This window comes from Orcinus orca, chromosome 15 (genome assembly GCF_937001465.1).
Source record: "Orcinus orca chromosome 15, mOrcOrc1.1, whole genome shotgun sequence".
Classification (NCBI taxonomy): domain Eukaryota; kingdom Metazoa; phylum Chordata; class Mammalia; order Artiodactyla; family Delphinidae; genus Orcinus; species Orcinus orca.
In genome coordinates, this window is record NC_064573.1 from 72,965,191 (window position 1) to 73,105,846 (window position 140,656).

Here is a 140,656-nt window from a genome sequence, read left to right on the forward strand (position 1 = left end):
TAACTAATATAGCACAAGGAACAATTCTCAATACTCTGTGATAACCTATATGGGGAAAGAATTTTTAAAAGAGTGGATATATGTGTATGTATAACTGCTTCACTTTGCTGTACAGCAGAAACTAAACACCACATTTTAAATCAACTATATTCCAATAAAATTTGTTTTAAAAAAATTGGTAGCCCAGAACGTAAGGATGAAGAATAAAGCCGGCTACTCTGGATCCCACCGCAGAAGGCCCTGAGAACAAGGTACATAGTTACAGCTTCCCACCTTCATGTTATGGGAGCATTTTAGCAGTTGCCTCAACTACCTCCTAGGGAATGCGCCAGGTTTCCCAGTCCGAGAAATGGGTTGTGTGATTTACGTTTCCAAGTAAGGTTTAAAGGACTTACTGGAGCTGATACTCGGCTTTGTGTCTGATCCAAAAGGACACATTGACAGTGAGAACCTTCAGATGGGAAGGAGGGGAAGAGCTCAAAGGAAGTTCCCCCCCACACACACCCATTCCTCCTTTTATCTGGTCTGAGACCCACTCTTCTGAGTAGTCCCACGAGTCACAACAGCAAGTACCCCATTGATCTAGGCAGTAGCCGGTTAAGAGCACAGGCTCGGGGGCAGGGAGGTAAGGATTAGACTATTCCAGCGTGAGTTTTCGCGCCTGTGAGTTCACTTCTCCGAACCACAGGCCCCTTCCTCACCTGTAAAAGCGGGATGATAATGGTTCCAAAGACTGACGGACGCGCATTCTGGGGTCAGGCACTGCCGGGACGCACACCCGCCGCCGCCAAGCGGATCTCCTGGCCGGGGAGGCAGCCGCTGTCCACACCCCAGCGGGCAGATTCCCCCGCGGCCTCCCGCGCCGCGCGCCGGGGACCCGGGTGATTGCAAACAGCCACCGGCCTCATTAGGAGACGTGTAATTAGCGGCTGGCGCAGCCGGAGCAGACACCGGCTAATTACCGCGGGGAGCGGGCTGAGCCGCCGGCGCCGCCCCTCCCGGCCGCCCGGGACCCTCGTGTGGCCTCCAGGCAGGCCGCCCGGCCTGGTCGGAGGAGCGGAGGCCCAGGACCGCTCCGCTGTGCTTCCCCTGGGGCTATGCCTGCGGGTAGCGGTAAATCATTCGCTCAAATCTGCGTTTACTGTGCACTCACTGTGCCAGGCGTTTGCGCACGATATCTGGTTTAAATTTCATATGCACCCATGAGGGAGGGACCATTATTATCCTGTTGCACAGATGAGGAAACTGAGATCTTGGAGACGCGAATCAACCGCCTCACAGCACGTGGCTGGTAAACGACGGAGAGGAGATTCTAATTTACGTCTGTAGTCTCTCCAGTGTATACGAAGTGGACAGCGAAACCGTGCACCGGAGGACATCAGCGGTGTGGACCGGAGCAAGGACCACGGAGTCGGATGGCCTGGAGTTCGAATTCTGATCCTGCTCCTTATTGGATGTGTGACTTTGCTGAAAGCCCCAACGGCATCTATAAAATTGGCGCGGTGTTTGGATTAAGTGAGTTGAAGGCTGGGAAGTGTTAGGGGAGTTACTTTAGGGACGGGACGGGAGGGGGGAAGCTCAGAGGCTGAGACTTTCTCCACGCACTACGAGCCTCTGACGCCCCCTGCTGACCAAAGGAGGACGCTGGCGGGAACAGTTTTTGGATAAAGAGGTGGTTCTTGGGTGAGGGGCAAAGAGCCCTGGTCCCTCAGCAGGACCACAGCTCTCCCTCTTCCCCTTACTTCCTTAGCATCCCTCTTTTAAGGTGACTTAGAGTGAGAGATGGAAAAATTGAGAACTCATTCCAGATCTTGCAAACAATCGGTTGTGAAACCCGACTCCCTTCAGGGACCTCACAGAGCCCACCAAGTCCATGACAGGTCTACAAATAATCAGGGATGGATATAAAGAGCTTGTTACAAGGCTGGGCATCGAAGTGCTGGGTATAACAAGAAAATCTGGAACTAATTTAAACGTCCATCGTGGGAATATTGACCAGTTTAGCCGCTGAAAAATAACCTTGAAGAACAGTTGACATTAAAATATAGTCAAATGACAAGAATGAATCGTACAGACAATATGTTGAGAGAAAGGAGCCAGACGCGCACACACAAACATGCTGTTGGAGATTTATATAAAGTTCAAGGACAGGCAAAGCTAATCTATCGTGATAGAAGTCAGAATAGAAGCCATTTCTGGGAAGGTTTATGGCTGGGAGAGGGCACAGGAACCTTCCTGGGTGCTGGAAATGCTCTCTTAATGTGGGCAATGGTTGCAAAAGTCTATACGTATGTAAAAATTCAGTGAGTTGTACACTTAATATGCGCTTTATGTATGTTATGCCACACGAAGACAATTTTTTAAAAAGATATTCAAGGGGAAAAAAAGAAGAGTACTAAACAGTATGATCCTATATATATATATTTTTTGTCTGCTTTGGGTCTTGTTGCTGCGCGTGGGCTTTCTCTAGTTGCGGCGAGCGGGGGGCTACTCTTCCTTGCGGTGCACAGGCTTCTCATTGTGGTGGCTTCTCTTGTTGTGGAGCACGGACTCTAGGCACGCGGGCTTCAGTAGTTTTGGCACGCAGACTCAGTACTTGTGGCACACAGTCTCAGTAGTTGTGGCACACGGGCTTAGTTGCTCCACGGCATGTGGGATCTTCCCGGACCAGGGCTCGAACCCGTGTACCCTGCATTGGCAGGCGGATTCTTAACCACTACGCCACCAGGGAAGTCCAGTATGATCCTATTCTTAAAAAGAAAATAAAAGGAAAAATATAATTTAACATACGGCAGAAGTTCTCATCTCATACTTTTTTTTTGTCTCAGGACCCCTTTTCACTCATTAAATTATTGAGGATCCCAAAGAGCTTTTGTTTTGTGGGATATATTGATACTTACCATGTCTGTTAAAACTGAGAAATGTTTAAAACACAATACACAATTCTCTTAGCCATCAGAGCAATAATGTCAGCACTGTTATGTGGCCTCTGGAAAACTTCACTGTCCACTCTGAGACAGTGAAACAAATAACATCTTAGTATTATTATGAAAGTAATTTGATCTTGGGGACTCCCTGAAAGAGTCTCAGAAAACCCAGTGCTTCCTGGACCTCACTGGAGAACTGCTGGCACAGGGGGAAAATGAAGGAAGAAAACCCACTACATTATAAATTATTCTCTCTCGGTGCTGGGATTATAATTTATTTTTATTTGCTTCTTTGTGCATTTCTGTTCCACACAGAAAATATAAAGACCACGGATGGTTTTTGCAAACAAAAAACAAGACAATACACCCGACTCCATAAGGTTGTTGAAAGGCCTAAGCAGTAATAACATATTTGGCTGTATGGGGAAATTAAACCGAGCTCTAATCTGAAAATAAGGGTCTGATTTCCCCTTTGTCAATCCCTGGCCTGTGAGTGCAAAGTGTTGCCTTCAAAAGTTCCACCGTCCATCTTGGGGAGAATATATAAGTGCACACACGACTGTGTTGCAAGCTAATAGAAGGTAAACGTCCTGGAGGTTCCGAATGCCGCGGCTGCGTCCTACACAGCGGTGGAAACTCCAGCGTGGGGCGTAACCACCCATCACAGCACAAGGTGTTCAATCTTGGAATCCAGCTCCCAGACAACTCAAATCAGCGAAGAGCTGAGCAGGCCGCCTGCGCTCCTCAGAGGGAGGAGGAGCTCGAAGGAGACCGACACGGGGCTCCGCCTACCTTCTAGCTCCGCCTCTCCCTCTGAGTGGCTGCCAGGACAACTTCCCATTGGCCGCCGACCAGAAAGCAGACATCCGGTTTGCGGATCCGGCTGCTGGAGGCGGAGGCCGCAATGGTGCGGTTCAAGCACAGGTAAGCAGACCCTTGCCCGGTCCCCAGCGGCCTGGCCCCGCGCTCACCGCCCTCTCGCCCGCCTTAGGTACCTGCTCTGTGAAGTGGTGTCTGACGACCCCCGCTGCCGCCTGAGTCTGGAGGACCGAGTGCTGGGCGGCCTGGTACGGGACACGATTGCCCGCGTGCATGGGACTTTCGGCGCGGCCGCCTGCTCCATCGGCTTCGCGGGTGCGAGGGTGCTGGGGAACCGGGGGCTGGCGGGACGTGGAGGGGGCTGTGGCCAGAGGAGGGAGAAAGAAGGGGCACAAGCGACCCCAGCAACTGCGAAGCCCTGTGCACAGTCCTATGTAAGATATAATCCTTTAGGAGTTTGCTGGATGCCTAATGGTTAAGCCTCCTCGCTTCCAATGCAGGGGGCACGAGTTCGATCCCAGGAGGGGGAACTAAGATCCCACATGAGGGGGGTGGGGGTGGGGCAAAATAAATTAAAAAAAAGATATCGTCCTTTTTAGGAATCTCGGATCCGAGCCCAAAGTCTGCGTGAGTCCAGAGTTAGGCAGAGAGCTAAGAGCAGTAAGCAGTGAGACTTTGGGCAAGAACCCCCTGTACCTATTTGACATATGTATCGAGTTTAACAGGATGGTGAAAATTAAATGAGGGAAGCCGTGTATGGTTCTAAGTTACTTGACTGGTTACGTTGACATCACATGGAAAAAACATTGTCAAAATTAACCCTGAAAAGGGCCTGTGAAGTACAGAATGTGTGTAGGTAAATGTAGAAGGCCCTTTCAACAGGCACTCTATGTAAACTCATTCTCTTACCATCTACTCAAAATTGAATCCAGTATAAGGAATGCACGTAGGCACAACTCTCCTACATCAGGTGAGACCCAGTTGGCTGCTACAAGAACCTGCATAGACCAGTTGCAGAGCAACTTGCTTTTCAGCCAAGGGTTTTCTGAGGAAGGTGGATCTATACACTCCCCACCCATTCATTAACTAGTCAGTCGATTAGAAGACCGTTTTAAATTCTGAATTCACCAATTCTGAGTGGTGTGCGAGGCACTGGATGTTGTTTCTCTCCCTTCTGTAAATGAAGGTCTGTCCTAATTTTTTTTTCTTCAGAAATCAGTTCTTGCTTACTGATGCATCCCAGCTGCCACTGCCTTGAAGGATCTCTAGCGCATAGGCTCTCAATTACCCCAAGATGTTTAACCCATTCCCGAGAATCCAGAGTTTCCCCAAATGATTTTTTTTTTTCCTGCTGTAGTGCGATACCTCAATGCCTATACTGGAATAGTGCTACTTCGATGCAGGAAGGAATTCTACCGGCTTGTGTGGTCAGCTCTTCCCTTTATCACATACTTGGAGAACAAAGGACACCATTACCCGTGTTTTCTCAACACCTTACACGTGGGAGGTATGGGTGCATGTGATATGTCTCATTTCCAATAGGTAACAAGTTCAGCGTTCAGTCTTCAGTGGTGGGTGGGTCTTCCTGCTCTCCTGCCAAGAGCAAGATACTTTTTCCTAGCTCTGCAAGACTCTTGAGGCAAACACTTTTCACAAGCTGTTGACCACAAAGCTCTTTCATGTGCCAGGTACAATCAGAACATGTCAGAAGTTCCTGATTCAGTACAACAGGAGACAGCTGTTGATCCTGTTGCAGAACTGCACTGATGAAGGTAAGGCACGCTAGCCCTGTGCCCACTGAGCAAGTGACTGGCCTCCTCCTCCAGCTGAATGAAAGGCCACTCCCAAAGACATCTTTAATCACCCGTACTGTACTTTCTTCAGGAGAACGAGAGGCTATCCAGAAGTCTGTCACAAGAAGCTGTTTACTAGAGGAGTCGTCGGCTGGGGAGGAGCTTTCAGACAGTGGTGGTGAGGAGGCTGCTGAGGCAATGGAGTGAACCTCTACAGACTGCCCTGTGCCCCAGCCTCAGGGCCCACTTGTTGGGACAGGACATTCTGGGAGGCAGCAGCATCTTCTGTACTTCTCAAACAGGATGACTGCTGACCAGAGGCCAAGTGACCAGCTCAAAATGGACTTATTTGCTTAAAACTAATCGAAGTCACCTTTACCCAGCATTGCCTGGTTAAGTGGTTCTGGAGGTTGTGAAGCCCCTGGAGTTATAGACATCTTTGTATCTAACTGCCTGGCTGAGAGCAGGTTTAATAAATGTATTTGGCTTCTGTAGTATTTAGTGCGCATGTGAAGTTCATGCTTGGCCTAGTCTCTTTCACCCCTCCACCCTCGGCCGGAAAACTGGCTCCCCATGTGGTACTAGATGCACAGCCTCCCACTTGAAACCTTGTACCCCTGCCCCTAGGATGGCCCTAAGTAATCCAGGTCACTCAGAGTAGCAGTTTTAGTGAGACACAGCAACTAAACTGGCACAGATCTATAGCTGGTCTCAGTACTGACCCACAGGACCTTAAGAATTCCAGATTCCTTGCCAATACTTAACCAGGTAACCTGACAAAAAATACAGTTCTTGCAGTTTTGAGTGGGGAAAAAACCTGGTCTCACCTGACCTCATTATTACAAAGTCAAGCAGCAGCTGCCAACTTCTGGTAGTTTTCCACAGTTCCACCCTTCCCCATTGCCTTTTACCTGCCTGGTACCTGAAGGCAGGTGAGACAGTGCACTCACAGGAATTAGGAGGGAGAAGAGACTATGATCAGTTTTGGTCTGCTACCTATGAAAGACATTTCTAGGACCTATTTTCTCCTTAATGAAATGGACATCAAAGTCCCTTAAATATTTAACAAAGATTTGTGATTTTTTGCTTCACATGCCCCTTCATCCACCCAGAAGAGTTCCTGACCCAGGATCTCTTCCTTTTAAGAATGGGAGGTTAGAGTTAAACCCAGCTCACGAACCCTTTAGGCCTGACACTAGGAAAGGCATTACTCGAATTGCTCAAGCTCATAGTAGCTATTAATCTATTAAGAAGTATAGGTCTTCCCTGGTGGCGCAGTGGTTGAGAGTCTGCCTGCCGATGCAGGGGACACAGGTTCGTGCCCCGGTCCAGGAAGATCCCACATGCCGTGGAGCGGCTGGGCCCGTGGGCCATGGCCGCTGAGCCTGCGCGTCCGGAGCCTGTGCTCCACAACTGGAGAGGCCACAACAGTGAGAGGCCCACGTACCACAAAAAAAAAAAAAGTATATGTCTAGCGACTTCCCTGGTAGTGCAAGGAGTAAGCCTCAGTGCTCCCAATGCAGGGGGCCCAGGTTTGATCCCTGGTCAGGGAACTAGATCCCACATGCATGCTGCAACTAAGAGTTCACATGCCACAACTAAGGAGCCCGCCAGCCACAACTAAGACCCAGTGCAACCAAACAAATACTAAAAAAAAAATTAAAAAATAAAAAAAGCTGCCCTGAAATCATCTTAAAGAAACCAGAATGCTCACAATGCTTGTGCAGGTGATTTATTCCAACTATTGGCCTTCATCGTCTATTACACCTAGAGGTTACTTTATTAAGCAGCAAAATAGTTCACATCAGCCAACTTCAGCTGAAACCAAGGCATAAGACTGCTCTAGGCAACAGGGAGGCAGTGGGCAAGCCCACCGCTTTTAAACCTGTCCTGCTCTTCCTCCGGGTGTGCCAGGCTCCTCTGTTCCTGTAACTCAGGCCACTGTCACTTGAAACAAGCTTGATCCAAAGGTTGCCAAGTCCCCAGGCTTCCTTCGTCAATGACAGTTACAGCTTTCCTTGCCAAACAGAAGCCACGTTCAAGAGGCAAAACCCTCCATCACACATGCCAGTGCAACCTGGGTCTGACACCACAGCGTGGTTATTTGTCAGAAGAAAAACTGCAATTTAAGCTGGGTGTCCTAAATCCATATTATTCCCATCCCTCTGTTTCTTAAAGATAACAAGAGGAGAACTGAACAGATAGAAAAGATTCAACTATTAGGTGTGCTGAAAGCATGGTGCCCTGACACAAGATATCACAGCAGAGCAATGCTGTAACACTAACACTGATGTGGGCTGCTCCAAGGGACTCAAACTTAGTTCGGGTTGAGAAAAATTAACTACACATGGGTCAAAAAGACTAACCTGGCAACAAACTAAAAACCGTGGCAGGAAGAGATCTCTTGTGAGTGTCAATACTTTATTTTGGTGTGAAGACAGGAAGCTGGAAAATACACTGTATTTAAAATTTTCTTGGTTCCCCCTCACATTGTGGAAACCCCCTCCCCCCAGAGCTAATCTGTTCAAACTCAAATACTTAAAAATTACAGCAGCAAAACAAAAGCGCAGAAAAAAGAAAACCAGATGGAGAAGGTAGCCAGGCCAGTAGTGTCACTTGGTGTGGACGACTGAGGTGCTGAACAGGAGCTTCTGTTTCTGTTTTTTTCTTTTCTTTCCTCCTTTCTCTTCTAAACAGAAAACAGAAACAGCTTAGCTTAGAATGCCATCGCCTTGCCCCTGGCCAGTTTTCATTAATGATAGTCGCAGGCAGCTAGGAGTGCAGGCTCTGGAATTAGACCTGGATTCAAATACCAGTCCTTGCACACTCTGGTGTTTGTCTTCAGGTACATCACTTACGTCCCCAGCCCAGCTCCTCGTCTGTAATGTGAATTATACCCATTTAATATGGTATTGGGAGAATAAAATTAGCACAACGCCAGGCACACAGGAAGCACGCATAAATGCCAGTGTTGTTCTTATCTAGTTCATGAACACCACAGAGCCGGGGTGTGCTTCAAGCCTGACCTTCTTCATCTATTAGCCACCCTCCACCACTGTGTCTTAGAAGATTAAAAAAAAAAAAAGGTCCTCAGAATTTCACACCAAGGCCTCAAAAGAACTAATCTGGGGTGCAAAAAGGTGCTAACGTACCAAATGGAATGTTAGTTGACACTAGAATGTGAGCCCTGAGGCTCAGAGGGAAAAATGCAACTGATTAGTGATGTCTGCCACTGGATCCAGGAGGGAATGACACCCCTGAGCTGAGCACCCCACTTCTGTGCCTTTACCAGAGAGGGGATCTGAAGTAGCTGGCGTGTCCAGTTTCATGAAGGCTGCTTCAATAGCTTGGCTGAAGGAATTCTGGAAACTGGGCACAGGAACACGGTCTGAGTTATCACTCTCCCCATCGCTGTCCACAGGGGCAGGAGGACCTAAGCTGTTTTCACCTAAAAAACACCAGTGTTAAAATTGTAGAAACAACACTAGAGCCTTTTACCTTCTGAAAGGGGCCAAATTTCCCCTTTACCAGAGGGCTGTTCTCACCTTTCTTTGGAGCAGTTTTGGGCCACACATCTGCTTTTGCTTTTCCAATTCTCAGCATCTGCCGAAGTGGGAAAGGGGAGGAAACAATTTAAGTAACTGACGCCATTTCTTCTCCAGACTCCTACCTTGACACTGACTGGTACGGGAGACAAAGAACCAACTACCCCTCTGGGAAAAAGATTTTCTAGATACTTCTCTCCTTAACACTGTTTTGGTCATGTCCTCTATATCCTGACCAATGGAACTGGCAATGAAACTCACAAGGTGGGAAACCTGTTGTTCCTTAGGAAACAGGTAAAGCATATTGCAAAGAAGGCACAAGAGATTCATACTCAGATTCTGAAGCTGGGAATCCTGACTCTGTGTCATTGCCTGCTTCTGACAAATTTTCCTACTCTTCTGGAGACTCCTAAAAACATCAACCTCTTAGAATAAGGAGTGTACAGGACCTTCCAATTTTAAAACAAACCACCTGGCTATCAAACCTCAGTTACTTAAGGCCACAAAAATCAATTTAACTTTATCTCGAAACTGCTCCCACAGCCCTCGTTACCTTGTGGTCTTTGCTTTTCCAATAGTTCCTTAACTATTAACTTTTAGATCCAGCCATAAACCATATTCCTGCAAGTACAGTAAAATCAGAACAATTCCTCTTGCCCCTGAGTGAGGAAATTTTTCATCCCACTTGGCCAAGACCAGCTTTGTAAGTGCTGAGGGCCACTATGCATCCCAGCTGCCACACATACCATGCCACTCAAAGCAGGGTGAATTTTACCAAAAGACAACCCCAAGAAGATACAAGTAGGAATGCCTGTCCTAAATGTTTACCAAAGTGGGGCTTGCATGTTGTGCAAGATGAGTTCAACTGGCAGATGCTGATTTCACTGATAAACTTCATCATGTGCCACACTTTGATGATCTGCTCCCTTGGTCCCTGGGAGTCTGGGGTCCAATAGTATGACATCTGAATCATCTTACTCTTCCAAGGTCATTAAAATATATCACCTATATTTTAATCTTGACAAAAATGTTTAAATGTTTAACCTGAGTCCACTCATGAAGAAACAATCAGAAAAATCTCAACTATAGGATAATCTATAGAACAACTGGTCTGGATGCTTCAAAAATATCCATGTCACAGGTAAAAAACAAAAAAACAGAAGCCAGAGGAACCGTTATGGATCAAAGGACACTAAAGAGACTTGAAAACCTAAATGCAATGAATAGTCTTTGATTAAATCTGACTGAAAACAATACAGGACACTGAAACAAATGGGAAAATAAAAATATGTGGCATCTTAGATAGTATTAAATCAGCTGTCTTTGATGTGATAATGGTAATTGTAGTTATACAGGAGAATGTCATTTTGGGGGCATGTATCTGCCAAGTATTTAGTTGTCAAGTGTCATTCATGAGGTCTGTAACTTACTTTCAACATAGCAAAAAAAAAAAAGAGAGAGAAAAGCAAGCAAATATAGCAAAATAGTAACAACTGGTAAATCTGAGTGAAAGGTATGAATGTTCATTATACTATTCTTTCAACTCTTTAAGTTTGAAGTTTTTCAAACTATAAAGTTGAAAAAAGCAATGGCAGTAAAACCTAGCTAAAAAAACAACTTAGGCATTGACCTAACTCCTAGGAGCCACTTGCTTATAACCTCTGAAACCTAGCAGTTCATTCTCAGGATTGCTCTCAATTATTTCATCCTCCTTGACTTCAAAGACTCTCCTCACCAAAGTTCAATTCCTGCTTATTCCTCAGCACAAACTGCCGTTTGTACGTGAGAAATACCCAGATCAACTAACTGCTCTAAAGAACTGTTAAGCTAACGATTCCAAACTAGCCCCAAAGAAGTGAACACTAACCTCCTACAAGGCTGCTTGTCAAACTGTCTGTCCATCTTCCTCAGTTATCTGAATACAGAAATGCTGAGTGTTTTGCTTGTTTTAAAGATTAATACTGATCTGACATCAAATCTCACTAGCCTAGTGTTGCCTCCAACCCAACTCCTCAAGAAAGCTGATTTGGCTACTTACAGGATAATCAAGACAACTTTCCCTTTCCCAAAGTGAAGAAGAATGGTTTATTGTATGTAACAGATACCACTGAATCAGAGGTCCTAGAACCAGGGACCAGTTAAAATTGACTAACATATCCCCAGCCCCTAGAACAGTGCTCAGTATAAAAGTATCTATTGATGTGTTAAATAATTAAAACTCCTGATTCTTCCTCAACTACTCTTAGCCACTTTCCTTGGTAAGTCTATGGTAATATCTGAGACTAACTCCATGACCTTCCATCTTTAAAAAGCCTTCCATCATTATTAGAGTCAGTGCAACATTAGCCTGTAAGTCTCCCCATCTCCAACAGAGGGATTTCCAGAAAGAACAAGCATCAGAGTTCATGTTAAATACCCTTGGGCTGCTTCACAAGCAACAGGTTTACCTGGGCAAAGGAAGGGAAGGGAGAGTCTTCTTCCAGACTCCCAACGCAGAATGAAGAACTGCCCTGACTGGCCGTGGGTGACAGAGGGGTCAGCAGGAAGTCTGAAAGGGAACCAGAGACCTGATTATACAAGTCAAGTTCCAAAAAGTTAGTGTCCTGTTAATAAGAAAGAAGAAACAAACCCAGAATCGGGTCTGGATAATTACCAACCCTGCCTCAGAAAGCTAACTGTGATCCACTTTCAACTCTGCCATATGCTTATAAAACCAAGAACATGGCCTATTGTTCACAGGAGTGATCAGCATAGAGAGAGAAAAGTTTAATGGTTACAATAACACTAAAAGGCATAGTAAAATCTATTCCCACGGTAAGAAAAATCCTCTCCACATCAGCCGGTTCTCAAGGCCTAGGTATCGGACTGTCAGAGAATGGTTTTATATGGATGAAAAAGCTCCAAGAAAAGATATAAAATGTAATCATGTCAGCCTTTATGTTCCCGCCAAAAGAAGTCTACGACCTGGGAATATTCAGTTAGAATCCAAAACACATACAGCAGCAAAATCCAGCAAGATGCAAGCTTTTCCCTGATACTCCCTAGGGAAATTAGTCTTTTCCATCCTTTCTGACCTAGGGTTGAACATTTCCCACAGATCAGTCTACCCACTGCCCTGATCACTGCTGGGAGGGAGAGGCCTATTCTCTCTCCCAGGAGCAGGCCCTGCCACAGTCAGCCAGGGCTCTGTGGTACTTTTATTCCTAGGACCATCCAACTGCTCTTGCCTGAATACATTGAAGCCCAAATAACTTCAGAAAAGCTAGTATGTGAAAACGCAATCTTTTTATCACAGATGATGTAGTCAATGTTTTGCCATGTTCCTTTAGTAGCTTTAGTAGTTCCTTTAGTAGCTCTCTTCTCATTATGAAGAGCATAAGTGTTGTGCAGCCCTCAAGACCCAGATTCTAGTCCCAGTCCCTGCCACTAACCAAGTCCCTGCCTTGGTCTCAGGCTCCTAAATCTGCCAAGTGATGGGCATATGATCACAAGGGTCACCAAGAGTTTTAAATATTCTGATCTTGGACTTTTCATTGAAAATGCCTGACAAAAATAAATTTTAAGTATCAGAAACTATCTGCCAGGAGGATGAAGATCAGAAAAGACAGCTCTCTGAAATTATAGTAACTCCTTTTAACTGTTTAATTTCATGACACATTAACACATTCTATATATAAAGAAAAACATTTTTAAAAGGCTGAAGACCTATACCCTGAGAAAACCATAATTCAAAGAGAGTCATGTACCACAATGTTCACTGCAGCACTATTTACAGTAGCCAGGACATGGAAGCAACCTAAGTGTCCATCAACAGATGAATGATAAAGATGTGGCACATATATACAATGCAATATTACTCAGCCATAAAAAGAAACGAAATTGAGTTATTTGTAGTGAGGTGGATGGACCTAGAGTCTGTCATACAGAGTGAAGTCAGTCAGAAAAACAAATACCGTATGCTAACACATACATATGGAATCTAAATAATAAAATAGTTCTGATGAACCTAGGGGCAGGAGAGAAATAAAGACGCAGATGTAGAGAATGGACTTGAGGACACAGGGAGGGGGAAGGGTAAGCTGGGACAAAGTGAGAGAGTGGCATGGACACATATACACTACCAAATGTAAAACAGCTAGTGGGGGGGCTTCCCTGGTGGCGCAGTGGTTGAGAATCTGCCTGCCAATGCAGGGGACACGGGTTCGAACCCTGGTCTGGGAAGATCCCACATGCCGCAGAGCAACTAGGCCCGTGAGCCACAACTACTGAGCCTGCGCGTCTGGAGCCTGTGCTCCACAACAAGAGAGGCCACGATAGTGAGAGGCCCGTGCACCGCAATGAAGAGTGGCCCCTGCTCGCCGCAACTAGAGAAAGCCCTCGCACAGAAACGAAGACCCAACACAGCCAAAAATAATAAATAAATTAATTTTAAAAAACAAACAAAAAAAAACAGCTAGTGGGAAGCAGCTGCATAGCACAGGAGATCAGCTCGGTGCTTTGTGACCAACTAGAGGGGTGAGATAGGGAGGGTAGGAGGGAGATGCAAGAGGGAGGGGATATGGGGATATACATATGCATATAGCTGATTCACTTTGTTATACAGCAGAGACTAACACAACATTGTAAAGCAATTATACGCAAATAAAGATGCTAAAAAAAAAAAAAAAAAAAAAAGGCTGAAGGCCTCTCAATCCTGACCTCACTCCTTAGAGTGGAACACTGTTACCGGTCTGCAACACAATCATCCCAGTATTTTTCTATACATTTAGACATATAAACCCATACTGAAATGCTTTGTTTTGTGTGGCTTTTTTAACCCAAAAATGGTGTCATGTTTTGTCTTGTCTACAACTTCCTTTTATCTTAAAGGTCTATCCATTAGTTCAGGAAGAGAGCTATTTCCTTTTTCAGTAGGTGTAAAGAATTTCATAGTAAAAATGCTGTAATTTAGCCATTTCCCTACCAGTATACTTTAGGCTGTTTTCTCTCCCTATCATAAATAAGACGACATAAATAAAGATGTTCACACAAACAGGGGGAGTATCTTTAAGGTAGAAACTAGAAATAAAACAGCTGGGTTGTGGAGAAGAATCTAGGTTTAACCATCCTGCTATATGAGCTGCCTGAGGTTTTTAGAAGCTAAGTCGGTACAGCCAATGGAAAAGTGAATCAAATAGTAGCAATTTGATGGATCTCAGGAATCTATTAACTACCCAAGTAAGGTTAGTCCCATAAAGACCCCCACCATGCCGAGATCACAGTTGTAAATTCAGACACTAGGGCTTTGCTTAAGGTCTGTGGCTGGTGGTCAACTTGATTCTTTAAATCCCAACTCTATTTACCTGCTTGGGAACCTGGACTTCTGCTAAGAGAAGAAAGGGAGAGAGCCCCATGGCCCTCGGTGCTGGTGGGACCCAAAGCAGAATCAGAGGAGCAGGTATAGGAATTGAAGGCAGGAAACTGCTGTAGATTCTCTAAGGGAATGTGGACTTCTGGGTCTGCAAAGCAAAGACGAGAATGGTAGGCCCACGTACAGAATCCCTCAAATCTTTTCCAACAGTTGTGGACAGTCAATATGAATCCCCCAGGGATCTGAATGATGGAGACAGAGCTTTAAAACCCAAATTTATAGTAACTGTCACTTTATAATATGCCTTTGTTTTAGTATAAAAGCCTTGCTCTAACTCTTCTTGGTTGAAGCTAGGTGATAAACCTGGGGGTTAATTATAATATTCTGTATACTTGTGTTTGAATATTTCCATAATAAAAAATTAAAACAAAAAAGCCTTTGCTCCTGAAACATCACTTTTCTCAACTATTCAGGACTTGTGCTTTAAACAGCTACACAACACTGGTATGCCAGCTATACACTTATCCCAGTTGAAGAAGTAAAATTTATGTTTACCATACCACATGGAGTCAAAATAGTTAAGTCCTTTCCCTAGCCAAGGACTCAATTCCTTGTTTTCAGGAGGTTAACTAGACCCTCATGTCACACAGTCCTTGGTTCAGTGAAGCTTATGTTTAAGAACCAGATCAAAAGATTCTACTTACTGGTTATTAAGGAGCTCAAATCTAACTTCCTGCAGGTATTTCCTAGTTTGTCAATAGGTCTCTACTATTTCAAACTCTCCTGGTAGACTTGCTATGTATAGATGTCTCCAGAGTCAAAGGTGAGGCCAACAATGTATCCAGAGAGCACAGGGCCAGTTATCCCCAACATGCAGCAGATCTCCAATTCCCTTCCCCCGCCCACCCAGGGTTTTTTCACCCACTATGCCAAAGATGAACTTACTATGTGCTATGCACTTTGACCAACATCAACTCGTTAATTCTCATGTAAGCCTACAAGTAAGGAGGTACTCTCACAACTCACATTTAAGAGCTGAAGAAAGCAAGTGGCAGACCTGACATACGACCTAAATAGTCTGGCCCCTGGGCCCAGGCACGGGATCTCTGTACAATGATGCACAGTTGTGCTCATCATTGAGATGAGAGTTCTTGAACTTACACTTGCCCTGCTTCTTGTTCTCCTCCATCTCAATCCGGCGCTCTCGGCGACGTTCCTCCCGGGCCTTCTTCTGGCGCTGCCGCTTCCTCTTCTCAATATCATCTGCGGGTTGGTGAGGTTGTGAGGAGGCAAATGCAGGACAACCTGGCCATTAACTCCTCCCACTTGGCTAGTAGCTAAGGGCACACGAGTGGGCCCAGCTGGATTGGATGAACGGATGGAGCGTATCAGGAGGTTCTGAGACTCATGACAAAAGCTCCTTACTTCCTCTTGTGGGTTTCTAGTCACAAGAATCCCTAAACTCCACTAAAAAGGGAAGCAAAGTAGGGGGCATTCTCACCTGAGAATATCCCTAGGGTTTCCTTAGAGACCAGAGGAGGCTGCAGAGCCAGTTCACAGATGCTGAACTCGCAGGTGAGCGGCAAGTGAGAGAGGTATCTATGACGCTGTCGCACATCCTACAAGGGAAAAGGGACCGATGCTCAACTAAGACCAGGCCTAACTCTAAGAGCAGAGGTTCCCACCCCAGGTATCAGGCAGTACACCACACCCTCTCAGATGGCAATGGGGCTCAAAGAGTTAGTGCTCAAGTTATCAGCTTTTGAAAAGCTGAACAGAAATTGTCAATTAACCTACCGTAAGGTAGAATAAGCAACCAAAAGCAGTTTTTTGGTTTGTGCTGCAAATGAATGAATTGAGGCTGGTAATGAATGATCTAAAGCTGATCAGCTGTTTCAGCTTTTCTGGGGGTCCACAACAAACAGGGGAGAATAAGGAGGTAAGAGTTATTTACTGGGAAAAAAATCTGGGAACCACTGACTGAATTAATGATAACTGGGAAGGCAGATAAAGCAGGTTTCCCTACTGAGCAAAGCTTGGCCTAAAATAATAAAAAATGAAGGTCATTAATTTAATTTTCTTTTAATTCTTTTTCTGCATGTTTGATGGAAAGTTCACAGTACTTAAAAAATCTCTAAATTTAAGGCTTTTAACCAATTTGTGATCAATACAACTGTAACTCTCAAAGAGCAAATATTCATATATGTAAATTATCAGACACTAATTCACAGGTAGCTGCTAAACCAAAAATTCATAACGAGCTTGTGTAAGCTACCTTAAAGCCTCCAAGGACTTTGTTTTCTTGCCATTTTCTCCCAAGCAATAAGGAGAAACAAAAACAAACTCATCTCTGAAAGTAGGAGACATCTCTATTCCCAAACCACAATAAATGAACCTGTGATACAGGGAGCAGTGGTGAGTGACCTAACAGAACCCCGGCACGGTGGGGGAGGGTCATTTAACTTTTTAAAAATTCACAGGCACCATCACTAACAAAAAGACTTAAAACCTTTCAAGACTAAAGGCCTTGAAAGTTTGTGAACTTGGTTCAGCTAGGCCCACCACAAAGAGACTAGGTTAATGCCGCTTCCTGCCCCTCCACCTCGCAAGGCAGGCCCTTACCTCAGACATGGAATACCCAGCGATCTCCACCACCGTGGCTGAGATCTTCTCAGGGCTCTGTTCCAGGCTGCCATACTCCCGCACGAGGCAGCGCACATTCACGGGGTGCAGGAACATGTGCTGCCCATCCTCCGCTGAAGACAAGTGGCTCTATCACACAATACTCTTGGCCAGTCCTCAAGTCAGGCCTTCCTTATCCCAGGCCCGACTCTCCCTCCCCAAGCTGAAAGGCACAACAGACCCCATCTGCCCAGGAGCTAGCGGCAATACCTCCCTCTGCTCAGAGAGCCAGATCACGTCTCTGAATCATTAAGCAGCAACCCAGCCCTCCTCCTCAGGGACACTCACCTTGGTAAAAGTAGTAACAAGGAGAGCTGCTCAGGTGTGTGATGCTTGGCTTGGTGACGCGTTCCTGCTGGCTGGACTCGGTACAAATGGTCCCCTCTCCAAGATTGTCTTCTGCTAACTCCAAGTCCTCACAGGCCTCTGACAACCCCTCAGGCTCTGGTTCAGAAACTGCTTCCTCTTCCTCTACCAGAGGGAGAGCAAGAGGACGAGGAGGAGAGCCAAGAGAACAAACTTCTGTGGTCTCTTCATCAAAAGCAGACAGATACTCCAGCATGCCCTGTTGGGACAAACTGCAGGTCACAGAAAGAACATGTGGCAAAGGCAGGCACAGGAACCAAGCTCTCTTGAGGTTTACCTTAGCTGTCACGTTCACTGATTTAACATCACTGGGGAAAGAACACACATAGAAAAAGCACATTGGAAAAATTTAAAAATAAATAAATAAATTAATTAAAAAGCACATAGGAAATACTCATAGTTCCCTCTTACCCCAAAAGAGTTCAAACCTCACAACAGGGCCTAACAGCTGAAGAGCAGCACCTGAGGAATGGCAGCCATTTAGTCTGTAACTGGGACACTAACCTTCCTGGGTTGAAAAACGGACTCCTTCGCCAAGGGAGCCATCAGCACCAGTTGTTCCAGAGCAGCCACGACACCAGCAACCTCCCCGCTGCTTTCAGCCAATCCTGACAGAGCCTCTTCCCGAGTCTAGAGCACCAGAGAGAAAACCAGAAACATACTTAGTTTGAAGGGCCAAATCTTACAATGGCCTTTCTCAACAGGAGCAAAAGTTAAAAGGCAAAAAGGAAGAGTCTAAGTACTTAGAATTCTCAATCTTTAAGGGAAGCAGGAAGCAAAAACACCTAGTACTCAAATGGGATGGTACTCTGCTTAGAATCTCTGACAAAGATAACGACAACACTACAAAAAAGCTTCCTGAACAGAAATCCCAGGACACAGGACTAGTCTTCTAGTTTTTACGAGCGAAGCTTTGAGAGAGCCCCAGTGCAGGAGACAAAGAGTCTGGGCAACCCCCACCTCAACCCGGATAGCTCTACTTCTGGGCAGCTCTTCTTCTCCCTGAAATGCATTTGAACAAATGCTCCGCACTACAGAAAGAAATTTAGAAGTATTGGGCTGGCCAAAAAGTTCGTTCGGGTTTTTCGTAAGACATTACAAAAACCCAAACGAACTTTTTGGCCAGCCCAATAAATACACAGAACGCTGCCCAAAGAGGACTTATGAGTCAGAGAGAGAGAAATTCAAATACCAGCTTCACCTCTTATTAGTTATATGTCCTCAAGTAAATTATCTAACCCATGATTCCATCTCCTCATCCATGAAAGGGGATACTTGTTCTATCACACCAGGTTATGGAGCTTAAGTGAGAAAAAAATAACACAGCCCCTTTCATGGGGGCTTTCATTGTTCTAATATAGATCAGTGATTCTCAAAATGTGATCGGGGGATGAGCAGCATCAGAACCACCCTGGAACTTGTGATAATGCAAATTATTAAGCTTACTGAGCCTAGACCTACTGAATCAGTCTCTCAGGGTGGAACACAACAACCAGTGATTCTGATGCTTGTTCAAGTTTAAGAATCTCTATTGTAGACGATACAGGACATAAGGGATTCTATATTTGGATAATTCTTGCTGCTCCAAAATCCTCAGCAGGCATTGCTAGAGCCCGCTGGAGAGGCCATAGTAATTTCTCCACAATGTCCCTCAAATAAAACATCTCCAAAAATAAATCCAAATGTTTTCCTAAAGAACAAAAAAACCCACCTTGCTTAATTAAGAACACAGCTAATCTAGAAACTCAAGGGTCTCAGTTATAAGATCACCTTGACTTGTTCCTTTCAGCTCCAGAGAGCAGTTTAAAAATCTCTAGGTCAACCCCTTCCCCTCCTATCACCAAAGCCCAAAGCAAACCTACTTTTTTAGCCATTCCCCGCTTGTAATCTTAAATGTGGGGCTGAAGTAACTAATCCCCACCACCCCATCCCATTTCCAGTGCATCATCTCACCTTGAGCTCCTGGATAGCTGCCTCAATAAAGCAGGACTCGGGAGTGTGCTTCTCCTCTGCCAGCTGCTGCTCTAGTGCTGCTTTCTCTTCCTGAACCACCCGGTGCAGCACCTGCTCCTTCGAGGCCAGCAGCAATTTGGAGTACTGGCTGTGCTGTTCATCTACAAGAAAGCCAACAAGATGACAGAAATGCGGGACATCCCTGGTGGCGCAGTGGTTAAGAATCCACCTGCCAATGCAGGGGACACGGGTTCTATCCCTGCTCCAGGAAGATCCCACATGCCACGGAGCAACTAAGCCCTTGCACCACAACTATTGAAGCCTGTACACTCTAGGGCCCCTGTGCCACAACTACTGAGCTCGAGTGCTGCAACTACTGAAGCCCGCGAGCCTAGAGCCCGTGCTCTGCAATGAGAAGCCACCGCAATGAGAAGCCCGCGCACCGCAACGAAGAGTAGCCCCCACTCGCTGCAACTAGAGAAAGCCCGCGCGCAGCAACAAAGACCCAACACAGCCAAAAAAAAGCTCACGGCTGTGTGACTAAATAGGAACTTTCATACACAGCTTTTTTCCTAAAGTGAAAACGGACTGATTTAGCATGTTTTCCTTAAAAAAATTTTAGCAATGACCTTAATATAAGGTTTGTAACTCTGACCCCATAACACAAGAAAGCTATCCTAAGAAAACCAAAGATGTAGTCAAAAAATTAATGCTCAGAACTCCCTGGCGGTCCAGTGGTTAGGACTCCACACTTTCACTGCTGAGGGTCTGAGTTCAATCCCTGACTGGGGAACTAAGATCCCACAAGCAGTGAGTTGCAGCCAAAAAGAAACCAAAAAACTGAAAAAACAATGTTCATTAATTATAGCATTATCTTTAGTATTAGAAAAGCTGCAACCAACTAGTAAGTCCAATAAAGGAAGTTAATGATATGATGGTATATTCATTAAAGAGAATTCTGCAGACATTAAAAATGCTTTTCTAAGAAGGAGGAATTTAGTGACACGGAGAAATAACCACATTACATGGGGAAAGAAAAGATGCCAAAGAAGAAAACAATCCCAATCTCACAAAAACATACACGCATAGAAGAAAACTGTACAAGTAACATTTGGGGGGTACCTCTGGATAAAAGGATCATGGATGATTTATTTCCTTTATTTCCCTCCCCCAGATTTTGTGGACTTTAAAATGTAATACACAGATCTCATTTTTACCTTCTGTATCATGTTCGACAGCATGATATACTCTAATGAAAGTTTCTTGTGGAACATTTAGGTTATTGCCAATTTCTATTACACTGTAACAAAAATATCCTTATACATGCTCCTTGGTACAAATGACTTATGATATTTAAGTATAAATGCTGAATCAAAGGTTGTGCATATTTTAAATACTACCAAATCCACCCCCCCCCCCACACACACACACACGCACACACACAAAAGGCTGTATCGATTTAAACTCCTATGAAGAACAAGAGTACCTAATTCCCCACCCCTGCCAAAACCCAGTAAGGGCATGCCTCAGAGATATGCCTGTTTGGTTCCACTGCAATAAAGTGAGCATCACAATCAAGTGGATCACAAATTTTTTGGTTTTCCAGTGCATATAAAAGTTTTGTTTACACTATTCTGTAGTCTATTAAGTGTGCAACAGCACTATGTCTAAACAATGTAGATATCTTAATTTAAAAAATACTTCACTGCTAAAAAATGCTAACCATCATCTGACAACAGCAGGGTTGCCACAAACCTCCAATCTGTTAAAAAAAACAACTCAGTATCTGTGGAGCACAAAACGAGGTATGCCTGTATTTGCCTCATCGTGTGCGTGCGTGAGAGTCATTATGACAGGCATTTTGATTTGCATAACTCTAGGCAAAGTTAAACCTCTGTGGATACTTGGAGTTATTCAGGTATCTTTTTCCTGGAAATGCTTTGCCAGATGCTTAGCCTATTCTACTAGACTGTTCATCTAATTTATAGAACACCTGTATGTTCTGGACATTAATCTGTATTTTAAATGTGTAAACCTTCCCCTAAGTTTATTTATCACCTGTTGACTCTGAGGAGTCTTGCTGGATTTTATTCTTATAAAATCAAATTCATCAATCTTTTTCTTTTATAGCATCTATGGTTTCAGCCTGGTTCAAAATTCCATCCAGGTAAAAAACCTGAGGATTTATAAAGATATTTTCCTGTATTTTCTTTTAAACGTTTTGGATTTCGTTACATTTAATTCTTCAATCCATCAGAAATTGATTTTTATGAATGGTATGAGATAGAGATCTAATTTCATTTTATTTTTTCCATAAGAGTCAACTGTTTCAATACTGTTTATTGAAAAATCTCTTTTGCCCAGAAACTGAAATGCCACTTTAATTCAATGCTCATTTCCATGTGGAATACAGAGAATACAACCTCTTGCACTTCCCCCACTGTAAGCACTGCCCACACTCTAGATCCGAACTGCCTGGCCACCAGTCTGTCTCTTCTATTAGACACCGAGTTCCTTGATGACAGGTGCCAAATCTGGCTGACTGGGGAATCCCCAAAACCTGGGCACAGAGCCAGACACTATTCAACAAAGCTTTATATGTACTTTAATTTTTCATTTTACAACTGAACCAAATTGAAACCAAGAATGAAACCACTTTCTGCAAACTCCACCCCAACCTACTGGAACACTATGACTAATTTGGAAATGCTAGAAATGGCTTGCTGAAAGGCTAAATCTCTGACAGTAAAAAGATATATTCAAGGAACCTTAAAGGGTATACACCCACCATTATCTGCCCCCAAATTAACCGAACTTACCTCCAAGATGAATAGGATGTTCTACATTCATCCATTTGGATTTGGGCAAGGCCACCAACACCCCTTTCTGCCTCTTCATCAGCTGCATTGTAATGGTATCACCAACAACATACTGATGTGATTCTGTGGCAACAACACTGTAACATGGACATTTATATGTAGCAGGGCAAGGAGTTAGCAGACTGGGATCTAATCTAGTAAGTATCTCCATCTTACCTCTTGAGATCCTTCTTATGCACAGAACTGTAACAGATGGGACATTTACTCCAGGTCTTCTCGCTCAATGAAAGATAGTGCAGGATGCATGCCCAGCAGAAGATGTGTCCACAGCGGGTTATCTTGGCTGCAGTAGGTGGATATAGGCATATTGGGCAAGATGGCACTTCATGGCTACAAATGCGCTGAAACAAAATGCCACCACAAGTTAAACTACTTTCAGAAATGACTACAGATTACCAAAGTTAAAGCCTCTCCTCTTCCATCCCCATCCCTATACAGCTCTAACAACACATCTTCACAAAACTGTTCAACAGTGCAGGTATATGTACAATAGCACTTCAAGCAAATCATAAAGGAAACAGTAATAATAGTTTAATATACTAAAACAACTATACAACAGGTATTTTGGGGGTTCTATATCAAAGGGAAAAAATGACAGAAATCAATATATGATCCCATTTACAAAAAAAGATCTATATGTACGCATACATAAAGGCACAAAAAGGTTCTAGAAGTAATGTACCGGTAATTTCCAAAAGAGGAGTCAATGAGACTTCCACTTTATACTGTACGTCTCTACTGTTTTTTTTAAACCAATGCATATAAAACCTAAGTTTCATAGACCTTCTATGTCATTTTCAGATGATTCTATGAATTTTCACAGTAATGGGGAGTCCAGGCTTTGGGTCCATCATTTTGAAACTACATCATATAACCTAGGTGTGACAAGGGGATACCCAGAGCCCGTAACAGAGAAGAGAAAACAAACACAGCAGTAGCTTGGACAGAAGTACAGCTGTGTAGCTCATTTCACCTGTCACAAGGCCAAGGCCTAATCTGATACTGATTACTACAAATGGCTACCAATGAAGCAGTGTCCATGTAATGAGTCCATCCTGGGTCAGGAGGGTAACCAGAGTTCTCATATTCCTCTGATTACTTCTTCCCAGAAGAGAAGAGGTAGTACACAGGACTGCTTTTGTCCTACAGATCAGAGCCCTCCAACACCCAGTCCTGCAGGCCAGAGCCAATTAGCACAAAATGAACTCCAGAAGAAACCAGGACTGATCTCTGGAAAACGTCTACACTAAGGCCAGGCAGAAAGTGGGATCAGCAGTAAACCCAGCCAAAACCGTGGTGCTGTCACCACGGTTCCTTTCTTTAGTCCTCTCTCCCACTAACAGGTTATACGCTTAGCTGAGCTACTCACCACTTGCTCCACAAAGTCCCAGTTGACTAAGGTATCAGGATCAGCAAAATGAACTGTGTAGTCTTGGTCTTCAGACACCACAAACTGGCAGCTAAAAATAGGGAGAGACAAGTAAAAGGCACTGTCAGAATCTACCAACAAGCCTTCAGCAGAAATTCATCATCTCTTTACTTAGAAATCAAATGCAGGCCATTAGCAGCCATGCTTTGTGAAGCACTAAACTAGGACTTCAGCCTCAGTTCCAAGTCCTGGCTCTGGAAGGAATCCAAAGACTCAGCGGGTAGGAGTCTACCATGAACTCTGTTTCTTCTGCTTCCAGGCCCAGCCAAGCTGCCTGCAGGCCCTCCTCTGAACTAAAATTAAGCCAGACTGTGGCTCCATCAACCAGAAGGGAAGCCAGATCTCCTCCCTCACCCCCAGAAACCACTAGTCTTCAAGGGAGTAGAAAAAACTGTCCCCACTCAATCTTTTGAGTACTAGCTTTTTGGTTATTTTGGCCATGCCACACGGCTTAGGGGATTCTCAGTTCCCTGACCAGGGATCGAACCCAGGCCACAGCAGTGAAAGGCTGGAATCCTAACCACTAGGCCACCAGGGAACTCCCACCAGTTTATATAAAGTACTAAATGGTTACTTCAGTCTAGATCCAAGGTCAAACCTTAATTATAACTAATGCCACACAAAAGGAAACAATAGAGAATCAGTATTTGAGCAAATGTATGCCAAGCACTCCAACTTGGCACTCAATTCTCCCTTAAGTAATTTCTCCTCCTTTACAGAGGAAAAGCTGAATCTCAAAGTGGTTAGGTAAGTTACCCAAGGTCGAAGGCCAAAACAAGATTCAAATCTGGATTCAATTCCAAAGCAAACACTTTTACTACCTCATCATGATACTAAAGCATTATTTAATTTTAGCATTTATTTATTTAAGCTAAATAACTAAATTTATTATCTTCTTTTGAGCACCAAGAACATCCACTTGAAACACATCTGTGTTTTCAAAGTGAGGTGAGTGAGAGACAGAGACAGAGAGAGACAGAGAGAGAGACAGAGACAGACAGAGAGAGACAGAGAGAGAGAGAATCAACTCTGTTTCCGCCTCTCTCCCACAGTAGTTTAAAAGAAGACTCTTTGCACCACAAATGCCCAAAGGCTCAACTTTACTTCCCACTTAAGAGTAGCCATACTCACTTGGCTTGTAAAAACAATTCCTTGTTAAAAGGCTTATGCCCCCACTTGTTCCTTTTTCCCCAGCTGCCATGTCCACTGCCTTCAAAATGACCTGCCTGGCCACGGGGTTCAAAAGTGAAATTCAACAAGTGATTCAGGTTGATCTTCTTCGGACCAGAGAACTGGGCAGGGCTAAACTCTGCCCGCTGAGCCTCTGCTACCTAGAGAGAATGAGAATAAATCAGAGGATTTTAGATTAGGATGACACTTGCTAAATGACAGCAGAAACCTGCACAACCCCTCCTTCTACACGGCTTAAAATATTAACTAAATAAAAACACAGGCTTATATTTAGTAAACAATTTTCCTAGGACGGGGTAATGCAAAAGTCTACCTAAGATCTAGATGGGAGTGGAAAAAGAGAAAAAGAGCCTCTAACATACAATTACTTATAAACTATTTAGTCTGCCCTAAGTGGCAATTAACCATTAAATGACAAAACCCAGCATGAACTTCTCTAGCTATCTTGAAGCACAAAGATTTACTTACCGGATTAATCTTTCCACAGTCCCGTAAGACTCCTACACCTTCACTCTTGTTAGCTACTTGCTCTCTGGTTTGTTTCTGGTCAAAATGAATCTGTGGAACTATACTCTGGAGGCGGCCTGCAGGCAGCTACTAACTGCCATAGGCTTCAGGATCCTGCCAGAGACCTCCTGTCTAAGACACACACTGCTATTCATTGTTAATTAAAACTGACAGAATTAGAACATGTAGGCAGACTAGCTCTGTGTCCAGAAATAAATCCAATCAGCACATTCAGAAACAGCTTAGGAAGTGACAAGAAACCACGTGTGAGAAATACCATTGCACAGAGATGGAAGATTTATTGTGTTGGAGCTTTTGTGGTCCTCCTAACGTTCCCAAATTGAAATGGTACAGGTACCTGCTATAAGTCAGCTAGTCCATTTTCTAATCCCACTTTCCTAATTAATGTCATAGGCACTTGGCCCTGTCACTAAATACTAGTAAAGAGTCACTTTTTTTTTGGTAAGCCTGTTTTACGTTTATTTTTTTTTAATATTTTTTTTGATGTGGACCATTTTTTTTTTAAGTCTTTATTGAATTTATTACAATACTCCTTCTTTTTTATGTTTCGGTTCTTTGGCTGTGAGGCATGTGGGATCTTAGCTCCCCAACCAGGGATCGAACCGCGCCTCCTGCATTGGAAGGCGAAGTCTTGAACCACTGGACCACCAGGAAAGTCCCTGAAGAGTCACTTTAAATAGCTATATACCATTATATTACGATAGGTATACTATAATGCCTTAGTGTAGGACAGATTGTTCATGGCTTTTCCAGCATTAACAAAATAATGCTATGATAAACACAGTTGACAGACCTTTGTGCACAAACATTTGAGCACCTACAATTATTTCTTTTGAATGTAGAGTAGGAATTACTGAGTCAAAGGGAATGCAAATTTAAGGCTTTTGCTGCTTGTTAGTAAAGTCAAATTTAGAGTTTAATGAGCAACACTTGTATATACACAATAACGAAATCTAAAGAGTACAAAAAAGCGGACTTCCCTGGCGGTCATGTGGTTGAGGCTCAGCGCTTCCACTGCAGGGGGCGCGGGTTCAAACCCTGGTCAATCGGGGAACTGGGATCCCGCATGCCGCGCGGTGAGGGCAAAAAGAGTACAAAAAGGGATAAAGCCAAAGATACCTTCTATTCCAGAGGCAACCAATATACCCTCTGAGATATTCTATGAATACGGAATCAGAGTATATGATCTTTATGATTAAATACAGTGGCATATCACACAGTTAGGCAATCTCCTTTTATCTTAACAGATCTTGGGAGACAACACCTCCCCCTCACTGTTTATGTAACTCACCAGAGGAAGCCCAAGACTTCCAGGTCATCCCTTATCTCTCACCCCTAGACTCTCATCTCCATAGGCTCTGCCTCCCCTAATCAGTCTTCCACTCTAATGCCCCAAACTCAGATAAGAGCTCATGTTCACTCAACAAAATCTACCACATTCTCAACCTTCTACCTTCATCTTTTTACCACTAACGGCCCACTGTCTCTAATACTGCCCATCGTAATTCCTGATTACACTTCCAACATGTTCACCTCTCAGTTCCTTGACTTCCTCTCCTCCAATCAGCTTGCCCTCCACTCTACCTCTGCCACCCACTGCCATGGGCATACCATCTAGAGCTGTGCTGTCATAACAAAGCAGCCACTACTATCCAGATATGATGGCTACTGAGCACTTGAAATGTGGCCAGTACCACATCATGAAATAGCATTTTAGCTATATTGGATTAAATATATTAACATTAATTTCATCGTTTTTACTTGTTTACTGTGGCAACTAGAAAACTTTAAGTTACATATTTGGCTTGCCATTTCTATCTTAGCATTTCTACTGGATGGCACTGCTCTACAGTCTAGACCACAGTGGTAATAACTGCACCTCTTCCACCATCTTAATTTTGAGCACCCTACCAGCAACTCACTCCTTTCTCAGCTTGTTTCCGTTAGTTCTGATTCTAACAACTTTTCACCTCCACTGGGATCTCCAAACCAGTGATCCAACACCCTCCCCCCAAATCTTCTTTCCTTATTTGGCTCTGATCCTATTCCATTGCCCTCTTCTCTTCGTCAGCTGTACTCACCGGGCAAAACTTTCCCAATTAATCCACAGCATCAGAGCAAGTAAACATGGCTAAAGAACACAACCACACCATACCCACCAGCCTCACTAAAGTAGACCTTTCTGCGGCCCAGCGGTCATACTGCAATCCTATTACGCTTCTGTGCTCCACGGATTCCCCCAGACACCCAGACAAATCCTCCAGTCCTCTGGTTTCCAAACCTCCTCTCTTGGCTCACCTTTTACACTTCACTGAGACAGTAAGAACAATCAGAAAAGAACTCCAACGTGCTCCTAGTCTGCCTTCCTCTTGTTACTGTGGATGAACTGGCGAAGCTCCTAAGCCAACTCCTCCACCTGTGCGCTAGACCCCAACTCCTCAGGAACTCAAGGACACTTCTAGTAATTCTCTCTCTCCTCTGCATCACGTTTTCCCTCTTACCAGAACAATCCCATTAGCAGAAGTATGCTGCATTTCTCTAAGCTTAAGATCTCTCTTGACCTCACATTCCCCTCAAGCTACTGCCTCACCTCTCTGGTCCCCTGTAAGAGCAAAACCACTAGAAAGTAACTATCTAAACTTGCTGTTTCTTCTTCATATCCTCTCTAAAGCTATGCCAATCAGGTTTTTGTCCTCACCACTCCACCAAAGCAGCGCAAGGCCAAAAACCTAAACTACCTTCCCATTTCCAAATCTAAAGGTCAACTTTCCATCCGAATCTTCTTACCCAGCCTAACAGCAGCACAGGACAAAACAAGCCATTTCTCCAAATGGCTTTCAGTTCTCTTCCTCCCTTTTTGCTGGTTCCTTATCATCCTGACTCCAGGCTCAGTCCTTGAATCTATTCCCTTTTCGCAACACTCACTCCTTAATGATCCCACTTAGTTCCATAGTTGCAAACACCAAGTGTACATGGACAGCTCTCTAGCCAGGGTCTCCTCCTTGAACTCGACTCAGTTAACAGCCTATCTATACTCAGAGATCCAACAGGCATCTCAACGCAAATGTAACACTTCCAAATGACATTCTTTATCTAATCTAAACATTCCCCTTCCCTCCCCATCCCAAAACCCTGTACTCCTCTTGAACTTGCCCCCATTTCAGCAAACGGTACCTGAATTGGGCCCCTACCAAAAACACTAGTCATTTATTTCTCTGCTCAAACCCCACATCTAATCTATTTAAAAATCCTGCTGGCTCTACCTGCAACTATCTCCCCAAATATGATCCCCTCTCATCACTATCACTCTGTTTCAATCACTCTCACCAGGAATACCTTAATAAGCTCCTAACGAGTCTCCCTGCTTCCACTCTCCCCTTTACAATTCCAAGTCAGATTACCTTACTTCTCTTCTTAAGCCCCCCAATAGCTTCCCATCTCTCTGAACAAAAGCCAAAGTCCTTCAAGGGCCCATGTGATCTGATCCCTCTGTCTTACTCTTTGGCTTCATTTCCTGCTTCTCCACCCATGGTAGCCTATTTGCTTTACCTCAAACACACGAAAAACATTACCATCTCTGGTCCCTTGTACTTGTAAATTCGCTCTTGCTAACACACCCTTCCTCAAATTCTACTGTGTGCTCCCTTGCTTCATTCAGGACTCAGAGAGTCCTCAGAGAAGCTTTCCTTAGCCACCTCCTAAAACTACTCTTTGTTACTCTCTATCCCTTTACCGCTCTCAGTCTACTTTTTTTTAAATTTAATAATTGTATTTATTACATAACGATTTGTTTATTGTCTCCCCAAACTAGATTATAAGCTCTACCCAATGTTGTATTCCAAACTCTAAATGATATTTAGTGCATAGTAGGTGAGGAATAAATTTCTGGCGAGTGAATGAATTCTTCCATTAGTGCATCCATTAAATCTTGTTGTATACTGGTTACATAGTAGGCAACATTCAAACAGCAGGATAATATATTTAACCAATAATGTATTTAGCTCTAATAGCATTTAGTTTGTTTCCTAAATTGTGCAACTACAAACAATGTTGCAATGACCTCCCTTGTACATGAGTCTTTATGCACTTACAGAAAGATATCTAAGAAACTCCTAAAATCAGAGTACCTGGGACTAAGAATATATAGCATTTTACATTTTTCTAGATACTACTGGGCAAATTAATGTCATTAATTAATGCCATTTTATTACCTAAATATTCCAAAGTGTACCTATAAATCAAGAGTGATAATAAAAGAATGACACAAAATTTTTTTAAAGCATGATACAAATTACAGTACCCGAAATTTGCTATAATTTCTCACAATCCATAATTACAATGTCTTCCAAGAAAATGTTCATAACCTTCAAGGGAAGAAAGGAGGAGAAGTCCCAAACCTAGTTAATCCTCAACTACTCAAGTAATTCAGAAAGGGGGGGAACTCTTGCTCCCACCCCTTCCCAACCACTAATAAACTGGGGATGGGGGGATCAGACCTCATGCTTCTTATGTTCTAGAAAGGACATTCTAAAATTCCATACCTCATCTCGTCTTCCACCATTGAAAGAAGAGCTAAAGAGTTTGTTGCTGCTGCCGCCGCCCCTTTGAGGAGGCATCTTATTAAAAGTTTTGCTTTTCTGTGAATTGGAGCGACGGGACTGGTTGATAAAATTTTCATTTTTGGGGTAGGAAGGTTCACGTTTGCGATTATAACGCTTGGATCCACTTGAGTTCTTTCCATCTGAAAGCAAGAAATGTGAAAAAATTAGTTAAGAAATGATACATATACTTGACGAATTGCTCTCCACCTCCCAATAAAATTGTGTTTAAACAAAGGTGAGTGGGCCCTTCCATGACCTCCAAGATATCTGGGTTGGGCCAGAGCATCAGTGCTTTCAGCAAGACATTACACAGTAAGGTGAAAAAAAAAATTTTTTTTTGGAATGAAGCCTAAAGGGTCCCTCCCTCAGGAGGGACACAATATAGATCAAACCACACAGACTCTCAGTTCACAATGTCTTTCTTTATAACAGAGCTTAATCACTGCTTTTGTATTGATACAAGTCCATTCAGACACAGTGACAGAAAAAGAACAGCCTATCTATATTAAGGAAAAGTACTTTCCTTAATACTAAAAAAGGCAGGACAGAAGGCATTCTTCTTAAATTACTACAACACAGCTAGACCCTATACCGCAATGGTGTGGCCTAGGTCTTAGCAGATATACAGAAGGCACAAAAGCAAAACAATATTTACATACGTTTTAGAGGTCAAACTGAGAAGCTATTAAATTGACAAAACAAAAGAAGTTGGACTCTAAGAGTATATCAGCGTGAAGTTATACCCTTTTAAAAACTGTTTCTTGCTTTTTTTCTCCAATTACAAGAACATAAGTTCAATTTTGGAAACCAGAAGAATAAATTCGCCAGTGCCCATGGAATACCAACCTATGAAGTGTTTAATTTCCTTTTATTCTCCATTTTATACACTCATCACACATCTTCCACAGAATGACAGGCATGTAAGATATATTGTCTTCCACCTATTACTCCTTGAGCATTTGCATGCACCCCTAGGCTTCAAAACCATGATTAATGGCCACACTGTTGTCTACCATATGCTTATGGCGTAACATAACCAATTTGTTGTGCATTTAGGTGGCTTCTGACTTTTTGTTTATTTAATATAATAGTATTGGGAGCCTCTTTATACAGAGGCCTGTGTGTATAATTATGTCAAGTTCTCAAAGTAGAATTAGCAGATTAAGTATGATCATAAAGCCTTTTACACATCCTCAAGTTGCTTTCCAGAACCATACCAATTTATTTATATTCTAACAACAGTATAAGAGAGAACATCTAGTTTACTACATTCTTTATAATACTGAGTTGAATAAACTTTGTTAAATTGAAGGGTCAAAATAATTTGTTTCAAATTTGAATTTCTCTGATGACTAGCAACAAACATTTTTTCAGTCTGTTAACCATTTGTATTTTGTGTAAAGAGCTCGTTTGTATTCTTTGCCCCACTTTTTCTACTGCAGAGCTGAACTGCATAGATTATTTTGTCCAAATTGAACAAAGAACCCTGACCACTTTTTTTTTTTTTTTTTGCGGTATGTGGGCCTCTCACTGTTGTGGCCTCTCCCGTTGCGGAGCACAGGCTCCAGACGTGCAGGCTCAGCGGCCATGGCTCACGGGCCCAGCCGCTCCGTGGCATGTGGGATCTTCCCGGACCGGGGCACGAGCCCGTGTCCCCTGCATCAGCAGGCAGACTCTCAACCACTGTGCCACCAGGGAAGCCCCCAGACACATTTAACATGTGCCAAAGTTTACCAGCTTTAAAAAAAAAAGCAGGGGAGAGGAGGCAAAATAAAAGCTATCTGAGAACCTGAGACCCATACCAAGTAAATAACGGTGAAAGGTCCCCAAATTAGTCTTCAGACCAAAAAAGACTCATCTTTCTTGTCCCTTCACTCACTTCATATTGCCTTATTTCAACACAGAAATCTGACCAAATCAAGTCTGTACCCTACACTTTAATGGCTTTAAAAGCAAGAACAGAGAAAACAGAAGTTGGGGGACTTTTAATGAAGAAATCCATTAGGCTTACTCTCAAACTTTAAAGGGGTGGTAGTTTATAAAGTCGAGAAGACTCCAGGGCTTCCCTGGTGGCGCAGTGGTTGGGAGTCCGCCTGCCGATGCAGGGGACACGGGTTCGTGCCCCAGTCCGGGAAGATCCCACATGCCGCAGAGCGGCTGGGCCCATGAGCCATGGCCTCTGAGCCTGCGCGTCCGGAGCCTGCGCTCTGCAATGGGAGAGGCCCCAACCATGAGAGGCCCGCGTACCGCAGGAAAAAAAAAAAAAAAAAAAGAAGACTCCAGCATGAGCCTCAGAAACTACAACCCCCCCCCACCTGCCAAAATATAGCTTAATCCTATTTATGTTAAAAATATATAATTAATAGAAACATGTCTGGAAAGGCAACAGAGCAGGCTGTTAATGACATTTACCTTTGGGAAATGAAGCTATTCACGTTGGCCTAAAACAGTGGTTCTCAATCCTACAGTTTGTAGGAATCACCCAGATGAGCTTTTAAGGGATTCTTGTGCTCAGGCCTCACCCTCTAAAATTCTGACCTAAGTAAACAGAATTACTGTTCTGTATACTAATAATTTGGATAATTAAAAAACTGTAAGTACCTACAAGAAATTATTTCTAGACAAGGTGACCAGCTTCTTTTACAGCAGACAAAAATAAATTCAAGATGAAGCATATCCTCAGGGAAAAGGAAACATCAGCTGATAAACCAGAGTCCAGATTTTCGAAGCAACCACTTCACACTCAGTTTGCCAGCAACATGGGATAAATGAGAGGTATGTCATCCTCTCCAAACCTGACCAGTCATGTGAGATGGCAGCACTGTCAACAGAACAGATGGTCAAAGAAACACTGCCAGGCTAGGGTTCACTCCTACCAGTCACCTTTCAATCCCAGTTAGGGAAAGTGACCAGAGCTTAAAAGTTAGAATTTAAGAACTAGACTTTTACCTACTACTTCAGTTCGCAACAGTTACAGTCAAACATGGCATCAGTGGTAACAATTAGAAAATGAAACTTCAGATCTCAAATTCTGCCTTGCTCTGAACCCATGGAATTAGTTTATAGTAAGATTTCAAATTAACAGAAAATTCAGAGGGATACAGAACCCCAGCTAACTTTACCATGAAAAGAAATGAGGTTTTATGAAGAGGATAGGCATATGCAGAAAACATATGTTCCCCAAACCTTATTATCCAAGACTATTTCAGATGATCCTGCATTTGACCCTGTTGTTTTCAAGACCTAATAGATTTAGACTGCACAGATTTAGGTAAAGCCAGATTCTACACTTCAAGGGCTCAAAAAGGTAACCTGGCACTCAGGAGGAGGGCTGTTTTCATTTCTTCACTTATTACCACACTGGCAAGGAAATGGTTTCATAATGCTTACAGAACTGCTGACAGTGAACTGCTCACTTCTAAAACATTACGACAACTGACCACATAAGGATTCAAGATTTTAGTTGCTAAAATCCACTCCCTCATCTTGTCTTTCACTTACCTACCAGCATGAAGTCAGACATCTAAAGTGAGAGGCTGGCTCTTATCTCTAGACCCAGGCAGCTAAAGATTGAAGGTAGTTAGGCCTGGGACCCAGAGATAAAACTCAGGAGTGCTATTTCTGAGGCACCTTGCCAGAATATACATGTGAATAAGTTGGGGGATGAATCTGTCCTCCTTTCTCTAATAGGAGATAGCAATGAGGTGATCTGCTTTAGATTCTGGAAAACAGACAAAAAAGTCAAACTAAGTTCCTAGGACACACATATTCTCTGTTGAAAGTTTTAAATTTCAAAGTGGTTGTTCACAATCCTGGCTGCACAAGAGAATCATTTGCAGAGACTTTTAAAACTATGGATGTCAGGGCCCAAACCAGACCTAAAGAATCAGAAAGAATTGCTAGGGAAGAGCCCCACACATCCTTATTAAAAAAAAAAAAAAAAAAAAAAAAAAAGGTCCTTAAGAGATTCTAATGCACACCCAGAGCTGAGAACTGCCAAAAACTATCAAGACACATTCCAAAATGGACCATTAGTTAAATGGCTCAAATCCAGAACACAGGAGACTTGAAAACTTAATCCACTGTGTCTCAGCTGTCCCACATTTCCCTAAGAGAAAGGTCTCCACCAAGTAACAGTAAGCATATTTCAGTCTCTTCCCCCAATTACCAAATAACGGGCCATAAATTTTTCAGTTAAAAAATTTGGCAACATCAACATTTCTAGCTGTAGTTGTAACAGGTGGGACAGTCTACAGATCAGAATACCAGCCAGGAAGTTTCTGCTGCTGATTCATGCCATGTCACAAGCAAGTTGCTTACCCATCGTCCAAAGCAGTTGACAAGCACCTCTGGAGGGGCAACATATGGCCTTACTACAGAATCAACTGATAACTGAGTCCAGCTGAAATTATTAATTCTGAATGAAAGGAAGAGAGATGGGGTATCAGGAATGACACATGTGCCAATAAGTTACTTGCTTGTTAAGTGAATTTATATAAAGTGTACTTAGTAATATTGCCTGGGACTTCTTAGGAATTTACTTGGACAATTACTCTAACTCCTGGTTTTCTTGTCAGTAAAATAGGGCTAATCCTCTCCCCTCCCTCCTCATAGAGTCATGAGGACTAAGAGAAAACTTCTGTAAAATGCCTACCCTGGTGGCTGGCACATAGTTGCTGTTATTTGAAAGCCTATTATTAATAAATCTAAAATTCCTATCAAGAGCACCTATTAGACTTTCAAAAAGCCATAGAAACCAAGGACTCAAGCCAACCAGCCTGGAAATTCTTTTAACTTCCCTAAATGGTGTTTATTGAAGGCTTTAAGTCACCTCAATTTTCAAAGCCATCAAAACCTCCAGGTCCATTTACAGCTCAGAGGCTTTCTTCAGAGCAGATTACCCCTAGTAACCTGGCTTCTGGTACCGGAATATAAGAGGAAGAGTGTCAGGACAGTGCTTCATACCACCAACCTCAAAATAACTGCTTCATAATACCTGACCTTCCTTTAACCTCCATGGCAGTACCATCCCCCACCCAGAAGGATGGGGCAAGAGACTGGTTCCGGGCCAGGGTCCATTGTTTGCCCCAAAACAGCCAGGTCTCTCTCTTGCCTCTTTTTACTTTCTTTGCTCTTTTTTTTTTTTTAAATCAGTTTACTGTTTGTTTTTTTAAATATTTATTTTTATTTATTTATTGGCTGTGCTGGGTCTTTGTTGCTGTGCGCAGGCTTTCTCTAGTTGCAGTGGCTTCTCTTGTTGTGGAGCATGGGCTCTAGGCGCATGGGCTTCAGCAGTTGCAGCATGTGGGCTCAGCAGTTGTAGCTCACAGGCTCTAGAACGCAGGCTCAGGAGCTGTGGCACACGGGCTTAGCTGCTCCGCGGCATGTGGGATCTTCCCAGACCAGGGATGGAACCCGTGTCCCCTGCACTGGCAGGCGGATTCTTAACCACTGTGCCACCACGGAAGTCCCTCTTTGCTCTTTCTAAACAACTTTCCCCAAACTCTAAACCACCTCTCTCCTCTGGGCTACATTCCTGGGATATTTACTGTTGAACGTTCTTAGAACTACATCTTAGCACTACTGGAACAAAACTGTAGGAATAGATCCAAGAAAAGGAGTATTATGCAAATGTTTGAAGCAATTAGCCAAGGCAAAGAAACTGTGGTATGCCAATCTGGCCAGAAAGATCAAATAAATCCTGTTAGCCAAATGTACTTATTTCCTGTGTGCATGAAGGGCAAACCTAAGCCAGTCGCAGGAACAAAGACTGAAGTATATTTATCATGCAACTAGGAAGCAAATGACCATTTATTACACACACGGTTTACAGAATTAGAAACCAAAGGTTTTTTTCTCATGTGAGGTAGGAAAAGAAGAGTGGAAAAGGGAATTAAATATTTAAAAACTGAAAAACTCTTGTTCTTGTTACTTTAACAAAAGACAGACAAGTTGTAAGTCATGTCTTTTCACCTCACCTTTCCTGTTCTTCCTTCAACTCAGTACCATGAAACTCAAAAGGTCCCTTCAACAATTTCCAGCTGAATCAAGTACATCAAGTGTTGAGTCAGCTTCTGAAATCCTACAGAAATCTTTTTACGGAATTATGCAAAATTTCAATCTACTCTTTTGTTAGAGCAGCCATCTAGAAGTAGAAGTCACTGTGTAAGAGGTCCTGAACAATATCTGCTATGGTAGCATTAGTCTTAGTTGTAATGTTCTTAAGGCAGTATATGCTACCTCTCAGCTCAACCTTAGCCAATATCTAGTTTCCTAAGCCATTTTTAATCTCTATTTACTGTCTCTGAATTTGTTCCTAAATGCAAACAGGTGATTATGGTTGATGACGAACTCTATTTAGCTACAGGCCTATCCTTCCTTTTTGCTAAGGGAATATACATAGCAGCAGCCAGAAAAGTAGGCAATGGCAATGGCAAACATATTCAAGCTCTCTTACAAACACATTAAACAAAAACTAATGCTACCAGAGGGCACACCTGTGTATTTCATAAAGCCCAGCAAAAAAGTCCTTTCCGTGAGTTTTTACTTCCTTCCTCAGAAGCTTTCAATTGATAAGGTGAATAGTGTTTTAGAAGTCTTTCATGGGGTTTTTTTTGGGGGGGGGAAGGGGAACTTCCCTGGCAGCCCAGTGGTTAAGACTCCATGCTTCCACTGCAGAGGGCACGGGTTCCATCCCTGGTTGGGGAACTAAGGAACCCACATGCCCCATGGCAGCAGCGGCCAAAAAAAAAGAGTATTGTATGGGTTTCTTCTTTTTTTTTTTTGCCATGCCACATGGCATGCAGGATCTTAGTTCCCCTACCAGGGATGGAACCCGTGCCCCCTGCAGTGGAAGCGTGGAGTCTTAACCACTGGACCATCAGGGAAGTCCCTTTATGTAGCTGCTTAAAAAAAAGAAAAATTCACTTCAGTCAGAATGAACCCAGCAATTAATACTTACTCTATACAAGTCTGACTGAAATGTTAACACTGACAAATATTTACTTTGGTCAAACCACAATAGAATTCTGCATCATCCTGTTGGGTAATGAGAGTTAGTTCCACTAATCAACATATTCAAAGTCAGGACAATACAAGTTAAATGCCTTACATACCTCAGTTTTGTTGCTGTATTATTTTGTTTGAGTTGGGGCAAACTTTCACCTACTGCTTCACTAAATAATAAATCAACTTAAGGCATTTACTGCAACTGATTCATGACTGAAAGTTAGTGGCTTAAACAGGAGCCCCAGAAAAATTAGTTGAGAATTAAGATAGCTGGAGAACCAGAATCTTTAACATCTAGGAATAGAATGCAAAAGTTATTTACCAGCTGTACTGAAAAATATGAAGACTGTTCTAAACTAGTTCCAACACTGGCCAAGAGGACTGGCAAACCTCTATCTCTAGGGGAGATCTCCGATAAACCTACACATGTGCAAAACCCCAAAATTAGTCTACATAATACTGCCTGACGTGGCCTGAGAGTCTACACTTATCCCTGCTTAGATGTTTAAAGCATTCATTCTTATCAAGACAACTGGTCTCCACCTGAGTTCCAAAAGCAAGCTCTAGAAGACCTTGACGTACCAGGTAAACAAGTTTGCTATACAGAGCAGAAAAACTCTGAACTCAACTCAGCCTTACAGTTGTTTTTCTGGTTTTTAAGTCAGCCTTGCAGTTTTCTTAATCTTGGAAGTTTTAAACAACTGGAGCTCCACATCTGGGGACTCCAAATGTTCCCCTCTCTGCCACACATCCCCACTATTCCCACTGAAAACATTTCCTATTACTGCTAATTTAATCAAAATACAAAAGAGCAGAGCTCTGAAGTAAGATGAAGACATTCAACTCCAGATCTCCTGGCTTCTCACCTTTTTCCTTCTTTAGATGTGAACAATTCCACCCTGCTGGACAGGTGACTGGAGTACTGAAAAAAGAGGTAAAAGCCTAGCCCAGTACCTGGCACATGGTAAGCCCTCAATAAATAGTAGCTATTATCATCATGATGGTCATATTTAATATTGAGAGGCATGACTACAGAAATGACAAAATCTTCCCCATAAGATGACACCATCCTAGTCTAACAAGGAAATAGACATGTTGTGCATTTGGTGCATAACAGGTGTCAGGTACTCTCCTAAGCATTAGTTCATTTGTTTCCTAAGTTAATTTATTTTCTCCACCTTTACAGGTAAGGAAACTGAGACACTCACTCAAGGTCTGGCAAACCTAAAAAGACTGAATCCAGAGGCTGGTCTCTTAACCACTACTCCACACTAAACAAAGCCATTCAAAGATGAGTCCTCTTCATCTGGGGAGATCTGGGACCAGGTCATTCAACATGAGATTTGAGTTTAACAAATCTCTGGGCCCCACCCTCCCGTTTAAACTTGAACACTACCCAATTCTAATTCAACATTAAGAGTAAATGAACTTAGTGGTTTTAGGAGCGTACGCTGGTGCGTCAGGCAAACCAGGTCTTCAGGCCTACTACACAGACTAGCTGGTGACCTCACCTTTTCTGAGCCTCAATTTCCTCATCCGCAAAATGGGGATAAGAATAGCATCTACTTCACCGAGCTATTTCGAGCTTTAATGCAAGAATGTACTAAAACCACGCAGTACAGTTCTCATTAAGTGTTAACTAGAAGTAATGGGAGCCATGGAAAAGAGAAAGATATGAATAGTAGAAAGCGGAGCTTGTCCCTGGGTGACCCAGCTGGCACACGAGCGAGGATCCTCCCCAGCATTAGGAGCAGTCGCCCCCCGCCAAGGAGCCCGCCCTTACCGCTCTTGGGTTTAGACTCGCCGGCCGGCCCTGCAGAGGCGGAGCGGGTGGGCTGTTGCCCTTTGCTGCTGCCCGAAGAGGCGGAGGAGCTGCTGGAGCCGCTGTTCTTGTCCATGTCGGAGGCGGTGGCGGCGGCGCTGGGGGAGCTCTGCGGCATCAAAGGGGGCCTTGGCGGCGGCGGCGGCAGTCGGAGCGGAGCGGGCGCGGCGGAGACCCAGGCTCATGGCGTTCGGGGCCGGCGGGGGTCGGCGGCGGCAGCGGTTCTCGGCCTTCATGGCGACATTTTTCCCTGTTTCCTTCCTCGGCTTCTCAAACTGGAAGGAGAAGCGGCGGGCGGGGCTCTTGAGCCCGGCGGCGGCGGCGGCGGTGACCGAGAAGGAGGAGGAGGCCGGGGCTCGGAGGTCCGGGCCGGGCCTGGCGGGGCGGAGGCTGCGGGGAAAGGGGAGGCGAGGGAGGGTGCGCGAGCCCCGCCGGCCGGCCGGACACGCTCTCCCGCCGCGGGGCAAGGGAGAGGGCTTGCTGTCTTGGTGTCGGGGACAAGTGTCTCCGACACAGAGACCGACACTCGCCTCTGGGCCGAGGCCGAGCTGCTCCGGGAATGGCGACGAGTCGCCAAACAGCATCTCGAAGAACCCGGATGAACTATATATAGTGGAGATGTGAGTGTGAAGCACGCTGGGAAATGTAGTTTTATGCCTACATCCGGGTCCAATGGGTTTTTGTTTGTTTGTTTTTTGTTTTTTTCCTTTGTTTTCCTCCTCAATGTGTGACAGATCTTACAGGATGATGGGACTTGAGGTACAGGTTTTGGTCTTAGTACACTAATAATAATATATACCACTCATAATGCATCCAAACGTTGGAATACCTGTGGAATTCCTTTATTGACTCATTGTAAGTTATAGTTCTTATTCTAGTATTAATATCAATTTATTTATGGCTCTTACTCAATCTCCTAATAATGATAATAATGACAATACTTTACATTTAGTATCACTCTACAGCACGCATTTCCTCATGCAATTACTTCATTTCATTGTCATTTATTAATATAAATCATTGTTAATATTTCATGTCAGTGTTAATAATAATAGCTATCATTGAGTGCTTATCATTAGCAGACACTGCTCTGTGCAGTTTTTATGGAGTATCACATCTATCCTCACAATAATTCAAATTTAAAGACAAGGAAACGGGCTCAAAAAGCTTAAATCATTTGCCATGATCACACAGCTAATAAGTGACATTCTCAACTACCTGTAAGATAAGCAGCTCTCCATTTTACAGATATGGACACTGAGACTTAGAAAATCACATATGTATTTTAGAAATCATATGACACCCATCTGTACTTTGGAAAATTATAAATGATTCGTTCCAACCGTAGCAGTTCAAGATTCAAAGGATCACAGAAAAACACTGTGAAAAAGATAAATAATTATTATAAATATAACAATAAATAAGCCTAACCTTATCTAGTTAGAAACCTATTATATGCCAGGCACTGTGCTCAGCCCAAAGAATTCCAAAATACATTAATGCAAGAATGTGATAAGGACTATAATAAAGTTGACACAAAATGCAGACCAGAGCAGAGGCCTCAAGGAGAGACATACAAAAATTTAGGAGGGGTAGAGGAGGGCTTCCCCAGAGGTGGTGTTACTTGAGCTGAGCATAGAAGGATGAGCAGAATATCAGCAGTCATAGATGAACAAATAAACAAATAGACAAAATCCTAGACTTCCCCTAATTAGGCCCTTTTGGGTTCCTCATTAATCATCACGTTATACAAAACATTAATAAGTATATACAAGTCAATCCATCTTGCAGTTAACAGTTTTAACTGGGATAAAGGAAATTAGATACTAATCTCATTTTTTCATTTATTTATTTATTATTTATTTATTTATTGGCTGTGTTGGGTCTTCGTTGCTGCACGCAGGCTTTCTCTAGTTGCGGCGAGTGGGGGGCTACTCTTCATTGCAGTGCGCAGGCTTCTCATTGTGGTGGCTTCTCTTGTTGCAGAGCATGGGCTCTAGGCATGCAGGCTTCAGTAGTTGTGGCTTGCGGGCTCTAGAGTGCAGGCTCAGTAGTTGTGGCACACGGGCTGAGTTGCTCCGTGGCACGTGGGATCTTCCGGGACCAGGGCTCGAACCCACGTCCCCTGCATTGGCAGGCGGACTCAACCACTGCGCCACAGGGAAGCCCTAATCTCATTTTTTAAATTTCCTTAAATGCCCTCCACCAGTCCTTATCTTGTTTTCCCTTTTCCAGCTTTTTTCCCACCACAAATCATATTGAAATGAGAGAATGGCTACATCATGCATCAAATTAAGTCTAGAAAATCCTAAAGTCCATTCTTAAGTATGAATAGACGTGGAAGATACACTAAGATTCCTGGATGATTTTTTATTTCCTTTAACAAAGATGTGAGAACTCTGATTACATGGGTGAATCATTCCTTTCTTCTATCTCTCTTAAAAGAGAGGGAAAGAGAGAAATCCCAGTGTAGTTCTTCCAAAATAAAGCAGTAGGTGTCCATCTGTCAGGCTACATTAAGCCAAGAAGAGATTTTTCCTTTTCAAAGTAGTTTCTTAGGGTCCTTGGCACTTTCTCCTTGTGAAACATTTACAGGAAACATACTTTAAAGAAAATTAAAGCAGAAACATACAGAAATCCAAATAAAACTCACCACCTCCATCCTCTTTTGCGCAAGATGCTCTATGTTACACTTACCATAGAAAAGAATGGGAAAATCTGGGGTTGAAGGAAAGCACTCATTCTATACCAGGTGGAGCTAGAAATGTAGCTTTGTGATAGCAGGAGAGGGAGGCTGAGTGGTGTTTTCTGGCGATTTACTAAATAGATGCCAGAGCTTTCCTTCCCATCTATGAACTTCCTAGGTCCATAAAATGGAAAGACCAACGAACAATCTTTCCAATGTTTATTATTCAGAGTAGTCTAGCATATGTTTCTCAAGACTGGTCTGCCAATCCCTCTCATAGAAATCACCAGAGAAGTTTGGTCAAATAGATTCTCAGTATCCATATCAGATTTACTGATCCAAAATCTCTGGTATTTGGGGCCCGGAAATGTGCACTTTAAGATCATGCCAAGTGATTCTTTATGCACGCCAAGGATTGCGAGAATTGAACCCGTAATATTAGCCTTTTACCACACTGTGCCTCCGTTTGCCCTCTTCTGCACCAGAAAACAAGAGTTACTCAATATCTTGGAAGTTAGTAGTACAGGTTGGCAAGATGCAGAGACGTGGCCTCTGAGAAGTGATTGGGGGTTCTCCCTAGGGTCCGCTCATTCCTGGTGAATTCTATATTCAATTTGGAGAGAGAAAGAGAAAGGGATTTCGGGTATTCAAAGACTAAATAGCCTCAGAATCCCAGGGATCCTGCAGAACTCCTTAATATCAGGTTTCAGGACGCCTTCAGCTAATAATGTCTCTGGCCGGCCGCCGTCAGCCATCTAGTGAGGCAACGCGACATCCTGTCTGGCGGCGGTCACGCGACTGTCAAGATGGCGGCCCCCAGGAGCTGGGTTTTATGGAGCTTCTGCTGCCGTGGGTCGTCGCGGGTGTTGCTGGGCTGCAGGCTTCCCGGGCTTCGTAGCTCCTGGCCCAGGGGCCCGCTGGGTGCGCGGCCCTTGTCCCAAGAGAAGCGGGCAACCGAAACGCACTTCGGGTTTGAGACTGTGTCGGAAGAGGAGAAGGGGGGCAAAGGTGAAAAGGGTGAGAGGGTGGAGGGGGGGAAATCTGACCGTCTGCGATCTAGTTTCTTCCGCCCATATTAAGGGTTGATTTAACGTCCTGTCGGCTCTGATGCATTATCTTCTTTATCTTCTGCAGTCCTGACCTCCAAGAAGTAGCCCCAGCCTAACCCTGCCAAACTGAGACGCTACCTCTTTTTAAGTAATTATCACAAAACCCCATCAGTTGAGCGTTTATGATGTGCCAGGCAGTGTGCAGACCTTGTTTACAATCTCATTTCAACTTCCCGATGATGAATATTGCTATCCCATGTTACGTAAGAGGAAATTGAGGCTTAAAGCTTAAGCAAAAACTTGCCCAGTTTAATATAGCTAGTGAGTGGTGGAACTAGTATTCCAACCCAGTTTGGCCCAACTACAGAGCCCAAGTTCTTAATCTCTTGCTAAAGGGATAGGCCATCTTTTATACAAAGAAAGAAGGAAACTATTTTCTGTGTGCCTCAGCTTCCAAATTTGCCCGATAGGAATAATAGTAACTTTTTTCATAGAGTTCTTGTGAAGATTAGATTACTTCATACACTGAAGAATTTTGAATAATGCCAGGCACTTCATAATTGCTCAGTAAATGTTAGATATTTTTGAGCAGTTTTTTGTGTTCACCATAAGCATGGGAAAGGAAAAGAACTTTTTTAAAACTCCAACTGTACCATTTGTAATGGGGAAGGTATTATGCCCATATTACAGATGGATAAGGTGAGACTCTCAGAGGTTCCTTAACTTGGCCTATGTTCACCCAGGAAATAAGAGAAAGAGCCTACAACTGAATTTCCATCCTCTTATAGACTAGCACGTTGTATTACCTCTCACCTGAATCTTAACTAAATATTATACATAGCTCTACTGTAACTCTGATTGTTTTGTTTTGTTTTCTGCGCTACGCGGGCCTCTCACTGTTGTGGCCTCTCCCGTTGCGGAGCACAGGCTCTGGACGCGCAAGCTCAGCGGCCATGGCCCACGGGCCCAGCCGCTCCGCGGCATGTGGGATCTTCCTGGACCGGGGCACAAACCCGTGTCCCCTGCATTGGCAGGCAGACTCTCAACCACTGCGCCACCAGGGAAGCCCTTGTAACTCTTTGAATACTGAATTTAAATTAACATTTATTTCACTGTGAATCCCCAGAAAGCTAGGATGGTGGCTCATTCACGTCTGTATCCTCAGCACCTGATGCACATTGGGAGCTTGATAACTGATTGTGGAGTGAAATAAATGGAGCCAAGTAAAACGATAGCAAACTTTTATTGAGGCCCTGAAACCTTTTAAAAATATTTTACATTAATTCTTATAAATACAAGCGTATGAGGTAGGAACTCTTATCCTGTTTGTATAGATGAATAAACTGCTGATAAGTGGCATAGCTGGAATTTGAATACACATGGGTTGCTTCCAAAATAATAATAATGCTTAACCTCTGTATTGTGCTTTACAATGTATAAACAACATTTCACACAATGACGGGGGGGAAGAGTTACCCACTAAGCTAAATATGACTTCCAGATTGGGACCCAAGATTGAAGTACAGGCAATCTTTGCACAATGATGCAGGACAGTAAAAATGTCCATGCAAGCTGAAATCATGACAATGATCTTAAAGATCAATGGGGAAGGGCTTCCCTGGTGGCGCAGTGATTGGGAGTCCGCCTGCCGATGCAGGGGACGCGGGTTCGTGCCCCGGTCCGGGAGGATCCCACGTGCCGCGGAGCGGCTGGGCCCGTGAGCCATGGCCGCTGAGCCTGCGCGTCCGGAGCCTGTGCTCCGCAGCGGGAGAGGTCACAACGGTGAGAGGCCCGCGTACCGCAAAAAAAAAAAGATCAATGGGGAAAATTGCGATTGTTCCAGAACCTTTAAAAATTATCAAACATCAAAAACTCTCTTAATGTCAGTTATAAATATATAAGGAAATGAAAAAATAGTAAAGTTGATATTTATTTAGCACACTGTCATTTAAAATTAGATTTAATTAATACAATTAGAATTTTTAATTGTTAAATTTAAAATTAAATTAAAATCTAACAAAAAATTAGAAAGATTGAGAATTAAGTTGTTTTAGTCCTTTGTAAAAAATTTACCACGAGTAGTTTAAACAGTGTTTGCATCCTTTTTGTCATATAATTTACAGTAGGGAGTGAGCACCTTCTCCATGCCTCAGCAAACGGTCAGACGTGTTTCTAAGGTTCAGTCAGCTTCTAACATTTTATCCTTTCACTTTCAATGTCATGAAATATCTCCAAGAATTCCTTTAATGTGAAGTTTTTTGCTGGCATCATTTCCTCTGGGACATCTTCAACCTTTTCATCACAACCACATTCTCATTTACATCCATAAGTTCATTTTCCCAAAGTTCCTCTGGCTGCATATCTAAAACCTCTCGAGGGGCAGCAGTATCAACATTCCCATGGTCATGTTTCTCCTGTAACTCCACTGATGTATTCAAATTTCACTTCCAGGGTTTATCACTTTTCATTATTTTGTTGCACTTTCATTTCCATTGGCCAGTTTCCTCTTTCAGTTATCTAGTTTTGTAAAATGCCCCAGAGATTTACAGCTGAGATAAGAAGATAACACAACTACATGCTTTGCTGTCTGCATGTGAACTGAATAACTGATGTATAGTGACCAACCAGCTACAAACTGTAAGAGAAATGACATTGTTGGCTTCTGATCATGATGCATATCTGTTATTTATGTATGATTTGTGGACTGAAGAACTACTAGCAAAATGTGTACTTTATGTAATTAGTCACAGTTAATATACCACTGGATTTGAATGATGTTGCTAGAGGACTGGCATTATTGAACTAAACCACAGTAACTGAAATTCTTGTATATTAGAACCATATAAAGCAAGAAGGGCTTATACTTAGTGGGTTGAGCCTTAGTGTCCCTCTAAGTACCCCAAAAGATGTTCAAAAGCAAAGAGCAAGCTTATAGGATCCCAAGGTTGAGAATAGACATTCAAGATTGAGTTAAAGGAGGGGGCTCTATAGTCTGCTGATTCAGCAGAGGACAGTAATATTTTGGGTCTAAGCAGCACATTTTATCTGAGGAACTCAACGTGTCTCCCCTTCATTACCTAATTCAGCCTTACGGCAGGCAGGTAGGGGGCTGGCGCTGATATTCTCATCTCATGGGCAGAAATTGAGGTGCAAAGAAGTTAAATGTAGCCTGTACTTTAAAGTGTATTGGATAATAAATTCCTTAACTCTTCAGCTAGCCCAGATTCCACATTCTGCCTTAATCCTATGTTGGGTCATGAGGACCCTCTACAGTGTGACTTGGCCCTGATTCACATCCTGCCATCCATCTGCCCACCAAATTGTACATGAGGTTTTTCTCAGTGATGCTGGCAGAGATGAGCTGAGGTCTTCCCATCCATTTGTCGTGTCTTCCTAAAGGATTTTGTTGTCTTTTATTATAATAATATTAGAAACATTCCAACCCCCTCCCTGCCCCTTCCTCTAAGAAACAGAAACTGGGGAATTCCCTGACGGTCCAGTGGTTAGGACACAGCGCTTTCACTGCTGAGGGCGCAGGTTCTATCTCTGGTCAGGGAACTAAGATCCTGCAAGCCAAGACGTGTGGCAAAAAAAAAAAGAGAAAAACAGAAACCTATTTAGTACTTAAGTATGTGCATGACATTATTACAAGGTAATGGCCCTAGGTAAAGCTAACTAAGATAACATAAAAGAGGTTGACTTCTTTCTTACATGATGTAATTTAAGCCTTTTTTAGAAGGGGTAATGTTAAGGTGAAGATTTGGGCATCAAGCATTATGACTTGGCTCCACCTTGCAGACAGTTAATTTCATGGGGGGGAAGCTTTCTCCTCTTTCATTTAGGACTTTTCCAGGTTAATCTTATGAATAGTCCAATCATGTTGTATTTCTCTCAAGTCTATCAGGTGTTTGAAAGTGTGGCCAAGAAGTATGATGTGATGAATGATATGATGAGTCTTGGTATCCACCGTATTTGGAAGGATTTGCTGCTCTGGAAGATGCGCCCGTTTCCGGGGACCCAGCTGCTGGATGTTGCTGGAGGCACAGGTAACATACAGTTCTGTATCCTGGGGTACCACTAAGCTCCTTTTATAAAAATTAGTGTCTCTTGGGACTTCCCTGGCGGTCCAGTGGTTAAGACTCTGCACTTCCGCTGCAGGGGGCACAGGTTAGATCCCTGGTCGGGGAACTGAGACCCCGCAGCCTCGCAGTGTGGCCAAAATAAATAAATAAGTAAAAAATAAAAATAAAATAGTTTAAAAAAATTAGTGTCTCTTGTTGGAATGAGCTAGCTCACCTACCATTAGCCTGAAAATAGTAATTGAAAATCAGTACACTTCTCAGAAAGATTTATTCTTTCCTTTTTTAACTGAATGTCAGTCAAAAGCACAGAATATCAGCTTTGTGCCTGTCACTTTTCTAAAATTCAGAGGATTACAAAGTAAAACGACCAATTTTTAACTCTAGTGGCATTTCCCCATCTAAACAACCGTTTTACCTTCTCTTTAACCTTTATCCCACTTTCCCTCTTTCTTTGGTGTGGGAAAGGGGGAGAGCTTTTATCATGTTATGTAAGCTTTCTAGGCAGACTTTTCTGCCTAATCTACTATGATACCAGATATCAAAAGCTCATTTATTTGTGCATGGTCCTTTGTTATTTGGTACACACTAGGCATTTGGAGAGAAAAATGTCACAATGTGTAATATAATGTAATAATGTAATAATCTATACTAATAGGATAATGTATAATAATAAATTACAGTAGAATAATGTCCATGTTTGAAACATGTTTATGTGTGGCTTTGTTGGTGTGGCCCTCTACCCAAAAGGAAGCACGGAGGGCAGTACGGTGGAGGACAGTTTAGCAGAATCTATCAAAATCTAAAATGCTTACAGTCTAGGATCCCACAGTTCCAATTCCAGACATCTAGTCTGAAAACAAAAACAAAAACAAAAACTTGCACAGAGAGATAGCTACAGAAGGGGGTCAGTTAGAGCTGCTTCCATCTCCAATGTACCCCAGCCAGTAACATTACCACATGCTGGCAACTGCCCATTTAGAAAATGCAATTGAAAAGTAATCCCATATATTTAAAAAGACATTGAAAAAGTAGAGCTACAAATATGCTCACTGCATAATTTTTAGTCATAGTGAAAAATTGGAAATAACCTATTTCTACCTCAATAAAGAAATGGCTTTAGGGACTTCCCTGGTGGTGCAGTGGTTAAGAATCTGCCTGCCAATGCAGGGGGCACGGGTTCGATCCCTGGTCTGGGAAGATCCCACGTGCCGCAGAGCAACTAAGCCTGTGCGCCACAACTACTAAGCCTGCGCTCTAGAACCTGCAAGCCACAACTGCTGAGCCTGCGTGCCACAACTACTGAGCCCACGTGCCACAACTAGTGAAGCCCACGAGCCTAGAGCCCATGCTCCGCAACAAGAGAAGCCACCGCAATGAGAAGCCTGTGCACCGCAATGAAGAGTAGACCCCGTTCGCCACAACTAAAGAGAAAAGCCCACACACAGCAACGAAGACCCAACACAGTCAAAAAATAAATAAATATATTTTTTTAAAAAAGAAATGGCTTTAAATTAAGATACATCAATACTATAAAATATTAGGTAGCTATTTAAAAGAATGAGGAAAGCCTAGAAATACCAATGGAATGGCCTCAAGGACATATTAAGTGGGAAGAAAAAGAAAAGTTGTATACAATGCATATAATATGATCCCCATTTATGTTTTTAAGTTGTTTTATATGAGTACATATAATTATATTTAAATATATAGGAAAGTGACTAGAGAATACCGAATTGGATGGAGAAAATGGAAAAACTTAAGGATATATTTCTTACAGTGTAAGAAAAAAACAAAACAAAGACAAGGAAACCGCATTGTAAAAAGGGAAATGTGATCCCGGAAAGCACTGGCTTTGCCCAAACAATATTTACCTGGTCACAATAATGTACACACTTGATTTTCAGCTTTTAGACTCAAACCATCAACAAAGCACAGAAGACATAGCTATAGAACAAATAAAATGTTATCAGGCTTGACAGAATAAAAATATATATATGATGGAACGCTGAAGGGAGTCAAAAGAGATACTGTCTGTAGTTGGTGGAATAAGAAATAAAATACTGGGGTGGAGGGATAAATTTGGAATTGGGATTAACAGATGTATACTACTATATATAAAATAAACAACAAGGACCTACTGTATAGCACAGGGAACTGTATTCAATATCTTGTAATAACCTATAATGGAAAAGAATATGAAAAAGAAAAAAATGTATATATATGTAAAACTGAACCACTTTGCTGTACACCTGAAACATTGTAAATCAACTATACTTCAATAAAAAAATTAAAATTAAAAAAAATATATTGATTAGTTTATTACTTTAGGTTACAAAGGTATCTGTGAGGAATTATGAAAAGTGATAAAATATATTGGGAGGATAAAAGCAAGCAGAGATGGGGGTGAGTAAAGAAGTAGCTGTAAACAAAAGAATAAACAGCTAAAGGAGTTGGGAAGGATGGTCTGTGGGGAACTGAACTGGGAGTAGGAAGTGGTGTGGCAGGGAACTGTTGCTTGTGACTGTACCTTTATGTTACTGTCATAAAAATTATTAGAAAAAGGCTAGAAGGATGCACACTTAGCTCTTAACACTTGTTATGTCTGGAGAGTGTGGACAGAGAATGAACTTTCATGTTTTATTCTACATGTTTAGGTATTGAGTCTTATAGTAAGAATGTGTCCATGCATTACATATGCAATTTTTTAAAGGTTTTTTTTTTTTTTTGAGGTATGCAGGCCTCTCACTGCTGTGGCCTCTCCTGTTGTGGAGCACAGGCTCCGGATGCGCAGGCTCAGTGGCAATGGCTCACGGGCCCAGCCGCTCCACAGCATGTGGGATCTTCCCGGACCGGGGCACAAACCCGTGTCCCCTGCATCAGTAGGCGGACCCCCAACCACTGTGCCACCAGGGAAGCCTGAGGTTTTTAAAAAAAATTAATTAATTTATAAATAAATTAATAAATAAAATAAATTAATTTATTTTAAATTAAATTAATATAAATTAATTAATAAAATAAATTTATTTATTTATTTTTGGGTCTTCATTGCTGTGCACAGGCTTTCTCTAGTTGTGGCAAGTGGGGGCTACTCTTCGTTGTGTTGCACGGGCTTCTCACTGCGGTGGCTTCTCTTGTTGTGGAGCATGGGCTTCAGTAGTTGTGCCACGTGGCCTCAGTAGCTGTGGCGCACGGGCTTAGTTGCTCCGCGGCATGTGGAGTCATCCTGGAGCAGGGCTTGAACCCGTGTCCCCTGCATTGGCAGGCGGATTCTTAACCACTGAGCCATCAGGGAAGTCCAGGTTTTTTAAAGAATCTTAGACGTTAGAAATTTACTGTTAAAATAAAAAGTTACTGGGCTTCCCTGGTGGCACAGTGGTTAAGAATCCGCCTGCCAATGCAGGGGACATGGGTTCAAGCCCTGGTCCCCGAAGGTCCCACGTGCCATGGAACAACTAAGCCCGTGCACCACAGCTACTGAGCCTGCGCTCTAGAGCCCACTAGCCACAACTACTGAAGCCTGAACACCTAGAGCCCGTGCTCCGCAACAAGAGAAGCCACCGCAATGAGAAGCCTGTGCACCACAGTGAAGAGTAGCCCCCGTTCACCGCAACTAGAGAAAGCCGGCGCACAGCCAGGAAGACCCAACGCAGCCAAAAATAAATAAAATAAATAAATAAAAATAAAAATTAAAAAAATAGTTACTGTTGAGATGAGTACAAAATTCAATTTTCATACACTCCTCAACCCCTGTACCTTTGTTGCTCCTTTGGGGTTTAAGAAATGCTGGGTTTTTGTTTTTGTTTGTGTTTGATCTTTCCTCCTGTTGGCTTCCCACAGGTGACATTGCATTCCGGTTCCTTAATTATGTTCAGGCACAGCATCAGAGAAAGGAGAAGAGGCAATTAAGGGCCCAACAAAATTTATCCTGGGAAGAAATTGCCAAAAAGTACCAGAATGAGGAGGATTCTTTGGACGGTTCTCATGTCATGGTCTGTGACATCAACAAGGAGATGCTAAAGATTGGAAAACAGAAAGCCCGTGCTCGAGGATACAAAGCTGGTAAGTCCTGCAGAAAATGGACCCAGAGGAGATGTTTATATGTTTATAAAATAAGATGGAATATGTACAATGCTGAAGTGCTTTCTTTCCAGGTTTCAAAGACTTACATGTAGGTAGGAGTGGAAGATAATTTGTGTGGCTGCATCCAGCATGTGTGCTGTTATGTACATTATTTCAGCAACCCAGGGAGTTAGATTATCAGCCATATGTGACAGGGGAGATAACCCAAACCCAAAGAGGTTAAGTATCTGCTTCAGCTAACACAATTTAAATGGCAGATCCGGAATGGGGGCTGACTCTTTGGATCTCAGCTCTTGGACACTGAGACAAGTTTGGCTTTTAATTCCCAGCAGCTCCCCAGTGACCCCCATGCCCTGTTCTTGAGCCATTTCATCCCCCTCCCAAAACTAAGCTCTGCTTCAGCTTTCAAACCAGGGGGCTCCTGGGGCCTGGACATTTCCCACGTGGGGCTCTTTTTACAGGCAGTCTTTGCTCCAGAGCACCTCCACCCCACCCCCGCCACTGGGTGGGCTGAGACTTTCTCAGATCTTCATCCAGGTCTAATGGCTTTGTTTTTTGGGGGAGCGGGGGGGGGGGGGGCGGGGCGGGGTTGTGATTTATTTATTTATTTTTTTAATACATCTTTATTGGAATATAATTGCTTCACAATACTGTGTTAATTTCTATTGTACAACAAAGTGAATCAGCCATATACACACATACATCCCCATATTCCCTCTTGAGGCTCCCTCCCACCCTCCCTATCCCACCCCTCTAGGTCATCGCAAAGCACCGAGCTGACCTCCCTGTGCTATGCTGCTGCTTCCCACTAGCTATCTCTCTTACATTTGGTTGTGTATATGTATGTCAATGCTACTCTCACTTCGCCCCTCACCCGCTGTGTCCTCAAGTCCATTCTCTACATCTGCGTCTTTATTCCTGTCCTGCCACTAGGTTCATCAGTACCTTTTTTTTTTTTTGATTCCAAATACATGCGTTAGCATACGGCATTTGTTTTTCTCTTTCTGACTTACTTCACTCTGTGTGACAGACTCTAGGTCCATCCACCTCACTGCAAATAACTCAATTTCATTTCTTTTTATGGCTGAGTAATATTCCATTGTAGGTCTAATGGCTTTTCCCACACAGCCTTGCTTCCTCTCCTTTTCATTTTTTCCAGGTGTCTCCTCTCACCCCCTGCCCCCAAAAAAGAAAAAAACCCTTTTGCCCTCCTACCTCTATTTCATCATGGGTTTCTCAGAGGGCCCAACTGATGCAGTTGAAGAATCACCCGTAAATGGTACTCCTCAAATTTCCCTAGCACGGTACTCTCAACAGCCAATGGGAGAATGCCTGGGTATCTCCAGGAACCTGTTGCAGCCTCCAAATAGACAGTTTCTGCTCTAGCTTAAAGATATACATTTTGCATTTGGCTTTCTGTTCGTTTTCATATTTTGAAATACTTTTGCCCCTAGTTTTATGCCCCAGTAGAAGTACTGATCTGGCAGCTGCAGCATGTTTACCCAGCTCTTCAGAGCCGCTGCACTGCCCTCTTCCACGCTGGCCGAGCACTGCAGGCAGCCCCCGTGAGAGGCAGCGGTGCACAGCAAAGGAAGCCAAGTCCCTTGGGTCCATGTCAGCACTTCTCCCCTCCCCCACCCCCACCATGAGTGTCTATGGTTATTTTAGCTCAATTCTGCTTCCTCCTCCTCCTCCCACCCGCAGAATGAGCTGCCTAGACGAACTGCAGCCCACTTGGCCCCCCAAATGAAGGGCTCTTTTGTTAACCATCAACACTGATCAGAAGGCTGACAATCACTAGTGTTTCTAGACAAAGGCACCGTGTTCTTACTCCTACTGAGAAACGTGTTTCCCTTCTCTCTGGTGCTTAGCCACGAAGACTGGAGAACAAAGATGGAAATGATGGGTAATGTTCCACCTCTTGAATCATCTCTTCCATAGCACAGCTTGCCCTTCAGGCTCTCCTAACAGCCAAGAAATCCACCTGCATAGGAATCATTACATGCTGCATAGTATGGTTTTATCTTTCCTCCTTGCTTTATCAATCTCCAATAATAATGCCTTTGCAAAAAATATCATGCAAAAAAATTTGAAACTAAGTGGGAAGATCCTAGAAATGATTTAATAGTTTAAAAAATTAATGTGTAAAGGCATTTTTGTGTGTAGTACTATTATGTGTTTTACTTACATGTAGCACTTCCTCCCAAAATGGAAGCTTGGAGGGCAGGAACCTTAAAAAGATTATTTGATGGTTTATAAAAGTGATATATTTGGGAAAATTTTGGATATTAGAAATCAAAAATTTGAAAAGGTATTAAGAAGTAAATATTAACCAGAGTTTCAGCATCCAGAGATGACCATGACCCTCAATATATTTCCTTCCTAGCTTTTTCCTAATCATGTTCTTTTTATAAAATTGAGAACATCTTATGTATATAATTTAGTATCCTGCTTTATTTAATTCAGCATTGTATCATGAGATTTTCCCATGTTATTAAAAACTCCTGGGAATTCCCTGGCGGTCCAGTGATTAGGACTCCACACTCTAACTGCTGAGGGCTCAGGTTCGATCCATGGTCAAGGAACTAATATCCCACAAGCTGCGTGGTGCGGCCAAAAAAAAAAAAAAAAATTTCCTTAAAATCATTTTTTATGATATTCTGTCATATGGATGTTTTATGATTTGCATAACCAATTTATGTAACTAGTTGATCTTTCATTTTTTTCTGATGTTTTTGCACGTAGCACAATGTTGTGACATCCTTATTTGTAAATTTTTGCATGCATCATTATTTTCTTTTTACTGACAATATATTTGGACAAGTGTTCAGGCTCTCTAGATCTCAATTACCTTATCTATAAAATGTAGAAAATAATAACCCTTCTCACAGTAGGAGGTACTATCCCATAACTGTTAAAAACACAGGCTCTGGAATAAAACTTACTGAGTTCTAATCCGTCTGTGTGACCTTAGGCAAGGTACTTCAGTCTTTCTGATACTCAATTTTGTTCACCTGAAACATGAAGATGGTAGTACGGCTGTCTCAGAGTCGGTATGAGGATGTGAGAAGATAATGTATGTAAAGTGATAACACAGACCCTGCCATCATGGGCTTAGTAAGCAGTAGCTTTGATGATGATGTCATTAATGTCCTCCTCTTAAAATTCAAATAGCTGGGTCAAAGGATATACTTATTACTAAGGCTCTTGTTAAATACTGCTGGCATACTTTCCAGGAGGGTTATTTCCATTTACCTTCCCCTATAGTGCCTTCCTTCTATATCATACTTTTTTTTTTTAAGTTCCATTGAGACAACGAACGTGACAGTGCTTTTATTTTATTTATTTATTTAAGGAAGCCAAGTGTTTTATTTTATTTTAAATGTATTTATTTATTTATGGCTGCATTGGGTCTTTGTTGCTGCACGCGGGCTTTCTCTAGTTGCAGTGAGCGTCGGCTACTCTTCATTGCCGTGCACGGGCTTCTCATTGCGGTTGTTTCTCTTGTTGTGGAACACGGGCTCTAGGCGCACGGGCTTCAGTAGTTGTGGCACGCAGGCTTCAGTAGTTGTGGTTCACGGGCTCTAGAGCACAGGCTCAGTAGTTGTGGTGCACAGGCTTAGTGGCTCCGTGGCATGTGGGATCTTTCCAGACCAGGGCTCGAACCTTGTCCCCTGCATTGGCAGGCGGATTCTTAACCACTACACCACCAGGGAAGTCCCTATATCATACTTTATGTCTGATTCACTGCAAGTTGAATAATATTAAAGCCAAATCAGGATCCTCAGAGGACATAGCTACCCTGATGGGGAGCTCCCTTGGGTGTTTTCTGAATTCATGACCAGACTTGCAGTCAAGACACTTTGCTTCTGTATGACTCCAGTAGAACCAATATAATTATACTAAATTACGTACTTAGAATACTTCCAATGATTGTCTGAAGTAGGTACTATTATTGACTCCATTTTACAGATGAGGAAACAAAGTAGTTTATTAAAGATTATATGGCTAATAAATGGGGAAGCTGGAATTAGAACACAGGCAACCCCAGGACCTGGGCTCTTAACCACAGTGCTTTACACAAAACACCTAGTGGATAAAAATTGCTTAAGGGTAAGGCATAACTAAGTAACCAGTGTCTACTCTGAGAACCTTGCGGGGACTTCCTGCTAAACTTCAAGGTCGCCAGCTTCACATTCTCAGGACTGGAGGACACCGTGAAGACGGTGGCCAGGAATCCACTGGAGAAGGCAGGTGTGTATTTTCTGACACCACTTCAGATACCACATGTGTGATGTTTGCTCAGCACCAAACAGCTCTCCAGTTCTCCAATGTCAACCAGCTGTCCAACAATTTAGTTCAGTTCTGACACTAATTACCCAGAGTTAGCGTCAGATTCCACAGGTTTAAGGGCTAATTGCCACAGGACTGCCCCCACTTCACAAGCCAGCCGCAAACAGGGTGTCCACAGTACCCACAGTTCTGTCCGGCCTACTGAAAATTCAGGGTTTCCCATGACCCCCTCCTCAGGTTTGACAGTTCACTGGGTGCAGAGGAGACAGTTGTCCAGACTGAGGCCAGAACTGCTTTTCTCTTTCAGGACTTGCTTGGGTAGTGGGAGACGCTGAAGAACTGCCCTTCGATGATGACAAATTTGATGTTTACACCATTGCCTTTGGGATCCGGAATGTCACACACATTGATCAGGTAATGAATGGCTGCATCCGCTTGCGTGACTCAGGATATTAGTTCTCCTGGAGTGGCTCCACGGTGAATGAGGAAAGGGAGAGATTCTTCTCTGGGCTCAGCTCCTGAGTTGAATGTTTCAGGCTTAGAGGTCTTAATCCTTTAAATTGCCCATTTTCCTGCCCACAAAATTGAAAAAAAACCACAGAGCAGATCCCCACAGAAGCCTTTGTTGCTTGGGTTGGTATTTACATCCTTAAAAAAAAAAAATTTATTTGGCCGCATCAGGTCTTAGTTGCGGCGGCGGGCTTCTCTCTAGTTGTGGCGCGTGGGCTCTAGAGTGCGTGGTCTTAGTTGCCCTGTGGCATGTGGGATCTTAGTTCCCCAACCAGGGATCAAACCCACGTCCCCTGCATTGGAAGGCGGATTCTTAACCACCGGACCACCAGAGAAATCCCGGTATTTACATTTTTGAGACTGTCAGTCTTGCTCTCTCATTTCATCTGCTTCCTCTTGCTTGTGAAGCCACCTGACTCTGACACTGCAGATCAGAGGGATTTCCAAGGCTGACAGAGAAAAAGGCACTCAAACCCTATTTTGGCAGAAGGTAGCTAGATTCATGGTTCCTCTGTAGGAAGAAGGGAAATGTTCAGCTCTTAATCTGATGCAGCTCTTCTTTATTTCTGCTTGAACATTCTGTCCAAACATTTGAAGATGGTAAGCAAGGCACCCCATTTCATTTCTGTAATGTGGACTCCAGTTGCCTAGTTGCCTGCTTTGGGTGGGACATCCTTTATGGTGTACTTTAGCTTCATTTTTATGACCTGTCCTATGTCTGTAGCCAGTTTATTATTCCTTTTAAATTAAAAAATAATAATAAATTTTAGTAGATTCAAAGTTCAAAAGGCACAAACGGATATATCAGTAAAAGTCTTCACCTTGTGTCCCAGCCATTCAGTGCCTCTTCCCCCTGCAGTCACCAATTTCTTAATGTAGCTTTGCAAAGATGTCTTGTGCATATTAAGTGTATTTATTTTCTTTCTTTTTTTATACAAATATTAGCATATGAAACATTTTGCCCATTGCTTTTTTTTCCCTTAAAAATATACCTGCAGGGCTTCCCTGGTGGCACAGTGGTTGAGAGTCCGCCTGCCGATGCAGGGGACACGGGTTCGCGCTCCGGTCCGGGAGGATCCCACATGCCGCGGAGTGGCTGGGCCCGTGAGCCATGGCCGCTGAGCCTGCGCGTCCGGAGCCTGTGCTCCGCGGCGGGAGAGGCCACAGCAGTGAGAGATCCGCGTACCGCAAAAAAAAAAATCTATATATCTATATATCTATATACCTGCAGACTTTTGCATGTCAGCACATAAAGAACACTGGCTCTTCCTTTTTTTAATAGCTGCATAGATTCCCTTTGTGTATATATTCCGTAATTTAGCCAGTCTCTCATTAATGGTTAAGATGCTTCTAATCTTGGTGCTGTTCAAATCGTGCCATAATGAATAACCCATGTCGTTTCCACAATAGAAACATTTCTGTAAGATAGATTATTTGAAGTAAAATTGCTGGATCAAAAAGGAATATCCATTGTGATTTTGAGAAGTAATTCAAAAATTGCCGCCTGTGGGGCGTTGTACCAATCTGAGTCAGTTTAGATTACTCCAAGTAACCTTCTCTAGTCACGGGCAGCAGAATGCCTATTTCTGCTGTTACAGCTTCCCAGCTGAGAGTGAACACGGGATCTGTGGGAAATCACTTTTATAATGCCCATAGAAGCTGACGCCGCCTCAGCCTCCCAGAGCTGAATGAGGGCTGCTGACGAGTGTGTTCTGTTGTTCCTGTCTTGCTCAGGCGCTCCAGGAAGCCCATCGGGTCCTGAAGCCAGGAGGACGGTTTCTCTGTCTGGAGTTCAGCCAAGTAAACAATCCGCTCGTATCCAGGTTGGTATTGTTAACAGGGCTTGATTTTCATCATCTAGCCAAGGGTTTCCCATCCCAAAGTGGAAAGAAAGTAGCCAGTAAGCTACAAGCATGAACCTCATAGTTCAGTGTCCCAGAGTCCCTGAGGGACAGTGCCACCTCTGAGGTCTGAATGACAACACCTAGGCTAGAAGGGTCTCAAACCAGAGACTCAAGTGGGCCCACGTATGTATTTTGTTTGACTCATGGTATTTTAAAAATTGACTTAGATGTCCATATTTTAAAATCAGGAAATTTTACATAAAAATCTAGATTTCCAGCTTCACTTGAGAAATCAGATATATGGCAACCCTGGTTAAGCCCATATTCCCACATGGCAATAGTCAGGGCTGAGTAGTAACTGCCCTTTCTCCACTTTTCTGGTACTTCCTAACTGTGCCTGTCACCACACCTTCACTACTCCCTAGGCTTCTGCACCTGGCCCACTTCACTTATTTCAGGTACTTGCTTGACTCTTATAGGCATTTGAGTTTATAATCCCAGGCTTAGACCTTCTTGCTTATTAATGGTCACGTTCTAATCTTAATCTTTTGCCTTTTTGTTTAGGCTCTATGATGTATATAGCTTCCAGGTCATTCCTGTCCTGGGAGAGGTCATTGCAGGAGATTGGAAGTCCTATCAATACCTTGTAGAAAGTATCCGACAGTTCCCATCTCAGGTAAAAAACTTCTATAGCTTACAACAAAGGCCCTACAGTTGAAATCCAGGCGATTTTTGCTGTATCCTTCTTTGTGTTTTAGGAGGAGTTCAAGGAGATGATAGAAGATGCAGGTTTTCAGAAGGTGACTTATGAAAATCTAACATCAGGCATTGTAGCCATTCATTCTGGCTTCAAACTGTAACTCCTTTAAGATCCTGGAGTGTGAACCAGTCACATCCTGTCAAAAGGCTGGAGCCGAAGGATAATGTGGTTAGTGAGACCAGCACAACATCTCCTCCTAAGGCTGTGCGCCTTGGACTCATGTTCTGATGTGACCAGTCTCAGAGTGAAAGAAACAAGCTTCTGTCACTTTATTGCAGCTTTCCTTTGGGGCTGCTTCAGGCCTTCTCCCAGAGGTATTTAGTCTGTACTTTTTGCTTAACTCCTACTAATTTTTCTTGGCTCTGTAGTATGTGGTTAAGGAAAACCAGCACTGAAACTCAGTTTTGAAGTGTATCTGTGGCTTCTCTGCCAGTGCTGCCTTCCAAAGGGATAATGAATCATTAGAACCCAATGATGATTTGAACCAGAAAACTTCCTAGCTGTACCCAAGTCCATCTTTCAGCCTAGGACTAAGTCTGGGGCCAAAAGCCAAGGCCCAAATTAGAGGGCTAAGGATCACAACTAGAATTGTGCCCTGAAACACTAAAAGAGTTTACAATTTTCATGGGTTTTGTCATTTTTTTCTTGAGGGAGGTGAAAGAAATACACTTTCATCATTATTCATTCAGTCCTCTTCTACCAAAAGCCACTATTGTGTCCTCAGTGCCTGTCATGAAGGAAACTTGACAAATCCTTGTTGAAGGAATAAATGTACCTGATTTCACGTCTTACAAAGAGAGCTTCTTTGTCAGGATACGTTTGAAGTCAGGATCTTATAGCCAAAAAAAAAAGTTTGATAACTATTTGTCTAGCCAAACCCCCTCCAGTACTCAGAAGAGCTGGACAGAGCTCTTGTCTCCTTAATACAGTCCACTCTTTGATGTTAAGATGAGACCATAAAAAAAAAAAAATGAGACCATAAATATTTTCAGTGCAGATGAAACTTAAGGGTTTTTTTGGGGGGTGGGGGAGGGTTGGTAAGAAATTGCAGAAGTCAACCTGTGAGTTGGCTGGCAGTTGAATTGCAGAGACCTTAGTTCAAGGCTATTTTCAAAGTCTTCAGATATGCTGCCTCTTGCCCCAGCACAGAAGGGGTCATTTACCCCTTCACGTGAGTCACGACCTTCACTCACAAGATTGTGCCCTTGTCACTGAAAAGCTTCCAGATACAGCACTCTATATACACCTGTCTCAAAGAACAGCACCTTAGAACGATTGATAAAATGCTAAACCTTAGAAAAACTTTTAAGTTTTGTTTTCAGCCAGCTGGCGCCTCTGAAATTAACAAGGAGCAGGCAGTAAAAAAACCTTCATAGGTCATCAACCCAGTCCTCTATCAGTGGCAATGTGATTCTCATATCTGAATCAAGAAAGAAAAGTTAAAAGCTGTCACTTCCTGGCAATAGATATGGGCCTGATGAAATTAGAACTCCCATTGTCCAGCCGTTTGTGGCCTGAAGGCAGCTGGAGACTGGAAGTAGAGCTAAAATCGACAAGATTGATGCAGCTTTGAAAGCCAAACACCTGTTGGGCTTCAAATATAGCCAGGTCACAAAAGAGGAAAAGGAGGTAGAAAAAAGATGTATTACATGAACATTCTCAGTCTGTTCATATAAATACAAACCTAAACGACTGCAATTGCAGTCCCGTTCCACAGTACCTCCTGCTCCTCTCCTGCAGAAAGCAGGGGAAAAACTTCTCCCACTTGAATTGCCATAATAGTAAAACAATTGTTTGCCCCTCTACCCTGAAACTTTCTCAGTCCTAACATTGATCAACTTCACTAGAACTTTTAAGACCCCAAGTTCTGGTAAAGAAAAACAACCTCCCAAAGATGTTACAGACCTAATATTGCTCTCAAGATGGAATCATCAGTCAATTCAGATCTATCACCCGCTCTGTGTAGCATTAGCCTGGCTGCTCAGACACCCTAATTGTATCTCATAGATCCAAGGTCTAAAACAAAAAGGCTTACCTCATGTGAACACTGAAAACAAAGGGGAACTTAAAAGCCAGGACCTTCCTTGCAGCTTCCCAGGATGGGCGTGGGTTGTCTCAGCCTCTGGAATATTTCCTATCTACAAAAGCCAAGTCTGCCATATTCGCTTTTATTCATAGAAAAGATTTGTCTTCCTAAAATTGATAGCAGGAAACCTTTAATGAAGTTTACTTATCCAGTTTTAATTGGGTCTTTTAGTGAAAGCTTCAATTCACATGTGAACACAGCTAGTTAAAGCACAGCACAGCAGGCTTATAAGTTTAAATTCCTGCAGACTTTATTAGAATCACATGGAGGGCTGCCTCAAAAGATTTCCCTTTTAAGACCACCTTTAATCTTTAGAATATACTTTGGCCAAGGCAGGGGAGGGGAAATTAGTCTAGAGCCCAACTTTCTTATTAGCTTATTTCCATTTTACAACCATGGAACTACTATACATTCATCACCACTTGAGGCCTAAGGCCCAGAACACTCTATAGCAGTATCTTTTAACAAAATGAGCACTTAAGGAAAGCATCAGATTAGGAATAAGAGTTAATTCAGTAGTTTCTCTGCCATGCATTTCTTAACATGCACTTCTGAGTAGTATTCTTCCATGCATAACAGTAGCAGGATGGGCAAGAATGAAACTCAAGAGCGTTGAATAGGCTAGTCTGTTATATCCCACAGAAACTTCAAGGAATCACCCCCACCAAACTACCCAAGATCAAACAATAGGCCATCTTCAACCCTAGATTATTTGAACAAATCGTTATTAACGCACACTTCTCCAACACATTTATTTCTTTTAAGGAATGGATTTTGAAGAGAAAAAACATGGGACAGAGAGGTATGGAATAGAAAATAAATACAAATGTAAGCTGTTTTGCTAATTGCTTTATAACCACAACAACCTAGTACAGAGAATGCCCTGTACAAAACAACACAATAAAGATCGAGGTGTTCCCTTAGGCAAGGCTGAAGATTTCAGTCTCTGGTGTTTGGAATTTAGGCTGCAGTCCTTGTTTTTGGATGGATCACTGGGTGTGGCACAGTCCATGCTTTTAACCAGATTTGAACAGGAGAATGGCCACTTGGCCCAGGTAGAAGTAGATGAAGTGTTTGGTTTCATGTGTCACATAACTACCGAAGTTCCTCCCCACGATGCAGTGCCAGGTGGGGTTGTATTTCTTGTCAAACTCCTGGGGGAAGGGGAGGAGAAAAAGAACACAGAATTTTAGTGCTAAACCAGAGGTCAGAGTTTGCCTCCTAGATAAGCAGAGCAGAAAGAAGGAACGTCAGCATCTGCAAATTCTTAGAATGAAAGAATGTTCCTCCGCTCCAAATCGCCTACATGGTGCATTAATGCAAACATACTTGCAATCTGAGCTAAGCTGGGAATGGGGGCTGGGGAGGTAAAAGTCAGAAAGGGCAACGTCAGAGACAGAGCGCTTTGTTATCATGGCAATTACACCTTCATAACTTCTAGAATATTCTTATTCATTAACAGCAGGTGACATCAGTTCTAGTTTATCCTCTAGTTTTTAAACAGAACTAAACTATCCTCCTATTGTACGACATGCACCTACAAAAGCCAAGAAAATAGTAAATATTTAGCCCAAAATACCCCCACTATAACTCATTTCAGTATTATTGAAACAAAAGACTTCCAAAAGAACAAAGCCTCAATGAGCTTCTAAACCACTGTGGATCAAAATTTAAACGGACAAGACACTTGGCACTCCACTGTCCCTATAAAAAGAATGCTGGAAGCAGAACCTGACAGCTACCTGGGCAAATTTTATCTTTCTGTCAATAGCCCTTCTTCCCACATCTATCCTAACAGTGCTAATCTACCACCTGGTCCTCAAGGAGAGCAAACTGCAGTAACAACTTTTCCCTATTTTCCCCACCCCCAGAGGCTCTAGGTTTCACTGGGTAGCTCTAGGCAGGGGCCAAAGCTAGTCCTTCTCTATGAAAGTACTACAAGTCTCTGGTGAGTTAGGCAAAATTTGGCTACTATTGTATTGTACACAGCAAGAACGTCTTTTAGACTAAGGGGAATAAAATTCTTACAAACTAGACCAACGCACTGCTGCTGCCTCTGTCAAAAAGGTATTTATTTCTGCTCCATCCGAAGTCTTTCATCTTCTCATTCTCGACTAGAACCCTCCCACGGCTTAGGCTGCCAGCTTCCTTCCCTTCTAGAAAACATAGCTCGAGAAGTTGGCAGGCCTGCCAGCTTTCTACAGACTGCCATTTACCAATCCCCCAACCTAGTACCCAGCCCTCACTACCACCCACTTTCCCTCAACTGCCGACTGACTCCCCACTGAAGGCTGGCAAGATCTCCCTTCGGCCCTGCTGGAAACACCCACGCAGCTACCCCCCTCTCGAGCACCCAGATGGATCCTGGGCGCAGCAATCATGCAGAAGGGGGGGAACCGCTGCTGCCTGATCCTAGAAACCGTTACTAGGTGGCGCTTTCCCCGTGGAGCTGGGTAATTAAAAAAAAAAAAAAACTTCGAACGCTGAGGGGCCGATCTTCAAGAGAAGCGCAAAATTCATTTGCGTCCTTTTCTGGAAACCTCTACACCCGCGCTACTTTGCGTGCCCCCCAAGTATCTCTGCCATTGCTCGGGGGACGCAGGATCGAGGAGAAGGAACTAAGTTGTGACTCGCCCCAGCTGAGCGCAAACTGCCCGAAACCCCACGCCCGCGCCCTGTCCTCACCTTCTTGATATGGGCCGCAATGTCCTTCTCTATATTATACTTCTCCAATGCCTGAGTAGCACACTCCACCGAGTCCTGTTGCATCTCCTCCGACATATCGGCATTTTTGATCACGGCCTTTCGGTCACACATGGTTACCTGGGGGGGCGAGGCCCGGGCAAAGGGTGAGGAGTTGGGTTATGGGCTGCGCCTGCGAGGCGCCAGCTTCCCCGGCCCGCTCCGCCCGCCCCACGCCACCCCGGGACGACCCCCAACCCCACTTCGCAGGAAGCGCGGGCCGCGCGGACCGAACGGCGGGATAAGTCCGGCAGGGGACGAAGCCAGATAGTGGAACCCCCCCCGAGTCTCTCACCAAAGAGCAGGGGCTGGCCGACTGCAACGGTCTCCTGGGGGAGGGGCTGGCGAGGCTCAGACCGGTCGAGACGAACGGTCCCTACTAAAGCCGTGGCGCATCTATGGAGCCCCACGCCACCCGCCGCCGCCTAGTACCTAAGCCCCGCCCTGCTCCCGCCGGCCCCGCCCCCCACCGAACGTCCCTATTGGCTTGACACAGCCCCAGAACTCTCCCATTGGCCCATGGACTCAATGGTTCCCTCAGGATCTTTCTCCTGCATTTTGTTGCAGACCACAATGCACCGCTCTCGGCGTCGGTTGCCCCGGCAATGGGCCGCACGAGATGAGGCCAAACACCCCGAAGGCGGTGCTGGGGTGGGGTCGCGAGGACCGCCCAGCGGCTAGAGAGGTGCGAAGGAAGCTTCCGCCCAGGTCAAGAGAAGTGATTCCAAATTTACGGAGGTTGTCCCAGAGTGTGTTCTAGAATAAGTATTGTCTTTGGAAGTTGGGTATCCCACGTCCCTTCCTCCCATCCCAGGTCGGAAGGATTTACCCTTTCTGACTGAGGTAGCCAATCGCTTCACTAGAAGGGTATCTCTTAAGCAGGGCTGGCTTCGTGGGCAAGTGATCCGTGCAGTCGCAGAAGAGGAGCCCCAGGATTTGGTTTAATGCTCTGCTGTCTCATTGTTGAAATTCGTATTTTTTTTAATACAAGGGACGCCACATTTTCATATTGCATTGGGCCATGCAGATTATGCAGCCGGACCTCCTCTGAAATATGGGAGTGCGGGTGTCAGAGGTCCTCAGAAATGGGAGAGGGTTTCCTTATGAATTAAGAGATTATCCCCAAGAGTGGGGTCTCCCTGCTGGGCAATGCAGACCTCATTTAAGGGGGTGGGGAGCCCTCCGGGTGGATTTGGGAGTGCCGATCCCGGTGGTGTGTGTCCAGGGTGGGGCTTCTTGCTCAGATGAGGCAGTCTTTCCTGTGTAGGAGTTTCTTGGTGGGGATTTACCTCTAGGGCGGAGGTGCCCTAATGAATAGAATGGCATCCCTTAGAGGTATTTCCTCTGGTTTAGGGAGACTAACCACTAAGTGGATAAAAAACCAAGGACTTGGGGTGGGGTTGGGGAGCAGGATCAGATCTGGATTTAAATATTTAAATCCTAGCCCTGTCATTTTACTAGCTGTTTGAACCTCAGTTTTCTAATCTGTAAAGGGATTAAATATAAAAGGAAACCACTTCATAGGCATGCTGGGAGTATTAAATAAACTAGTGCATTTGAAGTTCTCAGCACAACTTGTGGCACATAGTAAGGGTTGGAAGAATCTTACCGATGGCTGTCAATTTATGGAACTGTCCCAAGAGTCATGGCAAGGTTTTGAACAACCAACCCTTAAATACCTAAAATGTGTTTTTGAACTTGCATAAACAAGTTATCAGTTTAATCATGTAACCAGAAGCTTTCTGTTTACATTTCTGCCTGTTTCTACTTGACCACCCACTCTCATTAATCCAGAGCCCCTTAGACAATTTGATCAGAGGCACACAATGCCAAAGAGAAACCAGCTGGGAATAATGAGAAACTCCGGTACAACATATGCATATCAATTAAATCAAATTAAGAGACTTTTCCCAGTTTCAGGTTTCCAGTGGTGGGATTATGGGTTGGAGGAGTTAAAGTAGTTCTACACAGAGTCGCTGTTGGGGAAGAAGTTGTATTGGCAACAGGAGTGAGTCTGGGTTAGTGCTTCTACCTGACTTGCTGACATGGATGCATGATTCAGAACTATGGAATCTAACGATGATGCTAGAACCTGAATCTCTCTTGGGGGCCTTTACTTTTCATGTATATAGTTGTGTTTTTTTTTTAACATCTTTATTGGGGTATAATTGCTTTACAATGGTGTGTTAGTTTCTGCTTTATAACCAAGTAAATCAGTTATACATATACATATGTTCCCATATCTCTTCCCTCTTGCATCTCCCTCTCTCCCACCCTCCCTATCCCACCCCTCCAGGCGGTCACAAAGCACCGAGCTGATATCCCTGTGCTATGCGGCTGCTTCCCACTAGCTATCTACCTTACATTTGGTAGTGTATATAGTTTTAAACCCTCTGATCTATGGCTTGGCCAGCTTCTCCTTGTTTGAACAGAAGGAGCTGAGAGTCGTTAAAGGGGATGAGGTCATAAGAACAGCAGCTGTGTATTGAGTGGTTGCCTATCACCAAGTGCTTGGCATTTACTCAGTTGCTCCTCACAACAGCTGTGCCTGGGACCCCTTTCCTCCCATCTCCCTCCTGGCATAACTTCTGCTCATTTAGATTTGAGCTCAGATGCCTCCTTCCCTAAAGAATCATCTCTACTTACCCCCTACCACCACACTTCAGTTACTCTCTACTGAAGTAACTTTTTTATTTCCTCCATTGTACTTGCCTCATTTATTCCTTCAGAATAAATTCACATGAATTATCTCATGTATTTATTTGCTCAGTTATTGTCTATTTGTCCCTGCCTGTCTTCATCACTGCTGCATCTTCATCATCGAATTCAGCATCTGCCACATAGCATGCACTGACTTAGATATGCATTGAATTAAGAATTCCAGGTCTTATATCCCCAGCTTACAGATTAGGAAATTGACTTTCACAAGGTCAAGCTGTTAATAAAGGAAAAAATTCCAGGTCTGGATGACCCTAAAGTCCATTCTCTTAACTTCAATATTACTTTAATACATTTAGCTGAGGAGACAGTGTGCCTTCTTCTTATTAATAACTTTGAAGAAAAGGAGTTTGGGACGGGATGATGTTAAGGTTTTCTAACAAATAAGAGGATTTTGCTTGATAAATGCCTGTAGGTTTTTCTCCATTTGTAGCACCTGCCTTCCTGAGCATCTTCTGTGTTTGCTGCTCATCTCAACCAGCTCTTGACCCTAATTATTTTCTTTAAAAGTGAAGGAAGAGGGACTTCCCTGGTGGTCCAGTGGGTAAGACTCCACGCTCCCAATGCAGGGGGCCTAGGTTTTATACCTGATCGGGGAACTAGGTCCCGCATGCATGCGGCAACTAAGAAGTCCACATGCCACAACGAAGATCCCACACACAGAAACTAAGACCGGGCACAGCATAAATAAATAAATAAATAATTTTTTTAAAAAAAAAGTGGGACTTCCCTGGTGGCGCAGTGGTTAAGAATCCATCTACCAATGCAGGGGACATGGGTTCGATCCCTGGTCTGGGAAGATCCCACATGCCATGGAACAACTAAGCCCCTGCGCCACAACTACTGAGCCCGCGAGCCTAGAGCCCATGCTCCGCAACAAAGAGAAGCCACTGCAATGAGAAGCCCACACACCGCAGCGAAGGGTAGCCCCCACTAGTCGCAACTAGAGAAAGCCTGCGCGCAGCAACGAAGACACAACGCAGCCATAAATAAATAAATAAATATTTAAAAAGTGAAGTAAGAGCACTATCAAAAACTCATGCTGGGACTTCCCTAGTGGTCCAGTGGTTAAGACTTCGTGTTCCTAGGCTTCCCCGGTGGCGCAGTGGTTAAGAATCCACCTGCCAATGCAGGGAACACAGGTTCGAGCCCTGGTCCAGGAAGATCCCACATGCCGCAGAGCAACTAAGCCCGTGCGACACAACTACTGAGCCTGCGCTCTAGAGCCTGTGAACCATAAGTACTGAGCCCACGTGCCACAACTACTGAAGCCCACACGCCTAGAGCCCATGCTCTGCGACAAGAGAAGCCACTGCAATGAGAAGCCCGTGCACCACAACAAAGAGCAGCCCTTGCTCGCCGCAACTAAAGAAAGCCCGCGTGCAGCAACGAAGACCTAACACAGCCATAAATTAATTAATTAATTAATTAAAATAATAAAGACTTCGTGTTCCTAGTGCAGGGGGCCTGGGTTCGATCCCTGGTCGGGGAACGAGAGCCCACATGCCGCAACTAAAAGATCCTGTGTGCTGCAACTAAAGATCACGCATGCCCCAACAAAGATCCTGCACGCGGCAACTAAGACCTGACGCAGCCAAATAAATAATAAATATTTAAAAAAAAAAAGAAACTCATGATTTTCTGGCCTGTGTTTAACCCCAAGAGACATTTTGGGGATATTATTTCTAGGAACCAACGGCCTTTTTCATTCTGTTACCACTTATTTTTGCAGAATCATTTCTCACTTCCTATCTGCTTATCGCACAGTGAGGCAGGTAATAAATATCCGCTAGTTGTAAATGAAATGTCTGTTCAGGATTTGGATGCTTGAAATATATACCCAGAGTCAGTTACAGCCCCATCCTCAAGGAGTTTCTAGTCAACAGTAACCTAATCTTTCCAATATCATGGGTTTGGGGGTTTGAAAGGGCTTTAGAAGTACAGGAGCCCAGCAGGTAACATTAATGAGTGAGGTGAGGTAGGTGGTACAATAGGGAGTGGAGGGGACTGTGGCAAATAGAAAAGCCCTTTTTTAAAAAAAAGTATTTATTTATTTTGGGCTGCGTTGGGTCTTCGTTGCTGCACGCAGCCTTCCTCTAGTTGTGGCGAGCCGGGGCTACTCTTCGTTGCGGTGTGCGGGCTTCTCATTGCGGTGGCTTCTCTGTTGCAGAGCACGGGCTATAGGCGCGGGCGTCAGTAGTTGTGGCATGTGGGCTCAGTAGTTGTGGCTCACAGGCTCTAGAGTGCAGGCTCAGTAGTTGTGTCACACAGGCTTAGTTGCTCCATGGCATGTGGGATCTTCCCGGACCAGGGCTTGAACCCGTGTCCCGTGCATTGGCAGGTGGATTCTTAACCACTGCACCACCAGGGAAGTCCCTAGAAAAGCCCTTTAAAAGGTGCCCAGGCAGATGTTGCCATTTGGGATTGTTGACCCAGTGTTGCTAAAATCATCTGATTTTCAAGAGAGACCAGAAATCTGAATTATTTTTATGGGAAATATCATTTTAATGTTGGTCACAAATTCATTTCTTAAAACACAGTGCAGTCTAGATATGGCCTATGGGCCTCCAGTTGGCAACCTTTTATTCAGCTGAATACTCTCTTTTTGTAACCAGAAGACAGACTCAAAGAAGTATAATAGAATATATATATATATATATATATATATATATATATATATGTATTTGGTCTTTGTCCAAAGATCCAGGCACAGAGCTCTTAAACCCTTGAAATTATTTGAGTTATAAGAGAATCTTTTGTTATCATAATGAGTCTCTATCAACTACACTGGAGTTTAGGTAACGAGGTGACTCTTTGGGGGGAGGGAGGCAAGATGCCTTCAGATATACAGATAGTTTCAGATATCTAGATAGCTGGTCATCAGAGGAAACAACCATATGATTAGAGGGTTGAAACTTTCAGCCCCCTATTCCTACCCATGTCCCCTTCCCCTACCTTCCCCATCTCCTGACCTCCTGGGAGGGGAGGGGAAGGGATTGAGTTCAATCCCCAGTGGCCATGCCCATGTAACAAATTCTCCATAACAACTCCAAAACTATAAAGTGCTGTGCAGGTGGTGCACCCTGAGAGGACACTGAAACTCTGCATCCCCCTACCCCCCAATACCTTTTGCCTTATGCATCTCCTCTATTTGGCTGTTCCTGAGTTGCATCCTTTATAATAAATCTGTAATAGTAAGTAGAGTACTTTTCTAAGTTCTGTGAGTCATTCTAGAGAATTATCAAGCCTGAGGAAGTGGTTGTGGGAACCCAAATTTATGGTCAGTTGGGCATGGTGAGGGTAACGTGGGCACCCCATTTGCAGTCTTGTGGGTCTGTGCCTTTAGCCTGTGGGTCTGTGCTAACTCTGGGAGTCAGCGTCAGAACTGAATTGTTGGACACCCAGTGGATGTTGGAGAATGGATGTGGAAAAATAAGTATTTGGTGTTAGAAAAACAAACAAACAAACACAGTATCAGAAGTGATGTCATGGAATTCACTGGTGGTCTAGTGGTTAGGATTCCGAGCTCTCACTGCCGAGGGCATGGGTTCAATCCCTAGTTGGGGAACTAAGATTCTGCAAGCCGTGCGGCTATGGAACCAGATTTCTAAGATCCTGGTCTGTTTGACTCCAAATCTAGTGCTCTTTCCATCACCTCAGACAAGTTGGCTTTACCCTTGGGTGCTGGGGATTTCACACTTTCTGGGCGTGAATGGATCATGGCCTATGCTTGCTACTTGGCACATGGTGTTTGCTGAATAAATGAATGGGTATGGCACCAAAATGCTTGCACTTAGATCTGCATGAGGACAGTATCTGGTGTAGTTTTGATTGGCAGCAGGGAGGGTTCAGCTCATCATAGGCACTAGGGGAATTCCATGGGAAGGTAAGAAAGTGGAGACTCAACAGCATTTTTGGTTGGTCAGAACCATGCCATCAACGTAGAGAGCCCCAAAATAGGTCATTTCCAGGGTCCTCTGGAAATTCAGATGACGCTAAAGTAAACCCACCATGACTCCACCAAGGAGAAACCCCAGAGACATTTCCCAAATTGTCCTCATGGTTTTTGCCATACCTGCACCCTACCTCTACTATTATTTCTTCAATATTTTTCTTCAATTAAACTCCCTATTTTTAATAAGCATTTTTTAAAGGCAAATTTATATTATTACCATAAACAGAAAACTAGTCTCATTTATCATAAATAGAAGGTACCCATAAAATATAAACAAATATTATAATATAAAACGTTTTGCCCTCATATTGCTAAACTGATCTGGGACCCCGCCAGTGATATGTGTCCCACACTTGGGAAACGCTGCCCTAGCGGAGGGCTCTTAAAGGGGGTCCGGTGGATGGATTGCAAAGGTTTTACAAGTCCCCAGGAATTATGCACAAGATGTGTGTTGTGCTCACAGGCATTTTTCCAGGGAGAGGATCTATACCTTTCATCAGAGGCACAGAGGGATTCAGAACCCAAGGAGGATAAAGAACAATTGCTCTAGAATAACCTATACTCTTGGAATGAATGCAAGATTCCCTCACCAGGTCCCACTGAATTGGCCCATCAATTGGGTTCTGTAGCATCACATGTCTGGGCAACTCACTATATTCCACTCCTAGCTGCTAAGTTTTCTTGAGAACCCTTCTGAGCCTGAAAACATGCATTTTCTATTCTTATTACTGGAAATCATCATGAGAGGGAGGCAAAGCTTCTGAAATCATAGGCTTTGGAATGAGACAGACTTGGGAAAAACCTAAGTTGTGTGCCCTCCTACGAGTTAGCCTCTCAGAGGTATAGGTTCCTGATTTTTAAATGGAGATAATACCTTCATTGTAGGGTGGTGGCAAGGTTTATATTAAATAATGCATCTAAAGACCTAGCCAGGGACTTCCCTGGTGGTCCAGTGGTTAAGACTCCATGCTTCCACTGCAGGGGGTACGGGTTCGATCCCTGGTCGGGGAACTAAGATCCTGCATGCCGCGTGGTGCAGCCCAAAAAAAAAAAAAAAAGACCTAGCCAAGGTCCAAAAGATGGTAGCTACTGCTGTTATGTACTGAGAACTTACTATGTGCTAAGCATTTGGGACACATTATCTCCTTGACTTCTCACAACTCTATAAGGTGGATGTTAAGAGCTGTTGATCTCTCCATTACATAGATGAGGAAAAATTAGGTGCGGAGAGGTGAGGTCCCTTGCCTAAAGTCACAATGCTAGGAATGACAAGGCTGGAATTTGAACCCTGCTCTGTCTGACTGTACAGACTTACGTGGTCGATGAAACCTCTGAGCTGCCTCACCTCCCCAGACAAAGGGAGATGATGTGTGTCCCCGGAGACTCTCAGCATCCGTGGCTCCTGGTGGGAGCTCCCTAAATATATGTTGGATGGATGGATAGATGAATGGATGGATAGATGGACTGAAGAAAGAATGGATTTTTCAAACTAATTCAGAGTTGTTTTCTCTCAAATTTGACCCCAGATTTGTCCTTGACTGTCTTGATCTTCCCTAACAAATTCTTTGCACTTTAGCCATCATACTTTCCCAGGGCCCTCAGAAAGCCCTTTGGATTTGTTCACAAGCACACTGAGGGATTTCTTGCAGGGACTGGAGGTCCCAAAACAAGACAGAAAAAGCCACAGCCTGCACCCTGCCACTGGCCCAGGACTGCACTGTTCCCAGCCCTGTCCAGCAATCATTTTCCAAGATTTTCTGGGACCTCAAGCACTTTCTTGGACCATGAGTTCTGTCACCAACCTAGCAGCTCCAGCCCTCCCTTACCTGAAAGGAAGTGTGAGGAATGTGACCTTGCAGTCCCCAGGGTTGATTCAAGAACTCCTGTACAGAAAGGAGAGGCTCAGTGGGAGAGTGTGCAAGGCCTAGGTCTGAATCTAGAAGCTTTCTTCCCATGGAGAAGGGCTGGCACTAGCCTGGGGCTGGCAGGGGAACTGAGTTGTGGAGCCAAGAACTGTACTGCAGTGCAGGGAGAGTGAGGCCAGACAGACTGGGACAACTCAGGGAAGAAAAAGCTTCCCTCTGGCCCATAGCCAAGCTTCGCCTGAATGGACAGATACCTCCGAAGCCTGATTGCTCAGCCCCCTGTCTGGGGTGCAGCAGATAAATTCAGGCACGTCCAGAGAGGCCTAGTGGGCCCCCCTCAGCTCCCAATCAGTAAGCAGAAAACCCAGAGAAGAAGCTAAAAGCACAGACTTTGAAGCCAGGCGGACCTGGGTGTGCAGCCTTACCCTGCCCCTACTAAGGTGTCTGAACTTAGGTAAGTGACTCTACCTCTCTGAGCCTCAGTTTCCTCACCTGTAGAATGGGGATTGTAATAGTCCTTGTTTCTCAAGGACAATTTGGAGATTGAGATGGTGCATATAAAGTAGGTGGTATAGGACTTGGCACATGGCAAAGGTCAATGATGCTGGCTACCAATTATCATTAATGGTACCCTAAACCAGGATTCTTCAACCTCAGAACCAACATTTTGGACCAGAAAGTTTTCTGCTGGGGGACTGTTCTGTGCATTGAACGATGTTTAACAGCATCCCTAGCCTCTACCCACTGGATGCCAATTGCACCGCACACCCAGTTATTAACCAAAAATGTCTCCAGACAGGGAATTCCCTAGCAGTCCAGTGGTTAGGACTCTGTACTTTCACTGCGGAGGGCCCGGGCTCAATCACTGGTCAGGGAACTTAGAGCCCACAGCCAAAGATAAATAAATAAATAAGAGTCTGCAGACAGTGTCAAATGTCCGCTGGAGGGTGAAATTGCCCCCTAGTTGAGAACCAGTGCCCTAAATAAATCTAGGATGGGACTTCCCTGGCAGTCCATTGGTTAGGACTCAGCGGTCTCACTGCTGAGGACGCGGGTTCAATCCCTAGTTGAGGGATTAAGATCCTACAAACCAAGCGGTGTGGCCAAAAAAAAAAATAATAATAATCTAGGATGAGTCTGAATGCCACAGATCCCAGACTCACAGCCCTGTGTAAGGACCACAGGGCAGGCAGGCTTACTTACAGACAAAGGGATGGGATGTCCAACAATTACAGAACAAGTTCCCTCCTGCATAGACTAGGAGGCAGGACTGGAGTCTGCTCTAGGAGCCCCCTCTGACTCACTAGGTGACCTTGCTGTCACTCTTTAATTATATGCAAAGTGGCCCCAAGTTAAATCTCAATTATTCTAGGGCCCCAGACAAAGGAACAAGCAGTTGGTATCTGATTTCCGGCATCTCCACTCTTACGCACTGACTGGAAGAAAACCTGACTCTCCAGAACTCAAGAGTTCATTCAGACCTTCATTCATGATTGCTGAGAGAGAACCAGATGTCAGTCACTGTTCTGCGTGCTGGGGATTGTGACATTACAATTTATGATAAGAAATATATATTATAAACATATTTTTATATATATATATATATATATCTTGTTATATATAAATATAACACGAGCAATGGGATCATCTTTTGTTATAACATTCGGTCTCTTGTCCTCAGTTCCTGAAATCACTTCAGAGCTATAAAGGTGAAATGAGTGTTTTGTTATTCATAACAAGCCCCTTCCCACCACAACTGGGTTTCTGCTGATGAGCTGACTTTTGGAAAGCACCTAAGGTGGGGCTGGTTGTCAGTGGAGCCAACCATGAGATTAAAGGCTTAGAACTTTCAGTCCCACCCCTGGCCCCTGAGGTGGGAAGAGGGGCTGGAGAGTGAGTTCAATTACCGATGACCAATGATTTAATCAACCATGCCTATGTAATAAAGCCTCCATAAAAACCCAAAAGGACGGTGTTCAGAGAGCTTCCAGGTTGGTAAACACATGGAGGTTCAGGAAGGGTGGTGCGCTGCAGAAGACATGGAAGCCCCCCACCCTTTCCCCATACCTTGTGTCTCTACCATCTGGCTATTCCTGAGTTACAGCCTTTCATAATAAACCAGTGATTTAAAGCAATTATACTCCAATAAAGATGTTTAAAACAAACAAGCAAACAAACAAACAGTGATTTAGTAAGTAAAATGTTTCTCTGAGTTCTGTGAGCTGCTCTAGCAAATTAATTGAACTCAAGGAGGGGGTCGTGGGCACCTCTGACTTATAGTCAGTTGGTCAAAAGTACAGGTAACAACCTGGGCTTGGAACTGGCTTCTGAAGTTGGGGGAGGGGGCAGTCTTGTAGGACTGAACCCTTGACAGTGGAATCTGATGTCATCTCCAGGTAGATGGTATCAGAACTGAGTTGAATTGTAGGACACCCAGCTGGTGTCCAGAGAATTGCTTGTTGGTGTGAGGGAAACTCCATTGTGATTGGTGATCAGAACCCTATTAGGGATCCACAAGAGAACAAAACTGGCAAAATCCCTTCTTCATGGGACTTACACTCTAACAAGAGAATAAAGATAATAAGTAAGCAAAAATATGTCTGACCCTGCTAAGTTCAATGGATAAAAATAGACTAAGGGAACCAAAGGGGACAGAGTGAGAGATCTTGTCTTAAATAGAGGTTTCCAGGCAGGTCTCTCTGAGAAGGTGCCATTTGAGCCAAGACTTGATGACCTGGCTATTGGGTGGAGGATAGAGTATGGGGAAGCCAGTGGGAGCAGAGAGGCCAGGAAGAGGCTACTGCAACAGTCCAGGTGAGAGGTGATGGTGGCTTGGACCAGGACAGTAACAGCAAAGGTAGGATGAGAGGCGGTTGGATTCTGGATATATTCTGGAGGTGGAGCTGACAGATTTGCTGATTAATTGAATGCGGGGTGTGGGGGAAAGAGAGGAGTTAAGTATGACTCCAAGAATTGTGGCCTGAACAATGAGAAGAATGGATTGAGATAGGGAAGGCTGGCCAAAAGAGAAACAAAAAGTTGTTTTGGCTATGTTAGTTTGAGATGCCTATTAGACATTCCAAGTGGAAATGTCAAATATGCAGTTGGATATATGAGTTCTGGGAAGAGGTCCAGGTTAGACCTATAATTTGGGGAGTCATCAGATTACAGATGACACTTAAAGCCATGGGGCTTGATGAGATCACCACCAATGCGAGGAGTACGTGCAGATATAAGAGGTAATGCTTATTCAGCTAGCAGCATTCTCTGAGCTTTCACTGTGCGCCAGGCCCCGAGCTAGGTGCTGGGTACAGAGATGTACCTCCCTCAGCACCTGCCAAGAGAAGCTCCATTACTTATTTAATTTTTTCTTGCCTAAGTGCTTTGGCCAATTAGAGGATAAACACTGAGAGTTCCTGCCCTGTGTCTTAGTCACTTGTTCATTATTTCAAGAGATACTTATTGAGCACCTACTTGGTACAAGGCCCCCATCTAGGCACTAGGGACATGAAAGGGAGAAACTCAGACCTGGCTCCTGTCCTCATGGAGTTTACATTTTGTGTGTAGAGGAAGTGGACACTGAATGAGATGCACATGGTATTTTGTTGTAGGAGCCTGAACAGACTAAGACACTTCCCATTCACTCTCCAGTCCATTCCACCAAAACAGCTTATCAAGGTTACCAGTGACCACCACGCTGCTAAATCCAGTGGCCAGTTCTCAGCGTCCTTCATTGATGTACTTGTCACAGTTGCTCTCCTCCTCTCTGAAGCTCATTCTTCGCTTGGCTTCCAGTATCCCCAGGACTCTCCCTCTTCTCCCGGCTCACTGGCTGCTCCTCCTCAGCTTCATCTACTTGCTCCACCTCTTCTCCCTGGCCTCTACAGGAAGAAGTGTTCCGGGCCTCAGTCTTTGGACCACTTCTCATAGTTTCCATTTTCAAGGCTTTGAATAACACCTCCATGCTCATGACTCCTGTCTTAGTCTGTTCAGGACGCTGTTATAGAATATTATATAGACTGGGGGGCTTATAAACAATAGACATTTAGTTCTCACAGTTCTGGAGACTGGAAGTCCAAGATCAGAGTGCCAGCATGGGCAGGTTCAGGTGAGGGCCCACTTCCTGGTTCATAGATGGCCACCTTCTCTCTGTGTCCTCACATGGTAGAGGGGGTGAGGGAGCTCTCTGAGGCCTCTTCTATAAGGACCCTAATCCTATTCATGACCTAATTATCTCCCCAAAGCCTCACCTCTTAATACGATCACATTGGTGGTTAGGTTCCAACATATGAATTTTGGGGGATAAACAGTCTATAGGAACCCCAAAATTATAGTCAGCCTGGAAGAAGTGTGGGTAGACTGGTAACCCCATTTTCAGCTGGCATCTGAACTGAGGGTAAGTCTTATGGGACTAAGCCCTTAACCTGTGGGGGTCTGCACTAACTCTGGGTAGTTGTGAATTGTTGGACACAGAGCTGGCGTTGGAAAATTGGAGAACTGGTGTGGAAAAACGACACATTTGGTGTCAGAGGTGATGTCAAAAAAAGACACTGCAGGTATTCCCTGGGTATCAGCACAGTGCTACAGATTTAGATTTCAAGAAATATAAAAATTATAAGCCACAAATAGGAGAAAAGAAGAAAAAAGATGTGAATAAATAGAAAGTGATACCAAACTTCTGGGTGGGAGGGCCAAATACAGCAAGAATGGAAAAATTTTCCCCATGTAAATTTATAGATATAACACCATTCCAATGAAAAAAACTAGAAGATGCCATATAGAACTTGATAAAAAGATTCTAGAATGTGCTTAGACAACTCAACTGGCAAAAATACTGAGGGAATGAAAGGAGCAGTAGGGGACACCTAGGCCTTTCCAAGGTACAAAGTGGGAGGAAAGCTCTAGGCTGGGGTCACACAGGTCTTGGCATCACTGAACACCAACTTACTAAGTCACGGACATGAAGGCCAAGGAGGGTTTGGTCAGGCTAAAGACTGGGGAGGCAGAGGTGGAGAAATCAATGTTCCAAGGAGAAGAACTAGCCCCTGCAACACTTGGTACAGGCTTTCAGACACAGCAGATCCTGGAGAAGCTGGCAATCTGGGAGTAATGGGAGATGAGGGAGAGACTGGTGGAGGCAAATCACAAAGGCCAAGATAAAGGGGTGCAGATGGGGTTCTCTCTGGGAGGCAGACACTGTCCCCTCCACCTCTGGCACCCTAGCATCTAGCACAGTGCCAACAGTAGGCATTCCATAAATAACTTGCACATCTTTTCATAACTACGTATAGGGACTTGCTCTTTTTCACATCTGCATGGTATTCAGAACTGCACGTTTCCCATGTAGCAAGTCCCCTCTGGGTGGACCTTGAGGGTGCTTCCAATTCCTTAGGGAATTATAGTTATTAATAAACATCCTAGCATTTTGAATACAGCACCCCCTGCGGCCCTTCTTACTCAGGCCCAGGAGGGATCGCTGGATTTCTGCTTGGTTCTCTTCTGCTTTCCCTCTGGCTTCCAAACAAGTACCCTTTCGCTTTGCACAGCTCCCCTAGGAGACTGTGAGACTATATTCCCCTCAGGCTCTCCCCTCCCTCCAGCCTATCTCATCCCCTTTACAATCATCCTAGTCAGGGATATACAATAAACATTTGTATGAGCAGCTGAAATACTTAGGATTTACATGTATAATCTAACCCAGCCAGGCTCTGATTTACATTAGGGCTTCTCACCCTAAATCACTGGCGGCTGTAGAGTGAGAAAGAAAGAACACTCCTCAGCCCCACCTAACTGTGCTGAGCTTCCCCAAAGCGACAGAAGTCGTCCCAGCTTTCTTTGCACATGCTTTTCCTTCTGCCTGGAATGCTTTTCTTCTCTCCTCAGGTACCTGGTTAACACCAGCTGGTACATCAGGTCTCACTCAGCTCAGAAGCCACTCCCTCCAGGAAGTCTTCCCTGAACACCCCATTCAGCTCTGGCTTAAGAGCTGCAGGAGCACCCATTGCCATTGTCCCTTTGTCTGTGAACAGTGGTCTTTTTTTTTTTTAACAGTGGGGGTCTTGATAACTCTTGTGTCCCTGGCGCCCAGCACAGAGCCAGGCTATTCTGCGGCTCAGTAAATACCCGGTGGAATGAATGAACAAACGTCAAGTGGGCAAGGAGTGGGGAAAACCACCAAAGTCCCAGATGCCACATACACAAGCCTGGGCTTTTAGAGCTGGGGTCAGAGTGTTCCATGAGGGAAAAAACCCTAGTCTCCTGCAGGCACTGTCAAGGAGTGTGCCATGACAAGAAAAACTGGCAGCCCACGAGAAGGAGGGAATAACAAAAGAAACTGGTCCCCAGCTGCCTAGCTCCAGGGAACGTTTGTCAATGTGACATTCACAGAAGCCCTGCACATGTGCTGGCTGAGGGGGAGAGCCAGCCTCAGCCAGACAGAAGGAAATTTAGCTACTGTGCACATGTTAGCACAGGGGGAGGTACAGCTTGGAAGGTTGGGGTTTTTTGTTTTGTTTTTGTTTTGTTTTTTACTTTTATAAAATCTGCAGGTACTTCCCATATTTGTTTTTACCTTTAATGAATGTGTTTACTTTTGAGGTGCTGTTACCTAATTATATCGATGCAGTTCATTAAAAATCTGCTTAGTACAAGATTGAGTACAAAGCTTTAGGATTCTATTAAATCAGTGCCTCATCTTGCTGCATCAAAAAACATTATCAGCACTGTTGTTAATCTTTTCACACCCCTTCCACCCTTGCTTGTGCTTCTGGTTCACTGTGCCATAAAATAAGTTTCCAAGGTATGTGACAGAGTGGAAGATGTTTAGGGAAAAGTTTTGGGTAGACGGTAAGGAACTTAGGGCTTAGAAAATAAAACTTGGTGAAACTGAGAAGACCATTTGTCATTTTGTACTTCAGCTCCCTTTTTCTGGAGCTAGAGCAACTCTTCTTTAAGTACTCGTTAAAAAATTAACAGGTTTTTATTAAACACTTACTATTTGCCAACACAACAGGGCTATAAAGGGATTGGCCCTAGTGGTTCTTAACTTTTCTGGGGGGTAGTTTGGGGGGTATAGTTTTACAGACCTTTGAAAATGATGAACTGCACTGTCCTGTATGGTAGCCACTAGCCACATTTGGCTATTAAAATCAAAATTAATTACAGTTAAATACAATTAAAAGTTCGGTTTCTCAGCTGTAGCAGCCACGTTTCAAGTGCTTAAGAGCTACATGTAGCCACATGGGGTTACCATATTGCACTCAGATAGAGAACGTTTCTATCATCATGCAAATTCTATTGGATAGCACTGCGTGAATATTCTTCCAGAATCAAGACTATCCTGCTCACGTGCAATATTTTGCATCCAACTTTACAACTTTCACAACTCGGCGGGGTCGTGGGGGGGTTGGGAGGGGAGGCAGTGCTTCACTGACCCCTGCAGCCCATGGATCCGAGAAAAGCAGCCCTGACATGACAAGCTATTTGAGGCCTCCATCTCAGAATACAGCAAGTTGGCAAAAATGAAGCAATGAGGCTGCTACAGATTCAGCACGCTTACTGCTTTAGATGTACCGCATATGAAACCAGACCCTCGTGTTCCTACTTGTCTGGCCACATTCAAAGAAACATCAGGGCTTCCCTGGTGGCGCAGTGGTTGAGAGTCCGCCTGCCGATGCAGGGGACGCAGGTTTGTGCCCTGGTCCGGGAAGATTCCACATGCCGCAGAGCGGCTGGGCCCGTGAGTCATGGCCGCTGAGCCTGCACGTCCAGAGCCTGTGCTCCGCAACGGGAGAGGCCACAGCAGTGAGAGGCCCACGTACTGCAAAAAAAACCCCAAAAAAACCCAAAGAAACATCAGTTCATTACCCCAAAATAATTGAAAATGTTACCGATTTTCTGCAGTCTCTTAAGAAAACACCAAATAGTCACAATGTACTGCAACTCTTCTTGAATTATCTTTCCCATCTTTCTCCTCTTCTCATCCACCTACACATGGCACTTGCTTCCCTAAAGCTCTCTGCACCCCCTTCCATACTCTCTCCAGATCTCCTAGTTCTGCTGCTGCTTGTCCCCTTCCTCTCCTGCACAGCTCAGTTCTTAATTATGTAGCTCTCCAGAATGTTTCATTTTACTCTATAGCACAAATAAAGTGGCAAAGAATGACAGAAAGCTCCTAGGGTACAGTGGCCAGAAACACATTCCACAGTGACCCAGCCCAAGCCTTCTCTGCCAGCCTGGACCAGTTTCTCTGAGATGACTCATTTTCCCACCGATGGTTTACTCCCCCATCACTTCCTCTTCTGCCCACTGCTCCCAAGGGCCAAGGTCTGGGAGAAGCTCATGACTGAGGCTGGCAGAGAAGAAAACATTTTGCTTGGATGCCAGAGGGGACTGATGTCATAGGGAAAGGGAGGAAACCAGATGGGCAGGTTCGTAGAATGTTTTATCCCCAGTGTTGCTCTATTATTATTTTTTACTGGGCACTGCCCTACTCCCTAGTAGGGAGTAAACGGCTTGCTGTGGGAAATGCATTAACTCTTCACAGTCTGCCAAGGCCAAAGGTTTCTTTTCAATCTGAAGACAATCCCACTGGTGCCATTCTTATCATCATATTAGGAATGATGAACTTTATTGAGCTCCCATACAGCTTAAGTGAAAGCCCCACCCTGTGGGAAGGGCAGGCCTATCCCATGTATCAGAGGACTCCAATGTCCATCCACCATCACCTGGTCATGCACCTGGAATTCTGTTCTCGGAGAGGGCACGTAGAGCCTAGAGTCATCACACTTCTTATCCTTCCTTCTTACCTCCTTCACACGTATCTGAACTCATCGTTGTTCATCCTCTTGCAGATCAGTTCCTTCTGCTTTATTCCCTGTCTCAGAATGATACCACTGCCTAGCCAGTACCCCAAGCCAGAAACCTGGCAGTCAACCTGGACTCCTCCTCCTTCCTCAGCTCCCACGACCAATCTATCTCCACGTCCTATGATTTTTGTCCTTGGAATATCTCATCTCCTTAGCATCTATCTCTATCACCTTACATCAGACCACTGGCATCTCTTGCTTGGATGACGGCAGTGGTCTCCCCATTGGTGTCTCCCTGGACCCAATCCCATGTTACATCCCCATGTAACCTGCTAGTCAATAGGCCACCCAAGGCTATCCCTGTTCTTACCTATACTCACCTCTGGGCTAATCTGAGCACACTGTCATATCTTCCCGGAACAATATGAATCCAACTCTAAAATCATTAATGTATAATGCAGATTTTTTTTTTTTTTTTTTTTTTTTTTTGCGGTACGCGGGCCTCTCACTGCTGTGGCCTCTCCCGTTGCGGAGCACAGGCTCCGGACACGCAGGCTCAGCGGCCATGGCTCACGGGACCAGCCGCTCCGCGGCATGCGGGATCTTCCCAGACCGGGGCATGAACCCGCGTCCCCTGCATCGGCAGGCGGACTCTCAACTACTGCGCCACCAGGGAAGCCCGATAATGCAGATTTTTTAATGAAGTCACAGGAGGGGGCTTACACTGCGATTACACAGCAATACTTCCTACACTGACCCTTTAATTATCTCTCCTCTTTCCCCAAGTTTCCCTATAATGGCAGCTGCTGCCACATCTCTCCCTGACTCCCTTTCCTTTCCCTACTATCCTGCGGCTACCCTCCATTCAAATTAGCTCTCAGTCTCCTCCCCTACTCGTTATCTCCCGTCCAGTCAGCTGCCACTTCCTTCTGAGAAGGTCTCATCCCAACATAACTCCTTAAAACCCTTCAATGGCTACTCACTGCCCTCAGTAGAGTCCAAACTCCATAATACAGTCTACTAGGCCTTGGCGGCCCCGGCCCCAGCTCCTTTGCCCTCCATTTTCCTACTTGAACTCTTTGCCCCAGCCATATTGTAGGGAGGTGGGGTTCGCCCCTGGTCTACCATAATCTCATGATCTGAGCAATTGCTCATGCTGTCCTTTTTGTCTGAAAAGCCTTCTCCTTCCCTACGGTTAACTCCTACTGGTCCCTCAGGGCTCAACCTAAATATCTCCTCCTGGAAGCCTCCCTTATAATCTCTAAAACTGCATTAGATGGCCTCACAGCAGTTTACCCTTATCACAACTGTGCTCTAAATTGACTGTTTGAATAACAACTTGAATATAACACCTTGAGGACAGAATGGTATTACTGCATGCAACCAGGGCCTAAATTATAGCATGCACTTGATGATGTTGAATAACCAGATGGGCAAAAGCTCAAAAGGGTGACCCTCCTTAGCATCTGTGGCCTTAGTAGAGAATGGAGTGCATGGGCCTCTTTAGCATTACGTCCTAATTTGGGCTTCATCTGGGTTCTAACTTGCAAAGGTTAGTACCTGGGCTCACAGAAACAAAATCCACCTTTGGGGTTCCCTGGATGATGCCTCCTAGCAATTTAGCTGCCTTCCTCCTAATCCAGAAAGGCTGTACTTGTCACATCCCCAGATCTGGGCACATTTTCTAGGCTACATATGAACTTCTTTGGTGATCACAAGCTGCAAGACTTTGCACCAGACGAGTTGAATCATTACTATTTACACCTAGAGTTCTGTTAGGTCACTTAGCTGACTCCACCTCTCTCCCCCTAGGAGACTACCCAACTGCCTCCATCTGCATATTCCAGGCAACAATCAGGTAGGAGTGGCAGGACTCAGAGGGTGGTGTTAGTACACCTAAGCACCCCCCCAAATGAGGAGGCATCTGGACTTTAGGATGCCTTTAGGATACATAAGCTCCTATATACTCTGGCCAGGGCTCTTTCCTGCTTGCTTTCTGAAGGCCAGGAAAGAACAACTAGAAGTTTTACATAATCCAGAATACAACAGATGGTTCTGATTGTTTTATTTTAGAAATAATTTATTTTTTATTCCAATTATGAAAGTAGTACATGCTAATTACAGAGAATTTCATAAACACAGAAAAGCACAAATAAAAATATAGAAATCAGGGAACTTCCCTGCTGGCGCAGTGTTTAGGAATCTGCCTGCCAATGCAGGGGACACAGGTTGGATCCCTGGTCTGGGAAGATCCCACATGCCGCGGAGCAACTAAGCCCGTGCAAAACTACTGAGACTGCGCTCCAGAGCACCTGAGCCACAAATACTGAGCCTTGTGTGCCACAACTAGTGAAGCCCGCGCTCTGAAACAAGAGAAGTCACCACGATGTGAAGCCGGCGCACTGCAATGAAGAGTTGCCCCTGCTCGCCACTAGAGAAAGCCGGCAAGCAGCAACGAAGACCTAACGCAGCCAATAAATAAATAAATAAAATTACAAATTAAATATTTGGTTTTATTCTCTTGCTATTGCTAGCACTAACAGAGTTTGTTTTTGTTTCATAACTCCCCCCAACATTTTATTATAAAAGTTTTCAAATATACAGAAAGGTTGAAAGAATGGTACAGTGAACACACTGAATACACCCACCATCTAGATTCTACTAGTTCTACTAGTTAACCCACCATCTAGTTAACGTTCTACTGTATTTGCTTTCTCATGCATCTACCCATCCATCAATCCACAGAGGTTTCTTTTTTTTTAAATAAATTTATTAATTTTATTTATTTATTTTTGGCTGCGTTGGGTCTTCATTGCTGCGCGTGTGGGCTTTCTCTAGTTGCGGAGAGCGGGGGCTACTCTTCGTTGATGTGCACGCGGGCTTCAGTAGATGTGCTCGCGGGCTCTAGAGCGCAGGCGCACGGGCTTAGTTGCTCCATGGCATGTGGGATCTTCCCGGAACAGGGCTCGAACCCATGTCCCCTGCACTGGCAGGCGGATTCTTAACCACTGCGCCACCAGGGAAGCCCCAGGGGTTTCATGTTTAACATGAAAAATCTTTTTAGATCAAGACTCTAGATGCAAGACCTCATTCTTGTAACGTCCCCAGGTTCAATGCTCTGCCCTGAATGTAAATGCATTCAATGGAATGTAAATGTGGAAACGTTCCAAGGTGGGAGTCTACCTGAGCTCCGGAGCTTCTGAAGGACCCAGTGCATAGGCTGGAAGCATGGCTCTGGGTTCTAATTCTGACCCAATTATGATACCTCCGTTTTCTCACCTGTAATATTGGAATCTCTCCATACTGCGTGAGGATTAAAAGCACAGTTCGCGGGAAGCACTCTATAGTGACAGTCGCTACAGTTATGATCCTTTTTTTTTTTTTTTTTGGCCACGCCGCGCGGCTTGCAGGATCTTAGTTCCCCGACCAGGGATAGAACCCGTGCCCCTACAGTGGAAGCGCGCGCCAGGGAATTCCCAGTAATGATTCTTTTACTCCCTCCTTGTCTCCGATAAATTTCAAGTCCAGCTATGGAGCCCATCTCAGGTCTCTTACATCCATTTTAATCCACCTAACACCCTCAGTTCTAAGCAACTGCAAAACAGGGACAGGGTGGCCCAGAGGGCTACAGACCTGAGGCAGTCGAGGACTCCTTCAGTCCGCTGCGGCGTCAGCCTGAGGCCCTGGCCGACTCCCTGCGGAGCCCTGCGCGCGGAGTGACGGCCCGCGGGGCCCACCCTGAGCGCTACACCCGTTTCACCTCAGCAAATGTTCACAAAAACCTGTGAGGTAGGCAGCGCTACAGAGGGAGAAAACTGAGGCCCAGGGAGCCTGACTCACTTGCCCAAGTCGACGCAGCTGGCGAGTGACTTGCCTTGGGGAACTGACTCCAAATCGCCTGACTCCAAGCTCTCTCCCTGTTGTCGCCCCCCGACTCCCTTTGCACCTACAGGGGGCGCAAGCGCACGCGCAGTCGTCGCAGCCGCGTCCCCTTTAAGAGGATTCCTTTTGCCTCCTCCGACCCTTTCGCTTCCGTTCCTGTTCCCACAATGCTGTGCGGTTGAGCGCCTCCGAGCCCGCGGGGACGCTGCGGGGGGACCCCGGCTGAGGCTGCGGCGGGGACGTGGGCTGCGGCAGGCCCGCGGCGTCGCGCGGTGCGGATGTCGGGCTGGGCGGACGAGCGCGGCGGCGAGGGCGACGGACGCATCTACGTGGGGAACCTTCCGACCGACGTGCGCGAGAAAGACTTGGAGGACCTCTTCTACAAGTACGGCCGCATCCGCGACATCGAGCTAAAGAACCGGCACGGCCTCGTGCCCTTCGCCTTCGTGCGCTTCGAGGACCCGCGGTGAGGGCCCCGCGCCGCCCGCCAGCCCGCCGGCCGGCCCGACGCCCCGGGCCCCCGCCTTCTCTCCTCTCCCCGCTCCTTTCCAGGGCTTCCCCTCCCCCCTCGCCGCAGACCCCTCACGGCGCCCCCGGGTGGAGGCTGAGGCCTCCTCTCGCCGCGGGGCTCCGGGCAGTCCTTTGCTCTTTGCTCCGTCACTTCCTCTATAATTTTTTTTTTTACTTAGAAACACAAAAGCCGGGTCTTGGGAGGGCCCAGGCCCACCCAGACCGACCTCAGGGATGGTACAGATGCCCGTTCTCTCCCTCGCGGCAGGACAGGCACCCTTCGGAGAAAGCGGCCCAGGGCTTGGGAAGCTTGGCCCCTGAGCCGGCCCGGAGAGGACTGGGTGAGGAGGGAAGGGTCGCCCTCCCTGCCCACTCCTCCCCGCAGCTGGGACTCGCCGTTGTGGGGCGCACAGTGCCGGGGTGTGGATGCCTTTGGAGGGCGTATAGGGGGGCTCCTTGATGGAACGGATCTCCATCCACGCGCGCCCCGCCCCACACGGCCAGGGCCTCGTTCTGATAAAAGCGTCAGGGATTTGGGAAAACTTGTAAAACAGTCTGATGGGGGTCTCTGATTTCACTATTCCTTCTCTAATAAGGGAGGCACCGCTAGATGCTAAGGGCCCCGAGGATGTGGAAGCTCTAGATCCCGAAACCGGCTCGAAGGGGGTCTTTGTGACTTTGCAAAGAGTGTCGGCCCTTGCCCCAGAAAAGGCCTGGTAACTTTCAACACTGCGCTTGTTGGTTCGTACTGTGTTGGTTACTACACTCGGGGTAAATCGGAGCCCGCTCGCTGGTTTCCAGCACTGGCAGAGGGAGCGCTTTGCCTAGTCTGCGCCCTGCGGGCTTCACTAGGAGGACTGCCCGTGGGGTGTCCTGCCCACCGTGGGTGATACGAGGCAAGGGGCAGCGTCTGAGGATGAGGAGGCTGGATGTACCCTGAGGCTTTGATGGCTGAAGACTCTGACGGAGCTCATTCCTAGTGTCTTGCCATTTGCCTTAAAAAATGGAACTAGGCATTTTCACACACACCTAAACTGGAAAAGGTTGTTCTGTTAATTAGTAACAGTTCCCGTGTTTCTTAAGTTGCTATGTGTCATGTGCCATACTATGTATTATTTAGCATTTTCAATAGTCTATAAACTAGGTGCTACTAATCACATTTTCAGATGAGGTAACAGGATTTAGAGTTGATGAAAGGGAAGGGTACTAGGGAAGGTAGGATTTGAATCTACTGCCCTGCCGAATACAAACTTACTGTATGGTATGTCGTCTTTTCCCTCATTCCTTTCATAATGAAAAGCTATCTTTTGCTATCACTAGATGCCAAGTTTCAAGCAAAGCACTGCACACGTAGTATCTTATTTAATCCTTACAAAAACCCTGTGAGACAGGCATATTACATTCACATGTAAAATCTTGATCACATACTTACCCAGAGACAACTCCTAGTACGTAGCAGGAGGATGATTTGAACTGAGGACAGTTTTTATCAGTCTTAAACCCTGGCAGTTCTGCCTCTCTCTCACTGTATTATGAATATAGCTAGGGTTGAACTGGATGTGGTCCTCCTTGCTCTTAATCCTGGGACTGGAATCTTGATTAGTGTTTATGTGCCTGTGACAACTGAATGCTGCCTTCATTAGTATGTCTTCAGCTGTTTGTCCTCTCACCCTCTGAGGGCATTCTCTCTCCTATCAATATTGGAGAACCAGCTTGGTGTTCCTAACTCTCCTAGAGCCCTAGGAAAGACTTTAAAGTATTACTTTATTGGATATTTACCTCTTTTGATGAAACTGTACCCAGAGTGGTTTTGACAACTTAGTCCTCCAAACCATGCTGAAAAGGTACACTTGAAGGAATTCCATATTCCTCACAAAACACTAATTTGCATTTGTCTTTTGAGCCTTACCTCTTTTTAAATGGGTTTTTCTTTCTATAGACCTGAATGTACTAGGCCTTGAGGAAGAATATTAAAGAACTAGTGTGTGGTGTGCGTTTTGAGAAACAGCTCACCAAGGTTAGAGAAACACTTTTATTGGCAAAATCAGTCATCTGTCAACAGTTTATTTTTTTCTGAATTAGTTCTCTTATCTGTTTATCTATTCATTATCATTTCATACCTAGAGAACCCTGTGTGTGACAGCTGTAAAGTTTAATTCCAATATCATGAAAGGTCTTCAAACCAAAGCAGTAGCGCATCAAGTTCCGGGTTTTTGTTCTTTTGTTTGTTTTCTCACTTGAGGTTTTCTTTTTATTCTTGTTACTCATGTTCCTCACTGGGAAGTCAGTCGGCCCTCCTGAGTAGCACTAACTCCAAACTTTTCTTTGCAGAGATGCTGAGGATGCAATTTATGGAAGGAATGGTTATGATTATGGCCAGTGCCGGCTTCGTGTGGAGTTCCCCAGGACTTACGGAGGTCGGGGTGGGTGGCCCCGTGGTGGGAGGAATGGGCCTCCTACAAGAAGATCTGATTTCCGAGTTCTTGTTTCAGGTATGTTCCTTTCAAACTAAATAAGATGATGCATGTAAAATACTTAGCACAGAGTCTGGCCTCCAAGAAATGTTAGCTGTTATTCTTCAGTGCGTGGGATGTGTGGGGTTTTCTTTTCAACAGCCCATGCACAGTGACAGTCTGAAGCCCTGCCAGTGAGGCAGGTACCTTGCCAATGAAATTGCACTGATAGTGCAGCCTTGATAGAACATAAACTTTCTTCTTATAATGGAGTTTTCTAGTGTTGAAAGGGAAGATGGCAAAACCCCTTGAGCTGGAATTCTAAAGACATTTTCTTTTGGAATGTACCCTGGTGTCGGACTTGCTAGAAAGACATTGCAGAAGCCAGATTTGAACAAATTACCTAGCCTTGGATCCTAAAATAGGCCATATTTTGTGGTGGTTTTGGAATTATGTAAAAAAGAAACCAAAACTACAACTTGGGAGTCTTAGTGATTGTATTGCAAAGTATAGAACGAAATGTCTAGTGTTGACAAGTGATGAAATGCTAAGCTCAGAGGTTTATGCATCTTTTTGAAATATTAACACACTGGTAAAAACCTGGGGCCTTTTGCACACTGCAGGGGTGTTTTAGGGCCCTGGTGGAGTGAAGTGTATTGAGGAGCCTGGCACTGTCTTAGATGTGAATGTCACACAGTCACATCAGACTCCCATGGTGCTTGAGAGTGATACTGTCAGTATCTGCCTATCTGTGTCCCTTTGTAATTTTTTAACCCCAGAACTCTATTCCCTCCTTCAGGATGTCATACATATCTTTTTTTCTCTCCATGCTGCTCTGAAATCCTGCTTAGAAAACTATTAGGAAATGGCTGCAGTCCTGAGCTGTGAGCGGTAAACACAGCCTTTGAGAGCAGGAGCACATTTCCCTTTCATGACATCAGGTAGGGTTGTATGACTCCCGACTAGTTTTAGCGTCTGAGTCTTACCTTTTCCCCTACTGTATTGAAGAGTGTTGGTGATCTTTTAAGAGGTACTTTGTCTAGTTTGTCAGTCATTCACACCTACAAGAAAACAAACTTTAGATTTTTGTTGTGTTACTTCAGCTACACTTTGGTTATTTTATTGGATGGTTTCAAAATTCCCATGTCCTGGGAACCCAGTCAGGCAAGAAATAATTGGTACCGATAAATTTCATAATGGAAAAAATTAGAACTCAAAGTCTTGGGAGTTTGTTATTAATTATGAAGGACAAAGAAAGAGAGGCTCTGAATTCTTAGAGGTACTAAACCTATAATGGGATGAACTTCTTGGTCTGTCAGAAAGGCTTGGTCTCTGGAAGATTATCCTAGGACCAGCTTCTTATGGTGGTTTACCACACATACTTTAGTGTTCTTCTCTGGTTTTGTGTCCCTTATTAAAATTGTGATTTGGGGACCCTCAGGATTTAAAAATAGTGATTGATGGAGAAGGGACCCTAGGTCTTGATGGCTCTTAACATAGATGAAGGATATGGCCTCTTTTCTTATGTTCTCTGTGCCTAGGACTTCCTCCATCAGGCAGCTGGCAGGACCTGAAAGATCATATGCGAGAAGCTGGGGATGTCTGTTACGCAGATGTGCAGAAAGATGGAATGGGGATGGTTGAATATCTCAGAAAAGAAGACATGGAATATGCCCTGCGTAAACTGGATGACACCAAATTCCGCTCTCATGAGGTGGGTCCCCACCTTCTGTTGAGGAGCTTGTACCTAGACCACTCCACCTGAAGCTGACCTAGCAGAAGTAGCAACAGGCCATGCGTTTGCCATTTGAGGACCTCACAATACCATTAAAGATCTATCTTACGTGGACAAAGCCAAGGAATTCATCATGCCTAAGCCCTGCAGGGTCATAACAGAGAGAAGTCTGCAGTCATAGTATTTTTAACCTGGAAAGAATACTGGTGCAGTCTGTCATAATGTGGTGAGCTATTCCATGATAACACCCTTTCACAACTGGCTTAATCTGCAGTGTCCCTCCATGAACCTAATTATTATGGCTCTCCCTCCTTTGGGTCTAGTCTGGGCTCTGCAAGCCAACCTCATCATCTCAGCCCTTCTAGGTACTGCTACTGGGGCTGAGTTGTCACTTCACTGTGTCTTTCCCAAAGTGATGCAGGAGCCTCTTTGAAACCTGAGCCCTTGGCATTTTCTTGTTGTTCATCACCTCACCCTGGGGACTTAGTTCTTCATGTACTTCCTTTCAAGTAGGTGGCTGCTGCTTTGGATCTCAGTCTGATTCAAATGGTGACTATTCCTCTGATACCACTGAGACCAGATACCAGACCACCAATTGGACATTTTTTCTGGTTATCCTGTCCTGACTTGCTATGGGGTTTAGGGATGTCTGGGGACATGAATTTCTGGGCCCATTTCTTTTTCTAAGGATTCATATAATTCCCTAACTTTATGGCTTGGAGGCTGCCTGGGTTGACAGTGTTTTTGCTCAGACTGTCCTCTAAGACTTGAATTTGCAGCAGAAACAAAACAGCACCTGGTCGTCAGTTATACTACAAAGCAGGGTCTCAGTAAGGGTAATCAAATTACTGACTTCACTGAGGGAAAAAGCATCTGGCTTCTTTCATCTTAGGGTCTTTAGATCTGAGAATGCTGGCTGAGGGCAAAGGGCCTGGAGGTAGGCCTGCCTGGACATGACTTCTCTGCTGCTTATTAAAATCTTAGCCGACCTACTCCGAACCCTGGTTCCTCTATATGCAAAATAGTCACAATAATAGCATTATCTTAAAAGACTTGCTAGGGGCTTCCCTCGTGGCACAGTGGTTGAGAGTCTGCCTGCCGATGCAGGGGACTCGGGTTCGTGCCCCGGTCTGGGAAGATCCCACATGCCGTGGAGCGGCTGGGCCCGTGAGCCATGGCCGCCGAGCCTGCGCGTCCGGAGCCTGTGCTCCGCAACGGGAGAGGCCACAACAGTGAGAGGCCCGCGTACTGCAAAAAAAAAAAAAAAAAAAAAGTTGCCAGGAAGCTAAATTATGAAGATAACTAAGCATCTAGCCCAGGTCAGATTCTGGGGGTTAGTGGCAGGAATTCAGATATGTTAACAGTAGTAGCTAGTAGCTGAGTTATTTACCACGTAATCGAGTTGCCATTTATTTGTGTCACCTTGGACAAGAATACCTACCTCCTGCACTATTGCGAGGGTTTAATGAGATAGCATTGTGCCAAGCAAACAGTAAATGCTCAATACTTAACTATTATTGTTAGGCAGCCATGTTAGGTGTTGGTGTGCTTTATTCTTCTGGGTCTTATTTTTTCCTTTACCTTTTGTTTGAATTTCAGGGTGAAACTTCCTACATACGCGTTTATCCAGAGAGAAGCACCAGCTATGGCTACTCACGGTCTCGGTCTGGGTCAAGGGGCCGTGACTCTCCATACCAAAGCAGGGGTTCCCCACACTACTTCTCTCCTTTCAGACCCTACTGAGACAGGTGATGGGAATTTTTTCTTTATTTTTTAGGTGAACTGAGCTGCTTTGTGCTCAGAATCTACATTCCAGATTGATGATTTAGTGTCTTAGGACATTTTTTTAATTTTTTTTTTTTTAAGGAAATAAAACTACATAATTTCTACCAGGGCCATATTAGCAGTGAAACATTTTTAACTGCGGTAATTATGGTTTTGGTTCAGAAACAAGTTGTATATTTTTCACCCCTGATGATGGGAAAAAAAACAGTGCTGTATCTTTGTGGGTTGCTCTTCTACGGAGATCAGCTGTTACTGTGACTTAAGTCGGCCCATTCTGTTTAGAAATATATTTTAAACGTTTAGTAATTGACATGTGTGATTGTCCTTAATTACGTTCATAGATTTCACCAAACAGGCACACTGATATAGTAAAAAAAAAAAAAAAAAAAAAAAAAAATCATTGAGTTGTAGTGGCAGCTTATACCCAGCTGGTAAGGAGCAGGAGTGGATTACTTTATTTGGGGATAAAGATGTTGCTCTGATGGTGGTCTGAGAACTTCAATCCCAAGGGCAGGTTCAGGGTTCTCTTATAATTCAAGGCCAACTGTGTAAATTAAGCTGCTTTAAAGAAAAGAGGGCGCATTGCAGATAGGGGAAGGGAATGGGAAGGCTAAAAACAGACTTTTAAAAGTGGGCACCAGCATAAAGATCATTGGGAAATTCTTAGCCAAAACCAACTTTGGCAGTTGGTTAGGGAAAAAAAAAAACCAAAAAAGTTTTGGTTCTATCACTTTCACTCCTAAATTTGTCTCATTTGTCCCTGGTATCTGAGCTTTAAAAAACAAAACAAACCCCCAAACAAAAAACCCCACTGTCTTGGGATTCTGTTCAGTTCAGTAATCATGGGGCAGGGGGCCTACCTTGTCACAGGCCCAGGACTAGTTTTTTTTTTTTAGACCACTTTATTGAAATACAGTTGACCTGTAAAAAGCTGTACATTTAATGTATACAACTCAGTGAGTTTGGGGTTAAGTATACACACATGAAATCACAACCATGAAGGCCATAAACATATCCATCACCTCCCAAAGCTGCCTCCTAACCTTAGCAGGAAGTCAGCCCTCTGCTTGGAGCAAAGTGGGTACCCAAGAACAAATTTAAGTGTGTTCAATAAAGATAAAAGGCTGCTCAAGTCAATGGAAGCAGCAACTGAAAAGGACAACTCAAGTTGTCACATAGTGATCAGATGCAATGTCTAACAGTTACATAATAGAAAAATTCACTTAAATGCAGTTTGGTAGACAGTCTTTTGGGGAGGGGATAAAATCTTCCATACAAAACAGCCTGTGAGTACACTTGATCCATTTCCTTGGAAACTGGCAATACCTTCTACTTCCGTTGGCATCAGGGACTATTTGCCTTATTTTGGCTAGATCTTTCCCAGTTCTGTCTTCAAAATAGTTACTAAGAGATACTTAACCATCACTTTTTTCAGGTGACTGAAGGAAGTGGGAACATTAGTGTTCGTAACAAAATAGTCATTGCACTTCCACGTTTTTAGAGGGCACCCCTTCCCAGAATAGCTACTCAGCAGTGTGAGAAGGGCTCTTTTTCATCCAGCTTTGGCCAAGAGATATTACCTGTTTGAAAACAATAACAAAAAGGAATGTTATAGTTGAGCCTGCTTTCCAACTGGCTCTACACTGAGCTAACTGGTTTGTTATGAAAAATAAGCAGTGGAAATAAGTGTAGCTATTACACTGTTTTTCTAATTATGATCTGAAAGAACCAGTTATAAGTGAAGCGTAATCAATGCACACTTTTCAGTAAGTAACAGAGACAGGTTAATTGGACATTTATATGCATATGGGAGAGGACGGAGAGACTATGACTGTGAACTCAGTTTTTCCCAAGAAGCAAAGTCTGACACAAGGTTCTATTTGAGAAACAGCACATGTGATCAATGGATGTGTCTGCTGAAACAGCAACAACTATCAGACACTGAGATTGAGAGATTATAAAATCTTATTTCTCTCCACAGTTAACTGAGGTGGTTCAGTTAATCAGAGGCATGAGCTCAAAATTTTTTTTGCGGTACGCAGGCCTCTCACTGTTGCGGCCTCTCCCGCTGCGGAGCACAGGCTCCGGACGCGCAGGCTCAGCGACCATGGCTCACGGGCCCAGCCGCTCCGCGGCATGTGGGATCTTCCCGGACCGGGGCTTGAACCCGTGTCCCCTGCATCGGCGGGCGGACTCTCAACCACTGCGCCACCAGGGAAGTCCGAGCTCAAAATTTTTTTAGCTTTCCTTCCCATCCTTGCTTCAACCAGAGCTTTTCTTTAATTGGTTGGTCTTGATCAAAGAGGTATTCCCTGAGCCAGAGGACTGATGTTTGTCTCTGGAGGCTGCTCACGATGGTTCTCCACTGAGGGACATCTTCTGAACTTGAAGCTGGCACTTGGAAAGCCATCTACCTGGAGTGCTTAGGCTAGTCCCATTCCCCAATGTCCAGAGGGGTGCAGCAGCTCTGAGGGCTCACCTATCTGCAGTTCAGCTACCCAATGTTCTGGGTTTTATTATTGGCCCAGAGTTTTAAAATAGTTACAGTGAGGTTTAAAGATGCAAATCTCCACACTAGGGGTTGCAGATTGATCACAGGATGCACCTGGCTTGCAGCAGGTATGTTTTATTTTCATGGTATTTTTTTAAATCTTGAATTAACACTTAAAATTTGGGAAATAGCACACAAAATGCCAGATGTCCAGGTTCTCTGGGAAAATGGGCTCCCATTCTTGCCTGGCACTGAATGAGAAGCAGCCCATGCCAGCTGCCCCTTTAGGCATAGCTTGAGCTCCAGATTTGCCACTCTACGCATCTCTCCCTGCCTCGGTCCTGTTTTTGTTTTGCTCATTCCTGTTAACACCTGGCCCCTAGAGGTGAATGTGACCCCTGGAATCTACTGCCACCTTAGTGTCACCACCTGTATATACTTTGTTTTTTGTTGTTATTAATACATGTATTATTTTTTTTTCAAGAGGGTATTAAATTGTTTATTACACATGATAATGGATGATACACAAGCTTCACTCCCATCTATATCTGGTACCATAATCCAATTTAGATATATTGCATAGGGTGTGCCAACAATCATATATTAATAATCAAAAAACTCCATGACTTGGCTTGGGTGACCCTTTTCATGGTGAACTCCAGGTCACAACACAGTAACTGTCAGTTCAACTACACCAAGGTTTCGGAAGACAGTAGCTTCTCCACCAAAGCAGGTTGTAAATAAATTTTGAATGGAACCTGGCATCACCCTGAAGGAATACTAACTTCACACTGTTGGGGTAGTTTACCAAAATGGCTTCAGGGTAGACTAACTTTATACAGCACATTTAAAAAAACACATTTATTCAGCGTCATGATCAGACTATTACATTTAGCAATCAACAGCATGGGTGAAAAAAAAAAATCTACATTAAAACCCTTTGTTGGAATGCTTTACACTTTCCACAGAACAGAAACTAAAATAACCTGTTATACAATTAGTCACAAATACAGTCGTTGAGTTTTTTTTGCCCATACACGTGAGTATTGTCTAAAACATGTCTTCTTTGTAGCAGCCAGGCCCTGCCACCACTGTGCTTGGCTGAGCTCACAAATCTGTTGTAACCTGTAGCTTCCCTGTCACTTCTCTGGCTCTCCTCTCCTGCTAAGCTTTGTTTCCTGGCAGTAATCAAAACCTTCTGCCACTGCCATAGCTACTGCTGCTGCTGGAACCACCATAGTCACCTTGGTTTCGGGGTTTGGCAAAGTATTGGCCTCCACCACCATAGGGGCCAGAACTTCTGCCTCCAAAGTTTCCTCCTTTCATGGGTCCAAAATTTGAAGATTGATTGTTGTAACTGCCAAAATCATTGTAGCTTCCACCACCTCCAAAATCGCTTCCATCATTACCAAATCCATCATAGCCATCCCCACTGCCACCATATCCACCACCACCGCGGCTGCCACCAAAGCCACCTTGACCACTGAAGTTTCCTCCACGACCAAAGTTGTCATTCCCACCAAAACCACCTCCATGACCACCACCAAAGTTTCCAGAACCACTTCGACCTCTTTGGCTGGATGAGGCACTAGCCATCTCTTGCTTAGATAGGGCTTTCCTTACTTCACAGTTTTGGCCATTCACAGTGTGGTATTTCTGAATGACAATCTTGTCTACAGAGTCATGATCATCAAAGGTTACGAAAGCAAAGCTTCTCTTTTGCCACTGCCTCAATCAGTCATGATTTCAATCACTTCAATTTTCCCATACTGTTCAAAATAATCTCTTAGATGTTCTTCAGTGTCTTCTTTAATGCCACCAACAAAAATCTTTTTCACAGTTAAGTGGGCACCAGGTCTTTGAGAATCTTCTCTTGAGACGGCCCTCTTTGGTTCCATCCACCTTGTGTGGCCTTGCATTCATGGCCACATCCACCTCCTCCACAGTGGCATATGTGACAAACCTGAAGCCTCTGGAGCGTGTGGTGTTTGGATCCCTCATTACCACACAATCTGTGAGCGTTCCCCACTGCTCAAAATGGCTCCTCAGACTCTCATCGGTTGTTTCAAAGCTCAAACCTCCGATGAAGAGCTTCCGCAGCTGTTCGGGCTCTTTGGGTGACTCTGACTTAGACGTGGTGGGGGAGACGTCAACGATGCTTACTCGGCGGCGTCCACAAGCAGAAGGGAGTAATCTCCATGTGTTTAATTTCCAGTTTTATTGAGATAATTGACATACATTGTATAAGTTTAAGGTGTGTAACACAATGATTTGATACATGTGTATATTGCAAAATGATTACCATGATAAGATTAGTTAACATCCTAGAGTCACCATGCTGTACATTATATCCCTAGGACTTATTTAACTTATAACTAGAAGTTTTTACCTTTTGACTTCCTTCACCCTTTTGCCACTTTATACTTGTCAAAGTGCTTTCACATAGCAAATCTGGGCCTCACAGTTCCTACTGCATTCTTAGTTTAGTGTGGGACAGTCTGTTAAGCCATTTTGGGCAACACATACCTGGGGGAGCCACAAAATACTCCTCCACAACGCGATGGGAGTTTTGTAGTAGTTCTTCAGCACAGTTGCCTTCTACCACATTGTCGGATCTCAAGTACAGACATCTACAAAACCAGAAGTTTAAGGTTACCTTCTCAGAACATGGCTTCTAGGGCATAGGTGGAGAGGGTCAAGTATGGGAGAACAAGGGAGCAGCATATTCTTGAGTTATAGTCACTGCTCAAAGATGGAGGAGCTGTACTCAACAGCAGACCAAATAACAGCCTACCATTTATAGATTCTCCCAAGAACCCTGTGAGGTAAGTGGTAATTATTCCTCAGGATTGATATGTTTAATATTTTTTATGATTACTATGGGTAAGTTGCTTTTGGCAGAGATAGGTAAGAAGGCAATTACAGTATAATATATTAAATCTAACAGAGGTAAGCAGTGCTCGCCAAGGGACTAGATAGGGGGACCTAACCCAGCCTGGGTGAGGGACAGGTCCTCAGAACAGGTGATGTCACTCCTTAACCATGATCAAGGAACAGCTGGGTTAGGACTTCCCCGCTGGTCCAGTGGTTAAGGCTCCGTGCTGCCAATGCAGGGAGCCCAGGTTCAATCCCTGGTCAGGGAACTAGCTCCCACATGCCACAACTAAGAGCCTGCATGCTGGGCTTCCCTGGTGGCACAGTGGTTAAGAATCCGCCTGCCAATGCAGGGGACACGGGTTCGAGCCCTGGTCGGGGAAGATCCCACGTGCCGCACAGCAACTAAGCTGTGTGCCATAATACTGAGCGTGTGCTCCGCAACAAGACAAGCCACTGCAATGAGAAGCTCACGCACCACAATGAAGAGTAGCTCCTCAGTGCAACTAGAGAAAGCCCACGCGCAACAACAAAGACCAATGCAGAAAAAATAAATAAGTTAATTAAAAAAAAAGAAGAGCCCCCATGCCACAACTAAAGATCCTGCACACAGCAATGAAGATCCCATGTAAGACCCGGCATAGCCAAATAAATAAATATTTTAAAAATATGTATACACTTTAGGGCTTCCCTGCTGGCGCAGTGGTTGGGAATCTGCCTGCCAATGCAGGGGACACAGGTTCGAGCCCCGGTCTGGGAAGATCCCACATGCCGCGGAGCAACTAGGCCCGTGAGCCACAACTACTGAGCCTGCGCGTCTGGAGCCTGTGCTCTGCAACAAGAGAGGCCGCAATAGTGAGAGGCCCGCGCACCGCGATGAAGAGTGGCCCCCGCTTGCCGCGATAGAGAAAGCCCTCGCACAGAAACGAAGACCCAACACAGCCAAAAATAAATAATAATTTTAAAAAATATATGTATACACTTAGAAAAAAAAGAAACAGCTGGATTGGGGGGAGTGATGGGAAATGAGCAAGGTGCAGAAACTTGCTCAAGATTGGTTATAAATAACTTAAGCTGCTAAGTGACAGGACTGGGATCCGAGCCCGGTTCTGGTACCCCTAAGATGAGTGCTTTTTTCATCGCAACCACCTTTGTGGATGTAAAAGTACCTGCCCTTGCAAGATGTACCACGAACATAGCTCAAGAATCTCACACTGTTTTCGGGGCTTAGTGGTTTCATTAAACTATCCAGATGGCAAACTAGTGAAACCAAACAGGAGTTGAACACATCTGTGGGGCTTCACTACTGTTTTAAGGTTTAAAAGTGCATGACAAGAGGTTTGAGTTGGCTTCCAGATACCTGGGCTGAAAAATAAGCAGTCTGCTCAATCACTAAGAGGGTAGCAGCCAAGCTCTTTCTGCTCTGAGCCAGACATAGACTGCAGGCTAAACCTAATGGGACAATGGCGCAAGGGTGTGACATGAACATCTGGGTAAAGGCTGCATAGAAGACCAAGTTGTAATGGTAAGATTCTTTTAGGAAAGGATTGGTTCTTCTATTTCTTTGGGGCACCCAGCCCTGGGCAAGACACGATAAACACTTATTCATGGTGCAAAGAGTGGAAAGCTGGACTCTATTCCAGGACTGGCACCGTCTTAATGCGTCACCTTGAACAAGTATGATCTAAGACCTTAAGCTTCTTGCCAAAAAAAGTGAAGGTCGCACTAGATTTTTTTTTTTTTTTACCATACAAGGATTATGCACTCATACTCATTCAAGGAAACTTGGAGAACAAAAATAAAAGTAATCTGCAAAGGTGACCATTGGACTTTCTGGGGTTTATATTTCTGTTGGGCAATATAACAAAATGGCTAAGAGACTGGGCTCCTGAATCACTGCAGAATTCAAACCCCAGAGCTGCACGTGGCCTGTATGCAAGTTACTTATCCTTTCCATGTATCAGTTTCCTTGTTTGTAAAATGCTTCAGAGAATTGCTGGGACAATTAAATGAAATGATGTTTAAAAAAGGTCTGAAAAAAAAAAAAAAAAAAGGTCTGGTAATGCTGGGCTTGCATTCTTAGGGCAACAGAAGGTGGGCGCTGAATAGCACCTGCTCTTTTTTCAAAAAGAGTTTGTACACCCCGGGGTACACCTCAGTCCCCACTACTCATTCAGAGAATACCTATGCACTTAACCTGCTATAATCACTCACAACCCTCCCAGTCCATAGGGACTGGAGGCTGCTAATTGTTCCTGGGCGTTTGGAGATTTTGACAAAAAAGACTATACTACTGCCAAGAGGTGGTTAAAAGCTACTGCTTCCCAACAGTAGGTAGCAATTGATTTGTTCACTCATTTGGTAATTGGGTTTCCTATTAAGTGACATTTCCAGAAAGACAAAATTCACCTCTTTAAATATCACACATTTCCACCTAATTACTATTTAAGATGGAGTTGTTTGTAGAATAAATCCACACCTCCCTATTTTCTTAAACACAGGCTACTGAACACAGGGTCTCTGAGGGTGGCACACCAAGCAGACCCCTCACTTGGCAAGTCGCTTAACTTTTCTTGACCTTGGAATCATGCATAAAACACCAAACAACACCAGATGAGCTCTTTAAGTGCCTATCAATTATAACTGACTGAATGTCTACCTCACCTCATCTTTCTCAGTCAGGGTTCTATTATAAGAGCATTTAGTCCAGATACGTAGGACAACTTCTATGCATCTGGGCTACTTGTTAGTTATGTACCATCCTTGGGAGACTTGAAAAAAGAGTCCATTGATCTTTCTGTGTCCTCAATCAGATGAAAGACCCCGGTTGAGAAAACTTTTGACTGTGAATTAGAAATCCCTGCCCTCTAAAGCTCACAGACAAGGCACTTAAACCAGTAATTGAGGGAAATGCATTTAATTTCATGGAAAGCACTATGGCAGCATGGCAGAAGAAGTGCCTCTGTTGGCCCTTGGGCTGACCAATGGAACAGTTCTGCTGTTGTATTAGTTTCTTTCTGCCTCTTCCCTGCTATCAGGCTGCCAGGAGTTGTTTCTCTGGGCACCACTCTACTTCCATCTACAAGCCTTTTAATTTATTTCTAGTTTCATGTGGACTGAAATGAGCGCTAATCGATTTGGCAAATAAGGCTCTGAGGGACGTCCTAAGCATTGAAGTTATTTGGCTGCAGTCAGAGATGTCACCTGAGTCAGTCTCTGGATCTGAGATGAAAAAGGATAAAGTTTCTAGGGGCTGACTTTATTATTGATTGATTGACTGATTTTTTTGGCTGCGCCACGAGGCTGGTGGGATCTTAGTTCCCCGACCAGGGATTGAACCCGGGCCCCAGCAGTGAAAGCACCAAGTCCTAACCACTGGACTGCCAGGGAATTCCTGGGGCTGACTTTAGAGGGCATATCTAGAGCAGTATTTGAGAGAAGCTCTGAGTTCCAAGTCCTGGATTCTCCTCGTAATACCTGTGAAACTTTGGCGCAGGTTACATAACCTTTCTGAGCCTTGGTTTCTTCATCTATGAAAGAGATACTAGTATTTGCCTTTCGGGATTATATGTGATTACTGAGATATAACGCATATAAAATCTTAGTGCCTGGTACATAAGCATGCTAATGCTTTTTAGCTCAAAACAAATGATAGGTTATTAATGGGCCAAGATATTTCCGTTAGCCAGTCAGGACCTTTACAGCTAGTGTGGCTATCACCTAAAACCATTTAACACTTGTCTTCACTTAACTGGGTTCCATTTCAAATGTCAGTGAAGGCAGTACATTCAAAACATGAAAATCCTACAAATGTCACATCTAAAATGGAATCATTACCCCAAACTGGTTTCCTAATTTATGGCAAGATTGCAAATCACTGAATACTAAGTCACTATTCCAGTTACCAGAACCAAATCCCTCTTCATCTTTTCCACAAACTCTTCCCTGAATAATAGTTGCATTTCTTTATAGTTACCCTCTAGATGCCTTGGGAAATTCTGACTGCTCTTTGCACTCTATTCCCACCTTTCCCATAGATAATAAAGAACATTCAACAAACATTTACTGAGTGTCTGCTCAGTGCTAGATGAAGATGAGCAATAACAGACATGCTTCCTGTGAGGTGGACAAGCAGTAGGAGAGGGGCAGAGAATCAAATATCAATTAAATACATGTATAAATACATGTAAAATTACAGCTCTTTTGAATACCATGAGAGCCACAGGTCCTGAAAGAGAACCTGACTCAATACAGAAGAATGAAAACTTCCTTGAGGAAGTGGCAGTTGAAATCTGAAGAAAGGAAATTAAGTAGGCAAAAAAAAAAAAAAAAAAAAAGGAATGTGGGGACTTCCCTGGCAGTCCAGTGGTTAAGATCCCACGCTTCCACTGCAGGGAATACGCGTTTGATTCCTAGTCAGGAAACTAAGATCCTGCATGCCGCACAGTGAGGCCAAAAAAAAAAAAAAAAGGAATGCATGGGCTGAGATGGGGGTAAAGGCAAGAGCCCAGAATTCTAACAAGGGGAAAGAATGGAGAGCTCTGGGAAAGCAATGTCTTGAAGAAGTGGGCAGAAGCTTGGTTAAATGATGCCCCACAGGCTATGGTGAAGCTTTCCTTTTTATCCTAAAGAGCACTAGGAAGCCACCTGAAGGGCTTGGGTAGGAGAATGACATCAGATTTCTGTTTTGAAACACTGTAACTTTGGGCAAATTGGTTAACCTCCCTAGACCTAAGCATCAAGATTACAAAATAGAGGATTTGAAGGAATCAAAGACTGGAGTGAGGGCTTCCCTGGTGGTGCAGTGGTTGAGAGTCCACCTGCCGATGCAGGGGACACGGGTTCGTGCCCCAGTCTGGGAAGATCCCACATGCTGCGGTGCGGCTGGGCCCGTGAGCCACGGCTGCTGAGCCTGTGTGTCAGGAGCCTGTGCTCCGCAACGGGAGAGGCCACAACGGTGAGAGGCCGCGTATCGCAAAAAAAAAAAAAAAAAAAAAGACTGGAGTGAGACCACGAGGCTAGCAAGCACTTTACATGAAGGTTATGGTTACAGATAAGTGTGGCTCTCCCTACCGGCATTGACTAATGGCAGCTTTCTTTCTCCCACCTGTACCAGGAGTTTATTTTTAAAAATTCCATCAGAAAAAGGCTAGGACAGAGTTGTAGACTGCCCATATCTTTATAGGCTACATACGCATCCTTTCTAAGAAGCTGCAGTCCCAAACAGCAAACAAGTCTGCTTTTCAAAAAAGATCATTTCTTTTAAAATGTATTAAGATTTGGCAAAAATTGGTAGAGGTGGGTAGAGGCTGCACCCTTTTAGTATTCATAAGCTGCTTTGTCAAAGACCCACCCCTCCCTGTTTCATTACACTACTTCACTACTTGGGTTATTACTCTGCCCCCTTAGGCATTTGTGTTTTGGGCCCTAGGTGTAAAATGAAAAGTTAAAACTTCCCTCTAGGCTTCCCTGGTGGCGCAGTGGTTAAGAATCCGCCTGCCAATGCAGGGGACACAGGTTTGAGCCCTGGCCCAGGAAGGTCCCACATGCCACGGAGCAACTAAGCCCATGTGCCACAACTACTGAGCCCGCGTGCCACAACTACTGAAGCCCACGCGCCTACAGCCCGTGCTCTGCAACAAGAGAAGCCACGACAATAAGCCACGCAGCGCAACGAAGAGTAGCCCCCGCTTGCCACAACTAGAGAAAGCCGGCACGCAGCAACGAAGATCCAACACAGCCAAAAAACAAACAAAAAAACTTCCCTCTGCATTCCCATCTTCTTTAACACTAACCATCGTTAATAGTTTCTTGCATGCCCTTTCAGGGAACAAAACAAAACTTAATGCATACACCAGAGTATATAAAATAGATTACACATAAAGTATCGATAATACCATACACGATGTCATGAACTTTGCCTTTTTTATTAAGTATATCTTGGAGACCTTTCCATATCAGCATATAGTTATTTCATTATTTTTAACTGCCAAATATTCCAGTGTACTATGATGATGTATTTAGCCATGAAGGACACTTAGAATGTTTCTGGGGTCTGTTTCTTTTCTGTTGTTTTGTATTATAAACAGATTTGCATACCCTGGGTGCTTGTGAACACATCTTGATGCACTTTCACAGATATTTCCATAGGGAACCACGAGGTCAGAAAATATGTACATTTAAAATTTTTGAGACAGGAATTCAGCAGCAAGGAAATCAGACATGAGCTCACATTCTATTAACAAGAAACATTACAAATCAACAAAAATAAGATTATCAAGAAAAATATTAGAAGAAAACCCTGGGACTTCCCTGGTGGACCAGTGGTTAAGACTCCGCGCTTCCACTGAAGGGATCGCGGGTTCGATCCCTGGTCTGGGAACTACGATCCCGCATGCCGCACGGCCAAAAAAAGAAAACCAGACAGGATAAGGAGTTAATGCAAAGATCCTAGAGGAGCAACGAATCTGGCGTGTTGGAGAAACGGTAAAGAAGCCAATGTGGTTGGAATGATAAAAGCAGTACTTCGGTGCGGTAGGGAGGGCCTCTAGGAAGTTGGGCCTCGAAAGTGAAGCTTAGCAGTTCGGATTTTGTTCCTAGTTACACTGGGAGCCATCGAGGATTCTACAAGGGAGGGACAGGATCCATAATGAACAAGGGAAAGAGTGAAAGCACCCGCGGGGTGACCGTGGGCAAGTTCTCGCATCTCGCTTCTGTGAAATGAGACACTAATCTTCATCTTAACTGGGAGCGAAGGCGCCGCAGGCAAGGCTTGGAGGGCCGTAGTCGCGAGCTTACCTGTCCTCCAGAACTGACTCCATGGGCTCCACCCCGTCCGTGTCCACGGCGCGAAGCCGGTCGGCGAAGGCGATGGCTTTCTCCAGCCGTGCCACGGCCTCTTGGCTGCCGAAGTCCACAAGCGCTAGCCGCTCCAGGTGCTCGATCAGCTCGGCCGTGACCCGGCGGCTTCCCTGGGGGAGGATGAGGCGGAGGGCTTGGGTCACCGGTGGGGCCTGCTCCGCCTCCCGCCCCGCTTCGGCACCCGCCTAGACGCCCCGGCCTCTACCTGAGGATCGGCCTTGGAGGGGAAGCCCCGGCGCCCGCCCGCCGACGCTCGAAGGCCCTGCCACACTGCCCGCGTCCACATTTCTCTCCTTCTCGGCCCCCGTAGTGCGTCCTCTCGTAAAGCCTAGCGACGCGCTTAAAAGTGATGACATCCGAGAGCGCCGCCACCGCCGACGCCATGAACAGTGTAGGGGAGGCTTGCACCGACATGAAGCGTGAGTACGACCAGTGCTTCAATCGCTGGTTTGCCGAGAAATTCCTCAAGGGGGACTGCTCCGGGGACCCGTGCACCGACCTCTTCAAGCGCTACCAGCAGTGTGTTCAGGTGAGCTGAGGCCCGGGTCCTCTCGCCTCTACCCCAGGCACCGGCTTCTCTCTACGGTGTCCCTGGCCTCACGCATTGTATCTTGAGGGCCTTGGGACTGGCAGGGCGAAGAAAAGCCTCGATGAGACCAGTGACAGTAGTTCTCTCCCCTACCGTCACCAAGGCTGCCTGGTATCTCTCCGAATGACAAAGTTAAATATTTTTGCAGCACTTTACTTTTTACGGAGCCCAGTAACATTCTTTGGTTCATTTGGTGCTCAACCTGAACTTGCAAAGTGGGTATAGTTATTCGTATTTTATGCATGGAACACTCACGCCCAGAAATAGGAAGTGATTAGTCGAAGTTCACTAGAATCAAGTTTCCTTGGATTTTGCGGTGGTGCACTTTTCCAATATTGCTGAGGGATAAGGAGGGGTGTTAGCCTCTCTGGCCTGTTAGACATTATGGAGGATCTCCTTTTGTTATATTCCCTTCATTGGCCTATTTTATTCTCTCTTGACTAGCCAGAACATCTTCATTCCAGCCCAGTGAATGTGAAACTGATCTGAATCGTAATAACAGCCCTGGGCAAGGCACTCCCAATTAGTTAACTTAAAAAACATCCTCAGTAATTCCAGGTGGAGCTGCTGTCTTTACCCAATATAGATAGGAAAGTTAGGCTTGATCAAAGTTACATAGCCAGTAAGTCCTGGGACTGATTTGAACTTGTGTCTGTCACAATAGAGTGGTGATACTGTTTAAATTCCACTTCTGAATTTTGATATTAACTCTTTCCAATCTCTCTGGTTTTACAGTTAATTTCTTTGTAATCTTACTTATGTTAAAAAGCATGGGGTTTGAATCATGTTTGGTAGTCCTTATGGTCCAGTCGGATTTACTTTTGTACCATCATATTTATGAAGTTTGGTCCTCAGGCTCCATGTGGACCTTTATCATGTGTTTTCTTCCATCAGAAAGCAATAAAGGAGAAGGAGATTCCTATTGAAGGACTGGAGTTCATGGGCCACGGCAAAGAAAAGCCTGAAAGCTCTTCTTGACCTTGACAGTCACCTTGAAAATGGACTCCTCAAATCAGGAAATTGAGGACTCTGGATCGTGCCAGTTAAAGCTGTGAAGATAGCATCGATTTGATGAATGTAGGAGAGAGGAGTTTCCTGTCCTCCTTGATATTTTTCTCTCATTTGTAAAAGATGATGAAAAAAATCACTCTTTGCTTTGAAATTTCTGGCTTTGGCATCAGCAGGAACTCAATGTGCTAAATAATGGGATTATGGTTGCAATACTTGGTCTGGGATCGGTTTTAAATGTATCTTGTATGTAAATGCTGATAAGGTTGTCAGGATGACCAAGGTTGCCTGAGTTATGCTTCAAAGGGCATTACTTGTAAACTGTACTGGGGTTACTGTTCATGGAAGCAACTGGTTAGGATCTCTCTTTTCTCTCACGGAGATAATGCTTTGGAAAGGGTTCCCAGCACAACAGTTTTGATCAATGCTTGGGAGCAGTTTTATTTTTATATAGTAACTTAACTGTTAAGATTGCTGATGGACTGGGTTAGCCAAGGGGAAGACAGCTTTTAACAGTTCCCTACCTTAAGAAGAAGTGTCAGATCTCATAAGAGGTGAAAGCTTCAAGAACACTGTGAACACCATCTCAGAGTTCATGGTGTAGTTCAGCAATTAAGATCCTTGGAGTGGCTATGCAGGAGGATCCTAAATTGCAAAGATTTGCTGTTGCCAGCTTTCAACTTAAGTAAATGAATTACGTCAATCTGTGTATCATAAAAATGCCAAAATGCTGCATCTGGTTAAATGGGGAGAGAAAAGAGTTCACTTTATTTGCCTCCTTTACCCACCCTGCCCTGTAATGCCTGTAATCATGAAGATGGAACAAACTGTAACATTTAGTTTCTATCATTATTTGCCCCTGAAACTCAGTGCACTTTATGGAACTACCACCCTGTAACCCCACACATCCCATATATACACTGGGGGGAGTTTTTTTTATCATTTTAAAATGAAGATTTATCTAAACTAGGTAGTATCGTATAGCAAATGGAAACCACTGATTTCTAAAATTTCCACAGTAAGCTACACAGATATCTTAAAATGTTTATATAATGGCACCCCAAAAAATGTCAGGATCAGGTGAGCACTTACACACTTTAGAATATCATGTAGTCTCCACAATTGCATATCTTGAGTAATGTGGTTCAGTTTTTTTTATGTGCCCATATAGTATGAAACTTGATTTACAGAAGTCCTAGATCCTATTATCTCTTCTCCACTTTACCAATTAATAACTTCATATTTAATGTGACCAGTCCTTCATGTCATTGCAATACATTCTGCATTTATATTTTGACAGGTTAAGGTCCATTATACAAAAGATATCTGGAACCCAGTTGAGGGAGTCCAAGCAGCAAGCTGGAGTTAAGTATAACTGTCCTGACATAAGCCTGCCCACAAGCCAGTAAAACCTTATAGGCTCTTGAATCTTACCACAAAACTGTCTGGTTGAGCCTTGAGAATAAAACAAATGTTATTATAATTGCTACTGAGGGAATAATTTTTTTCTGATTGTTCCTCATGCTATTTTGACTTTATCCTGCCCATAAATTGGCTCCCACTATTTCAACTACTTAAAAGGTTTTAAATTTTGAAGAGGAAATCTTAATTGGTCTTTAATGGTGATCTCTCCTAATTCCTATGGCTACAGGAAGGTTTTAATTCCAGAAACAAAGCCAGTTCTATATGCAGAAATGTGTCACACTGCCTTTATTTCTCCAAAAATTTCTGACCCTTCCAGCCTTCCAGCCTTAAGGGAGCTGAGAGATGACCCAAGATGAGAACTTGACATCTTTGGAGAAAATTATCTGACTATAGGGAGAATTCTTCAGCAAATGCTGGTGTCTTTGCCACCTGAAGTCTTCCAGGACCCAGTTTTGACCCTTAATTAGCTTGACTTGTGGTATCTGCTTTACCCACCCCAGGCACAAGAAACCAATGCCAGGCCTGTTACAAACATTGTTATTTGGAGGCCTGAATTGGACCTGAAACACGGTAAACAGCAGCCGCAGACCTTCACTGCAGAAATAGAAATAACATCAATGTTAATTTCTGAGGGAAAAACACCACCAAAGAATGCAACTCTCAGCTCATGACTAAATTATTTATTTAAGCCATCTCCTGCCATAAGCAAAGGGACGGAAGATCGGTATAATGGTCATCAAGTATAATGGTCATCACTGGATACAAGAAGGTGAGCTTAAGGTCTCGAACACTTTTCTGGTCCATGTGTGCAGAGTAATGGTCCAAACCAGTGCTGTGGTCCCCACTGGGTAATGGCCCAGGTTCTCTTTATTCGTCTTCATAGCCAGTTGGAAGCGGATTCACGTGAGGGTTATGGAATAGGGTATGGTTACCATCTCCCCAGGGAAAGGGCTGTGGAGTGAAGATGTCAATTAAGCAATTCCAGAAAATAGTTCAGAAACAACACTACCACGAACTGCCTAAAGTAGGGTGAGTAACAGATAATACATAAAAACAAAATGGAAATTAGTCCTTTAACTACTGGCATATTTCAGCCCTCCCATAATTTAAGGGAGCTCTTATAAATTCCAGGGGAGCCCGTAAAGTAGACAGTATGAAAAGCAAGCTCAAATTTGTTACTCAAAAGCCTCTCGCTGGTAACTGTACATCAGTGCTGTGTTTCTGAAAGTGCAATCCTCCCACCACCTGTATCAAAGTGGTAGAGGTGGGTATGGGGGCAGAGATGCTTACTTAAATGCAGATTTCTGGACCTGAAACAAATCTCTGGATTGGAAACTGCAACATACCCTCAGTTATTTTGCATGCTACTTTTGAAAAGCATTGCTCTAGGGCAGTGATTTCCAGCCCAGGATGATTCTGCCCCTGTGGGGACGTAAGCCAGTATATGGAGACATCTTGGGGAGAGAAGCGTATACTACTAGCACCTAGTGGTTAGAGGTCAAAGATGCTGCTAAACATCCTATAACTCACAGGACAGTCCCTCCTCACCCCAAAGAGAATTATCCAGCCCCAAATGTCAATAGTACTGAGGTTAAGAAACCTTACTGCACGGCTTCTAATTCTATTGTACAAGGGTGGGAGTGGCGCTCAGACTCAAAAATTCTTTCTGGATCTAAGGATCCTGCTTAATTTTCCAGTCCTACCTGGGCTAAGTGAGGTAATAACTTTATAATATATCTGCATCAATAGCCAAAGGATGACATAGTTGGGATGATAACTAGCACAGAGGTGAACAGAAGCTGTCAATCTCTTCATTATGCAGCTAGTAGCTTCCAGATGCCCAGGTTTTAGAAAGGTGAACCGCCTTCCGACTTCGCCAGTCTAAGGGAGTTTCCCAAATCTCCAGGTTTTGTACCACCGACAACTGTTTCAGAACAGTATCAGAAGGCAAAAGGTGGGATGACTCGGAGAAAGGAAAACTGAAGGGCACTTATTGTACGACCTTGAAGAAGAAAGTGAAATATGACCGGAGAAAATAAAATGAGAAAATTAAATGAGAAACTACACGCACGGCACCCACGCTTTTAGAGAATGAAGAACTTGGCATTTGGAATGAAAAGCGAAGAGACACTCGAACAGACTACAAGGGGTACCTTGGACCTGATGCGGAGATGGGGGTAGGCGACGAACTCGGGTCTCTCCTCCTCTCCGTGGCGCGACTTCAGGAACACGTTCAGCATGCTCACTCCCACCCCGGGGAGCGCCACTAAGTAGGTGAGGGACTTCCACATGCGAGCTGCAGAGGGGGCACGACGCTCAGGCCTGGCGGTAATACGCCCGGGTCTCCTCTCCCTCCCCCAAGGCCTCAAGCCAAGGTCACAGTCCCGCCGCTCTTCTCTCCAGTGGGGCCGAGGCCCGCCCTGCGCACCCAGTCCCAGTACCTGAGCCCTCCTCGCCGTGGGCGCCACTCGACATAGGCCGGCTCAGCAGCCGGGAACGACCAGGCAGCCCAGAAACCCTGGGTACAGCTGCCGCCGCCATCTTCGACCAGAACGGCCGCAGCGCCGGAAGCGGAAACAGAAAAGTTGGCTGTGGGGGCGGGGCCAGAACCTCAAAAGGAAGTTCCTATTGGGCGGTGCCTTTTAACCCGAGGAGGCTGCGCACTGTCCTCCCGGCCCGCAGAATCCTAGCCTGAAAGCTCGGAGCCGCAGAGCTAGAGGGAGCATGCGCTCCGCACTCCTGCGTGCACTCCCTGCTCCCTAAGGTCAGCACCCTGCTGAGGTTAAGCGCAAAAGAAAGGTTTGTGGAGGACACCCTGGCATCCGGGGTCGCTCCCTTCGTTGAAGTCCGTAGACAGCAACAGGAGGTTCCGAGCACAAACCACTCTATCTAAAATGCCATTTCCCCTCCTCCCTATCCTTTGACTCTGCGCTATTTTTTTCATGGCACCAGGACATAATAATAATTGTCATCATCATTATTACAATATTTTGTCGGCATCACAGAGTTTATGTTCTATCAGGGGAGTCAAAAGATTTTGCCACTGCAGCATCCCCAGACTCTGGAATCGTACCTGGCAAGTAACAGGTGCTCTACACAAATTTGTTGAATGAATGAATAGCAACGGGAAACAATTGACATCTGTTATATTTTATCTCTACAATTCTTTCCCACCCCTCCTGTCATTTTTCTTCCTTCTACTCATCTAAAAACAGTTTTAAAAATAAAAGTTAAAAAATAGATACATAAGATAAAATGAAAGTAAACTTTTTGACTATAGGTTCCTTTAAGGATATAATGAAAGCTATGAATCCTTCCCTCACAAAAAATGCAGCTGCTCCTAAGCACACACAGTTTAAGTACACAATGTTGGGGGAAGAAGGTACTATAAAGTACATCCGGACACCCCCTAAGAGTCCTGTGCCCCAGGTTAAGAACCTCTACTTAGAGGAATAAACAGGGACTCTGGCGTGGTAAGACTGGATTCACATTTTGTTTCCATCCCTCACAGCCTGTATGACCTTGAGCAAGTTAGATAAAACGAATGCTTTAAGGTTCTGCAGTTTCATGAAAACAAAAATTTAGGATCATATTACTAGAGCTTCACAATCTGATCTTTCTTTCTCTGAGTAGCCTGGGTTTTTGCATGTTATGGTGAAATTAGGATTGTCAAATCCCTAGGCATCCTCAAACACAGCCAGAGGGGCTGTGAAGCCCCACAGTGTAGCCATGGAAAGGGTCCAAGCTCAAGGATCAGGAAATTCTGGGTTCAAATCTGGTCTGCCCCCAACTGTTCCTCTTCTCTAAAATGGGAAGGTAATATGCACTTATTCATCCCTTTATCTGACAAACAATAATTTAAGACACAGCCCCACCTGGGGAAGTTACTCACCCTCTATCCATAATAATGATGGTTCATTTAATAAATATTAACTACGGTGACTACTATGTGCCAGGTGTACACAGTAGTATGCAAGAGCTATAAGATCTCTCTCATGCAATTTACAATTCAGTGTTAGAGACAGGATTAAGTGAAAAATGCCCAATGCCTGGGATATGTTAAAAATTCAACAAATGTTTATTTTCTCATAGGACTTTCATACATCTCGCAGGGTGGTAGTGCTAGGTAAAGATTCTGTCTGTCATATGCTTGGCCCACAGTACATTCTCAGGCATGATGCCTATGATGTTATTGCCAGGTATGCTCAGCATTTGCAAAGCTTTGGGTGACTGAGTTTAGACAGCCCAGGAAACCAAAATCATCAATACAACAAATAGTTGATATTTACTAAGCACTTATTTCATGCCCTCATCTATGCTAAACACTTTACATAAATTGTCTTCTCCACCTCAGTAAATGGGCACTCCATTCCTCAAGTTTAACACCTTGGAATCACCTTTGATATCTCTCTCTCTCTCTCTCTCTCTCTCTCTCTCTCTCTCTCTCACACACACACACACACACACACACACACACACACACATTTTCTATCCAGAATCTGACAGCTACTTACCACCTACTGCTACCAATTTAATCAAAGGTGTTATCTCTCACCTGGGCAATTGCAACAGCTTCCTAACTGGTCTCCCTGCTACCTGGCCCTTCTACAGCCTATTCTTACGTGGCAGCCAGGGGAAAACCTGTCAGATCATCTTCTTCCTCTGCTCAAAATCCTCAGTGGTTCCCATCTCAGAGTAAATGCCAAAGTCCTGACAGTGGGCTGCCAGGTCCTACACACCTTGCCCCCAGCCACCTCTCTGACATCATGTAGTCTACCTGCTCCCTTGCCCACTTCACTCCAGCTACATTGGCCTTCTTGCCTTTCCTTGAACATGCCAGGCATGCCCCTGCCTCAGGACCTTTGCACATGCTCATATCTCTGCCTAGAAGAGTTCCCCCACCCACCCAGTAGCCGCATGAATTGCTTCCTTATTTCACTCAGGACTCTGCTTAGAAGCCATCTCTTATCAGAAAGGCCTTCCCAGACCACCCTGAAGTGAAATAGCTCCTCCCTGCCCTGACACTCTATCCTCCTTACTGTGCCTTATCTATCTTTGTGGCACTTGCCACCATCTGCTGTATTAAATATTTATTGGTTTATTGTCTGCCTTTCCTCACCACATACCATGGGGGCAGGGACTATATTTTGTTCACTGGTGTGACCACTTGGCACATGATAGGACCTCACTGAATATACATTAATCCCAACCATGATCCTGTGAGCTAGATACTATTCTCCCCATTTTTCAGATAAGGAAACTGAGACTCAAAGTTGTGAAGGAAATTGCCCAAGATCACAAAGCTTTAGGCAAGTTGTGGACTCAGGCAGTGTGGGACTCAAGCCAATTCTTTTAACCTCAAAGCCATACAGACTTTGCTTTAGGTAGAATGACACCAACTCCGAGAGGTCACCCTGTCAAGCTCATGCTAATCTGATGCTCTGAATAAGGATTAGCAAGAAAAAAAAAAAGAGCTAATAATTTCTGACTTCAGTAGGTTTGGAAAGAAAAATACTTCAAGTCATGGGGCGCTTGAGAATGGATGGAACCATCAAATGTGTTTTCAAGGTGCTGAGCTGGCAGTTCCCAGCTTGTGCGTCCTCTCACAGTGAACCCCAGGGCATCTGGCTTCTCTGTGCAGGGAGTCTCCCCAAGGCCATGGCCAGCCAGGCCTGGATTTGACGTCATCTTCTCTGGCAGCTGGTGATGTTTACACTCATGTTGAAGCCACTAAGGTCTCTGGTGCTCTGTTTCCTTGAAACAGGGAGCTGGCAGGCAGGCACCTCAATATTGGGGCCAGCTGCTGATGCGGGGATTGGAGGGAGACTGGGGGAGGCTGCCTAGCCAAGGACAGGGCTTGCTTAGGGGAAAGCTTATCTGGGGCATTCTGCCTGCTACTTCTACTGTGGTTTCTCCCAGCTAAGAGTTCATCCAGTTCCTGGACCAATAAATATTTGTCTGCCAAGAGACTAATCCCAAGTCTCAATTAAGTGCTCAATTATCGTTTGTTATTATTTTTGCCATGATCAGGGGAGGGGTACAGGTTCTATGGAAGCAGAGCAGAGGGGTATGTGGCCTGCACTATGCAGAAGGCACTGAAGCTGTTTTCCAAGCACGCTAGAGGGGTGCTATGACCACCATTTCCATCATCTGAATAACTTGTCTGAGATGCTTAGCATCATCAATTCATTTAATTAGGGTCTCAACTGTGTCCTTGGACTGGGGCAACAGCAGCGACCTCATGGAACACCCAGTCTAGAGGGGGAGACTGACAAGTAAACAGTTACTACAACCAGTGTGATGAGTTCTACAATGGGGGGCAGTACAGCATGAACGTTGGTATCAGGTTCAAGTCTCAGGTCAGCTACTTAGCTACATAATCATGGGCAAGTCAAGTGACCTCTTAGAGTCTCACTTGTGAATTGGAGTTATTACAAGGACTTAACAGGATAATAGTTATTAGCTAATATTTATTAAGCATTTACCATGTACTGGGCCCTTCACATGCATTAGTGTAGTCATTACAGCACTCCTATGGGACAGCTACTATTCTTATCCCCGTTTCACAGATGAGGAAACTGAGGCACGAAGAGAGGTGAAGTCATTTGCCTAAGTTTCACACCCTCTAAGTGATTGAGCTGGGATTCAAATCCAAGAAGTCTGGCCTCAAAGTTTGCACGTTTAATCACTCTGTGATACTGCTTCAATAACTCAAGTGACCAAGCAAAGGAAATTACAAACAAGACGAAAAGACAACCCTCAGAATGGGAGGAAATATTTGCAAATGAATCAATGGACAAAGGATTAATCTCCAAAATATATAAACAGCTCATGCAGCTCAATATTAAAAAAGAAACAACCCAATCAAAAAAGGGCAGAAGACCTAAATAGACACTTCTCCAAAGAGGACATACAGATGGCCAAGGGACACATGAAAAGCTGCTCAACATCACTAATTATTAGAGAAATGCAAATCAAAACTACAATGAGGTATCACCTCACACCAGTTAGAATGGGCATCATCAGAAAATCTACAAACAACAAATGCTGGAGAGGGTGTGGAGAAAAGGGAACCCTCTTGCACTGTTGGTGGGAATGCAAATTGATACAGCCACTATGGAGAACAGTATGGAGGTTCCTTAAAAAACTAAAAATAGAATTATCATATGACCCAGCAATCCCACTACTGGGCATATACCCGGAGAAAACCATAATTCAAAAAGACACATGTGGGGACTTCCCTGGTGGCGCAGTGGTTGAGAGTCCGCCTGCCGATGCAGGGGACACGGGTTCGTGCCCCGGTCCAGGAAGATCCCACATGCCACGGAGCCCATGAGCCATGGCCGCTGAGCCTGCGCGTCCGGAGCCTGTGATCCGTGACAGGAGAGGCCACAACAGTGAGAGGCCCGTGTACCGCAAAAAAAAAAAAATAATAAAAGACACATGTGGGAGATTGGGATTGACATATATACACTAATATGTATAAAATGGATAACTAATAAGAACCTGCTATATAAAAAAATAAAATTAAATTAAAAAAAAAGACACTTGCACCCCAATGTTCATTGCAGCACCCCTTACAATAGCCAGGTCATGGAAGCAACCTAAATGCCCATTGACAGACGACTGGATAAAGAAGATGTGGTACATATATACAATGGAATATTACTCAGCCATAAAAAGGAAAGAAATTGGGTCATTTGTAGAGACGTGGTTGGATCTAGAGACTGTCATACAGAGTGAAGTAAGTCAGAAAAACAAATATCGTATGTTAATGCATGTATGTGGAACCTAGAAAAATGGTACAGGTGAACCGGTTTGCAGGGCAGAAATAGAGACACAGATGTAGAGAACAAACATATGGACACCAAGGGGGGAAAGTGGTGGGGGTGGGGGTATGAATTGGGAGATTGGGATTGACATGTATACACTGATGTGTATAAAATAGATAACTAATAAGAACCTGCTGTATAAAAAGATAAATTGAATAAAATTCAAAAAAGAAAACAAACTCAAGTGACTTTAGCACAGTGCCTGGCACAAAGTGAGTGCTCAATAATTTTTTGTTAACTATTATTATTGCCATGATTAGGGGAGGGGGAACAAGGTCTATGGAAGCAGAGCAGAAGGGCATTTGTCCTGGACTAGGGAAGGGCAGTCAGGGAAGGCTTCTTGTAGGACGTGACATCTAAGTCATGCCACCATCCCCCCAAATAAATATGAGTGAGTCAAGGACAAGTTTTGGTTGGAAGGGAGATGGGAGAGTTTTCCAGGCAGACATCACCACAGAGAAAAGATACGGGTACTGTATCCAGAATTCCAAATGGTGCCTTAACGTTGGAGGTGTGGAGGGAGAGAAGGAGCAAGAACTTAGAGTCCTGCAGACATAGAGAATGGACTTGAGGACATGGGGAGGGGAAAGGGTAAGCTGGGACGAAGTGAGAGAGTGGCATGGACTTATATATACTACCAGATGTAAAATAGGTAGCTAGTGGGAAGCAGCCGCGTAGCACAGGGAGATCAGCTCAGTGCTTTGTGACCACCTAGAGGGGTGGGATAGGGAGGGTGGGAGGAAGACGTAAGAGGGAAGAGATATGGGGATATATGTAGGTGTATAGCTGATTCACTTTGTTACACAGCAGAGACTAACACACCATTGTAAAGCAATTATACTCCAATAAAGATGTTAAAAAATAAAAATAAAAAAAGAACTTAGAGCCCTACAGTCCTACAGGCTATGATGAGTTAGGATTTTATCCAAAGGGTACTAAGAAGACTTGCTTTTAAGCTAGGAGAGAGGTGATCAGCTTTGCACCTGAGACTTTGTACAGGCTGGCCTCTCCTGTCTGGAAATGCCCTTCCCACCCTGTTGTGCATCTCTGTCTGCACGCACCCCACTCAGTTCTCACCTCCTACAGGCAGGCTTTCTTGGTTACACCGTGCCCCTGGCCTCTGGGACCCCAATAAGGTTTAAGTTCACTACACTGTGTTTGAAAACTATTCCTTCTCCTCATTTCCACTCTGAGCTCCAGGAGAGCTCCCTCACCCTTTTCTAAGATTCCTCTGAATTCCCATACAGCCTGGCACAGAGCAGTCATAACAAAATGGTTAAGAACTCAGTTTCTCAGTCAAAGCTGGATTTTTAAAAAATATTTATTTATTTATTTATTTGGTTGCACTAGGTCTTCAGTTGCAGCAGGTGGGCTCCTTAGTTGTGGCATTTGAACTCAGTTGAGTCATGCATGTAGGATCTAGTTCCCTGACAGGGATCAAACCGGAGCCCCCTGCATTGAGAGCACAGAGTCTTAATCACTGCACCACCAGGGAAGTCCCTCAAAGCTGGATTAAAATCCTGGCTCTGCTACTTTTGCTGGACAAATTACTTCACCTTTCTGTGCCTCAGTTTCTTCATCTGCAGAATGGGGAAAATCATAGTACATACCCACCTAATAAGATTGTTGGGAGGACTGAATGTGATGATATGTGTAAAAACACTTAGCATCTTGCTCAACAAATAGAAGCAATTTGTATTGTATTATTATTAATCATCTGCTGTTACATTAAGCTGAAAACAGTACCAGTGTATGGTCTGTGAAATATATGTCAATAAAGCTGTTAAACACAACAAAGCAGGCTACGAAATATGATGAAACGTATATTTCCATTTTGGTAAAGTGCATGGAAAAATGCTGTAAGAGTTATACTTACGTGTTAAGAGAAGTATGTCTGGGTTTTAATTTTCTTTTAAAAATTTCTACAATGAATATTTATTACTTGTGCTATAAAAACAAAGGCTTTCACCAAAAAGCAGACTGTGAAGTTGATACCAGAACTTGTGTTGTTGGTATTCTTCCCATTAGACTGTAAGCCCCATGAGGGCAGGGACCCCTTCTGCCTGGCTCAGGAAAGGCCCTGAGTAATTGACGGAAGGGTGACTGGATGAATGGGGGCTTCTCTGGTACCCTCACCTGCAGTACCGCACTCTCCCTGTGGGTGGCAGGCTCCGCATGTGTGGGCGCCGCCCACGAGTCTGGCCACAGATGAGTCGCGCCAGCGACCTTCAACGTGGCTGTCTTGAAGGAGCGAGAGAGGTGGAACGTGAGAGAGAGGTAGAGGGAGCTCGGGCTCAGGGACTCCTTCTTAAGGCCTTGCCTCTGAGACGTCTCCTGAATCTTCCCCGGATTGGAACAAGAAAACTTCACTTTCTAGAGAATGTCCCCTCACCCCACCTCACCCCACCCCACACTGGGGGGCAGAGAGGAGAGACTGAAAGGCTCCTGGGGCCTGGGAGACAGAGGAGGAGAGAGAGAGGCCATCCTGAAAATCTTCATCTTCACAACTCATAACTCACAGGGTGCTGCTCTTGGCAGTTGACTAATTGCCCCTATCCAGTAGCTCTTTGATCTTAGAAGGGAGGTGTGCTAGCGTCCCATTTTGCAGACGAAGGTCATTGTGGCTTAGAGAGGTAGCTCAGAGAGGCAGACCTCAGCTGAGTCTGATTCCAAATCCCTTCCCTTGACTCTGCCTCCTCCCCAACTCCCCCCGCCCCTCCCCCACCGTGTGTCAAGCTGAGACATCCTCGGAGGGGGTGTGTACCCATCTAAGTTACCATTATTAATTGTTAATACTAACAGCATTTGTTTAGCCTAGCCTTCCTGTGGTACTGGCACTTGACATATATTATTTCATTTAATCCTTCCAACAACACTTTGAAGTAAGAACTACTATTATCCCCATTTTACAGATGAGAAAACTGAGCCTCAGAGATGCAAATATTGACAAATTTGGAGACAAGTTTGACAGAGCCAGGATTCAAATGCATGCCTGTCTGACCCCAAAGTCTGCTTTTTACCAGTACATGTTTTTCCTTCATAATTATTTTAAGTATTAAAGTATCGAATACCTACATCTATATGGTACAAATTATAAAATAATAATAAAGAATAAAGAATGAAAAGCCTCCCCATCCCTGTTCTCCAACCACCCAGTTTTACTCCAAAGAAAGTTACTATACTAGAGATTTCTGATGATCCTTCTAGAGATATTCGGTACGTAGATGAACACCTGTTTTACTGCCTCTCACACACTGATCAGTGACTTTCTAAACTATAAGAAGGACCAAGTCCTCTTCTAGAACACGGTGTAATTTCTCTTCACTGACTCCTTGGATTGGCATGCAGGGCCTCCCAGGGGCACCTCCACCCACTTTATGCATCAGCCACATAGGTCTTCTCCAAGCTCCGCGTCCTGTTGCCACCTTCCCAGCCTCCTTCCAACTGCTTCATTTATTGTGATCTCTTTCCCTTTGAGGCTCCCCAGCCAGAACCTATCCCCCCTCCCTCTCTGCCCCCAGAGGCCCTGTTAGCCCCTCTCTTTTAGCACATTTCACTGTACCATGTGTGATGGTGGTTGTCTCCATGGCTGACTCTCCTACTGGATCATTAATTTTAGGTGTCCCTTTTCATTGGGTAGGTGGCCTTATAATGACGCCACCATCCACACAGTCCCCAAGCTAACAAACTAGGAGTCGATCTTTCTCATTGTCTTCTCTTTCATTTTCACAGACAGTCAATCACCAAGTGGATTTTACTTTGGAAATGTCTGTCTAATGTTCTCCATTCCTGTTTCATCATGGCCACTCTTCTCTCTCCTCTGGACTATTGCATTAGCCTGAGGGTTGGTCCATCTCCTTATAGCTTCACCGCCTTCAATCTTTTCTGCATAGGGCAGCTATGGTGATTCTTCTAAAGGGCAAGTCTGACTAGACCTCTCCTCTCTGCAACCCTTCAATGGCTTCCTGTTCCCTGAGGTTAAAACCCAGCACCTCACTCTGACCTTCAAGGTCCTGAAGGATATACAGTCACTGCCTATTGCTACCGTTTTCACTAAGGACACCTCAGTCATCCTCTGAGCTAATCTTCTTTTTGTTTCTGAAATATGCCAAGTCCCTTCCAACCTCAGGGCCTTTGCTCATGCTGTTCCCTCTGCCAGGAATGCTCTTCCCACTCCTCATCTCACTAAATTCTAAGTAGCTGGGGAGCTTCATGAGAGCAGGGACCTTGTCAACCTTGCTTACTCCTGTATCCCAACACCAAACCCAGTGCCTGACACAAACCAGGTGCTTAATTTTTTTTTTAATGAAATGATTCTGCTTTTTAAATTTTTGACACAACTTTCGGTCTCTACCATGCAATATAACATCATGTCTTCTGTGTTTTTTGGGGGTTATTTTTGGCCGCGTGGCTCAGCATATGGGATTTGAGTTCCTTGACCAGAGATCAAACCCGCGCCCCTTGCATTGGAAGCGTGGAGGCGCAACCACTGGACCACCAGGGAAGTCCATGTCTTCTGTGTTTATCTAACAATTTCGTGTGCCCCACAGCTACATCCTAAACTGCACCCAGACAGTCACCCACTGTCTGCATTTCCCATGCCAAGCTGCACAGTAATAAATACTAATTGTTCTAAAATTTTTTTCACGTTCCAGATTTTTATTATTTTTACTATTATTATTAATTTTTTAAACATCTTTATTGGAGTATAATTGCATTATTATTAATTTTTTGGCCGCGTGGCATGTGGGATCTTAGTTCCCTGATCAGGGATCGAACCCATGCCACCTGCAGTGGAAACACAGAGTCCTAATAACTGGACCACCAGGGAATTCACTGAAGATTTTTATTATTATTTTGCTGTTGTTGTTCCTCTTCTGTTGACAAAATGCCAACTGTAAAAACTTCAGACAGAAATAAATTAGAAGGTAAGAGTTCCCCATCAGCCCATCCTTTAGAACCATTGCTGATTTAAATGGCACCTATAACCTTGTTTCCATTTGTAGACTTTGCAGGGGAGGAAGACAAGGCTCACCTGCCTGCCTGTGAGGATACCGCTTCTTTTCTTATTTTGTTTCTTTTTTTGTTTCTTATTTTGTTTCTTTTATTATTTTGTAGCCTACACCCCACCCCGTAGTTATGCACACGGCATTGACCCCAACATTACACATTTTCTGTGAAGTTGGCAGTCATTGGCACCAATGACTCTGATGGAGAGGAGGTCTATTTAAACCTCACCAGGGATGGAGGCCCATTCTCAGGCTTACATCAGACTCCAGGTTTACATCAGACTCTAGGTCTCCTTTCAAGTTTGTAAACATTGAATGAACTTGAACACTGCTGGAAAAAATAAAATTCCTGGGTCAAACTGAACCCAGGTTCAAATCTTGCCGTCAGCACTTCCTGTGTACCCTTGGGCAAGTCATTTGCTTTCTCTGAGCCTCCTTTCTTCAGCTGGAAGATGACAACAAAAAGAATAGGATCACACTCCAGCTGTATTGTCTTTCTTTTTCCTTGAACAAGCCAACCTCATTCCCACCTCAGGGCCTTTGCAAATGCTGTGCCCCTTACCTGGAACCCTCTTCTCCCAACTTGTCATGTGGTATGCCTCCCCTTAAATATCAGCCTTCTTGGAGAGGCCTTCCCTGGTCACTCTCTCTAAAAGATCTCCTCTTTCTTTATAGCCACTGTCATTTTTTTTATAGCACAAATCATAATCTGTGCTTTTGTTTCTTATTAATTACCAACTTTTTAAAAAATAAATTTATTTTATTTATTTATTTTTGGCTGCTTTGGGTCTTCATTGCTGCGCACAGGCTTTCTCTAGTTGCAGGAGCGGGGCTACTCTTTATTGTGGTGCAAGGGCCTCTCCTTGCGGTGGCTTCTCTTGTTGTGGAGCACGGGCGCTAGTAGTTGTGGCATGCAGGCTCAGAGTTGTGGCTCACAGGCACTAGAGGGCAGGCTCAGTAGTTGTGGCTTGTGGGCTTAGTTGCTCCACGGCATGTGGGATCTTCCCGGACCAGGGCTCGAACCTGTGTGGCCTGCATTGGCAGGCGGATTCTTAACCACTGCGCCACCAGGGAAGTCCCTACACAACATTTTCTGAGGTCCTGCTGTGTGCCAGGCACTCTTCTAAGCATTTCATAGGAAAATTCATTCCATTCTCAAAATAACACTTTGGAGATAGTAAGTACTGTTAGTAGCCTCCTTTGCCAGAGGAGAAAATTGAGGCATCAAAAGGTCAAGTAACATAGTACGAGGACAGGTCATTAGAAAATGGCTGGGAGGAGATTTTTTTTTAATAAATTTATTTATTTATTTATTTTTGGCTGTGTTGAGTCTTCGCTGCTGTGCACGGGCTTTCTCTAGTTGTGGCAAGCGGGGGCTACTCTTCGTTGCGGTGCGCGGGCTTCTCATTGCGGTGGCTTCTCTTGTTGTGGAGCACGGGCTTTAGGCACTCGGGCTTCAGTAGGTGTGGCTTGCAGGCTGTAGAGCACAGACTCAGTAGTTGTGGCCCACGGGCTTAGTTGCTCCGCGGCATGTGGGATCTTCCCGGACCAGGGCTCGAACCCGTATTCCCTGCATTGGCAGGCGGATTCTTAACCACTGCACCAAGGGAAGTCCTGGGAGAGGATTTGAATCCAGGCTGGCGAGGGCCAGAGTCCTACTATCCACCGAATATGAGTCATCAATGATGTCCAGGAGGGTCATTCCAAGAGGGAAGAGATCCTGCGCTTCTTCTGTAATTGGGTGGATCTAAGCAGGTGTTCTCCGGGTCCCATTTCAAAGGAATTCTCCTCCACCATTTACTACTGTGCACTAAGGACTCTAGATGGAAGGACTTAGTTCAAACAAGCAAAGGCTTAGCATTGACAATGGAGGTGAAAACAGCATCCAGATTAGAGGATGATGTGGCTTCCGCCCACTGTTACTAGGCTGATAAGAGGCCTCTAACGTCCTGGGAGATGACACCTCTGACCAGCCCTGGATCTCTTCCACGCCCATTCTCTTCACTCAAGATGTGATGAAGCAGATGTTTATACCTGGGTGTTGGAAAACAGTCACCTCCTCTGCAGAGTCACCCCTGATTCCCCAGGTTGAGTCAGGCACCTTTTCCACATTCCCAGAGCCCCCTGGGCACATCCTTCTGCTAAGCTGCTGTCACTTTCCATCCCTTCTCCCCTCACTCCCCCCTTCCCTGCTCTGAATTCCCTAAAGACAGAGACTGGCTTCTTCCTTGCTGTGTCTCTTTCCCCTTCCCCTTGGTCTATTCACTCCTACTCACCCTTCAGGTCTCATCTTAAAGGTCCCCTCTTCCAAGAAGCCTTCCCCGGCAACCTCCATAATCCATAGAGAAAACTTTTCTCTGTGCAACAATTGCTTGGGACTTCCCTGGTGGCGCAGTGGTTAAGAATCCGCCTGCCAATGCAGGGGACACGGGTTCGAGCCTTGGTCCAGGAAGATCCTAACTAAACCCGTGCACCACAACTACTGAGCCTGCACTCTAGAGCCCACGAGCCACAACTACTGAAGCCCACCTGCCACAACTACTGAAGCCTGCGCGCCTAGAGCCCGTGCTCTGCAACAAGAGAAGCCACAGCAATGAGAAGCCCGCACACCACAATGAAGAGTAGCCCCTGCTTACCACAGCTAGAGAAAGCCCGTGCACAGCAACGAAGACCCAATGCAGCCAATAAATAAATAAATAAATAAATTTAAAAAACAATTTCTTGCTTGTCCAGGTCACCTCACCCTCCATCCAGGAGTTCCCACATCTCAGTGTCTATGAATCAACGCGGGAAACTTGTCAGATGCAGATTCCTGGCTCTAACCTCAGAGAGTCTTATTCCAGGGACTGGAGCTGGGCCTGAGAATCTGCCATGGAGCTGCTCATACCCTGAATCTGGTGTTGGGGGTGTCAGAGTAAGGATGCAATAAATGGGGCTGCTTGAGGGGAGGGACCATGATCATTGTGAGGCTCCGTTAGCCAGTCTGTGTCTGGCACATGAATGATTGTTAAATGAATGCTTGAAGGAATGAATGGTTGCCAGCATTATATCGATATGTTCTCCAAATACAGCAACTTGATTTTGGCCTTGAAAGAGCCCCATGGGGCTTATATGTTTATACTCCCCTGGATTGGAGGTGGGAGAGTTGAAACTCTGGTGTCCACAGTGCTGAATTGGAAACCAGGACCCCTACTGCTTGGCCATGCTACCTGAGCAAGTTAATGAGTCCTTCTAAGCCTCAATTTCTTCACCTACAAGTAGAGATGATAATGACAAGGTCTGCATCATTATTATTCACAGGGCTGTGAAGAGATTAAATGAAGTAACAGTGCCTGGCCCAGAGTCAGTGTCCGAAAACTTCTGAATCCTATTATTATTGCTCTTGTTGTTATCATTACAGCTATTAGCATCACAGCTAGAGGGACCTCAGATCCTCAAATTCAGGGGTTCCCTACTCAGTGTTCCATGGATCACCCTCTCCTAGGGAATCTGTTGCGGGGGTTCAGGAGGGTGTTCTGTGAACATCTGGAAATGGAGTACAAAATTGTCTACGTTTGCCCATTTTTCTGAGTAGGAGAACCTTAGCCTTTAACCACTTAAAGATGGGAAACTGAGTCCAGAGAGAGCAGGGGCCTTGCTCCAAGTCTCTCACTTCATTCATTCATTCATTACTCCTCATTTCTTCAACCAAGCACCAAAGATTTCTTGAGGGCCCAATGTGTGCCAGGATCCAGAGATGAACCAGTCACATCCTAGTCTCTACTCCTTACCTCCCACCGCAAGGCATCTCCTCCTCACTTTGCAAACGTTTCGTGCTTTTATTCTGATTCCTTTGCTACCCACGATGTCCTGGTGGGTAGTTACTTCATCGAGTAAGTCTAAATTCTTGCCCCAGTTGAATGCCTTGCTGGTAGTTTTACTTGAAGCCTTTACTTCCCTTCTCCGAGCCTCGGTTTCCCAACCTGTAAAACGGGGGTAACACCCGCTGCCCAGAGTTGTAAGAATTAAGTGAAACAGATTTGGGACTTCCCTGGTGGTCCAGTGGTTAAGACTCCGTGCTCACAATGCAGGGGGCCCAGGCTCGATCCCTGGTCAGGGAACTAGATCCCACATGACGCAACTAAAAAAATCCCCATGCTGCAATGAAGATCCCGCACACAGCAATGAAGATCCCATGTGCAGCAACTAAGAACAGTGCCTAATGCACAGCAGACACCCAATAAACCTTAGGAAGAGTTAATATTATTAGGAACTCACAAGAGGCCTCTCTAATTAGGGTGAAATACGTCTGGGAGAAAAGGGAAAACATGTTAGGGGGTTGAAAATCTTTCTCAGCAGTACAAAATAGCAGGCATTTTGACCTCATTATATCCCTTTGCCCTCCTAATAAACGCGCTGAGGTAGGTATGATTCTATTCCCTGCCCATTTCACAGACGTGGAGACTGAGACTTGGTGAGGCGGAACGACAGCTAAGAAGGAGAGCTGGGACTTGACAACATTCATGTGCCTCACGTGTCCCACCCCAAACCCTGCCCCAGACAGATGCAGGCAGGTTGCCAGCTCCCAGTGCCAGGGGAGCCCCGCTCCAAACCATCTACTCTCCAGAGTCTGACTGTTCTCTTCCCAGGCCCCCCTGCCTGGTGCAGGAGGAGTCTTGGATTTCCTGCAGAGGCCACAGCAGGATTGTTTTCTTGGTGCTCTAGAAGTAAGGCCTTTCAACTCAACTCTGCTGCACAGGGATTTCCTGGTTCTGTGCCCTGGACCGTTTCTGCTGCTTTAGACCCTTGCCCAGCTCCAGCCAACACCAGCATGATTCAATTTTGGACCTCAGACCAGAACTAATAAATACATTAATTCATTAATTCATCAGACATTCCACCTGCTATGTGCCACACACTGGGAGTACAAAACAGACACAGGCCCTACCGCAGAGAACCTGAATATTCACGTGAAGGACACACAGAACCAAGAAATAACATACAGTGTGATCAGTGCAGAGATGGGAGTATAACCTGGCTCTGTGAGAGCCCAGAAGAGGCACCAGATCCAGCCTGAGAGTGGGAGGGGATCTAGGAAGGCTTCCCTGAGGAGGTGACCTCTGAGCTGATTAGCAGGAGCTCACCTTAGTGTTTCATCAATTTCTCATTTTGTAGATGGAGAAATGGATCCAGAGAGAATTATTTAGTTCATTCATTCATTGAAGCAAGCAAACATTTCCCTAGTATCTACATTTCTCCAATATCAGGCCCTGAGCCTGAGGATACAGAAGTATGAGGATACAGAGGTATAAGGAAACAGCCCTGCTAGATGGAAGGGTACAGAAAATCCCCAAGCAGCCAGGGGACCTCACCCTTGACCCATGGGCACCTTTGGTTTTTTTGTGGGTGTATGTTTTTTTTTTCTTTTACCTTTTTGAAGTCAGGGTTATTACAGTATGCTTTACATAGAGTAAAATTCTCTCTTTTTAGTGTATAGTCCCATGAGTTTTGACAAATCCATACAGTCCTGTAACCATCATAATGGAGGCCTAGGACACCATTTGTATCTCATGCTCAACCCACTTCCCGAGCCCAAGCTTTCCCCCTTATTCACTGTGGGACCTGGGACAGGTCTTCCCCTCCCTGAACCTCAGTTTCTTATCTATAAAATAGGCACCATCATGTCTGTCTTACAAGAGCGATGTGAGGAGGCCAAGCAGAGAGTAAGCACTCAATAAAAAATACCAACTCTTAAGTGGATGTCCCTTTTTCATTCTCCTGTTTCTGTGGTCTCCCTCTCTCTCTCTCCGTGTCTCCCTCTATCTCTCTCTCTCTCTCTCTCTCTCTCTCTCACACACACACACACACACACACACACACACACACACAAAGACATTTTTGAAGCCTCTCGTTTCTCAGAGAGGTTTTATTTATAGGCCGCGCCTCATTGTGAACGTGAAAAGGAGAAAGCCCAGGCCGTCCGTAGACCTTTCATGTGTAAATCAGCCCGGGCCAGGAGCACCGGGGTCACCAGGAGGAGGATTTCACTCTTAATTACTCCTAGAGAAAGCGGGCGGGAGGGAGGCTGGGCACAGGCTCCACCCACGTGGGAGGGAGGCCTCGCCGGCAGCCCTGGGCCCGCTGGGCCCAGCCCCTCGCCGCCCAGGGCGGGGAGCCTGACTCTCCCAGGCCCGGGCCCGGCGGGCGTGGGGCTGCACCAAGGCAGAGGCGCAGGTGCCCCTGGGGAGCTGGACCCCAAGTGGGTTTCTTTGAAGGCAAGTTTGGACGTGGAAAGAGGGCGCACAGTTTGGCAGAGTGGGTGGTAGGGAGGGGATGGTCTGCAAAAGGGCAGTGGAGGTCCTAATTTGAAAAAAAAATTTTTTTTAAGGTCTTTTATTCATTCTTTCTTTTCCGGTGTAAAAATAACCTGCTCTAGAAAAGGAGTATGGAAGTATTCTCACCAGGCCTTCAACATTGTTAACCTCAGGGAGTGAATTTGGACGTGAGGAGAAGGACATTATTAACATTATTTCTAACACATTTCTTTATTTTTGACTTAGTTCAATGACTATGTATTGCCTTTTGTAATTAAAAAAGAGGTACTTTTCATAATATCTGTGATACTGTTTTCTGATTAGAAAAGAAATTTATATTCTGTGTAAAACACTGAAATAAAACTACCCATGATCCCACACAAAGAAAATCACTTTTAATATTTAGGTATATAGCCTTTGATGATTTATTTCTGCACAAAGTTTTTCGGTTTTGTTTTTGTTTATTTTGCATACTTATACTGCACAAACACTTTTGGCACTACTTAACATATTGAGGTTTTCTTCTATTTGTCTTTTCTCTTCATGTGTTTTATATACATATAGTATATATATTTAAATTTGTATAAATATATATGTATATAAACATACATATATTTATATAATGTATATTTCATATTTTATAAATCCATTATATATTATACATTATATAAATACATTATATATTTATATAATATTTAAATATATTTAAATATTATAAATGTATATATCTATTTATGTTGCTGGATGGCAATATCTTCTATCTTTTTTTTTTTAATTGATTTATTTATTTTTGGCTGTGGTGGGTCTTCGTTTCTGTGCGAGGGCTTTCTCCAGTTGCAACGAGTGGGGGCCACTCTTCGTCGCGGTGCGCGGGCCTCTCACTGTCGCGGCCTCTCCCATTGCGGAGCACAGGCTCCAGACACGCAGGCTCAGTAGTTGTGGCTCACGGGCTTAGCTGCTCCGCGGCATGTGGGATCTTCCCAGACCAGGGCTTGAACCCGTGTCCCCTGCATTGGCAGGCAGATTCCCAACCACTGCACCACCAGGGAAGCCCTTCTATCTTTTTTTTTAAATACCTTATATCTTGAAATTTCAAATACACAAACCATTGGGCCTCAGCAATTCCATATCTAAAATTCTATTCTGGGACTTCCCTGGTGGCGCAGTGGTTAAGAATCCACCTGCCAATGCAGGGATACGGGTTCGAGCCCAGGTCCGGGAAGATCCCACATGCCATGGAGCAACTAAGCCCGTGCACCACAACTACTGAGCCTGCACTCTACAGCCTGCGAGCCACAACTACTGAAGCCCGCACACCACAACGAAGAGTGGCCCCCGCTCCCCGCAACTAGAGAAAGTCGGCACACAGCAACGAAGACCCAACACAGCCAAAAATAAATAAATTTATTTTTAAATAAATAAAATAAAATTCTATTCTACAGGGAATTCTCTGGTGGTCCAGTGGTTGGGACTCCGCACTTTCACTGTCAAGGACGAGGGTTTGATCCCTGGTTGGGGAACTAGGATCCCACAGGCCACACAGTGTGGCAAAAAAAATAATAATAATAAAATAAAATTCTATCTACAGATATAGTCACATGAGTGGGAAAAAGTTAAATATTATAAACAAATATGTTCATTGCAGCAGTGTTTATAAAAGCAAAAGCTAGCAACACTCTTGATGTTCATCATCAACCTTAATGGTCATCAATCAGGATTAATTAAATAAATTATAATGTCACATTACAGTGGAATGTTTTGTAGTTATTGCAGTAGAATATCATACATGCAAAGATACCCAAAAATCTATACTGCATTGAATAACAAAGCACGTTTCAGAATCATTTATATTGTGTGAATCTCTCTTTCTCTCTCTCTCTCTCTCTCTCTCTATATATATATTTTAATGGATAATCATATCTAAGTGTATATGCACAGAAAACTTCTGGAAGAACACACATGAAACTAGTAACAGTTACTTTTGGGGAAAGAGACTAAGGGATAAAGAGAGGTCCAAGAACTTTTACTTTCACCTGATACTTTTGTGTACTGATTGAATTTTTCTTTTAATGTGACACGTTATATTCATAATTTTAAACTAGTTAACAAAAATGTAGTTTAGCTATATATAATTCTAATATATTTTCATTAAAGAAAGTACAATATTCATTAAGTAAACACAAAGTTCATTAAAGAAATTCAATGTTGATTAAAGAAAATATAATCCCCTATACCATCCAAAGACAACCACTGTTAACATTTTGGTTTATTTCCTTATAGTTTTCTTTCTAAAGTTTTTTTTTTTAACTCTGAAAAATGTACTAGTGGAAAAATATACACAAAGGATATATTTGTAGAAAAGTTAAGAAGTAAATACCACTCAAACCCTACTATTCAGAAATAACTACTGTTTACATTTTAGTGTATAAACTTTGAATGCTTCTCTGCAGCATTTTCTATGGGGAGTTGATTTTGTTTTTTTCAACACCATTCCTTCTATATATGTAAATTTGTATTTTCCCTTTATTCATTAGCTTATTTTTATATGCTTTTCTATGTTGTTATAAACGACTTGCAAATATAGTTGTTTAATTTTGTTTGCTCCCCTTCCTCGAGCCACGGAGCTTGCGGGATCTTAATTCCTTGACCAGGGATTGAACCCCAGCCCACGGCAGTGAAAGCGCGGAGTCCTAACCACTGGACCGCCAGGGAATTCCCTATAATTTTAATAGTTACAAAATATCCTTCACTCAAACATTCCCCTCTTAAAGACGGCAAAGTTGTTTCCAAGTTTTTGTGATTATAAACAACTCAGATGAGCACTTTATACTTACATTTTTTCTTCTATGTCAAATAACGTCCTTGTATCTCAGCAGCGGAGTTATTGGGCTAAAGGCAATACTCATTTTTCAGGTACTTTAAAAGCATTGTCCAGGGACTTCCCTGGTGGTCCAATGGGTAAGACTCCGCAATCCCAGTGCAGGGGGCCCAGGTTCCATCCCTAGTCGGGGAACTTGATCCCGCATGCATGCTGCAACTAAGAAGCCCGCATGCTGCAACTAAGACCTGGCGCAGCCAAAATAAATAAATAAATATATTTTTAAAAAAAGCATTGTCCAATATTTCTCAAGTGTTACCTTTCCTTACATCCCCACCCACAATCTCTGAAATGTCCTGTCTGTTTCACTCTGTATGAAGGGCACAGGCATTCTGGAGTGGGGGAGGGTTCAGCTTGGTAAGATTGGGTGTGAACACCTGGAGTTTAAATATATATCTCTGCCTGTCTGCTGCCAGCTAGCTCCTTTCTTTCTCTTCTCTAACATTGCAGCAGCCTCCACCAATTAATAAGTGTTTACTTTGTGCTTTGCACTGTACACACATTATCTCATTTACTTCTTACAAGAACCCTATGAAGTGGGTGGTCTTACCATCCCCATTTTACAGATGAGGAAACTGAGGCTTAGAGAAGTAAATGTCATTCCCAAGGTCACGTAACTGGTAAGTGGTTTGGCTGAGGTTTGAACCAGGTAATCTGCTTCCCTTTGTGTAATTCATAGACTGATCAAGCTCTCATTTTACAGATTTAAAAAACTGAGGCAGAAAAGAGATAAGAATTGCCCAAAGTCAGAGAAAGAGCCTAAGCCCAGATTGCTGAACTTTTTTCCCCTATGCTCCATTGTCTGGTCACAGGGCACTAATCCAGGGAGTTAAGACTGTAGGAGTTCCAAAATTCTTTGCCTTAGAAAATCTTCCTGTGGGGCTTTTTGGTTCCAGCAAGATTCAGAGTCTCTCAGAACCACAGCTCCAGCTGTGCATCTCCCCTCCAGGGCTGGGTGCTGCCTGTCAGTCATTAAAAAAAGGAAATAGCAGTTAAGCACCCACATGCCCAGACAGGGAGGAAATCGGGCAGCCCCAGTGCATGTTCAGCAATGGCCATTCCATGGTTGGGAGCATGAAGTATTAAGATGAACAGAAAAGAGGTGATAGAAGAGGAGAAGAAAAATGCTTTAAAAAGCAGTGCATTCTGGGGAAAGCCTGAAAAAACAGGCGGTAAAGAAGGAGATGGTGCCTGGAAGAAATAAATTAGAATTGGCTGGTCTCCACAGGTGAAAGAGGACTAAGGGCCTTAGCCTGAGTTCTCACTTCAAAGAATTGTAGGGTGTCTGACCTAGAAGTTCCAGTCACTGCATTTTACAGATGAGACCTCTGTAGCCCGACAGGTAGGCTCTCCCCAGCCACAGAGATGGCAAGCCTGGGATTCTGCCATTGCTTCTGAGGTCTCCTTCTGTTACATAGTCCCATCATCACTTGGTTAAAGGTCAGAGCTACAGGAGGTGAAGGTCTAGATCTGTCTTCCTTGCTCAGGCCTGGACCACACTCCCTGCTCATGTGGACCCAGTTGCTCTAATGGGGAAGCAGCTACTAGAATGGAAAATTCCAAGAAGGCCAGGACACTAGATATCCATCCATCCATCCATCCATCCATCTATCCATCCATCTGTCCATTCATCCATCTGTCCATTCAACTCTCCACCCATCCATTCATCCATTCATGCATTCATATATCCATTGATTTGTTCATCCATTTGCCAGTCCTTCTCTCTGTCTGTCCATCCATCCATCCATCCATCCATCCTTCCATCCATGGATATACATCATCCATGCTAACACTAACCACTAGGCACAGGGGCATGCTGGTTAACACTTGAGTGCTGGAATCAGACTCTCCAAATTAGAATCCTGGCTCCACCCCACACAAACTCTGTGACCTTAGGCAAACTACTTAGCCTCTCTGGTGTCTTAGTTTCTTCACCAGTAAAGTACAGATAACAGTATTATATTCACCTCATAGAGTTGTTGTAATTGTTAAATGAGTTCATCCATTTAAGATACTCAACTGGTTCATATCTATTGGGCAAATGCTCCTTAATGTTAACACCACTTACTATTATTCAAGGATGTGCTATATAGGGTCCTGAGGTTTGAATAAGGTGCCATGGAATTCAGAGGCAAAAGTGAACACCCTGGTCCAAGTCAGGGAAAGTTGAGGTTCCTGTTCCTTGATTCACTATTTTCAGGGTCCTTGTTTGGAGTCCAGAGATGAGAGGAGGGGAGAATGCCCCCTCCCCTGGCTGTGGTCTGGGGGCTGTGTAGCAGATGCCGTGGTGCACTGTCCTGATGCCCCTTTGCAACTGAGGTATACATTTCCCTGGTGTTGGTGGCTGACAGGTCATGGCTGAGTCCTCTCTGTGGCTTACTCGCAGTTGAAGGGAGCCATTGCACCAAGGTCATGCCCCTTTCTCAGGGTAGCTCATGTTCTTGGACTGGTAAATGCAGCTATAACTGCTCAGCCCCCTCATGTCAACTCAGGACAACTGTGATGGACCGTCGCAGCTTCAGAGCTCTCCAGAGGGTTGGCTGAGGCCTCCACTGAGACTGCATTACAGCCCAACTCTTCCCTCTACCCATTCCTGCTTTCTTCCTTTCCTTTCCACAGGTGTTGGTGCCAGGAACAACTCTTAATAAAGTTCTGCATGCCAAGCTCCATCTCTGAGTCTGCCTCTGGAGAAGCTGATGAGTTGGATGAAGGATACAACATCACATTGAAGGATCAATGTTGAAGGATCAACATTATATATGTGCTATATATAAAATTCCTGATACTAACACCCTCAGGGAGTAGATACTATTATTGCTCTCATTTGCAGATGGGGAAGTCAAGGCACAGAAAGCTGAGAGGATTTGCCCAAAGTCACACAGCTGGTGTGGATTCAAACCCAGCAGTCAGGGAATTCCCTGGTGGTCCAGTGGTTAGGACTCTGTGATTTCAATGTCAAGGGAGCAGGTTCAATCCCTGGCTGGGGAACTAAGATCCCAGAAGCCCTGCAGCGCAGCCAAAAAACAAAACAAAACAAAACACACACACACACACACACACACACACACACACACACACGCAAACCCAGCAGTCAGGAGTCAGAGTCTGTGTGTTTAACCTTTACATTACACTGCTTAATGAGGTCTGACCAAGCCCAAGAATTCAGCGCAGGGTGGGGTGGGTGGACGTGTAAGTGTGGGGGGAAGATGCATGTACTTGTGAGGTCACACATACTCATGTGTTCCCTGTGTGACTGCACGGGTGCATGCCCACGTTAACACATGCCTGTGTTAACATGTGCTGTGCTGTCATGAGGGTGACTGAGCAAGACATGTGGGGATGTATGTGCACAGAGTCCCCCGCTCAGGTTTCCACATGACCTGTCTCCCTGGTTTCTCCCCTTCCCTTTTGGTGTACAGGAAGTGTGATTATGTGTATGGGGTGGGGGGCAGGATTTGGATTCCAAACCTAAATTACTGTGTCCTTATTCCCACCATGCCTCCCAAGAGTAGAGGGCTCTGGACTTTGGAAACATCAAGTTCTCTGTGGAGTAGACTTGGCCATCAGGGCAGGGAAGTCAGAATGATGTGCTTTGCCCCAGGAGGCAGCAACCCAGCCTTTGGCCCTGCCTGGCCTCCAGTGGGGTGGCTGGTATCTGCTACCTCAGTGAGGGCCATGTACTTATGGGTAAGAGAAGGCTGTGGAGTGAAACTGTTGGGTTCAAATTCCAGCTTAGCCTCTGAGCTGTGTGACTTCAGCAACTTACTTACCCTCTCTGGTCCTCTACTTCCACCCCTGTAAAATGGGAGCCTAATAATAGTAGCTCCTTCATAGGGTTTATTGTAAGGCTGAATACCACTTGAAATAATGCTGATAGTGAACAAACATATGGACACCAAGGGGGAAAGGGGGGTGAGATGAATTGGGAGATTGGGATTGACATATATACACTACTATATACAAAATAGATAACTAATGAGAACCTGTTGTATAGCACAGGGAACTCTACTCAATGCTCTGTGCTGACCTAAATGAGAAGGAAATCCAGAAAAAGAGGGGATATATGTATACATATAGCTGGTTCACTTCACTGTACAGTAGAAACTAACACAACATTGTAAAGCAACTATACCCCAATAAAAACAGAAAGAAAGAAAGAATGCTGAACCCATAGTACGTACTCAATAAATGCTAGTTTTGTTATTGTTTTGAACCCACACCAGGTAAGTAAAGAGCACAGGAAAGTGCTTTTCCAGAGGATAGTGATTTTGTCTAGCAGCTATGTTGTCCAACCTTGTGAAGCAGGTACTATCATGCCCATTTTATAGATGAGGAAACTGAAGCTCAGCAAAATGAAGTAACTTGCCCCAGGTCACACAGCAAGTGAGCGAAGAAAACAGATTTCAAAAGTTGGTCTCACTCCAATTCCAGGGCTTTTCCTACCACCCCACATCTGCCTCCTTGTTTGGCCTAGAAACTTCTGGGTTGTGACAACTTGTCCTGTAAACTCTGTTCAACACAGATATTTTGCTGCCTACATGGTTTTCTCTCATGTTGCCTACTCACAAGCGAATATGTAGGGATTTGCAGGTGGTCAGACTTTATGGGAAAAAATAGACATTTCTCTTTGTGCAGAAAGAAATACAGTGAGACAGTGGAGACAGTCAAGCGGGGAGCTCTTAGAGGAAAATGGGAGGTTCAAAAAGCAATTAATGCTTCTGTCTGAAACTGTAAACAGATAGTTACCAGCTCTGACACCACCAGCACACAGACAAAAGGCAGACAGAAACAGTGCACCACAAGGAAGCTGGGATAGACTACGCCCAGGGTGGAAATTAAATGTTTTCCTGAAAGCAGAAAGGAAAACCATGGTTAAAGCCAAGCCATGACTCTAAGTCTGTGACTCCATGGCAATATAAGTTTAGCGAGTTAAAGGCCTGTAATTTGTACGTAGGTGTTGTGAATCTTAAAGTCTTACTTGGCATTCCCTCTTGACCTAAGTTTGTAAAACAAAAGTAATAATTAGAAGTGAGTCTTCAATATACACTGTCATTTTAATTAAAGATATATATCACATATATATGTGTGTGTGCATATATATATGTATATATATGTTTGTATATATATTATTTATACACGGAGAAAGAGAGGACATAATTGGTATATTTAGTCAGAACGCTCGGTTGTAAGCAACAGAAAACTCAACTCAAACTGATGCAAAGAAAAACATTAATCATTAATAATAATTATTATTTAGTGGCTCACAACTGGATCCAGGTGTTCAAAGATTCCAATGTCCTTGCCATGTCTGGCTGTGCTTTCCTCAGTGGCTTCATTCTCTGGCAGATATGTTCCTCCCCAGGGTGACAAGATGGCCCTCAGAAGCCCCATGCTTGCTTTCTCCTCCTAGTGGAAAAGAGATTGCCTCTCCCCAGCCAAAATCTCAGGGCTCTCTCTGATTGGCTCTCATTGGGTCACAGGTCCATCTTTCAACCAATCCTGTGGCCAGGCTGGATCACAGGGGTGGAGTAAGCTCCATCCAAGGTTCAGGGACTGATATTGGTTGAGGGAGAGCTCCTCAGGGAAACTGGGGTGCTATTTCCTGAAGAAGACACATGTTTATCTAGCAGGTCCTACCTTTCTGTTAACCATGCTTAAGGAGAGGCTGTTATCAGGAATAATAATAATAAACAATTCTTATTGAGAATAATAATGCCAGTGTGCCAGGCATTATGCTAAATGCTTTAGATGCATTATCATATTTACTCTTCATATTTTTTCCTTATCATCCTCTAACTTCACCAATGGGCAAACATGTTTAGAGTGCTTAAGGAACTGTCCCAAGTTGGTACAGATAGTAAGGAGTGGAACCAGGCAGTCCTTTTCCAAATCCTATTCTATTAGCCACTCTGAGAACTACATTTAGAGCTGGTCTATCTCAGAATTGCCAGCTTCATGCCACAGTGGAAGCCCTGAGCCTTCTGAAGGGCTACCTTGCCAAGGCTAACCAGTGTGGGATGGCAGATAGCATCATGAGGCTCATTTAGAGTCATTCATGATTCTCAAAGGATTTCTCCTGGAGCAGAGCCATGGATCCAGTGCCTTGGCTACCGAGAGGTTTGACAACAGGGAAGTTGGATCCAAGGATCATTGTGGGTTTAAGAGCCAGGATCCCTTGCCACCCATGCCTTCCCACCCACCAGGAACGATGGAAAAAGAGTGTGCCATGGAGGGATGTGCTAGGTTTGAGACCATTCTGCTGCCACTAACCAGCTGTATGTGTCCTCGAAAAAACTCCCTTTATCTCCCCGAGCCTCAGTTATTTTTTTGTTTTTGTTTTTGTTTTTTTGCAGTACGCGGGCCTCTCACTGTTGTGGCCTCTCCCGTTGTGGAGCACAGGCTCCGGACGCGCAGGCTCAGCGGCCATGGCTCACGGGCCCAGCCGCTCCGCGGCATGTGGGATCTTCCCGGACCGGGGCACGAACCCACATCCCCTGCATCGGCAGGCAGACTCTCAACCACTGCGCCACCAGGGAAGCCCCCCGAGCCTCAGTTTCTGCATCCATAAAATGGGCATAACACGTTCCTCAGAGTGTTGTGAAAATTGAATTGTCTGCAAAATAATTCCTGCTTGTCACACAGCTGGTGCTCCATGAATTTAGTTTTCTAACATTATCTCCTTTCTCAACATCCCAGAGATTTAGCAAGGGCGGCAAGGAGAGAAGGGGAAGCACCTCTGCCTTTCCTGCTCCCCGCCCCTCCCAATCCCTGGCCCTCTGTCCAGCCTCATTCCTGGGTTTGAATCCCAGCTCAGTTGTCCTCTTCATAGCATTGTGACCTTGGGTAAGTCCCTGTCACCCCCTTCAGCTGAAGAACACACCTCCCTCACGGGATGAAAACCCCCCTCTGTAAACACGCCTGGAACACAGCTTGTTTATTCTCTGGGTCTGAACCAGAGAAAGGGGCAGAGCTGGGGGGTTAGTCTGCTTTGGGCAGGGCCTGAGATGTCTGGTCAGCAGAGGGGCCCTCTCGACTCCACTTCCCATCTCCTGAATAATTCATGACAAACAAAATGGCTGGCCCAGACTCCGGCCCTCCTCCTCCCAGCTGAGGAAGGGAGAAAAGTTTCTAATTACAGGTCAGCAGCCTGGCTCCCTGGGGCCCCTGGGTGCTGCACACAGGGGGTATTTATGGGAAGAGACAGGAGGAGGGGAGGGCTTAGTCCCAACCCCTTTCCAGAAGGAACTCAACTCCTTTTGAAATTGTAGCCTGGGCTTGCCAAGGCCCAGGGAGTGACTGGGGAAAGAAACTTAGAATCAGCAGGAAGAGAAAGCCGTGCTGAGGGGTCAGAAAGAAGTGCCCAGAAAAATGGCAGGCCAGGGAGGGGCTCTTAGGAAGCCTTGGAGAGGGAACACACAGGCTGGTGAGGGAAGAGACTTACCAGAGTTCCATGGAGAATGTGGCCATGCCCGGCTTCAAAAGGAGGATGTCCTGGCTCCAAAATCGCAGCCTCTCAGCCACCTCACTTGCAAAATGGGCAGAAACACTGAACAGACCTTACAGTGTAGTTGGGGAATTACATTAATTAATATATATGAAGGGCTCAGAATACTGCCCAGCACATAAATTCAAAAAATATATTAGTGGTAGTATAGGTGTTCTTTTTTACATTATGTTGCCTCCATGGGAGGTCGGTAAAGATGAAGGTGACAAAAAGGTTCAGGGAGATAGTGGGAGAGGAGAAAAATGTTTGTGAGGCAGTTTTGTATAGTGATTAAGAGTAAAGACCCCATAGCTTTTGACCCCATATTTTTCACAACAGTAAAAACAACAGAAATAAACAGTAAGAATCCCAGGACTAGGCTGCCTGGGCTCAGTCTCAACTCTCTGCCTCTTATTAGCTGTGTGATCTTAGGCAAGTTGCTATACCTCTCTTAGCCTCTGGACTCACCATCTGTAATAAGGTCCCTGTCCTCGTGGAGCTTACAGTCTAGCAGAAAGGTTCTGATAATCAAGAACATTTACTGAATGCCTATTGTGTGCAGGTCCCATGCCTACTGTGTCATGGAGCTTGCTGTCTACCAGAATCGCTATACTAATCTAGAACATTTATTGTGCACCTACTATGTGTAGGTCCTGGGCACTCTGCAGACAGTCTCTCAAAAACCCTCACAGATGGGACTTCCCTGGTGGCACAGTGGTTAAGAATCCACCTGCCAATGCAGGGGACATGGGCTCGAGCCCTGGTCCAGGAAGATCCCACATGCCTCAGAGCAGCTAAGCCCGTGAGCCAGAACTACTAAGCCTGCGCTCTAGAGCCCGTGAGCCACAACTACTGAAGCCCACGCACCTAGAACCCGTGCTCCGCAACAAGAGAAGCCACCACAGTGAGAAGCCTGCACACTGCAACAAAGAGTAGCCCTCGCTTGCTGCAACTAGAGAAAGCCTGCATGCAGCAACGAAAAACCAACGCAGCCAAAATAAATAAATTCATTAATTAAAAGAAAAAAAAAAACCCTCACAGCATCCATTCCCATCTTATAGATGAAGAGACTGAATCTCAAAGAGGTCAGGAAAGAGGAGATTTGAAACTAAGGGGTCATTCAACAGCATGGTTGAATCTCCAAACTAGCATTTGAGCGGAAAAAGCCAGACACAAGAGAGTACACATTGTATGATTTCATTTATATGAAATTCTAGAAAATGCAAACTAACCTATAGTGACAGAAAGCGGATCAGTGGTTGCCTGGGAACCGGGGATGGGGGGTGGGTGGGTGGGAGAGCGGGCACTGACTGCAAAGGGGCACAGGAGAACTTTTTGGGGAGATGGAAATGTTTTACATCTGACAGGGATGCTAGTTCCATGGGTGTATGCATTTGCCAATCCTCACTGAACTGGACACTTAAGATGGGTGCATTTTATTTCATGTAAATTGTATCTCAATAAAGTTGATTGTTTTGTTTTTGTGTTTTTTGTTTTTGTTTTTTTAAATTATTTTATTTTAGGCTGTGTTGGGACTTTGTTGCTGTGTGCAGGCTTTCTCTAGTTACAGTGAGTTGTTGCGGAGCATGGGCTCTAGGCACATGGGCTTCAGTAGTTGTGGCACACGGACTCAGTAGTTGTGGCTCGCAGGCTCTAGAGTGCAGGCTCAGTAGTTGCGGCGCATGGGCTCAGTTGCTCCGCGGCATGTGGGATCCTCTCGGATCAGGGCTCGAACCCATGTCCCCTGCATTGGCAGGCAGATTCTTAACCACTGCGCCACCAGGGAAGCCCCAAGTTGATAGTTTTTAAAGGGGAAAAAAACTGTGCACCAGACTCCGGAGCACTCCCGAGTCCTGCAACCCTTCTTATATTATTTGAGTGTCTGATTTCAAGCTCATTTGTGGGCAGAAACTGTATCAGATTCACCTTTAGGTTTTCCTCCCTCTTCCCTCTCCCAGGGCCTAGCAAAATGTTCTCAAACCCAATAGTGCCGATCAACAAATATACCTTGGGCACCTTTATTTGTGCTGGGTGCTGAGGTCACAGACCTATCCCTTTAGTGGGGAAAACAGAAGAAAATAGGCAAATAGACACAATAAGACAGTGCAGTCAATGTTCTGATGGGGTAAGTGAGACATCAGGGATGTGCCAGCTGGGTCACAGTAATGAATCCTGAACAGAGCCTGGAAGCTTGCACAGTGGGGAGGATGCCTGGGCTCTGGAATCTACTGCCCGCGTTCAAATCCTCACTCTGCTCCTTGCTAGCTGTGTGACCTTGGGTGACAACCTTAACATACCGACCTTCAGTTCCCGCCTCTGGAAAGTGGAGATCATAGCCGCTCCCACCTAGAGGGCTGTTGTGAGGATAAAAGAGACAGGTAACGTCACATGCTTAGCACAGAGAGCATAGTAAGTGTTCAATAATTGTCAGCTGTTCCTACTATGATGGAAGGCGGCACACACACAGTGAGAGAGGGGGAGTCCCTACCTGACCTGGGGGTGGGAGAGGGGTCAGGGATGCTTTCCCAGAGAGGTGATAACTTGGAAGAGGAGTTTAAGTGGCCAGTTTAAATGGCCATGGGGGCAGGAGAGTGGGAACAGCTTGGAGCAAATGCTCAATAAATATTTGTTCAATAAATAAAAAAAATAAGGACTGCAAGGCCTGCCTGTAACCGGGGGGACAGAAGGCCTGCCAGGGCAGACTGGGGCATCTCAGGAGACCGGATGTGGGTGGCAGACCCCACTGGCAGGCTCCAGACCTTTTTGGACTACAGCCTTCCTTGGCCTGGTCCGACCCCACCCTGTGCCCTGCCCAGTGGCCCTGAAGGGATCTGGACACCCCCAACACACACCTGAGGCCTGGAGCCCACAGGAGGGGGAACGGTGGGGCGGGCTGGCGGGGCGGGGGTCCTCCCGGGCCTTAGGGCCTCTCCCCCTAAGGAGAATGCGCCGAGTACCCGCGAGGCGCCGTGCCCCCGTTTGTCCGAGCCACAAAGGGTCGGGATCAATGGAAGGCGGGAGCGGCCGAGGGGCCTCCTCTTTGTGCGCCTGTCTCAGGCCTGTTTGCGCCGCCGTCTCCGCGCCCCCATTGATCAGGCATGTGGAAAGATTCCGCCTCCCGGGCTCCCTTTGTGGCCGCGTTGCCAGGCTGCGCCCGGCGTGACTGCACCGCGCCGGGCGCTCCCGCCTGCGGTGGGCACCGGGCTGCGAGACCGGGTGGGGTCCCGAGAGGCTAGGGTTGCCAGATTTAGCAAATAAAAATACAGGACGCCCAAATAAATGTGAATTTCTGGTAAACAACACATAAAAGCAAAGAAAAAAAATCAGCGCATGTCCCAAATATTGCATGGGACATACTTATACCTTAAAAGTGTTCGGTTTTTTTATCTGAAATTCAAATTTCACTAGGCTTCCAGTATGTTTATCTGGCACTCTACGAGAAGGGGAAGCGGAATAAAACTTAGGCTGGATACTTCTCCCAACTTCAGTCACTGGAGTTTTTTTGCTATTTGGCCATATCTGCATATGCCCTGAACTATTTATTCACTATTTTTCTTTAAATGAATTTATTATTTTTAAACTTAAATTATTAACAGTGATCTACTGGTGCAAACATTACATACATCAACTTGAATAAATATTAAATGTACCTCCAGATGCATTTTTACCTACGCAGACACCCATGTGATCACACCAGATCAAGATACACTGTATTTCCATCACCCCAGAAGGTTCCCTGTTGAGACCCTCCCCAGTCGGCAGCCGCTAATCTGACTTCCCTCTGTTCTTGAACTTCATATAAATGGGATTGTATAGTGTGTACTCTCTTGAATCTGGCTCCTTTCATCCAATATTCTGTCTGTGAGTTTCACCCACTTTGTGGCTTGGATCCGTAAGTTTATTCCATTGTATGACTGTACCACGGTTTGTTCATCCATTCTATTGTTGATGGATGTCTCAGCTGTTTCCCGGTTTTTGGCTACTATGAATAATACTGCTATGATCAGACTTGTGCAAGTCATTGTACGGATGTAAATATATTTAACCTAAGCAATACTATTTGTGAATACTATTTCATAGGCTTGAAATGCCAGTTTTATTATTTTATTCTCTTGCACATTAAATATATAACTATTACACATTTATGTGAGCATCTTTCATACCAACCAAGCTCACCTTCTGCAGGGTGGATGGCTACATGCCAAACTGCAGAATAGAGGTTAAGAGAACAGGCCAGCTCGGGGTGGATCCTGGGCAAGTGAATTTGCTCCTTTGAGCCTCAGTTTCTTCATCTGTAAAATGGAGGTGATAATGATAATTATCTCCCAGGACGGTTGAAAGGCAAAATGGGATAATGCCGTAAAAAAGGACTCAGCACAAGGCTGACACGCTACACCAGGGCTACTATCAAGCTCTGGGTTGATAGTAGCAACTGATGAGCTGGGTATGTTCAATGCCAGCTCTCATTCCATACGCATTTCAATCCTTTGTGATAGGTACTATTATTATCAACCTATTTTACTGATGAGGAAACCGAGGCTCTGGGAGGCAGTCACTTGCTCATGATGGCATAGTTAGTAAGTGGCCAAGCCCCAGTTTCCAGATGGGGGGCAGGAAGTACCCAGGAAAGATGAGGCTCAGTGCCAGAAATGAGAGTGGGCTATAAGGAGGAACGGGGTACCTTCTCCTCCTGCATCTGCATCTCCCACCAGCACCCACTCCACAGGCAAGCAGGTGACAATAAGACCCATTTCTCTTTGGAGAGTGGAAAGAGCTGGGCTGGACATTTCTAGGAGAGGCCAAGCATCCCAGCCACCAGGCAGGGTGGAACACAGACAGGGCGAGTCCTACGGGGTAAGTTGCAGCGGGGAGGCAGAGGAAGCAGGAAGCAGGAGGAAAAGGCCGGCTCCCTTGCAGAACTACAGCCACAGCCGCTGGGCAGAGCCCGGCATCACTACCTGCCATCTGAAGGGCACGGGAACTGCTGATCTCAGGCGATTAGCATAACAATCCTCGATCCCACGTCCTCAGGGCCCAAAGCTGGGTCTGCACAATCCCATTTCGAGCCAGCTCTTTCTTTAGCTGGCTAATTATGGGGGGGGGGGGCGGGCGCAGAGAGGGAGGGGGACACAATTCTTAAAGGGACCCTGCACCCAGGGCCCAGGCTGGAGCTGGGAG

The 140,656-nt window shown here is 44.6% G+C and overlaps 8 protein-coding genes, 1 non-coding gene and 1 pseudogene across 16 annotated transcripts; 5 read left to right on the plus strand and 5 right to left on the minus strand.

The window, feature by feature from the left end:
- Nucleotides 1–3,750: 3,750 nt before the first annotated feature.
- On the plus strand, nt 3,751–6,036 carry POP5 (POP5 homolog, ribonuclease P/MRP subunit). Its single transcript, XM_004281415.3, has 5 exons — nt 3,751–3,851; nt 3,919–4,061; nt 5,104–5,253; nt 5,435–5,518; nt 5,631–6,036. The coding sequence occupies exons 1-5, from the start codon at nt 3,832–3,834 to the stop codon at nt 5,744–5,746; spliced, it is 513 nt and encodes a 170-aa protein (XP_004281463.1). The 5' UTR covers nt 3,751–3,831; the 3' UTR covers nt 5,747–6,036.
- Nucleotides 6,037–7,939: 1,903 nt separating this feature from the next.
- RNF10 (ring finger protein 10) lies at nt 7,940–39,018 on the minus strand. Of its 3 annotated transcripts, none has more exons than XM_004281416.3 (17): nt 38,855–39,018; nt 30,004–30,203; nt 24,875–25,074; nt 23,684–23,774; nt 22,471–22,655; nt 22,255–22,391; nt 19,436–19,596; nt 17,987–18,112; nt 17,405–17,681; nt 17,057–17,190; nt 15,936–16,053; nt 15,596–15,697; nt 14,427–14,582; nt 11,532–11,632; nt 9,085–9,142; nt 8,829–8,987; nt 7,940–8,228 (listed from the first exon to the last, which is right to left on the minus strand). In XM_004281416.3, the coding sequence occupies exons 1-17, from the start codon at nt 39,009–39,011 to the stop codon at nt 8,152–8,154; spliced, it is 2,439 nt and encodes an 812-aa protein (XP_004281464.1). In that variant the 5' UTR covers nt 39,012–39,018; the 3' UTR covers nt 7,940–8,151. The 3 variants fall into 3 exon arrangements, with proteins under 3 accessions (XP_004281464.1, XP_012392787.1, XP_033264644.1); XM_033408753.2 differs by having other exon boundaries at nt 8,189–8,418; XM_012537333.3 differs by lacking the exon at nt 14,427–14,582.
- Nucleotides 39,019–42,348: 3,330 nt separating this feature from the next.
- COQ5 (coenzyme Q5, methyltransferase) lies at nt 42,349–61,110 on the plus strand. 3 transcript variants are annotated; one of them, XM_049698249.1, is made up of 8 exons: nt 42,358–42,587; nt 46,525–46,674; nt 50,548–50,769; nt 55,391–55,497; nt 56,592–56,762; nt 57,328–57,416; nt 58,002–58,113; nt 58,196–61,110. In XM_049698249.1, exons 1-8 carry the CDS (start codon nt 42,386–42,388, stop codon nt 58,295–58,297), a joined length of 1,155 nt encoding a protein of 384 aa, XP_049554206.1. In that variant the 5' UTR covers nt 42,358–42,385; the 3' UTR covers nt 58,298–61,110. The 3 variants fall into 3 exon arrangements, with proteins under 3 accessions (XP_004281465.1, XP_049554207.1, XP_049554206.1); XM_004281417.3 differs by lacking the exon at nt 56,592–56,762 and having other exon boundaries at nt 42,349–42,587; XM_049698250.1 differs by lacking the exons at nt 55,391–55,497; nt 56,592–56,762; nt 57,328–57,416; nt 58,002–58,113; nt 58,196–61,110 and adding an exon at nt 51,950–55,384 and having other exon boundaries at nt 42,357–42,587.
- Nucleotides 61,017–84,263, minus strand: DYNLL1 (dynein light chain LC8-type 1). 3 transcript variants are annotated; one of them, XM_004281418.4, is made up of 3 exons: nt 63,321–63,475; nt 62,969–63,106; nt 61,017–61,437 (listed from the first exon to the last, which is right to left on the minus strand). In XM_004281418.4, exons 2-3 carry the CDS (start codon nt 63,098–63,100, stop codon nt 61,300–61,302), a joined length of 270 nt encoding a protein of 89 aa, XP_004281466.1. In that variant the 5' UTR covers nt 63,101–63,106; nt 63,321–63,475; the 3' UTR covers nt 61,017–61,299. The 3 variants fall into 3 exon arrangements, with proteins under 3 accessions (XP_004281466.1, XP_049554213.1, XP_049554212.1); XM_049698256.1 differs by lacking the exon at nt 63,321–63,475 and adding an exon at nt 84,245–84,263 and having other exon boundaries at nt 61,118–61,437; XM_049698255.1 differs by lacking the exon at nt 63,321–63,475 and adding an exon at nt 84,211–84,229 and having other exon boundaries at nt 61,118–61,437.
- Nucleotides 84,264–84,382: 119 nt separating this feature from the next.
- Nucleotides 84,383–91,045, plus strand: SRSF9 (serine and arginine rich splicing factor 9). Its single transcript, XM_004281420.3, has 4 exons — nt 84,383–84,718; nt 87,094–87,254; nt 88,757–88,929; nt 90,550–91,045. The coding sequence occupies exons 1-4, from the start codon at nt 84,531–84,533 to the stop codon at nt 90,691–90,693; spliced, it is 666 nt and encodes a 221-aa protein (XP_004281468.1). The 5' UTR covers nt 84,383–84,530; the 3' UTR covers nt 90,694–91,045.
- A 572-nt stretch (nt 91,046–91,617) lies between these two features.
- GATC (glutamyl-tRNA amidotransferase subunit C) lies at nt 91,618–103,307 on the minus strand. 2 transcript variants are annotated; one of them, XM_004281421.3, is made up of 4 exons: nt 103,167–103,307; nt 102,899–103,071; nt 95,753–95,856; nt 91,618–92,315 (listed from the first exon to the last, which is right to left on the minus strand). In XM_004281421.3, the coding sequence occupies exons 1-4, from the start codon at nt 103,245–103,247 to the stop codon at nt 92,263–92,265; spliced, it is 411 nt and encodes a 136-aa protein (XP_004281469.1). In that variant the 5' UTR covers nt 103,248–103,307; the 3' UTR covers nt 91,618–92,262. The 2 variants fall into 2 exon arrangements, with proteins under 2 accessions (XP_004281469.1, XP_033264635.1); XM_033408744.2 differs by lacking the exon at nt 91,618–92,315 and having other exon boundaries at nt 95,232–95,856.
- On the minus strand, nt 94,296–95,227 carry LOC117197287 (heterogeneous nuclear ribonucleoprotein A1-like; annotated as a pseudogene).
- A 3-nt stretch (nt 103,308–103,310) lies between the features above and the next one.
- On the plus strand, nt 103,311–106,233 carry TRIAP1 (TP53 regulated inhibitor of apoptosis 1). The gene is made up of 2 exons (XM_004281422.3): nt 103,311–103,490; nt 104,445–106,233. The coding sequence occupies exons 1-2, from the start codon at nt 103,311–103,313 to the stop codon at nt 104,526–104,528; spliced, it is 264 nt and encodes an 87-aa protein (XP_004281470.2). The 3' UTR covers nt 104,529–106,233.
- Nucleotides 106,234–106,643: 410 nt separating this feature from the next.
- On the minus strand, nt 106,644–108,579 carry LOC101282104 (cytochrome c oxidase subunit 6A1, mitochondrial). Its single transcript, XM_004281423.4, has 3 exons — nt 108,425–108,579; nt 108,137–108,279; nt 106,644–106,934 (listed from the first exon to the last, which is right to left on the minus strand). Exons 1-3 carry the CDS (start codon nt 108,522–108,524, stop codon nt 106,851–106,853), a joined length of 327 nt encoding a protein of 108 aa, XP_004281471.1. The 5' UTR covers nt 108,525–108,579; the 3' UTR covers nt 106,644–106,850.
- A 14,272-nt stretch (nt 108,580–122,851) lies between these two features.
- On the plus strand, nt 122,852–122,924 carry TRNAV-CAC (transfer RNA valine (anticodon CAC)). The gene has a single exon. It is a non-coding gene; the product is annotated as a tRNA-Val (tRNA).
- The last annotated feature ends 17,732 nt before the right edge of the window (nt 122,925–140,656 follow it).

Bases quoted from the DNA above. Each gene is read 5' to 3' on its own strand.
- SRSF9 (XM_004281420.3), top strand. From the start codon at position 84,531: ATGTCGGGCTGGGCGGACGAGCGCGGCGGCGAGGGCGACGGACGCATC. The intron at 87,255-88,756 runs GTATGTTCCTTT...CTCTGTGCCTAG, and splicing joins TTTCCGAGTTCTTGTTTCAG to GACTTCCTCCATCAGGCAGC. The intron at 88,930-90,549 runs GTGGGTCCCCAC...TTTGAATTTCAG, and splicing joins CCAAATTCCGCTCTCATGAG to GGTGAAACTTCCTACATACG.
- LOC101282104 (XM_004281423.4), bottom strand. From the start codon at position 108,524: ATGGCGGCGGCAGCTGTACCCAGGGTTTCTGGGCTGCCTGGTCGTTCC. The intron at 108,280-108,424 runs GTACTGGGACTG...CCCCCTCTGCAG, and splicing joins CCACGGCGAGGAGGGCTCAG to CTCGCATGTGGAAGTCCCTC. The intron at 106,935-108,136 runs GTACCCCTTGTA...TTCACTCCACAG, and splicing joins ATCTCCGCATCAGGTCCAAG to CCCTTTCCCTGGGGAGATGG.
- POP5 (XM_004281415.3), top strand. From the start codon at position 3,832: ATGGTGCGGTTCAAGCACAG. The intron at 4,062-5,103 runs GTGCGAGGGTGC...TTCCTGCTGTAG, and splicing joins CTGCTCCATCGGCTTCGCGG to TGCGATACCTCAATGCCTAT. The intron at 5,254-5,434 runs GTATGGGTGCAT...TTCATGTGCCAG, and splicing joins CAACACCTTACACGTGGGAG to GTACAATCAGAACATGTCAG.
- TRIAP1 (XM_004281422.3), top strand. From the start codon at position 103,311: ATGACATCCGAGAGCGCCGCCACCGCCGACGCCATGAACAGTGTAGGG. The intron at 103,491-104,444 runs GTGAGCTGAGGC...TTCTTCCATCAG, and splicing joins GCTACCAGCAGTGTGTTCAG to AAAGCAATAAAGGAGAAGGA.
- GATC (XM_033408744.2), bottom strand. From the start codon at position 103,247: ATGTGGACGCGGGCAGTGTGGCAGGGCCTTCGAGCGTCGGCGGGCGGG. The intron at 103,072-103,166 runs GTAGAGGCCGGG...ATCCTCCCCCAG, and splicing joins CCTCCAAGGCCGATCCTCAG to GGAAGCCGCCGGGTCACGGC. The intron at 95,857-102,898 runs GTAAGCTCGCGA...CTGGTTTTGTAG, and splicing joins GAGTCAGTTCTGGAGGACAG to ATGTCTGTACTTGAGATCCG.
- RNF10 (XM_004281416.3), bottom strand. From the start codon at position 39,011: ATGCCGCAGAGCTCCCCCAGCGCCGCCGCCACCGCCTCCGACATGGAC. The intron at 15,698-15,935 runs GTGAGAATGCCC...ACCAACCCGCAG, and splicing joins AACCCTAGGGATATTCTCAG to ATGATATTGAGAAGAGGAAG. The intron at 11,633-14,426 runs GTAAATAGAGTT...GTTCCCTTTCAG, and splicing joins AAGTCCAGGTTCCCAAGCAG to ACTTCCTGCTGACCCCTCTG.
- COQ5 (XM_049698249.1), top strand. From the start codon at position 42,386: ATGGCGGCCCCCAGGAGCTGGGTTTTATGGAGCTTCTGCTGCCGTGGG. The intron at 50,770-55,390 runs GTAAGTCCTGCA...TTTCTCTTTCAG, and splicing joins TGCTCGAGGATACAAAGCTG to GACTTGCTTGGGTAGTGGGA. The intron at 58,114-58,195 runs GTAAAAAACTTC...TTTGTGTTTTAG, and splicing joins TCCGACAGTTCCCATCTCAG to GAGGAGTTCAAGGAGATGAT.
- DYNLL1 (XM_004281418.4), bottom strand. From the start codon at position 63,100: ATGTGTGACCGAAAGGCCGTGATCAAAAATGCCGATATGTCGGAGGAG. The intron at 61,438-62,968 runs GTGAGGACAGGG...CCCTTCCCCCAG, and splicing joins TTGCGGCCCATATCAAGAAG to GAGTTTGACAAGAAATACAA.